Source organism: Prorops nasuta, unplaced genomic scaffold, assembly GCF_024137725.1.
Source record: "Prorops nasuta isolate Cenicafe-Biocafe unplaced genomic scaffold, Cenicafe_Pnas_1.2 PNAS00053, whole genome shotgun sequence".
Taxonomy (NCBI): Eukaryota; Metazoa; Arthropoda; class Insecta; order Hymenoptera; family Bethylidae; genus Prorops; species Prorops nasuta.
In genome coordinates, this window is record NW_027116850.1 from 1 (window position 1) to 119,127 (window position 119,127).

General features: G+C 36.1%; 22 protein-coding genes across 42 annotated transcripts; 9 read left to right on the plus strand and 13 right to left on the minus strand.

Moving 5' to 3' along the window:
- The first annotated feature begins 13,384 nt into the window (after positions 1–13,384).
- On the plus strand, positions 13,385–14,498 carry LOC136784388 (uncharacterized). Of its 2 annotated transcripts, none has more exons than XM_066745003.1 (3): positions 13,385–13,729; positions 13,806–14,203; positions 14,343–14,498. In XM_066745003.1, exons 1-3 carry the CDS (start codon positions 13,690–13,692, stop codon positions 14,496–14,498), a joined length of 594 nt encoding a protein of 197 aa, XP_066601100.1. In that variant the 5' UTR covers positions 13,385–13,689. The 2 variants fall into 2 exon arrangements, with proteins under 2 accessions (XP_066601100.1, XP_066601102.1); XM_066745005.1 differs by having other exon boundaries at positions 13,848–14,203.
- On the minus strand, positions 14,194–16,830 carry LOC136784389 (uncharacterized). Of its 2 annotated transcripts, none has more exons than XM_066745007.1 (3): positions 16,554–16,830; positions 15,086–15,299; positions 14,194–15,015 (listed from the first exon to the last, which is right to left on the minus strand). In XM_066745007.1, exons 1-3 carry the CDS (start codon positions 16,579–16,581, stop codon positions 14,754–14,756), a joined length of 504 nt encoding a protein of 167 aa, XP_066601104.1. In that variant the 5' UTR covers positions 16,582–16,830; the 3' UTR covers positions 14,194–14,753. The 2 variants fall into 2 exon arrangements, with proteins under 2 accessions (XP_066601104.1, XP_066601103.1); XM_066745006.1 differs by having other exon boundaries at positions 14,502–15,015; positions 15,086–15,304; positions 16,554–16,826.
- Positions 16,831–24,801: 7,971 nt separating this feature from the next.
- Positions 24,802–26,832, plus strand: LOC136784372 (pupal cuticle protein 20-like). Of its 2 annotated transcripts, none has more exons than XM_066744982.1 (5): positions 24,802–24,922; positions 25,152–25,410; positions 25,576–25,710; positions 26,104–26,445; positions 26,531–26,832. In XM_066744982.1, the coding sequence occupies exons 1-5, from the start codon at positions 24,914–24,916 to the stop codon at positions 26,617–26,619; spliced, it is 834 nt and encodes a 277-aa protein (XP_066601079.1). In that variant the 5' UTR covers positions 24,802–24,913; the 3' UTR covers positions 26,620–26,832. The 2 variants fall into 2 exon arrangements, with proteins under 2 accessions (XP_066601079.1, XP_066601078.1); XM_066744981.1 differs by having other exon boundaries at positions 24,814–24,922; positions 25,131–25,410.
- Positions 26,833–26,965: 133 nt separating this feature from the next.
- LOC136784371 (phospholipid-transporting ATPase ABCA3-like) lies at positions 26,966–35,576 on the minus strand. The gene is made up of 25 exons (XM_066744979.1): positions 35,290–35,576; positions 34,677–34,804; positions 34,231–34,591; positions 33,841–34,148; positions 33,606–33,764; positions 33,168–33,408; positions 32,934–33,101; positions 32,646–32,833; positions 32,397–32,561; positions 32,217–32,325; positions 31,963–32,117; positions 31,718–31,879; positions 31,443–31,653; positions 31,125–31,362; positions 30,893–31,052; positions 30,607–30,820; positions 30,000–30,521; positions 29,780–29,905; positions 29,466–29,705; positions 29,063–29,335; positions 28,686–28,993; positions 28,451–28,598; positions 28,149–28,359; positions 27,795–28,008; positions 26,966–27,716 (listed from the first exon to the last, which is right to left on the minus strand). The coding sequence occupies exons 3-25, from the start codon at positions 34,547–34,549 to the stop codon at positions 27,501–27,503; spliced, it is 5,055 nt and encodes a 1,684-aa protein (XP_066601076.1). The 5' UTR covers positions 34,550–34,591; positions 34,677–34,804; positions 35,290–35,576; the 3' UTR covers positions 26,966–27,500.
- A 4,101-nt stretch (positions 35,577–39,677) lies between these two features.
- mi (minus) lies at positions 39,678–42,492 on the plus strand. 4 transcript variants are annotated; one of them, XM_066745030.1, is made up of 6 exons: positions 40,204–40,384; positions 40,464–40,964; positions 41,103–41,240; positions 41,314–41,589; positions 41,678–42,197; positions 42,267–42,492. In XM_066745030.1, the coding sequence occupies exons 1-6, from the start codon at positions 40,341–40,343 to the stop codon at positions 42,486–42,488; spliced, it is 1,701 nt and encodes a 566-aa protein (XP_066601127.1). In that variant the 5' UTR covers positions 40,204–40,340; the 3' UTR covers positions 42,489–42,492. The 4 variants fall into 4 exon arrangements, with proteins under 4 accessions (XP_066601124.1, XP_066601127.1, XP_066601123.1 ...); XM_066745027.1 differs by lacking the exon at positions 40,204–40,384 and adding an exon at positions 39,678–39,815 and having other exon boundaries at positions 40,464–41,240; XM_066745026.1 differs by having other exon boundaries at positions 40,464–41,240.
- A 470-nt stretch (positions 42,493–42,962) lies between these two features.
- On the minus strand, positions 42,963–52,278 carry tacc (transforming acidic coiled-coil protein). Its single transcript, XM_066745025.1, has 7 exons — positions 52,069–52,278; positions 51,851–51,968; positions 44,320–46,204; positions 43,936–44,237; positions 43,642–43,865; positions 43,250–43,561; positions 42,963–43,160 (listed from the first exon to the last, which is right to left on the minus strand). The coding sequence occupies exons 1-7, from the start codon at positions 52,071–52,073 to the stop codon at positions 42,965–42,967; spliced, it is 3,042 nt and encodes a 1,013-aa protein (XP_066601122.1). The 5' UTR covers positions 52,074–52,278; the 3' UTR covers positions 42,963–42,964.
- Positions 52,279–52,583: 305 nt separating this feature from the next.
- LOC136784355 (G1/S-specific cyclin-E1-like) lies at positions 52,584–56,303 on the minus strand. Its single transcript, XM_066744944.1, has 3 exons — positions 55,326–56,303; positions 54,266–54,878; positions 52,584–54,183 (listed from the first exon to the last, which is right to left on the minus strand). Exons 1-3 carry the CDS (start codon positions 55,337–55,339, stop codon positions 53,431–53,433), a joined length of 1,380 nt encoding a protein of 459 aa, XP_066601041.1. The 5' UTR covers positions 55,340–56,303; the 3' UTR covers positions 52,584–53,430.
- An 831-nt stretch (positions 56,304–57,134) lies between these two features.
- Positions 57,135–59,611, plus strand: lft (lowfat). Its single transcript, XM_066744897.1, has 10 exons — positions 57,135–57,261; positions 57,617–57,623; positions 57,693–57,763; positions 57,841–57,853; positions 57,940–58,042; positions 58,134–58,183; positions 58,245–58,285; positions 58,555–58,710; positions 58,775–59,121; positions 59,195–59,611. Exons 1-10 carry the CDS (start codon positions 57,135–57,137, stop codon positions 59,597–59,599), a joined length of 1,320 nt encoding a protein of 439 aa, XP_066600994.1. The 3' UTR covers positions 59,600–59,611.
- A 727-nt stretch (positions 59,612–60,338) lies between these two features.
- On the minus strand, positions 60,339–61,579 carry ClpP (Caseinolytic protease proteolytic subunit). The gene is made up of 4 exons (XM_066744925.1): positions 61,470–61,579; positions 61,218–61,354; positions 61,015–61,149; positions 60,339–60,913 (listed from the first exon to the last, which is right to left on the minus strand). Exons 2-4 carry the CDS (start codon positions 61,251–61,253, stop codon positions 60,380–60,382), a joined length of 705 nt encoding a protein of 234 aa, XP_066601022.1. The 5' UTR covers positions 61,254–61,354; positions 61,470–61,579; the 3' UTR covers positions 60,339–60,379.
- A 139-nt stretch (positions 61,580–61,718) lies between these two features.
- mdu (meduse) lies at positions 61,719–68,159 on the plus strand. 3 transcript variants are annotated; one of them, XM_066744923.1, is made up of 5 exons: positions 61,719–62,176; positions 65,003–65,140; positions 66,275–66,720; positions 66,927–67,092; positions 67,180–68,159. In XM_066744923.1, the coding sequence occupies exons 1-5, from the start codon at positions 62,165–62,167 to the stop codon at positions 67,282–67,284; spliced, it is 867 nt and encodes a 288-aa protein (XP_066601020.1). In that variant the 5' UTR covers positions 61,719–62,164; the 3' UTR covers positions 67,285–68,159. The 3 variants fall into 3 exon arrangements, with proteins under 3 accessions (XP_066601020.1, XP_066601019.1, XP_066601021.1); XM_066744922.1 differs by having other exon boundaries at positions 65,003–65,200; positions 67,180–67,318; XM_066744924.1 differs by lacking the exon at positions 61,719–62,176 and adding an exon at positions 63,338–64,844.
- Positions 68,160–68,240: 81 nt separating this feature from the next.
- On the minus strand, positions 68,241–73,027 carry LOC136784342 (serine-rich adhesin for platelets-like). 2 transcript variants are annotated; one of them, XM_066744920.1, is made up of 4 exons: positions 72,663–73,027; positions 72,419–72,575; positions 72,093–72,317; positions 68,241–71,999 (listed from the first exon to the last, which is right to left on the minus strand). In XM_066744920.1, the coding sequence occupies exons 1-4, from the start codon at positions 72,675–72,677 to the stop codon at positions 68,278–68,280; spliced, it is 4,119 nt and encodes a 1,372-aa protein (XP_066601017.1). In that variant the 5' UTR covers positions 72,678–73,027; the 3' UTR covers positions 68,241–68,277. The 2 variants fall into 2 exon arrangements, with proteins under 2 accessions (XP_066601017.1, XP_066601018.1); XM_066744921.1 differs by having other exon boundaries at positions 72,419–73,027.
- A 1,171-nt stretch (positions 73,028–74,198) lies between these two features.
- On the plus strand, positions 74,199–75,611 carry RpS8 (ribosomal protein S8). Its single transcript, XM_066745024.1, has 5 exons — positions 74,199–74,221; positions 74,583–74,713; positions 74,897–75,148; positions 75,233–75,362; positions 75,450–75,611. Exons 1-5 carry the CDS (start codon positions 74,218–74,220, stop codon positions 75,557–75,559), a joined length of 627 nt encoding a protein of 208 aa, XP_066601121.1. The 5' UTR covers positions 74,199–74,217; the 3' UTR covers positions 75,560–75,611.
- On the minus strand, positions 75,448–80,961 carry Zmynd8 (Zinc finger MYND-type containing 8). 4 transcript variants are annotated; one of them, XM_066745021.1, is made up of 10 exons: positions 80,679–80,960; positions 80,554–80,606; positions 80,376–80,489; positions 79,583–80,072; positions 79,188–79,509; positions 78,947–79,127; positions 77,535–78,875; positions 76,943–77,461; positions 76,553–76,866; positions 75,448–76,299 (listed from the first exon to the last, which is right to left on the minus strand). In XM_066745021.1, the coding sequence occupies exons 4-10, from the start codon at positions 80,056–80,058 to the stop codon at positions 76,171–76,173; spliced, it is 3,282 nt and encodes a 1,093-aa protein (XP_066601118.1). In that variant the 5' UTR covers positions 80,059–80,072; positions 80,376–80,489; positions 80,554–80,606; positions 80,679–80,960; the 3' UTR covers positions 75,448–76,170. The 4 variants fall into 4 exon arrangements, with proteins under 4 accessions (XP_066601118.1, XP_066601120.1, XP_066601116.1 ...); XM_066745023.1 differs by having other exon boundaries at positions 76,571–76,866; positions 80,376–80,606; positions 80,679–80,961; XM_066745019.1 differs by having other exon boundaries at positions 80,376–80,606.
- A 1,802-nt stretch (positions 80,962–82,763) lies between these two features.
- On the plus strand, positions 82,764–85,152 carry Mfap1 (Microfibril-associated protein 1). Its single transcript, XM_066745000.1, has 4 exons — positions 82,764–83,033; positions 83,113–83,786; positions 84,098–84,267; positions 84,340–85,152. The coding sequence occupies exons 1-4, from the start codon at positions 82,937–82,939 to the stop codon at positions 84,773–84,775; spliced, it is 1,377 nt and encodes a 458-aa protein (XP_066601097.1). The 5' UTR covers positions 82,764–82,936; the 3' UTR covers positions 84,776–85,152.
- A 593-nt stretch (positions 85,153–85,745) lies between these two features.
- Mpv17 (Mitochondrial inner membrane protein MPV17) lies at positions 85,746–87,200 on the plus strand. Of its 2 annotated transcripts, none has more exons than XM_066745002.1 (5): positions 85,746–85,879; positions 86,117–86,199; positions 86,291–86,406; positions 86,476–86,697; positions 86,968–87,200. In XM_066745002.1, the coding sequence occupies exons 2-5, from the start codon at positions 86,127–86,129 to the stop codon at positions 87,088–87,090; spliced, it is 534 nt and encodes a 177-aa protein (XP_066601099.1). In that variant the 5' UTR covers positions 85,746–85,879; positions 86,117–86,126; the 3' UTR covers positions 87,091–87,200. The 2 variants fall into 2 exon arrangements, with proteins under 2 accessions (XP_066601099.1, XP_066601098.1); XM_066745001.1 differs by having other exon boundaries at positions 85,795–85,906.
- A 114-nt stretch (positions 87,201–87,314) lies between these two features.
- On the minus strand, positions 87,315–92,701 carry Gclc (glutamate--cysteine ligase). 3 transcript variants are annotated; one of them, XM_066744999.1, is made up of 9 exons: positions 92,071–92,701; positions 91,495–91,604; positions 91,230–91,415; positions 90,979–91,151; positions 90,700–90,917; positions 90,255–90,623; positions 90,088–90,180; positions 89,409–89,590; positions 87,315–89,107 (listed from the first exon to the last, which is right to left on the minus strand). In XM_066744999.1, the coding sequence occupies exons 1-9, from the start codon at positions 92,218–92,220 to the stop codon at positions 88,930–88,932; spliced, it is 1,659 nt and encodes a 552-aa protein (XP_066601096.1). In that variant the 5' UTR covers positions 92,221–92,701; the 3' UTR covers positions 87,315–88,929. The 3 variants fall into 3 exon arrangements, with proteins under 3 accessions (XP_066601096.1, XP_066601095.1, XP_066601094.1); XM_066744998.1 differs by having other exon boundaries at positions 87,315–89,061; positions 89,830–90,180; XM_066744997.1 differs by having other exon boundaries at positions 89,830–90,180; positions 92,071–92,698.
- A 907-nt stretch (positions 92,702–93,608) lies between these two features.
- RpLP0 (ribosomal protein LP0) lies at positions 93,609–95,578 on the minus strand. The gene is made up of 5 exons (XM_066744896.1): positions 95,513–95,578; positions 94,976–95,068; positions 94,493–94,903; positions 94,074–94,418; positions 93,609–93,817 (listed from the first exon to the last, which is right to left on the minus strand). Exons 2-5 carry the CDS (start codon positions 95,027–95,029, stop codon positions 93,677–93,679), a joined length of 951 nt encoding a protein of 316 aa, XP_066600993.1. The 5' UTR covers positions 95,030–95,068; positions 95,513–95,578; the 3' UTR covers positions 93,609–93,676.
- Positions 95,579–96,520: 942 nt separating this feature from the next.
- c11.1 (maestro heat like repeat family protein c11.1) lies at positions 96,521–104,079 on the plus strand. Of its 2 annotated transcripts, none has more exons than XR_010824415.1 (19): positions 96,521–97,017; positions 97,152–97,778; positions 98,167–98,312; positions 98,393–98,598; positions 98,674–98,840; positions 98,908–99,196; positions 99,264–99,467; positions 99,540–99,630; positions 99,687–99,839; positions 99,903–100,046; positions 100,112–100,395; positions 100,476–101,694; positions 101,753–101,930; positions 101,993–102,186; positions 102,278–102,652; positions 102,715–103,035; positions 103,099–103,449; positions 103,552–103,687; positions 103,750–103,888. XR_010824415.1 is itself a non-coding variant. In XM_066745034.1 (19 exons), the coding sequence occupies exons 2-19, from the start codon at positions 97,739–97,741 to the stop codon at positions 103,934–103,936; spliced, it is 4,716 nt and encodes a 1,571-aa protein (XP_066601131.1). In that variant the 5' UTR covers positions 96,522–97,017; positions 97,152–97,738; the 3' UTR covers positions 103,937–104,079. The 2 variants fall into 2 exon arrangements, 1 of the variants encoding a protein (XP_066601131.1); XM_066745034.1 differs by having other exon boundaries at positions 96,522–97,017; positions 103,521–103,687; positions 103,750–104,079.
- Positions 104,080–104,144: 65 nt separating this feature from the next.
- LOC136784413 (coiled-coil domain-containing protein 28B) lies at positions 104,145–105,547 on the minus strand. Of its 4 annotated transcripts, none has more exons than XM_066745037.1 (5): positions 105,208–105,547; positions 104,974–105,135; positions 104,683–104,908; positions 104,424–104,504; positions 104,145–104,365 (listed from the first exon to the last, which is right to left on the minus strand). In XM_066745037.1, the coding sequence occupies exons 2-5, from the start codon at positions 105,124–105,126 to the stop codon at positions 104,163–104,165; spliced, it is 663 nt and encodes a 220-aa protein (XP_066601134.1). In that variant the 5' UTR covers positions 105,127–105,135; positions 105,208–105,547; the 3' UTR covers positions 104,145–104,162. The 4 variants fall into 4 exon arrangements, with proteins under 4 accessions (XP_066601134.1, XP_066601132.1, XP_066601135.1 ...); XM_066745035.1 differs by having other exon boundaries at positions 104,424–104,540; positions 105,208–105,545; XM_066745038.1 differs by having other exon boundaries at positions 104,145–104,362; positions 105,208–105,540.
- Positions 105,548–106,079: 532 nt separating this feature from the next.
- Positions 106,080–109,892, minus strand: LOC136784351 (MAM and LDL-receptor class A domain-containing protein 1-like). Its single transcript, XM_066744936.1, has 10 exons — positions 109,541–109,892; positions 109,205–109,402; positions 108,753–109,122; positions 108,503–108,679; positions 107,998–108,424; positions 107,582–107,926; positions 107,273–107,494; positions 106,797–107,194; positions 106,519–106,684; positions 106,080–106,231 (listed from the first exon to the last, which is right to left on the minus strand). Exons 1-10 carry the CDS (start codon positions 109,810–109,812, stop codon positions 106,191–106,193), a joined length of 2,616 nt encoding a protein of 871 aa, XP_066601033.1. The 5' UTR covers positions 109,813–109,892; the 3' UTR covers positions 106,080–106,190.
- Positions 109,893–109,982: 90 nt separating this feature from the next.
- On the minus strand, positions 109,983–112,884 carry LOC136784352 (serine/threonine-protein kinase Nek5-like). Its single transcript, XM_066744937.1, has 6 exons — positions 112,774–112,884; positions 112,601–112,691; positions 112,356–112,523; positions 112,116–112,276; positions 111,893–112,040; positions 109,983–111,137 (listed from the first exon to the last, which is right to left on the minus strand). The coding sequence occupies exons 1-6, from the start codon at positions 112,827–112,829 to the stop codon at positions 110,853–110,855; spliced, it is 909 nt and encodes a 302-aa protein (XP_066601034.1). The 5' UTR covers positions 112,830–112,884; the 3' UTR covers positions 109,983–110,852.
- Positions 112,885–113,105: 221 nt separating this feature from the next.
- On the minus strand, positions 113,106–116,910 carry LOC136784332 (OTU domain-containing protein 5-B-like). 2 transcript variants are annotated; one of them, XM_066744906.1, is made up of 11 exons: positions 116,317–116,907; positions 116,138–116,230; positions 115,934–116,025; positions 115,591–115,870; positions 115,371–115,526; positions 115,143–115,299; positions 114,860–115,071; positions 114,652–114,771; positions 114,416–114,571; positions 114,156–114,345; positions 113,106–113,951 (listed from the first exon to the last, which is right to left on the minus strand). In XM_066744906.1, exons 1-11 carry the CDS (start codon positions 116,449–116,451, stop codon positions 113,812–113,814), a joined length of 1,731 nt encoding a protein of 576 aa, XP_066601003.1. In that variant the 5' UTR covers positions 116,452–116,907; the 3' UTR covers positions 113,106–113,811. The 2 variants fall into 2 exon arrangements, with proteins under 2 accessions (XP_066601003.1, XP_066601004.1); XM_066744907.1 differs by having other exon boundaries at positions 113,811–113,951; positions 114,112–114,345; positions 116,317–116,910.
- Between the last annotated feature and the right edge of the window lie 2,217 nt (positions 116,911–119,127).

Sequence of the window (119,127 nt, forward strand, 5' to 3'; positions counted from 1 at the left end):
TCAAAGTATATATATATATATATATATATATATATAGTGCGTAGAAAAAAAATAAAAGAGATTTTTCGCGCGTGGTAATACGAGGGGAGAGGGAGAGACATTTTTATATAGCGGTATATATATATATATATGTATTTATATATTTGGTAAATGTGGTGCAGAGACGAGGAAAAGTTGAAAAAGCTTCGGGTCCCGGGGGTCCGAGGAGTGGGTGGGGGTGTGACTGTGTCGGTTTCTCGAGGGTGACTGGCTGGCACATTGCAGGCAGGGCCCGCACAGTAGGCGGTTATGCCAGTAGAGACTATAGCTGTTCATTGTATCAATATTTTACGCGAGCACGTTCGTTCCTTCATCGATCCCTCGTTTCTCTCTCTTCTTTTGCATAATTAATCGTCATTTCTCGTAGGTAGCGCGCAGGCAGTACCGAGTCCAATAAATCACCTAGCGCTTATATATATATATATATATATATATATATCCACATAATATTTCCGTTGGTTCATCTCTTGCACACGCAGGCGTATACATATACACCTAGGCGCGCTTTTAGCAGCTCGAGATTTTCAACAATGGAATTTCACTGTAGGCTGCTGCACGCATGCACGGAAGGTAAAGAGAATTCGATCGGGCCTGGTCGGACCAGCTCGTGTCCCCTTACCCCGCGGCGAGAAAGTCGAGAAACAAATGACACACACTTGCTCGCGGCGAGGTCCGCCAAAAATTCTACAAATTGGTCTCTCCACACATCATGAAACCGTAAATAAAATGTTTTCTATATGAACAATCGAATAAACAATCTTGTTCGCGCTCCCTTCCGCTCCTTCATTTTATAAAGTCGACACACGTACGTTTCTTCTGCCACGAAGGTGATCGATAGGAGAGGGGGGAGAATCAAGGTACGCGCGCATCACCTTTGGTAAAGCCTGGAGGTGGGATGTAGCGGGCCGATTGATGGAACCTGCGGATGCACGGGACATTTGCCAACGGACCTTTAATATTTAAAGGGTGATAAGCTGCTGTAGGGGGGAGTAGATGTTCTCTGCTCGAATGGAAGGCGCAAGGCCGACTCGTCGGAGGGACTCTTTCTCCCAAAACTTTGGTTCGATCGACTGAAAAGTACGAGGAGTTTCGTCATTTGTAATCGCTGCAGCTGCCCCATGCCAAAATCGCGCATAATCCAAGATTCTTTCAAGCAACGTATATCCGCGGGATTATGTAGGCGCTCTATACGTAACAATATAGAGAGACACACCTAATTAGCGTTGCTCGTAAAATGGATTGTCGTGCTGGCTAAAGGCTAGCTTATTCCAGGAGACGCCAGGTCATTCGTCCAGCCCGACCGGGGAGGCACCCGCCATCGGTTCTCCAATCTTTTCTATATATATATATATATATATATATATATATGAAAATTCAAATTACAGCCTATATAGCCGCCATTAGATTCGAGCTAAACCGAAATTAAACTTCCTTTCGTAAATACATGTATATTTCAATGGGGGCTTCTGGCTGGTAGGGAATAACGTACGCGCAATCAATTTCATCAAATATATAATAATAATATAGAGGGGAGAGGAGGGAGGTGGTAGAGTGGGTGTTTTAGGCGCGGCTGTGTGGAGGACATATTTTCCTGCCGTGTAGATTAGTAGTTTTCCGTCCAAGTCTCACATACGCGCTATACGTATACAGTTACTACGAGTTTGGTTGGCGACGCTGAGCCGTGCGAGTCGCGCGACGTCTCTCTCTCTCTCTCTCTCTCTCTTTGACGAGGAACGACGCACAGTGGAAATTGTAATTACGCGACGGGGGAAAGAAGAAAGGAACGGGGGGAGGGGGGGGGGGGGAGCGGAAAGACTGAAAACAGGGGACAATTTGAGGTGTAGCCAGGCTAGCTAGATAGCTAGAATGCCCGGAAGGGGAGTAAAGCCAAAGAAGAATGGCAAACTAGTGTGGGACAACGCATCTGTCCGAGCATATTTCATACCCACCCACTCTTATACTCCCTCCTACTTCTTCTTCTTCTTCTTCGTCGTCGTCGTCGTCGTCGTCGCCTAGACTCGAATCGTGTCGTACATATACGTGCGCTATACACAGGCAGGTCTATAAAGTTGCTGTCACCGTGGCGCACAGACACCTCCTCTCCACCCCTCCCTTCCACGCAAAAAACCGCCTCATACATATATATGCTGAAGCTGACGATACTCGAGCCTCTCCTCTCGACATCCCCTTCACTACACCGCACAAAAACTATCATCAGCGTATACAATCAGACTCTCTATATACTATTTTCATTCATTAATTAATCCACGAACCATCCTCATAATTTTCTCGATTTTTTCTCAATTCTGTGTTAAAAAAAAAAAAAAAAAAAAAAAAAGAATCAGCATCGATTAGGTCTCGATCCTGCTATATATACTATACTCAGAGTCTTTGGACGAGTTTGATAAGAGAATATATACATATAGCCTCGCGTAGAAAGTTGCGGGGCGCTATATAAATATACATGTAAGAAAAATCAAACACCTTACCTCTTATTTATTATATACGGTCAAAGTATTTTCAGGGAGAGGCAGGAGGGAGAGACAACGATACGTACATTTGGCCGTCCCCTGTCTCTCGCTCTATATATATATATATACGAATGCAACTTTTGTATCGTTTCGCGTATCATCTCTCGCTGGTCTGGGACAGTTGTCCGTCCGTGCGTTCTTTGCGCGGCCTGTTACACACGCGAACGAACGACCGAGCGGGAGGATATAACGGATAATTAAATCGACGTGAATAGCTTCGCTAATGAACGTATATAATAATCGTGCGTCTAATAAAGTAAGACTCGTTAAAGGATATAACGATCGAGTGCGTGGGAGGTGGAGGAGAATTTTTGCGTAAAACTAGTGGCGCTGCTTCGAGGACAATATAGGCTATGGTTAGGCGTGTTTAAGAGCGCGAGCGACACCCTCCTTACAAACGTACTTTATAATTTAGTCGGACCGGACATGAAACGTGTTATTAGTCCTGCTGCTGCTGCTGCTGCTGCTGCTACCGCGACGAAAAAGGCGTCGACGAAAGTTCCAGCTGACGATAATGCTGATGCGAGAAGGCTGGCCTTAACAGTCGGACTTGAACTTCCGCAGCAAGACAGTCCCGCCACCCACCTTCCACTCCCCCCACCTCACAATCGCTCCTTTAATTCGCTCGCTTACTCTATACTCAATTATCAATATTCCAACCATTTACTCAATGTTGCAAGTCCTACATCCAATAAGAAAAGCCGCAGACGCGCGCGGCCGATGGGGAGAGAAGAGACGAAGAAAAGAAACGATAATGTGCAATTGTTGGCGCGTCTCTTCTGCAGTTTTCAATGAGTGATCGCGCGTTTCTCGCGCCGCGCCAATATCCAAAGCGATTGGACCAAAATTGACAGAGACGAGTGGTGGAGAAGAAACAGAAAATAAACGCGTCTGTGAAACATATTCTCTCTATTGAACAAAAAAAAAAGAAGAAAATAACAAAAGAGTTTAGTATGGAAGGGGGGGGGCGAGAGCAAGCGACTCGACCCCTTACGCTGCTGCATAGCTTGGAGAAGCGCTTGGCGCACGCCATGCTCAATAATTCACCAATTGATCCATCTACTCCCACGACCAACTCGTTTCATTCGCGCGCTATGCCTTACGCTATTATTTCAACATAATCGCTATCACTACGCCCCCTCCCCATAACTTTATCAACTCTGACCTTGCGACAATCATTGGACTAGATGGACAAATTTTCAGGCAATCTTTCTTCAACCAGCCCTCCTCTCTCTCTCTCTCTCTCTGTTGAAAGGCATGTTTCATTTATGATTCGAATAACGACGGCGCGCGCCAACGGACTATTTTTCACCGGTCGCGATCGATCTTCGCAGCTATTTACGCAGTACGACTCTTCCAAGTCTGGCGAGATTTATCGGCCGCGAGCTTTGATTACTCGAGAGAGAGAGAGAGAGAGAGAGAGAGAGAGAACCGGGCTTATATAGAGTCAGCGAGAAAACATGCAATTTCGTCGGAAGAGTAAGAACGCGTGTACATTTGGTTTTTCCTTTTTCCCTCGGTCGTAGGGTTGGAGGTAAGAGTTTAGAGGTAGGTGTCCCTGCGCGTGTCACCGGGATGTTTCGTGCAAAACGCTACGCGCTATATTATTGCACGAGCGAGTCAGTTGTTCTTTGCAAAAATGAGTCGAGACACACAAAGAGGAGTGTCGGGACCGAGCACGACGTGTGCGTCGGTCTATATCCCTCTTCTGGATGATCTGCCCCGTGTATATGTATAGAGAGAGAGAGAGAGAGAGAGAGAGTATAGGAGAAACGAACGCGGTGAGTGCGCGCGGCAGAAAACTTGTCATCTGGCCTGAAGCCTGCGCTGATTTACGAATCGTTTATATATAGTATTACGCGACACGAGAATCGAGTCGAGCGAATAGAGCTTCTTCCACATCCCGCGCGCGCGCGCGTCACTCCTTTCTTCGATAAACCGTTTTTTCTATTCGAGCAATATGGCCACTGGGATCTTGCAATTTTAGCCAATTCAACGAGCTATACGCGCGCCTGCCTTTGCAATATATATACCTGACGATCCTTTAATTTTACGCGAAACTTATTCCAACTCGTATAGGAACGTCGAGGGAATTTTTCCAAGACGAACAAAGGGATTAAAATCCAAGCACAGGGGCTATAAAAGTTGATTCCGCGCATTGGTTGCATCTCGAAATTCGGGAGCAAGCAGCCCCCCACAGGCCGAGAACGAACCGGAAGAAATACATCAGCTGGCATCTTCCTTCGAGAGATAGAGTGCAGCAGCTATAGACGGATCGATAAGAGCGCGCGCAGTGGGAGCATAGAGCAGCGCCACGGGGCGCTACCATGCACCAGCGTGCAAGAGGATGGCTTAAATTACTGCCAAGTGCCAAGTCGGAGAAGCAGCTCTCTCCCTCTTCGTCCATCCAGCTATAGATGCAACCGAAACGGACCATTCGATCCTTTCAACCTTCGTGTCCCACAAAGATGAAGCGGTCTTTCGATCGAGGAATATCTCGGAGAGGAGAGAGACACGCGGATACGCGACGCCCCCTCCCCCTCCCCCCCCCCATCTCCCTTATTCTTGCAGCGGACATCCAACGATCGCGTCGATTTAACCGCCAACAAGGGTTTTGCACCGAGGGTTTTACGCTGAAGGTATAATCCGAGGAAAGTTTTTTGGAGAGTCGCGTGACGAGGCGAATGTGACGATAAGTTTAATTCATATAAAGTCTGTGCAGGCGTTGTTGCGCGTCGCGAGCGAGCGTATATCAGAATTCAGGGGAAGATTCGAGGATCGTGGTGGCCGGGCCGGGTTAAATTGAATGAGGCCAGGCGGCAGAGGAAGGAAAGAGCGAGATGTGATCTATAGCGTCGCGTCGCACAGTGCAACGCGCATCTTGGCCGTATTTATACCGGTCAGTACCACGGTTGAGCTACGACGCGAGCGCGAGCAAACAACACAATAGGGACACTTAGCTAGCTTTGAAAGAAGAACCGAGAGTTGGAGAATCAAGGCAACGGCGCTACGTCTTACGTACAATCGGTCGAGTCTCAACGAGAGAGAGAGAGAGAGAGAGAGAGAGAGAGAGAGAGAGAGAGAGAGAGAGAGAGAGAGAGAGCGTAGAAAATGAAAGATAAAAAAGTGCGACACGGCCTCTCTCGAGTCCGAGCCGCTTCTAAATCTTCCGCGGCCACCTTCGTACACTCGGATCAATTTTATTATCCAGCTTGAAAGCAGAGAGATCCTATATATGTATAGCAGTTGAAGCACCTCAATTGTACATGATTGAGGAAAAGAAGTAACGAGAGGCAGGTTACACTGGGCTGAATAGCGATTGTGCCTTAAAAAAATTGACAATCACCCCGATTTAGCAGCACAATAGTCTTTTTATTTTTAATCCTACATGTCTATAAGAGAAATTTATGAGGTTGAACAAAGTGGCAGATGTATATTAATTAATTAAACCAGTGTGAAGTTAGCACCCCAAATTTTAAAAATGGAAAAAAAAGCAAACAGTTCTTGTAGCACGTCCGCGGACAAGTTCTACAGTTTCTTGTTATTTTTCAAAAAAACTTGTACAGATTTTGAACTCGAGAAAGTAGAAAAAAATTATTTGGGGTGCCATCAGAACTCTAGCTAAAAATCGTAAATTAAACAAAATTTTTCTTCCAATTTTCCATTTTTAACCAATAGAGTTCCACCGGCACCCCAAAGAGCTCTATAACATGTATGTCTAATAGATTTTATCGATAGGACTCTTTTGGTTCAAAGGATATTAGCGTTTGAATATTAAGAGAATGTGAACTTGGCACCGCACAATAATCTTTTTCCAGTTGAATCTGTACAAGTTTTTTTGAAAAATAACAAGCAACTGTAGAACTTGTCCGCGGACGTGCTACCAGAACTGTTTGGTTTTTTTCCATTTTTAAAATTTGGGGTGCTAACCTCACACTGGTGTATCAATTAACGTTCGATGTGGCCTTTCGCAACTGTGTGTATATATATTTTCATATACCTATATGATACAAGCAACTGTCGGCTAGATGACTGAAAGGTTACATTGGATAACTCATGAGTATTATCCATAGGTGCATGTGCGTGCGTCTCACACAGGCACAGGAGGAGGAGGAGGAGGAAAACTAAGGATGCGTTGTGCGTCGAGAGATCGAGCACGTTTAAAAGGAAAAATTGCTACTTGGTTGATTCGACGAATCAATGCCGTATTTGCCGGGGAGACTCGATCGTTATCCGTACCGATCTAAAAACAACAAAGAAACGTACAATTTTATTATTACTTTGCGAAACCTATCTTTTTCTGTCCGCAGAGAGAGAGAGAGAGAGAGAGAGAGAGAGACCTTTGCGCGCAATGAGCCAATAAGGTGTTCGTAAGCGGTGCGCGCTCGCGCGCACGCCTTCCAATTCAAACATCTCTCTCCCTTTGAATAAACAATCTCCTAATTCCTTGCACGGATGATAACCATTCCGAGATTGTCGAGATGTAACCACTGTAATCGCACACGTATCCTTCCTGATGTAATATAATTTTATTGAATCACACGAGCCGTGTTCGCACACAGTCAACGCAACAATTAATATAATATAAAGCGTTTGACCAACTTGGCGTCATCACTTCGATAGAAAGAAAGCAGCGCGCGCGAGCATTCGTACATGTATACCATCCACATGCAAGTACACTTTTTTCACACAGGCGTATCGCCGGCATTTTCAAGAATATTACCGCCGAGACCTACGAGGGCCTCTCTTTACAAGAATATCCTATTCCATAGGCCAGTAGAAATTCTTGCAACATTAACCACGTTTACGCACAGTATATTACCACATATTAATTTCTTACTCGGGGATAAGTTTTATTTCATTGCTGATTTTTAGTTGGAACGAGAGTTACGGCGCTGGCAACAATTTATCACAATTATCGAGGATGATCGTAAATCAAAATTATTGCAGTCTCTTACTCGTATATGTACGATGGATGTCGCTCGCACTCGTATCGTATCGTAATAAAGAGATGTGGGTAGAGAGATATATATGAAATGACCAGAGTGAAAGGAAAAGTATCGTCGTGGAGGAGAGAGGCCAGTCGGGCGCCGACCAACCGACCAGGCCCAACGAGGATGCACCTACCTACCTCTGGCAAGGTTGATCATTGCCAGGTTCAAGGTCACATCCGCAACCTTTGAATTTTCTCTCAGTCGCGTAAATACACCTGCGCGCCTACGCCTTCCCTCTTCCCTCTACGAAACTTTCTCTCTCACCAATCCTCGATTCGTCACTCGACACCGTTACAACTGTCTAGACCATCGTGTTCCCCCTCCTCCCTCTCCACATATCAAATCGACCTGCAGTTTCGAGTAACCAGCCAGGCCTGGCCGCCCCCCGTCCCAACCCAGCCTCTCCATATATCGAAACAAACAACTTTCGTTTTTCATATAAACTCTCAATGCTGCTTTTCCAGCGTTAAGCCGTATCGTCGAAAATATTGATTTTCAGTGGCGCGCGCGCGTGCTTCCTCCTTTATACGAGTAGGATTTGGTAAACACTTGCGGAGAGTAGCTATAGCGCTCCATCGGTCCTATCAAGGAAGAAGACTCGTTCGTTCCTCGATTCGAACCAGTGGAAATTGATTAATCGACTTGTGTTTGATGCCGAGAAGGAGGGAGGGAGCGAGAGAGAGAGAGAGAGAGAGAAAGTGTGGTGCATCACATTGAAATGACAAAGGCACATGTTGCGCATGTCCCGAACGGACGCGGATACCTTACCTTCTGGCAAATAAGCACAATCCAATAACATTAATCCGTAAACTATAAACCGCATCTTATAATTACTTGACCGTACTTGAGCATGCTCTGGTAATTTTACAGCGAGATCCAAACGATATCGCGAATGCAATCATTCTCCTCTACCACGGCACACGGTCACTCATTTTTCTCTCTCCTTTTCTTTTTTATAGTCTATTGAATATTAGCCCTGACCTACAAGCACAGCGCTAAGAATCCATGAAAGCAAAAGCAAAAGAAGCAGGAGTGGAACGAGTTGGCCAACAAGAGAGCGGTGTAATGAGAAGAAAATTCTTCACTGTCGTTGCACATGTATATTTATTAGAGTATCGTCCATTAGGATTACAGCTGCGTTTCTTGACATTGCGCAGTATTGCAGTCGCGCACAAATAGCCTCTCTATCGACATTGCGAGGTGATTTGAAAAGGTAATCGAGTCGAATCTCTATTGGATGGAGGACACGCGTATCCCTCCCTTCTTTTATATCTCCCAACATGGTTGAATATATATAGTCTGCCGACACGTTTTCCTCCTTGCATAATCGAGAGAGAGAGACCTCGCGCAGCCCCAAAGATTTATATTCATCGTGCAAAGACAAGTGCTCTTTCGACCGTTGGCCCGCAACAACATGATTAGCGCGGGAGAAGAGAGAAAATCTTATACGTAGAGCGTGCTTTAAGCGAAAAATTAGCTCGACTTTGAACATCGAGGAGCGAGAGAGATGTGTGGAAAATTTGATAGATCGATCGGTTGGTTGACTGGCGCTGCTGCGTAACGTTCTTTTCATGCCTGTGGGACGTGCGTACCCCGAAGCCTATATATACATATTAATACATGGTACAGTAGTAGAGCTATATAGGATGCATTCCAGTCGCGCGTAAAAGTACATGGGAAGGAAGTCCAAGGACTACGAGTCCTCGGTGTTGATTGGTTGAGAGTTGGGGGGGGGGGGGGGCAAGAGAACGTGTGCGCGCCGTGCGTTTCAAGAGAGTCAAAAAAGGAAATGGGTGCTAGTTGCTCGCACACGCTGGAATGCCAAGCGCGAACCGCACGACGCGCACCCAATGTCGCAATTCGATCGTAAGCTCGCGCTCGATATGCCGCAATTAAAATCAGATTCTACGTCCGCACGTGCACCACATTACACACAGCTCCTGCGGAAAGTTTCCAATTTTTCGTGCAACTCCTGCACAAGCGCGCGTGCGTCTCTTTCCCCAATCTTGTACAACGATGTGTACTCTTCAATAAAGACTCTTCTTTCAGGCTGCATCCACGCACGCACACGCGCGTACACGTTGGACCGATACCTCTCGATGGGAATCATCATCGATAAAAATCATGAGAAATCAATGAAAATATTTATACTTACTTGAATAAACTGTATACATATAGACATTTGCCAGAGGGGCTTGGTCATCGCGTTGGAGAGCGCAAGCGCATGCGCGTGCACGCGTTTCATATTTTACAACTATTCCCGTCGGTTATTCGCACATATCGGGTCTTACTCTCGCGCCAGACTCTGACAAGTGTGTTTGCTCGGATGGTTGGGGTGGGGGGGGGGGGGGGGGGGCACGCACGTATAGCGCAAGAGCGCGCGCTGGCGATCCTTCCGATGCACATGCAGGACAAGCTCCACGCCGAGTCGTCGTGATGACAATAAGAGTGCGCGGAGAGGGACCTCGCAAACTTTCATCTCTCCTCCCGATATGTATTTCGTTGCGAGCGTCGACCGCTCAACTTTTCCGTCCGAGTTTTCTTCACATTGTCGTGCGAAAGATGAGGAGGGTAGGCGGCGAGCAAGCAGCAGCAGCGCGACCACACACGACACGCGTTTCACCCTCTCCCACTGGGGAAAATCCTCCTTCGTTCGCAAGAGTTATACACCAGCGTGAAAAAGAAAACGTTTCATTATGGTACATGTGTACATACACGTTTATTGGCGCGCCGTGGTACAGCGAGAACATATGGCCATGCACTCTCGGGCGAGTGTTTCTTGCGCAGAGAAAATAGGCTTCGCTGCGGTGCGAGGAGGAGACGTGTGGGTGGGTGAACAGGAAAGCTTGGCTGCGGCTGGAAAAATGTAGCGGCGCAACGGCAAAGTGACCAAATTGCCGCAGAGCGCGCGATAGTAACCTATATCTCATGCAAATTAGCGAGTAGCCGCAGGCAGTAGCGCGACTAGCGGAAATGTAATCGCGCAAGCGCGATACGAAACAGCCTCGCGTCGCGGTACACACCCATGTGTAGCAAGCTGCTCCTTCCCGACTATCAACGACTCGCAATCTTACCATGCATCGCACCTCTCTGTAGACAGTTGTACGATCACGAGTTTTAAAATTATTGCAAAAATATAATACTGCCATTATTAGGTGAGATGTTTTAGAGGGGGTGGGTGCTAACACTGCTCGAATAAGCGAAAGAACATTTTCAGAGCCATCTCTCTCTCTCTCTCTCTCTCTCTCTCTCTCTCTCTCACTGACTCATTTTTCATTGGTAAACGATTCGTCGAAAAGCAAAGTGTGCGTGCCAGAGACATTAATGTTTGCAGTGACAAGTTGGAAAAGTTTTGTGATGGCAACCCCGATGGTCAGTTGGCCTGGCAACGCTTTGTTTTGCCATTCTGTCGAGAATGGGGGAGAGAAATCCAAGCCCTTGCGGCGTCGGCGGCAACTCCCACCCTCGTACCAGCCAACTACTCGGCTCAACCTGACCTAGCCCAAACACTATCATCCTACACGCAAATAACTACCTACTCCCTCCTTCCCCCTCCTCCCCCAACCGTCCCACCACTTTTCACAAAGCTTCAATTACGCCCCATCCTCGCATTATAGATATCGGAAAAACTCCACTTGAAATTAAACCTTCTCTCTCCCTCAGCAGCAGCTTTTACTCGCGAAAATAGTACCGCTAAACTTTCATAAAACACACCACTCGATAATATATATTACGTATATAGACCTCGCGATCAGTAGTTGTTTAATAGCGACCGGCTTAACAATAGTTTTCTCCCTATTTTTTTTTTTTTTGACATGTCCACCCTCTCCTCCCTCGCCATATAGATATAACAACGGATAACATTTATATTTGGAAAACATATCGAGATTGCCTTTCGCGTCATTTTTACGAGCGCCCTCTGCGACAGCATCGCAAAGCGCAGGTCCAAATTAAAACCTCTCGAATATTATTTAATAGAATAGAAAAGAAAAGAAAATAAATAAATAAAAAAGCGACCTTTCGTCAACGCGTTTCATTTAAATAAATTCGCGACACTGCCATTCTAATTTCAACTTTTCAATGTATAATAAAAATTCCTTCCGAATTCGTAGAGCCTATTAATAGGATCTTCCTGCTCTCAAAATTTTGAGCCAATTTATGCGGGGCAACACCCACGCAGGAAATAGCAGTAATATGATGCGTATCAACACTCGTATAATTTCTCTTTTTTTCTTTCCCAATTATTCTCATTACTCGCAAACGAGAGAGAGAGAGAGAGAGAGAGAGAGAGAGTATTATTATTCGTCGCTAACCAGACTTTTCTCACCCCCCATCCTGCAGGGAATAAACATTTTTCTTTCCTCTCTCTCTCTCTCTCTCTCTCTCTCTCTGTTATAGTCCAACTCGCGTTTGCAATGCCCCGCTGTGGTGCTGGTACATACTTGCCAGTACTGACAGCGTAGAAAAAAAAAACAAACAACGGTTGAGCTTCGTCCACAATCTCAAAATTATAATAATAATCTTTTTCATCTTTTCCAAAAACAAATTAGCTCCATCTCTTATAATAAATCAAAGTATCGTGTTACACACACAAGCGTACTTGACTTACCTATGTGTATAATGTGTGTGTGTGTGTGTGTGTGTGTGTGTGTGTGTGTGTGTGTGTAAACACTATATATACTTACTCGACAATCTTACACAAATATTTACGGCATGTAATTTAAATGTATAATGTATAGCGAGGATGAAATATTCTTCGTGTATTCCTAAAAGCTGGGATAAGGCTAAAGGTCAGCTGCATAATATAATATCAATGATTCGACCAACACAAACGTAATTATGGTATTGAATACGGCGAGTCTCTTGATACCAAGATTCGCACGAGAGGAGGAGAGAGGACGGTTTTAGCAACAAACTCTTATCAAGGGAGAGATAAGCTGCATAAAAATATCGGTTAACGCTCGCATCGAATACCGAGCGATGCTTTTTCCCAAGCGTCAGGAATATGGCCGAGTAAAATGTTAGCATGGCAGAGAGCGGCGCTAGGATACGAAAATTTACCCAACGAGTGGGTGAGAATTTCATCCAACTTCGTTCCGGCCATGTTTCGCTTCACCGCACCAGCAGCAGCAGAATTATTGACTTGGCCGTCGAGTGTCGCGACCCCCTCGCGCGTTAAGGTTCTCTCGAAAAATCCACGACTACGTAGTACGATTGTACGAGACGCGAGAAGCAGCGTACCTATATAGCATCACGCTTACTCTGGAATAACATCATCGCGAACCGTGTTATAACGCGTATAACCTTCAAATATGCCGGGAGAGACAAAAACTCTTTTCAACCATGTGCGGAAATTCCTCCAATCAACCTCAAAGATCACGCTTCGACTTGGGAAGCCCAGTCGATGGGAAATCGTGCAAAGACTCGACCACGCGCACCAAAGAGGGCTGATTGGACGCGCGCGAGGGTCGGAAACTAACCCCCAAAAACCGAGAACGACCTTCCTCCTGGAGAGAAAACTCCAGCATTCCACGCCCCACCAGTGAGATAAACTTCGATTCAACGGGACGCGAGCAATCCTTTAAACCCATAATGCAATATTCCACTTACTTGCTCTGTGCAGTAGCTCGGAAAAACTTGGTAAAAACGGATCAATTCTCACTCACAAACACGAAACTTTAGCAGGCAATCACAGCACAATGGCGAACTGCGAGTACGTTTTATAAAAGACCGAGCTAATGCTAGCGCCATCTGTCTTGCCATTGGTCCAATTAAAGTCGCGGCTGCTAAATCCATTGGTCCGTACCGACCAATAGCCAAGGCTACTACGTTTGCGCGGGAAAACCATTCGTCATGGCCCCAGCCCAATAACAATCGGACATTTTCTTCAATCGATTCTTTCTTTCCAATCGAGATATCGATTTATATACATGTGCATGCATATAGTACAGTATATGTATGTATATACCACACGACTATATTATTACGATACGACCTGCTCCGCTGTTACGTTACGACACCCGGCGGTAGAGTAGACGCTTCTCGCACTATAGAGACATTCTTTGAAACCCTTTCAAATTTTAAAACCCAAATATCACATCGATCGCGCGAAAAACCTTTTAGCAATGAGCCAACAACTGTCAGATTCCTTAAATAATGTACAAGGTATTATACAAGAATCCAATAATTTACTATTACATTAATTTACGGGTAATATGCTTCCATTTGTTTTACCGATTAGACGAAAATCACATTGTTGATACTCCAAATATCACTTTAACAGAGATACGATCGAAAATCCATCATTTGCGGCAAAAATTGTTAGCAATGAGGAAAACGTATGTGGAGAATGAGGTCAAAGGTGAGGAAACAGCTCGGTTAAAACGAAAAGCCGAATGTAAAAATGATTGCATACTGGACCAAGCTAGCGAACTGAATTTAGCGTTTGAAACGATTGGAACAAATTACCAACAATTCTTAGAAATTACCAAGATCTTCGAGGAAAGAAGGAAGACACAAATTGACAAAGTAAAGAAACAGCGAATTGACCTAAAAAACGAACTAATGATTTTAAAGAGAGAAGTGGATGAACATAATGAGAAGTTAGCCGGGATTGAAGTATCAATAAAAACAAATGAAGTACGTTTTCTCCTATTTTTCAATTAACTCGATGAAAATATTGACAATGAAAAGGATCGTAATACTGTCGTTCGGTGTACGCTTTCCTTCACCAAGAAACAAACGTTTTATCGTTAAAAAAGAAAACAATAATTTTTAGAACAAGAATGCAGTACGAGCAAAAGCGTTACATTCGACGCAAAAAATCAATTGGTTTCATTATTTACAAGAAAGAGTTAATAAATTACTAGAGACCCCTCAAACAGCAGATTCGGAAGATTCCACGAGAGAAATAAAGAAAATAAAAACTGAATAAACAAGAATATCATCGATGTAAGACACTTCTGCTTCAATATAATTGTAACATCCACATCTTCTTAATAATTTCTTAACAATTATAATTATTGTTTAGTCGAATATAATTATACAAATTATAAAAAATATTACTATGTACAATTGCTTATTTGCCTTTCGACATGTATGCGCTCCCAAAACGCTTTGAATTTTTTATAGTCGATTGTTTCAGGGAGAATCAGAAGAAAAGTTAATTCTATAGCAAATTCTGCCTAAACTATTTAAGTTGAGAATTGTAATGTTGGAGCTCCTTTTCAGTATTACGCATTTCTAAGACGGCACTCGGAAACAAATTAATTATACGAGTAATTTTTTTATTCAATGTATCTATTTGCGATCGTTTATCGATTAGACGCTGCATCAACGAGCTGTTTTCATTTTCCATATTAGTGATTTGCTCTTCCAATTTAGCACTTTCTTCTTTCATTACTGTGACATCCAAAGTACGCATATGTAATTTGACGTCTCCAGGCGGCCTCCTAAAAAATCGTAAAGTTTAGATTTAGGAGGCAAAAGAGTTATTAAGAAAAGAGAGAAATTATTCCTTACCAAGCTTTATAATCCGGTGGTAATTCATTTGGTCTCTCAGAGTCTTCGAATGCTGTTATAGCTTTGTTCAATTTAGATTCCATGTCATCTTCCTCCAAAATATCATGTACGTCGTTCACAATCGATTCATATAATACTTTCATCATAGTTTTATGCATCTTTGCACTATTTCTCTTACAGTTTTTAAGTACGTCAAGTATCCGAATGAATTCATCTTTGCTGAAACGAATTACTATAATTGTAAATTTTATAGATGGATTAATTTTATAAACTAAGCAAGGTAGGGGCAAATGGACTCAATAATAAATGTAAACAGTACAAATATATTTTTTTTTGTAAATGACAGAAATTTCTCTCTTTTTTCAATGCAAGTTCTGGTTGTCTTTCGCTCGCTCAATCAGGCCGGGACTCGTGCAATTTGATATCAATGCTACATATTTGCAATAGTCCAGACCTAGCTGAGATTGCTCGCTCGTTTTGCAATGATTCTGCATGGTTGGCTGAAAATTGAAAAATATCGACAAAGCATCAAATACCAGAAATATAATAAGCAATTTTAGGTTTAAAATATCCCAGGATCGACGATAGATTTTTGCACAGAATTTACAAACAATATTAATGATATTTGTTAAATGTAGCAAAGTGTGAAACAAGTAGAATCGATCCAAGCTTGTCGCTGAGAAAATTGCAGAGTAGAAATGGCTTTGAGATATTGTCAATTGTATACGCAACATTCTAGGGAGCTCCGGGTGAAGGAGAGATAATCATAGCGAGAGCACACAAGGCCAATGACACATGTTAAAATAACAGTCCAGCTTCTACTTTCAGTACTTTGCCTTCCGTTAAATGACAAATTGATCTCTTTCAAATATATTCTACCCATTTTCCGACCTATTTCTTTTCCATTCGAATATCTGTTTACTGTATACATAACATACAATTACCATAATTTGCTAAAATACTGTGTCAAACTGACTTGTCGACCTTTCAGCTAGCTAGCTTTGCTCCGTGTACCTTCCTTGAAAAATTTTCATACTCGACTCTGGCACACACAATGAGAACGATTTAATTTCCCACTGTTGACTTATTTATCATACATTACACACAATTATAAATCATGATTGATTCATCGAGATGAACGCAAGCACAAGCAAAACACCCGCCTGACACTTATCTCTTGTTGGCAGTGTTGTTTCTCTGTTGAATATACGCAGCCTCGTAAGCACGCAGGCACGCAGGCACGTATGCACAATACTATTATAGACGGATAGAAGCATTACTTAAAAAAAAAGAAAGAAAGAATACTTGAACATTAGAAAAATTGTATAAAAATCTTCTGTTGATTCTTTAAGAATAAAAATTTAACTTTCTATTTGACAGCGTACGGACGGAATAATTCAAACGGACAAATATCAAATTATTCCATTCATTTTTAGAGATTTGTAAAGAGAGTTTAAAATTAGCTTACCTGAGAGATTCGGCGATACATTTGACATTAGTGTCAATAGCAGTTAGGAAAATTCGTAAATTATTCTTCGTATTCTTTTCCATTGTCTCTAATAATTGATTGTATTTTTCACGTTGAATCCTGTTTTTCTCTATTGCCCAATATCCTTTGTGTTATTTTTTATGCTCTCTTACATTACAACGGCTTTGCGGTGTCGAGGTGTATGGTGTATGGCGCGTGTTTACATCTGTTGAGTGTACTGTACGTGTGAGCATACGTGTGTGACGTCGTGTAACGGTGTAATAGCGAAGCGAGCGAGAGGGGCGACTGGGCGAGGACGAAGAGATAACCCAAAATACTTACGAGATGGAGCCACCATCGGAAGAAATTGAAAGCTTCTTTAGCGTTTTCATATTGGCACACCTGTTATCACGGTCAATGGCGCCAATTTTATTGTTCAAAAATTAAAATAACATGTTAAACAAATAAAATCTATATAAGAAAATGCATAAAAACTTAATATAATTTCATAGATGATTTTCAAGGTTTCTATTACTTAATACTGTTACCACGTTAAGATTAAAATTATAATTATAAAGATTTAATAAATTGTTAGAAATATTTACGCGCGATATGCGCAAGGCTTGCACATGAGACGTAATAATAAATAGAAATGAATGTATGTACATAAATGTATATATATGTAGTAATATAAATCTGCGATTAATAAATTAACAGCATAATGAAAGATTTAAAAATTGATTTCTCCAAAAGGGGTGGTATCGATAGATGGATGTGTATCCGAAATAAATGTGGACAAATGCTAGGATTGTCCCATAAACGTTGATATTTAGAAAAGACATATGTTATACTTGATGGTTTTTCATAAAACATTCTCTTGTTTACTTTACGTAATTACATATTAATATTTTGAACGTTTTAATTTCGCGAGCAATTGTATACAGTAACTGTTGATTATTATATTATAGAATTGCTGGTACTTGTGTTGTTTGCGAATCGCGATGATTATAATGAAATACGTTTATAGCGTTATTGTTTTCGAAATTGAGGTTGACTACGTATAGATGCCAAGTGAAAAATATTCCGACAGTGTTTATGAGAAGGGTAGTGAAAGAATTAACAGTGGAGAGGGGGAGGGGGCGAGGTGTGAGGTTCGCATCCGATAATTTAGTGGCTGCAGCCAGGTGTCTGTCTATATATATATATGGTGTATATAGAGCGAACGCTCTGCTTCGTACAAGTGGATATGACCTGAACAAGTCTGGCCATCTTTCATCGGGTTGCAAAGGTCAGTCGATGGTTGCGGCCTACGGTCTGCGGCTGCGGCTGCGGCTGATGGCTGGAAAAGCAGGAAAAGACGGAAGGCTCGATCGGTGCTCTGCTATACGCTCCACTCGGAAAAAAGACCATCAGACAACCAGACCCTTTCCACTTGCTCGAGTTAATTGCCATTTGCGATATTACCTATACCTTTTACACCATTATATCATTATCATTAGCTTTGCGCAATCATCGTTATGCTATGGTATAGAAGCATTTAATTATGGTATATGAGATATTTCTTACGAACTTATGTAGATAGATCGAGGAAATATCGATATATGCCGTTATAAAAAAAATCCAAAGAATTTTTCTTGATATTTTGCACAAGCTTTTCTTATTATGTTTATTGGTCTAGGAATAAGGTACGTCCTTTCATATTAGGCCTGCTTCAGGTTACCCTGCTCGAATATATCAAACTGCCATGACCCATGCATCGAATCCCCGACTTACGTCTCAAACTTATTTTCTCGCTTAAGAGAAAACTGGCGCAATAAATCCAGGTCTAAATAGGACGCAGTAAAATTTCGCATTCCTCTATACGTGCCAATTCCCTCGGTTTACTTTTTCGACCAATTTCGAGTTTGCTATAGTCTCTCTCTCTCTCTCTCTCTCTCTCTCTCTCTCGATAACGATATCTTAGTGAACTTTTTTCTCTTGGTCTGGAAAATTCAGAGAGAGTTGGCATATTGAATTATTATTATTTTAATAGAGATAGGGGGATTCCCTCGGTGTAAAACCGCGGGCGCGGTAATACATATATGCGTATGCGCAAAACTCTGCTGCTCTCTCGTACAAAAGATTAGTTGACGTGTGGCGTATATATACGTATAGTACCGTGTCCTGCAGTTGCGTCAAAACGAGACCGCGCAGAAAACCGCAAATTTTCTCTCTCTCTCTCTCTCTCTCTCTCTCTCTCTCTCTCTCTCTCTCTCTACCCCCTTCGTTATACGAGTCGCCTCAGTCATCCTTTTCCACCTGACTTTATGTATGCATACGTATATATATACATATAAAAGGAAGGCGAAAAAAAGTCTTTCGAAACTCCGCGATGAAGGAAAAGTGGGGAATATATTTTCTCATCTCCCGTCGAATCGAGTCTCGACTTAACCTCTCAAGCACAAAGAAACGTGTACGGCCCGTTTGATTATCGATTGGAAATTGGATGGAGCTCGCGCGGCTAACCTTCGTTCGACAACAATACCTGCGCATGAATGATTGTAGGCGCATGCCGATTGGCCCGCGCAGCGCGCGCTGACCATAAATGGCCAAAGCTAAAATGCGGCCGTAATATCAATGAAAAACTTGATTCCATAATAAATAATCCGATCCTTAAGAAATCCTCGGTGTACAATCATTGCAGTTTTGTCGAGCCAACTAACATGCCTCTTTGTCGTTTCATCTCGTCGGTTATTAATCGATTTGCGCTATTCGTGCATGAATGACATGATATAATTTATATAATAATAAGAATATTACCGCGTGCGAGTTTTCGAGCGAGGGGTCATCGTATCTGCGGTATGGATGAATTAATTTATGGCACGCGAATGCGCCTCTTATACATACATGCAATTCGATATACATACATATATAAGTGTGTGTGTGTGTGTGTGTGTGTGCGCGCACGGGGTGCGGCTGCCGGCGGAGAAATGGACTAATCGTGCGATGCTTACGGGAGCGCGAGGTGGTGCAGGGGAGTTTATAATGGGGTGGGGATGCTCGTGCAGCAATACAATGCTAGCTGCTTGTGCAACTGTGTGCAAGCGGTCCATAGTCCATTGAACAATATTGTTCTTTGGGAAAAGTCCGATCCTCGTGTTATGTCAGAGTTCAGTCGACGCTCGCTCGCGCGCGAAAGCTAACCAAAATATGAGTCAACACGGTCCGCAAGAGTCATCCAAAACTCCCATTTATATAGCTTATTTACTTCATTATTGCCAATTGTCAATTGGCATGGGGAAAACTTATCGATTAAACTCAATGCGCGCTTCCTCCATACACACACGCGTTTTATAAAATCCCATATTGAATCAAATGAAATTTCCAAGTGTTGAAAAGTACAATTACAGTTCACCCAATACGTATATACGTATATGTACTATGGTACGGCTATAGGAAAAGAAGGTTCGACGTTTTAGTCAATTGGATAAATAATTCTAAATAACGCGCGAGACACTATACACACACAAATATATATATAGGCTAGCTTTCGACTGGTACATATGACGTACATACGTGTCACGGCGCGGCCGCTCCTATATACTGCAACTGCACCAACTAATTCTATCCGCACCTGCGATTATTATACACTAAGTAGCGCGACGATAATTAGTCTATCTGGCCAAACGAAATCACTCGTATCTCTCCCTGCACTTTCTCAATTTCTTATCACTCTACTTTATCTGCACAATTCATACATATATATATATATATATATATATATATATGTAATAGGTATATAATAAATTGTCAAAGACGAAAGTAAATTATAATGAAATAATAACCGCGCGATTAGCATGATAATTTGTCCAAAGTCTTGTGTACAACTCGGGAGATTAAATTATTCAGGTAGATAATATATATCTTTGCAGGATCTCACAGTTGTTTTGTATAGGATACATATATAGGAGTTATAGAGCACACAGACTATGTAAGAATTTCTGCGCGGCTATTGGGGGAAGATCTCAACCGTTGAATCTACATCGAGGAATCCATAAAGCGAATATACAGAGTGCTGCGAACGAAATGAACTTTGCGCGAGCGATGCAAGCAATAAATATTCGTCGAAATGTTTTCATTAACCCTGCAGCTGCTCGCTAGGATCTCTTCGTGATACTTTTAGAGGCGGCCGGTGGATTTTGATAGGTCAGGGAGCGAATAACGAGATCATCATTAAAGGAACATCGACCAAAGGATTTCTTGAAAACTCTCCCTCTCTCTCTCTCTCTCTCTCTCTCTCTCTCTCTCTCTTTAGCAAATAACTTGTTGCGATAAAAACTCTGCGGTGCGGCTCCCTTCTCTCTCTCTCTCTCTCTCTCTCTCTCTCTCTATAGTGCCGGTACAACAACGATAATAATCATGATGATCGTCGTAATAAACGTACTGCCAGTAGAAGAAATTTCCCTTACCTCTTGTGCTGTACATATATATATATATATATATACAAGTATATAGAAATGGGTGATGTTGCTGGGAGATACGATTGGTGCTGTAACCATGTGGGAGCATCGGGGTAAATTTATTATATATATATATATATATATATACAAACTCGATTTATCCATTTCAGCACTCATTTATATATATATAAAGCGAATCGCTTTAATTTGTGAAAGAGCAGGGAGCGAACCATCTTTGGTTACTACCATTAATTTATATATATAGTAACTCTCTTCGAGCGAGTTATAAGATGGAATAACCGAAAGAGCAGGTTCTGTATAGGCGCATCGGTCGGTATACATACTCGGTCTCGGTACTCTCGCAGTACTTGACTAGTCGATGCAGCAATGCGTATATAAGTGCGTGAGAGAGGTCCGTTGCGCATCTCTCGAATCATATTGCACCACCCGACCCAGCCGACACCACGGGACACCATATCGTCCTTCCAACGCGCAGCTCTCCTTCTTTCTTACTTACTACGGACACTACAGAGCGAGAGAGAGAGAGAGAGAGATAATCCAATCGCACATCTCGAACACACTCTCCATATACTATATATGTAATAGACTAAATCTCCTAGTTCTATATATATATATATATATTAATTTGAATACCATAATAGATAGAGAAAAAGAGATTGATCTAAAATTATAATTATTCGTAAATACACTATAATGAATTAAATATCTTTAGAAAGAAAGCCATCTGATCAATGTATCTATAGCCATATATGTATGTACGCAGAAATGATCGGAGAAAATATATTTCCCATGTTTATAAGATTGTGCAAATTGCTTGTTTACGCATTAGATTGGAAAGAGATGAGATTTATGTGAGAGAAGAAATGTTGCCTGGAAATAGTTAAATCGCGCCTCTAAATTTCTTCGTACGCGTTAAGTCGCTTGCTAATTCCAGTTCCAATTTCAATGGCCGATCCGTGGCTGCGCGATCTTCCGATAACTCCGTTGCTTCTTGTATAATTTCATGCAAAATTATATCTATATGCATCGCTCTCGGCTTATTATGAGAGAATCAAGCTATTATTATTATCCCGTTTTGTGTAATCATTATTCGTTTCTTATATAAAGATACCCCGCGTATGCGTATATAGGATAATTTTTAAACTTTATAAAGTGCAATATTTAAGGAGGGATACGACATTCCGCGCGATCCTTTCTTTAGAAACACTGCGCTTGCTGACACGTGTCATCTATATATCGTAAAAGCTATAGGGGCATTTCTTTTTATACATGTACTGAGATAAGGAACAATAAAATATAATTATATATATTAGATTTTGAGATCTATAGGGTGTTGGAGGTTGTGCAAAGATTCCAAAATTCCACGAGTAGAAAGTTATTATTAATTGCAGAGCGTATTACTAATGACAGGGAATGATGTACGCGCTCGAAATAAGTTGAGCGATGAACCGAGGTAGTACTAGTGCAGTTGCAGCTATATGTATAGGTAGAGCAGTACCGATTATGTATTAGCCATGTACTATAGGTATAGAGGCATAGAGTGGCCGCGCGAACGAGTATCAGGGAGGAGGGGGTAGTGTGGGGGGAGAGAAGCCGTCAGCACTCAGCAGGCAGGCAGCAGCAGGCCGCGTATGCAGGAGTCGTATAGAAAAAAGCTAAAGGAGCAAGATTGCGATTCGCGACGCGCCAGTCGTTCCTATATACATACCAGCCCCACTTGCATTATTACATATACGCTATATATAGGGGGAGGTAACGTATACGTATAGGTACGTGCATGGCGCTAATAATTAGATGCGCATAACGCTTGTCTTGTGCAATCGCATTTCCCTTGCGGATAATCATCAGCTATAGACGAATCGCTGCTTCGTCCACTTGCCGCCTCAGCGACGCCATCCCATCCACCAAAATCCATATCTCGCACGAGCGCGCTCCTCCTTTTCGATACATCTACGTATATATATATATATATATATATATACCTATATACTTGTAACATATATGTATTATCAACGAACCTTCTATAATATACTTGCGTTGAGAAAGAGATGGAATCATATAGGACTAATATATATATATGAGACAAAAGTAGAGATGAATCGAGACACGCATACTCGCGCGCCACTATTATTTTTAAACGCAATCGATCCTTTTCCTTTCAGCTGCCTCAAAGATCGAAAATTGAAGGATGCAAAGAGTTTGTTGCTTAATATGGAAGCTATATAGGGATCGAGACGCGCGGGAGGCATTAGGTGCGTGACTGAATCGATAGGGAGTGATTAGATCTGGATATGAGAGTGCATGCTGTAGATTGTGGAAGGATGCGGAGGGAGAAGGGGAAGAGTTTAAAGAAGATCTGGATATGAGAGAGTGGATGCGCGGCGCGGCGCGGCGCGGCTCAAGGGGCAAGGAAAACGAGGAAGGTGAAAAAGATAAGGTTGCGGCGCGCGATTGGCGAGTCGTTCGAACCTACCTCTATACATATATGTATATGCATGCCCTCTTTGCGATTTAGGGGGGAGGGTGGCGTACCGCATATTATCCCCCATATACCGGGCCCCGATCTCCTCTCGTACCACCTACCAACTGCTAATTCTCGTAATTCACCATTGCGCAACGTGGCGGCATCAGACTCGTTGAGACGCGCGCTGCTTTCAATCTGCCAATATAATTATGCTGGCCATCCGTGCCCCATAAATAACGCACGTACGCCGTGTGCGCCGCGTACGTGCATGGCCGCCGTCCCTCTCGAGATCAACCCTCCGAATTCCACAGACTCCTATAGCTATCATCCTCGCTCGCTAACCCCTGCATCCACCCAATTAATAGCTATACCCATATATACATATACGCAATCAGAGAACCAAACCTTCTTTTTATTCTCTAATCTTTTATTCTAATATATAACACACTGTGCACTCTGGTCGATCAATCTGCGCATGACGCAATAGTTGGCAGCCGGTGCATGAAGAAAAGAATGCTTTTTCATGCAACATCTTTTTTGGCGCGTGCCAAATGTTGAAAATATTTCTAATATTATATCGGTGTGAATAGAGCTATGACGACTCGACCTTGGAATTTGCAAGAATCGTTCGACGCGACGATCTGTATCATGAATCGGTGGTGTTGCGCAAGCATCCCTCGTCTTCGGTGCATGCGATGCGAGAGGATTTCGAGCCGGAGCCGATGGAGGATCATCATATCCATCCACCGCTCCTTTTCCCTCTCCTCATCGCCTACTCTATATTTCTCCTTCTCCCTCTCCCTCTCCCTCTCGCCACTCGCCTCTTTCTCCGCGCGCCTTTTCACGCAGGCTAAAGGCGGCCCGCCGCGCCCACCGCCACCGGCACAAATTTTCATACTTTTTAAAAAAGTAAAGGAAAAAATAAATGGAGCGCACCTAACTCCTTCTTTCGCGTCTCTGTATTCATTTCCAGATTTATATACATGCGCTGCAATGGAACAATTGCATGGAAAGATGCATCGATGTAGCTGTCGCGTCTATAACTCGATTATAATGTTTCTCTCTTTCTATATATATAGAGGAATTTTAGGGGAGAAAGAATTTATCGATGGGGAATTTCTATGAGTGGTATATACGTATGATGATGCGGTGAAAGAGGTATAGGTCATGGTACGTCGGAGTGAGGAGAGTAGGCAGAAATGGTGCAAACTGCAGAATCCAGAGTCTGTGGCAGCGAGTGGGAGGAAGACGATCCTCTCGACACTTGGCTACGGTATATAAGAACTTGAGGATCGGATAGGATCCTCGCAGACCAATTATTACCACCGTTTCTCTCTCTCTCTCTCTCTCTCTCTTCATATCGCAACGTCAGACGGAACGACGGCCACATACTAGGATCGTTCGACAATTGGCCCAAAAATAACTCACCACCCACCATGAGACGGGTAATCTATATATACTCACTTTCTCCTCGAGAAAAAAACAAATCGCATGGAGATATTAATAAAATTGTAACACTTTTCGCGCGCGCGCGCGCTGCTGTTTCACGAAGGACGTAAATCGTGAAAGATCTGTGCGTTCGAGTGTACTTGCTTAAGACGTTCGCGTTATAAGACATTTCAATAGTGCATGTAATTTTGAAAAAAAGAAAAGGGGGACGTCGGATTGTTTCAGCTGGCAGTTTGCTTAACATTGCTAAGCGCGTGTTACGGAGCGCGATTGGACAACACGTATCTACCTCCGAGTGGAGCAGGTGGTTCCGGTGGTGGTGGATTTATCCAGGCCCCCAGAAGGCCAACCGGAGGTACTGCAGCTGGAGCTCCTGGAAGACCAGGATCGGCTGGATTTTCCGGTGCTGCTTTTGGAGGTAACGCTGGAGGATTCGGAGGTGTCGGTGGGCCTGGCTTTTCTGGAGGAGCCCCTACTTTTGGAGGTAAAGAAACTTTTCAAATATTATTATAGATTCTCCTTCCTTCCTCCCTCCCTCTCTCAACGGAATATTTCTTTGAAGGAAACTGAACAAATCCATCGATCGATCCACTTCAATGATTTATGAATATTCTGTCCGATGAAATTTATAGAGTTGAGCGATTTTCAGGTGGTGGAGGGAGAGGAGGTGGCCAAGAGATTCCAATCGTCTCGTACAACAACGACAATGGCGGAGATGGAAACTACCAATTCAGCTATGAAACAGGAAATGGTATCAGTGCGCAAGAAACGGGTCAGCAGCAAGGTGAGTGCTATACGTATACGTATAGGCCCGTACCCGGTGCATGGTCGTTCTCGTTTCCCAATAGCGATACTCCGTGCGATTAACGGACAACAATCCTTTGTGTAACGCAATGAGAAATACATCTGTTTGCAGTCGTAGTGGTGGTGGTGGTGGTGGTGGTGGTGGTGGTGGTGCTGCTGCTGCTGCTGCTGCTATTCACGCAGATTTGGCACAATTTTAAAATTAAAAATTGTCTTCTCCCGTACAAAACTATATCCAGAAATTTCTCCCCGGGCAGTGTCGCGCATCCTTCAAAGATACTCGCTGAATTTCAAATATAGAATTATACCATCTTTTGTAGAAAAAGCATAATTTTCCTACAATTTAGATATTCATGATTAATTGGCATATCAGGGGACGTCGAGGCAGTGAGTGGTTCGTATTCTTACACCGGGCCGGATGGTATACAGTATACCGTCACGTACACTGCCGATGCCGAAGGTTTTCACGCAGAGGGAGCACATTTGCCCACGCCACCACCCATACCACCGGAGATCCAGCGTGGCGTTCAACTCGCTCTCGCTGCCGAAGCTAGGGGTGAAAACCAAGACGGAAGTTACAATGAGAGAGGGAGTGGATATGCCGCCGCTGGACAAGTAGGAGGAGGAGGAGGAGGAGGAGGAGGAGGAAGAGGAGCCGCCGGCTTTGGGGGCTTTGGCGGATTTGGCGGTAGTCATGGAGCAACTGCCACTTTTGGTAAACTCTTCCTTCACCAAATACTCCCACATGTAGTTTTATACTTCTTCTCCAGAAACTTCAGCCTTTTCCTTCAATTTATCAGGTGGCCGTGGCGCTGGTGCTACTCGTGCTGGAGGCGGCTACCAAGGATCCAATTCGTACCAGCCTACCTCGGGAGGATACCACTATTAAATCATTTGGATTCGCTCTCCACGCTTTTCTATTCTGACAAATACTACATCTATGCATTTGTCACTATGATACCACTTTAAAGTAAATTCATGTACATAAATATACACCCTTTATACCCTCTCTTATTTATCTCTAAGCTACGAATATCTTATTTATATTAACATTGTGCCTCCCCTTGCTACGTATAAAAGTGTCGAGTGCATCTTTGTATTTGGAAATTTCATTTTATATAAGCGAATTAACGCTATCTTACTTGATAATTTCATAGATTATACATTACTTTAAGCTCATCTAAATACTTTCTGATTATAATCAATGGTTTTTCTTTTAAATAAACTCAACTGTCTATTTTCTTTAAAAGCATATATATATATATATATATATAGGGTGAGGCAATTAAGCCGCCCCAAAACATTAATACGAAAAGACCTGTATACCAGAGTAACTATAGGAGATATTCAATTTCCACATATGACCTTTCTGAAAGTAAATAACAAAAAGCTTCGAAGAGGTCCTATGTAAGAATTTCATATCTTTTATAGTTAAGGAGATACGCGTCTTTCTCCATCCATATTTTGGGGCGGCTCAAATGCCTCGCCCTGTATATATATATATATATATATATAATATATCTTATTATTGCATTACATAGCGCGCGCAGAATAGTTCATTTTTAAATACTTTTAGTCATATAATATGTATACATATAAGAGAATATATCAATATGAAAGTAGGCAATGTTTAACCATAGACGAATCAATCTCTCGTAACATATTGCTCTTTTTACAAAGTTAATAGTAAAATAAGAACAGTTTTAAATACATGACAAATGTGCATTTGATATATATACATATATATATATATTAAAATTTCTGTGCAAATTAAACTATCACGGATTGACTAGTTAAATCATTTGAATTAGTATTTAACGAAGCAGTCGTGGTTGCACCCCGTGCAAATTGTATGAACAATTGTTCTAAAGATGCCGATAAAACTGCAAAATCTTCTATACAAGCAAATCTTCCTTTCAATCCATTCATTATTTCATACATCGCTTCCCAAGAAGCATTATCTTGCACGTGGTATTCAAGAAAACCCTGTTAAAAACCATATGTAAATTAAATAATTAATCACAAGAGTTATGAATAAGGCTATACAAGAAGAATAACGATTACCAGATTTTCGTCTCTTAATTCACAGTTCAGTCTCGACTGAATAGCATCTTTGATCTCCTGGAAATCCTCGCTTGATCTATCCGGATGAATCTTAATAAGAATGTTGTGACCGGCTCCAAATCGCTGTTTCAGCTCTTGACTTGCACCAACGCAAACAAATTCCCCCTTCATCATTATGACCAGTCGATTACAAAGAGCTTCGCACTCCTCCATACTAAAATCAATCAACGTACAATTTTTATTTTAATTTTACTTTAATACTAACTTATGCGACAATTGTCCATAAATTATTGTTCGACAGGTCTGTGTGTCTCATCTCCCTCTTAATATATTCAAGTATAATAATAGTAATACCTGTGCGACGTGAGAATAATGGCTTGGCCAGCAGCTTGGCAGGATTGCAAAACGCTCCACAATGACCTGCGGGCAGCTGGATCTACCCCTGTGGTCGGTTCATCCAGTAAAACTAACGTTGGACTTCCTATAAGAGCCATCGCTATGTTCAGACGTCTCTTATTGCCCCCGCTGTAAGTACCGCTGGGTTGTTTCATACAAGCAGTCAAATCTATTAATAAGAATTTCACGTGTGCAATTAATACATGCGTTGCGTTACATCTCAGTCTTTTTTAGCCCAAAATATATAATATATCTCTTACTCAGCCTGTTTATCCATTTATTTACTTCCAATTCTACGTTCAATTCCGGTACTCCACGCAATCGTGCGAATAAACGCAGATGATCGAAAGCATTAAGAGATTTTAAGAGTGCGTCGCTTTGAGGACAATACCCCATTTGAGCAAGATACTAAAGAATGAAAGATAAAATTTTGTTAAAGAGTAACCACACTTGTAATTCGCCATACCTAAATCGTCATAATGTAAATCTAATTACGTCTTTTCGATCGGAATGAACGCTTGACTTTCCTAAGTACATGATACCACTGTTTGAAAATTCTTCGCCAGTTAGCATTCTAAATGTTGTACTTTTGCCAGCACCATTCACCCCTAATAATCCGAAACATTCTTTTTCTTTTACTCTAAAATTTACATCCTTTATAGCCATAATCTTTCCATAATATTTACTCAGCTCGTAAGCTAAAAATAAATTTTTATTTTCCTCCTTTATAGGGCTGGATCGCTCAGCGATTCCGACTCCGGCTCCGACTCCGGCTCCGGCCTCGTTATTCCGTCGATTAATTTCTGCAATTTAGAAAACTTCAATCAGTCCTTGAGAGATTATACGTTTGATATTTAAAAGAAATATCTAACCTTCGCTATTTAGCCTTTTTATTTCGTAAGAGATTATTTCTTTCTCTTTCTTCACTTGGTCGTCCATTACGGTATTCTGTACTTTTAACGACGCTCTCCAATGATTTAAGAACAATCTTTGGAAGAATTTTTCTTCTAGCATAATAAGTATAACAAAGTAGATGAATGGCGTTACAGCCAAATATATCATGCATTCGTCTAAATTTATATCTCCTTCGAAGTTATTGAAGTAAGGAAGAGGATTTTCACAATCACCGTCACCGCACTTCATATCTGTCGAATAAAAAACACCATCGTTATTAATCGGGAAGCAAATATTGAACGATCAAAACCTTTTCTTTCTAATTTATTATTATGATGATAGTTATTTTCATATCATCGATTATTCCAAATCAATATTTACCACAGCACTTATCTCTATACTTGGATTCTGCATTTAAACAAGCAATCTCTAAAAACTTTACAAATTCTTGCGGTAAACGCCTACAACGAGCATTTTCTTCAGCTGTATAGAAAAAAGCAAATAGTCCATGGAATAAACTTATGTGGGGCACCAATCGAAAAAGTTTCTTCTGTATTTTATGTAATATATTCAGACTACTGAAACTTGCAATAACTTGATGCAACAAATACTGTATAATAGCTGTAATAAGAATAAAGGTACATTAGAGATCTATTTCAAGTGACAAATTATAGAAATTCAAATTAAATATTTACCTAGGCCGATAGGTGCAAGACTCATAATAGTTGTTACGGTATTTCTCGATTTATTAATAAAACTAAATATGTAGGCCAATATCAAAGCATTAAATCCAAAGAATATCAACATTAGAGTTAGAACAGCTGAAAGAAATTTATTGCACGGTTAATAGAAGTTTATTGCTAATTGAAATAATAATATTAATAATAAAGATTTGCAGCAAAAAGCATTACTTACACACTTCGGTGAAATGAAACATTCTAGTGCCTAAGATAACATCCATCGTGCAGAACGTAATTAGCGCAATCATTACTGTAACTAAATAAATTGCAAAGTCGAAGAAAAACATAACAGCCCAATAGGAAGCTGATGTAACGCCTGTCATTCGCTGAAGCTGTTTCACCTTAGTGGAGGTTTCCAGTAAAGGATGAACTACAAAAAGGGCAACCGTTCCAAAGAAGAACGTACAAAATGTTAAAACGCGTGAAATTGATAGCTCTTCAGCGCTGCTAACGACCGTTATTGAAGCTGAAGATAGAGGTAAAAGCTGGACGGAAATCTCCAAAGACGTGTCATCGCCTGCTACCATTTTAAGTAAAGTATTCGATATTAGATTCACGGTAAGCGGAACACCATGTTGCGCTATACCAGAATAAAAGCCATTCGCATGAACAATGTCATCGGTATTATTAAATTCCGCCGAAATTATAAAGTTGTTGCGGTAATCCGCTATGTCTTCGATCGAATGATTTAAAATAGCTACAAAAATTGAGGATGATTAAAACAAATTCGCTCACTTATCAAAATTCATAGTGAATCTTTAGTTTGACCGTTAATATATTACCGTTAGAAACACTTGTATCTATTATTTGTTTCGAATATGCCTGAAAAGAATCCATAGAATTTTTATAGGCTAAGGCAAAACTTCCTATGTCAGCGCTATAGAATGATTTTGGATTTCTGTACATGTCCAAGCTTAGCGGCAAGACGCGTAAGGATGGCGTAGATACATTGTTTCCTATGGCCATCAAGACAATAGATATTACGGGAAACCCGAACTGCAACGGTAAAAAGTATTAAACGCAACTCGTGTAAAAGCAGACGCCTCTATTATCAAGATATAAACTTACAATCATTAATAGATTCTTCAAGTCTTTTTGAGTATATTTTATTTTTTTGTACAGCAAAGCCAAAATAGTTTGCTTATATAATTGAAAGCCCTCTAACTTTCTCGCCGAAGTTACCAGCAATTCGTTTAAATGTATGTTATTCTCTTCCTTTTTAATTACGCTGAAAATCAATTTTGTTAATATTAATTTTACAAATCATAAAATTCTAATATGTCTTACAAATGTTGCATACTTCAAAAAGACTTGTTCAAGTGTAATCATCGACACACTTATTCCTGTGATACCCAGCTCTCTTTTCTCAGCTTCAATTCTGTCTAAAGACTTAGGTAATGATTCGCTGTATGGCGCACTTAATATAATTTTTTCACTATTCGCACTGACTTGTTCAGTGTCACTTGAAAATTTAGCGATTACTTTTTCAGAGCTACACCATGATTCTGTTGATAATGTAATTTCAATTCGTCCCTGACCTTAAAAAAGATAATATACATCAATCTTCCAATCCTAAACTCAAACGTTGCAAATACATAATCATTTCAACGGTAATTACCGTATTTTTTCTTCAAAAACATGGAAGTGCCATAACTCTTCAAACGACCGGAATGTATTATTGCAACTCTATCACCAAGCGTGTCTGCTTCTTCCATATTGTGAGTACTCAAGAGTATTGTTTTTTCACCTCTCATTTTCAACAACAGATCCCAAGTATCTCGCCTGGTTTCTGGATCCATTCCCGATGTAGGCTCGTCCAAAATTAAAGTCTATACAACAATTCTTATAAATACAGAATAAATAGGTTTCACTTACTAACCGTTCTAAACTTACGCTAGCACCGCCGATGAGCGCCATCCCAAGACACAATCTTCTCTTCTGACCGCCAGATAATTTATCAGCTATAAAATTTTTCTTTTCTAATATATTCAATTTTTCCAATAACGAATTCACTTGTGTTCTCACCTCTGACCTTGTTAAGTTTTTATGCTTTAACTAATAATGTAATTAAATTAATTTTAGTTGTTAAGCAAATAAACATTTATAAAATCGTAGCTGCAACAGAACGCAATTCTTACCAAACCAAAAAATTCAATTTGTTCGTACACATTCAAGTCTGGGAAAACCATATTTTCTTGTGGACATAAGCCCAAATTATTTTGAATAGCATTCAAATTTGTTTCAATATTTAACTCATTTATAAAAACTTGACCATCTGTCTTACTGGTTAAACCTGCCATAATTAATGTTTAAAAAAGAAAGAATTAAGTAAAACAACTTACATACATTTATTTTCAAGAATTTATAACACAATCGAGATAGTATATTTTACCTGTGAGAATTGACATTAAAGTAGTCTTTCCAGCACCATTTTGCCCAAGTAGGGCGGTTATTTGTCCTTTATAAAAATCAACAGAAACACCTTTTAGGGCATGAACCATCTAGAAACAGCGGTTAAATTTAAATAATTAACGCTTATATTCGTCCCTTTCACTAATTATTAAAAGCTTACTGATTTTCGTAAGCAGCTGGTACTGTAAGCCTTCTTCAGATTACGAATTTGTATCCCAGGTATGAGTACACCACTTGCAACAGTTTCAAAATCTTCTTGGCTTAAAGTTGTATAATCAATGCATCCAGCCTCCCTGTCTTGATGTATCTTATTATTCTTCAAAAGCTACAAAAAATATACAATTAATCTCAAAATTTCGGCATCTTTTAATGCATATACTATTCATATATTTTTCATTTATAAACTAACATCTAGAAAATACAAAGGATTCTTTGATACTCCGTATGCTCCAGGAAACAGGGCATTACAGTATATTGCTAATATAAAATGCAATACAGCACCAAGAAGGGAGAAAATCATAATAAATCCTAAACTTCCAGTAACGCCGAAAACTGGATTCCCCACAAAGAATAGATTAGACCATTGAATACCAGTCACTAAAATCGAGAAAATCAATTAATATATTATTACAGTTTCGTTTTTTTTTCTTCTTAATTTCATACATAATTTTTAAATGAAATTAAAGTTATTACTCACTACTGATTTCGTATGAATTCACTTCTTCAAAAATCCTTATTAAAAATATATTGGGAAAAACCAGTCCCAAATATGAAAGGATATTATAACTTTTTTCTCTTATAAAATATCCAATGAGTGAAAATAAACCGAGATTTATTATCATTAGTACTACAGTTACAAAGCGAGCTGTAACGTACAGATAAGTAATTAATTAATAATACATATCAGTTTTTCAAAAGGTTATATACTTACGTTTAGAAAAATATGCAGCAATATGATAACCAAAGGCTAGTAAATGTGCAATATGAATTGTCATTGCTAACCAAAAGAGAAAACTATTTCCGTAGTATAAAAACGGTTCGACGTTCGAAGATAAAGTATTCTTAAATAATACTGTAATCGGAATTAAATATAAAGTACTAGACATTAAACCACTGACTAACCAGCTTAATAAATTCTGGTATAATTTTATCCCATTCAAATTCATTAGGATCTACAAATTAATTAAATTATAATTACATTTTATTTAATATAGAAAATTAAATTCAATAATGAAAGAAAAATTCAATTACATTTATCAATCAAACAGAGGAGAATTTATATAGTAGAATTAATTAATGTAAAATATTGAACATTTTTTATGAAATTCTCAATTATAGTAAATAGAAATGTTTTAGCAGAAGCACTTACATTTATACCCAAATATTTCTCTCTTGCTACAAAGCCAACCTCATTGCATAATGGAATCAAAAATGCTATAAGAGCAAATGAAGCTGCTATTTCTCTCAGTGATATATCCTTATTGTCTATCTTTATGTAAGGAGGATACGGCATTTGTTGTATCGATATCTAATCAAAATTCAGGTCATACACACATATGATCCAGCATTAATTCAAACCTCGATGAAAATATATCAATACTTACAGATACATTATTTAAAGGGTATGTAGAGCTATCGTTTATAAGCACTCGATCAACACATATTTGTAATTGTACAAATGGTATACTATGAGTATAGCATAGTTCACCATATCCTTCCTCTTGTGACAATGCATTTTGATATAACTCATTTGGTATTATTCCTGAATGTCTTATTTTATATTTTAAAACTCTTTGCGTTGCATCTATTTTATACTGATCGAATACTACTACAAGTACTTCGCTCATAGGTAATGCTGCCTTCTGTTTTATGTAAGCATCCATCATTTCTTTCTCTGTATCAAACCCTCGTACTGAGAGAATACATAAATCGACATAAGCATGGTACAGCTCTTGTAGTTTATATGCATTTTAATATACATTTGTAAGAATTACCTGAGTTAGAAGAGACAGGGAAACATGATCTGGTCTGTTTTATAATTCTTGTTGTGTCCTTATTATTTGGAATGAAGTATAAATAAGTGTATGATATTTGTATACGCTCCATTAATTCTGTTTCATTTCGTATAGGGTAATAAGTACTTTCAGGTATTTTAATAGGCGTTTCGACACTGAAAGCTCTTACAGCTTGCGTTAACAAAAATAGTAGCAGTGGTATTACCATTTGGAAAAAAAATATCATTTTCCATTGTCTTTTGCGTACAATAAAATTTTTGTACATAATTAAGCTAAAAATTCTGAAAAACTCCATCATTTTAAATTGCTTATGTTTTAGAGGACAAAACGACTAAACATCCTATAACCAAAGGTTAAAGAAAAGTATTAAATTAGTTAGTGATATTGATATCCAGAAGTGTATATACTTTAAAACTTCATCATACCACACTAAACCTTGAAAATATGCTCAGCTGTGTTTGTGTAATTTTTTTACCTACTCTATAGTTTCTTCTAGTATTCATTTATCAATTTTCAGCATAACACTTTTTAGTAACCTTTTAAAACATTTTACCTAAAACAAAAAAAATGTATATATAAGAATGAAAGAAATAATCCAAAATACATAATATTATATAAGTATGAAACTGAATGGAGGATGTTCACTTTAATTCATCCCAGAGACTAGACCTTCAAAATTCACTTATACTCTAACTATAAGACTTATATACATCTTTCCCCGTAGGACCTCTTTGAAACTCCTATTGATTTAGATGCATAATCAACATTATGCAAAATATTGATTACTCTTGTTCTTACATAGACAAATGTAATCTTAAGCCAGAATTCTTTGGAATGAATAGAAGTACAAATACTTTATAATAAGAGCTAAATAAAAAAGTAGAGCAAATTTCATATTGCTCCAAAAGGTCTCTCAGAACAATAAAACATGTCAAAAGTTAAAATTTAATATAAATATCTTAAATTATAAGCAAAATATATTGACAATTAGTTGAATTATACTCTAAATTAGCATGCAATTAATAATAAATCACATACCAATAATTTAATGAACAGGCGTTTGCTCCGTTTCCTTCTTGAAGAACCAGAAGTCTGATATATATGTAACATGAGTAAAAGCGGTATGAATCATCATTAAAACGATTGAAACCGTACACGCATCACGCATTATCATTATCATCTTATCTTATCATTAGAAGACATTTAAACGCATATTTTAATATTTCCTATATCTGTTAAATACTGTTACTTAAATCAATTTAAATGTCATCCATCTGTGTCAAAACATTCAACTATTTTCTCTACTGTTCTGTCAATACTGTCGCTTTACATATGCTGATTGCTGACGTAAGACGTTGCTGACATATGCTGCATATGTTATATCTATAACTGCACAGTGCATGCTGAAACTGGGCTAGAAGTGGGGGGTGTTTTGGGGGGACAATTGGCAGAGGTGGTGGGTGGTGGTAGTGTGGTAGTAGTGTTGTAGTGGCCACTGGCCAGTGCCCAGGGCCAAGTATACTATAGTTATAGTGACTATTAGTTACTAGCGACTAGTGAGTATTGGTGAGTATATGTAGTCGGTATAGTCAGTGTAAAACTGTGTAGAACTGGAGGCACTTGTATGTATGTACAGTTTCGGCCATTAATCTTGCGTCAGGCGAGGGGAAGTAGAAATTAGAGGGGTGAAGGGATATCTAGGGAGTTTGTCCGTAGCTGTCAAATGGCGCGATTAACCCTTAATTTTGGATTGTAAACAAAAGTAATGTTTTCGGAAAACGATTGCGGAAAAGAAGGAAGAATTTTAATACATAACAGAGAAGAAGAAATATATCAGATGAGTATAAATTAATAAAAAAAATGAAAATTATTGTGAATTTTTAAGAAAATATACTTTGTGGTTTTTTTATTTTTGTTACAGGTGAAATCCTGTTATGATGGCTTTCTATTAAGGAAAAAAGTTCTTATAAACAAATAAGTGCAAAAGCATTAAGATATGAAGCATTTCTTTGTGGCCCAGTCATTTCGATAATTGTGACTTAATGTTATAATAGTGAATGTGTAAGCGATTAGTGTATATACAACAAACTCTTATTGTAAATTTAATAATCTTGTATGACAGTTTTAATTGCTATTATTTTAAATTAAAGCTAGTTTAATTAACATATTATTTTTATTTCATCCCTTTCTCAAAATTCTAAACACACATGGTAATTACCTATTCTTGTAGTAGTCATATATTCGTTAAAATACTTACAAAATTACAACTGTTTTATATTTGTAAAGCATAGCTTTTTGTTGCAATGATTTTTATTATTCAATGTGAGAAAAATTGCATTGGGTTTAGGTAAATGTCTTATTTATCCGCCACATCCTTCCATATCTTATGCGACATTTATTTGGCTCTGTTACACTATTTTCTTCTAGTCTACAACATATAACATTAATTTTTTATTCATTTATACATACACACAGATCTGACAATACTACTCCTGAGTTCATCTTGTTTTCAGCTTCAAATAGTTTTCCAACTACACGCATGGATATCCATTTTGAATATAGAATACTTATTTCATTTCATCTATTATGATATTGTTAAGATTGATAGAAAGATATCAATTCTTTGCAAATGATATTTTATATATCTAGTAACTGGATTAATTAAGGTTTTAGAACAGATAAATTTCACAAACAAATAGGACTAACAAAATATGTATTATATATTGAGGAAGGATATCCAAATGTGAATTATTTGAAGCTAAAAGCAAGATGATTTCAGCAGTATACTTAAATGTACTGGAGAACAACATCCTCTCAAATATAAATCCTATGGAAGAGATGCCAAACATTATAAGTAAAATAATTCAAGTGTTCATTCTTCAAATTTAATAGAACAATGGTTTACCAATCATCTTGACATTTATAAGATTAATTATTCAATAGAATAGCCATATCTGAGTGTATATAAAAATAGCAAAAAAATATTGGTATATTTTGAAAACTAAAAGAAAGAACTAACAAGGCAAATAAATATTACATAAGATATGGAAGGATGTGGCGGATCAATAAGACATTTGCCTAAACCCAATGCAATTTGTCTCACATTGAATAATAAAAATCATTGCAACAAACAGCTATGCTTTACAAATATAAACAGCTGTAATTCTGTAAGTAATTTAACGAATATATGACTACTACAAGAATAGGTAATTACCATGTGTGTTTAGAATTTTGTGAAAGGGATGAAATAAAAATAATATGTTAATTAAACTAGCTTTAATTTAAAATAATAGCAATTAAAACATTGTCATACAAGATTATTAAATTTACAATAAGAGTTTGTTGTATATACACTAATCGCTTACACATTCACTATCATAACATTAAGTCACAATTATCGAAATGACTGGGCCACACAGAAATACTTCATATCTTAATGCTTTTGCACTTATTTGTTTATAAGAACTTTTTTCCTTAATAGAAAGCCATCATAACAGGATTTCACCTGTAACAAAAATAAAATAGCCACAAAGTATATTTTCTTAAAAATTCACAATAATTTTCATTTTTTTTATTAATTTATACTCATTTGATATATTTCTTCTTCTCTGTTATGTATTAAAATTCTTCCTTCTTTTCCGCAATCGTTTTCCGAAAATATTACTTTTGTTTACAATCCATAATTGAGGGTTAATCGCGCCATTTGACAGCTACGGACAAACTCCCTAGATATCCCTTCACCCCTTTAATTTCTACTTCCCCTCGCCTGACGCAAGATTAATGGCCGAAACTGTAGTATGTACATAGCCTGTAGGCCAGTGGAGGCCAGTGCAGGCCACAGTGTAGGCACTAGGCAGTGCAGACTGCAGAGTAGTGTAGGTAGAGTGTAGTCAGTATAATAGTGTAGGACGCATCAGGGGCGCGCGGCGCTGTATGTTTAGCACAGATTAGCACACTGTGTAGATAATCATAAAAAAAGGAGGGGACGAAACATGATAGAAGTAAAAATAAAGAGAAACGAGAGAATTATTGCATTGTTAGTACTTTACAATACTATTAAACTATGAAATATTGTTAGAGAAGGTGGGCAAGAATAGACGGAGTAGACGGTACAAAAAAATTGCTCTACAGTTTTTATATAAAAGAAGAGTTCACTGACTTCACATTTGTCACTAGGTCTGTTCTTTTTCGCTGTTTGCTGCACTAGTGCAATAAGTTAGAGTGGAGAAAACATGTTTGTCTCTCTTATTTCAACTAATTGCATTAGTTCGATAGTGCAGCGAAAAGAAACAAACGGACTGATTCACTTCACTAGACTTACCTAGTTACCTCTCTGAACAGTTTTGCTACCACGGCCGGATATGACGTAAAAACTCTACAGTTTTACGTTTTACAAATTAGTTTTTAGTCGAAAAACTTGTGGAGCTCGGAAATATGTAGGATATACTATGTAAAAAAAAACAAACAAATTAAACAAGAGGAAATTACAAGAATAGTACAATTTGTGCTATTCTAAAATTTATACTAATTTATTATATCTTAAATATCTATGGCCGGTATTCATAGTCGTTACTTATATTTAAGTCTGACTTAAAGTATCGATTGTCCTTTTTCACCTAACAGTAATAGAAAAAGATAACTTATGCTTAAGTCGGTCTTAAATATAAGTAACGACTATGAATACCGGCCTATATACGGGGAATGATTGTCCAGAAAAGTTATTCGAAAAGTATATTACCACTATTACCAATATTACCACTCTTAGGGCCAGTTGTTCCACCTATTGGCAAACGTCTGGATAAATTTATCCGTTTGGTAAAGCTTGAAATTGAATAGAATTTACTACAGTTTGTAAATTTTACCAAGCAGATAAATTTTACCAATAGGTGGAAAAACCGGCCCTTAGGTATGTATGTACATATATACATAACACATAAACATACATATATGTATATATTGTATATGTATACGCAGGATGCACCGTTTAGGTACAGGAAAACTGAGGAAAACGGTAATAAGTTAATGGCAAAATGAAACGAAAAAAAGACGAATTAAAAAAAAAAATAAAGATTTGGACTATTATTGCCACTCATAAGTAAATTTAAGTTTAAATGTGTGTAGGAGTGGTGGTTTTAGGAGAGGATGGGAGTGGGAGTCCTAAAAACTTGAGGAACCGGGGGACAAGGTGTACAAAAGATAAACAGTGAAAAAGAAGTCAAGACTAATTTTTACACTAGACGTTTAAATTGACATTAGGTTAGACAGTGATCAGGCCACCAGTAGGCAGCAGCGCACACTCGTTCGTCTCCATTAGACTTTCTTGACTGAACTGGAGACACTGGAGTGACTGGACCGACTGGACGTCTGGACAGTGGATTGTCTCTGGTCTGGAGTCTGGACTGGACTGACTGGAGTCATTCATTAGTCTCGCCGGGCTCGCCTCAAAGTACCTCGAGAATTTCACCCTGGAGAGCCCAAAGAGGTTATATACTTATACCTCCCACGGCTCTCGCTGTGCATTCGTCATTTATCCGGAAGGATATTGTTTAAAAAATAATTATTTGGTAAGCATTTAATATATATGCAGTTAATGGATTTTACATAACTTTCCCTACGGTCTTACAACAGATATAGATCGTGTTTCAAAATTCACTGGCAGTACTGCGGAATATCCTTCTGTCTTCTTTCAATGCTTCATTCTTGACAAAGATATAACGATATCCGCAGTACTGGCAGTGAATTCTGGAACACGGCCATAGTGAAATATAAACACACACTATACATAGATTCGTTGATGTACATACCTATATTTATTTGATTGTGTTCTAATAATGATTGGACTTTTATTAGAATATTTCACTTTTAGCGATTTAATACCTAAAAGAAATTTTCTTTTCACCTACCTCTTCTTTTTCCGAATGCTTACTACATTTCAAGGTATTCATATTAATGCACGCACATCCATAATATACATTAAAGTGATTACACACACAGTCGAAAATCAATTCGCGTGTGGTTAGGCTAGCTTCACTCTGTACTTTAACATATGATAGTGCGATATATACTATTACACTATAGCTGAACCATACATGAACCAATTTCCCCGATTTCCCGTAGTGTACTTTTCAGTAAGGTTAAATAATCAACATACTCTGTGTATACCAAAGATGCTCATTAAATAATATTGTCATAATATTATTTTTATATTATAGAGACGATGCAATGGATTGTAATAGAAATAGATCAGATGAAACTCCGGCAAAGGGAGAATCATCATCGAACGTTTCCAGTCCAGAAATGTTCAACAGTGATTCTGAAGAAGAAATTCACAATACTAATATAAATAAATCAAGTACTTCTGAATCATTGAAGTCAAATGTAAAACAATTATCACAAACTGAGTTGATTACTGGCTCCGATTGTTATTTATTATCTAGGATTAATCAATTTTTATGTGGAGTTCCACCTCCACCAAGGCACACAATATGCCAGTATGATTGTACAGATTTTCTATATCATATACAAAAAAATCATCATTTGTTTTGGGCACCTGTTCCAATATCAGAGGCAACAGAAGATATTGATCCTCCTGGTGAGACAAATAATGTTATTAACTATAATATCAGTAATCAACGCACAAGAACTGGTTCTAGAAACTTGACTGATGCTTTTAATGAGTGTGATGTACCAAGCTGTACATCTGTCAGTGACATGTATGTACAAAATAATAGTGATAATAGAGCTAATTTAAATGTAGATAATAATATTACAAACATGAGCTGTTTGCCTAATTTGACTGTAAATGTAACTAAAGATTTATCCAAAAATTGTGTAAATACTAATGTTAAAAGGACTGAGAGCATTGAGACGCCGGTATCAACAAAACACTCTCAAGATCATTCGTCTTTTTTATATAATAGTACTAGTGAACAGGAAGTGATAAATTTGACATGGCCTGATATATATTCCCATAAATTTTATGGTATACAGTGAGTAAATTATTAGTAAAGTCAAATAATCTTTTAAATGTTAAATAAATTGATGATACAAAAATTGTTGCAGCTACAATCGAAACAAATCTGTGGAAGATTTTGAAAGTTTAACTCTCAAGTTCTGCGAGCGATATGTTGGAGCTGAAACTCAGTCAACTTGTAATGTATGGTTTTCAAAACAAGCCCCAGGAAGTGCTAGGAAGCGAAGTCTTTTAGCAAAACGAGATAGTAGCCAAAGCCCAGGAAAACGGTTGAATCATTTGACTAGGAGGAGACGTACATTCTCTAGTGCTAATTTGCAAGGCTTAGGATTAATGGATAGAAAACAATTATATATGAACGTGAGGTACGTGAACAAAATTTTACTTTATTATGAAAATTAAATCTTTATTACAATTATAATTTTATTTGGTTTGCATTACCATTTCTTATAGATTGCCTTTGCTAAAGAAAGGTAAAAGTCCTAGGGGTAAAAGTCCTAGAGGTAAAAGTCCTAGAGGCAAGAGCCCGAGAGGGTCAGCTAAGAAAAGGGCTGTAAGACGATTAACTTTGGAAGGTCCAAGTCCGCGAAAAACAAAGTTGGAAACGTCTAAACGCGCACTTTTTCAAAGTCCACCCACTGAGCGGCCAGGACCTAGTAAAATCTTAACTGGAAATGGTGCCACTTCTCATACAATAAAGAGGGCACTGTTTCCTACGCCAAAAAAGAGAGATAACGATGCCATTGACAGTCTTAAAAATATTGAGGAGACTAGAAAACGAAAACCTGAAGAGGAACTAGAAGGACACAGGTACAAGTGGGCAAAGAGCTTATCCTTTGACTGTACCCATGAATTCAAGAAAAAATCAATGATTTCTTTCACCCATGAGAAACATTCGGCAACACAAATCATCTCTAAAACAGAGACGTCGTTTAGTCAAGGAAAAACGGAACTCAGTGACACTCATAGAAAGGTTCGTTTGTTTAAAAATTCATGAAACATTATGATTGTTAACACTGTCATTTAAAATCTGTATTTTTAGAAATTGTTATGGGCAGTGGCTGAAGCTTTGCGAGGTAAAGGCATCGGAATGAGTCACCCACAATTTAAAGAATACGCATCAAGTTTAGCACGTACCGTTAAAAAGTTTATGCCTGATCTTGAAAATCGAAATATACCACGGAAGCCTGGTAGTACTTCTGATCGTATGTTAAAATTAGCAAAACATCATGTGCTTTTAATTAATACAACACCACTGACTTGACTGTGTAAATTCTACAGATTTTAATGTCATATTACAACATTATCGAAATAACTATATACAATTACTTTTTCATTAAACGTATAGATAAAAAAAATTTGTACCATATATAGTTGTTATTAAAATTAGTCTTACCACTAATTCTCCGAGTTAAATTGTTTTTATTGTATAAATCTGTTCTAAATGAAAGGTTATTTTGTCATTTATCGTTTGATAAGTCTGTTTTGATTAGCAATAAAATATTATATTTTGCAACTTATAAATAATTAATAAAAGGTGTTTCCTTAAAAAGAACACAAGTAGTAATAATTATTTAAAATACAACGCATATTATAAGTACGACTATACATTAGCGCTATATATATATATATTTATGCATATTCTTATATACGTTTTATGTACACAATTAGTGCATAGGGGAAACCAACTATGGTGATTTACGCAATGCAGCAGGGGTAGACTTTCTTCAGCGTTATTCCTTATTCTGCATTTTGCCGACCAACCCTCGCTATTACTTCATCTATTATTTGTGAAAGCTCTTTGTTTTCTTTAGTTTTTTGTTCAACTAACTCTGCAAGAGAATTGCTTTTGAGCTCTGCTTTCCTGACCATAGCGTGCAATTTCACTGCTTCAGCTTCGTGTTGCTTTCGTATTGCATCCAATTCCGAATTTGCTCTGAAACATGAAGCATCATAAATATAAATTTAATAAGCCTTAGTGCAAATAACGAATATTTGGCTTACGTAATATCATGCAATACATACTTGTCAAGCTGGGCCATTGCATGATTTTTCAATTGATCGTAACGATTTTCCAGTGTTTTAATTGTCTCTACATTCTCTTGAATACTTTCTTTTAAAACAGTTTCATTACTTTTGTACGCAGAAACAACTCCCTTCAATCGCTCATATTTCTGGTGGACATCATTGAAGGCTGCTTCTGTATTGTTTAAATGATGATTTGCCGTTTGTAGCTCCTCCTGTAATTTCGTTTTTTCTTGTTCGGAAGCTGTACGATCCCTTTCCCTTTCTGCTACCAATCGACTAATCGACTTTTCATACTCATCCACAACAACACTGAAATAATATTAATAAGAAATAATTTGGCTTCATTCCTGATTTATTATGCTATTGGTAAATTAATTGATAAAACCTACGTCATTTGTTCTTTACTCTTAATTTCTTGAGCCAGCTGTGCCTGCAGCTTTGTGATTTTTTCCTGAAAAGAAACCTTTTGTCGTTCCAGTTCAGCTTCATGCTCTTTGTTTTGTTTCTCAATTTGATCCTCTAATTCAAGTACCGTTGCTCTCACTAATTCTAGCTCCTTTGCTATATTTTTATAAACCTCAGATTCTGAATCAATTTTCGACTGCTGAACAGGCTGTGGAAGGGAATCGTTTGGATAAGGCCTATTTTATTGAAAAATAGTGTAAAATAGTTTTGAAACTTACACTTTTTGCTTCTTTATCTTGTGAATTCTGTACTGTGCTTGAAATGGGACTAAAAAAGAGCAACCTGTCTATAGCTGCTAGAGCTGGACTGCGCGTTGGAGTTCCCACACTAGGCAACGTTGCTTCATTTTTCTCACTGTGGTCTTCATTAATGGCCTGATTATTGCTTTGTGGCAACATATTGGTGTTTGATATCAATGGATCAAACTTAATGTACAAAGACTCTGCTCTTAAATCTCGGATTCGGTTAATTGTTTTACCCTTTTCGAGTAAGAAGTCGAAACTCGTCGGATCTTCGAAAACTGAAAATTCAAATTTATCATTAGATATGAAGTTTAACAATAAGGAATATTGAGATACGGTATTATTAGAGCAAAGGCTTACTTTCGCAACCTGTGCCGGCAAACTGGTCACTCTCATCAGCCTCGTTTAACGAAGTGTTAATTATGTCCTTAGCAACTTCCTGAGCAGCTAATTTTAATTGTTCAATGTTACATTGATCCGTTGCAAGGCCAGTACTTTGCCGTTGTGGCTTAAAATCATTAAATTGTTCGAAATCGTTAACGGTATCTAAATTTATTGCAGCATCTTCCAGTGTTAAAGTATCTTCTAAATTACCAATCGGTAAAGGCTTTTCTGAAACGTTTTCTGTTAGCCCGTATCTTTCTGTTTCATCAATTGAAAAATAATTGTCAGAACTATTTTCTGTACATTCATCGATAGTTTGACCGACTTTTTCCTTGGGGTCTATTTCTTCAGTTTTATTAAAAAGTTTTCTTTCCCTATTACTCGAGTCATGTAAAGTGACTGTTTCGGACAGTTTATCGTAAGTTGTCTCAGTTTGCAATGAGATAGTAACTGTTTCATTGAGCAGCTTATTACCTTCGGTATTTAGTTGATGATTAATTGTAGAACTATTATCAAGTTCCTTGATATTTTGCGCAGTATCGTTGGTTCGATTCAAATGCGTCAGACTGTCGATAATTACAGTTTGGTTTACTGGCAGATCGCAGCTACTTTGCTTTTCAGGGCTTAAGCCTGGGTTTGCTATTACAATATCAGTCTGATCAGTTACTGTTTCCTCTTCGCCATTTGCAATGCCTTGGATCACTCGAGTTTCAGAAAGCACTATTTGATCTGGATAAGCTAAAGACAATTCTTCTCTTGTGATATCAGCCTCTAATTTCGCTATAGAACTGCTGAGGAGCTTTTGCGTTAGAGACCTTATCTCTTCCGGAGCGTCAATAGGAGAAGAAGACTCTTGTGTTATGTTTCTTTTAATATGCAAAGTTTTGTCAGGCTTAAAGTTTGTCTCCTGATTATTGCTATAATCCTGCGCCAACGAAACGGGGATTAAATGAGTAGGTAATGATGATAACGGGGCTTCCGAAACGCGCGAAAGAAATTCTGCTTGGAGATATGTATTGGGAGATACAATAGAAGCTTCACATTCCTCTACACCTTCTGTCTCTTTATTTGATATATTTACTGCTGGAGTGTGATTGTTCAACGAGGTATTATTCTTCTTTAGATGTGCTTCAGTCGACTCAATAGAAGTTTCAGTTATCAATTGAAAATAATTAGAGGATTGATAGTTTGTTAAGTCGTTGGAGTCTTTTACGAGAAACCCGATGGATCTTCCAAATAAATTCTCTTGGACTGACACGTAAGGTACCAAAGATCTATCTTTAACTTGGGTAGCAGGCGTCTCCTCAAATACCTGTGTGTTTGAGATGAGAGGAGAATCCTTGTCTGGAGCTACCTGATGACTTTTAGGAAGCTCTCGAGTTACATTGAGATTCGGTTGCTTTTCAGCTGGTTTCGTTACATCGTCCTCCGAATCATCGGAAACGGTGGCGGGAACGCATTTATTTGGATTCTCGTAAGATTCGTCGGCCGCTGATAAGAATGTTTGATCGTGGCTGAGATCTTGCAGGTTTGCAAGTGTCAATGAAGCGTTGCACTCGCTTTCTGCGTTTAGCTTGATATCGGCACAAGCTTGAATAAGATCTTCTACCCCAACAATATCGTTGCTGACGTAAGAACAGTTGAAGGTGTCATTTGGAGAGTGAATGGCAGAATCCGTGCATATTTCCTTGAAGTTCTTGGTGCTGAGAGGAGGGCTGGACAAACTTGGAGCGCTGCTTGCCGATGAGATACTCTCGGGAACGGGCGCAGCCAGGGACTCGACATCCACGAATTCACGCGCGAAGCATACTTTCACCTCGTGTCCCGGCTCCTTCGACGGTGACGACTCTCCGTTACCACTCTAAAAATAAACAAACATTAATGTCTTTGACGGACGGGCAATAGAAAAATCTTTTACGATGGGAAGGAGGAGCGAGGAAAGGGTGAAGAAAGAGAGGTTGGGTGCGCATGCAGTGGATGCACTTTCTGCCTGTCTGTCTGTTTGTGAGAGATTTGTGCCATCATTGCGAATGAAAAGTCAGCCCTGCGTGCGTGCGCGCACACGACGACACGCACGATTCCCAATCATCCACTCACTCTCCTTCCGCGGACACTACTTGTACTAGGGCCATTCCACGTCAAAACAGACAGATTTCGGAGTACAACACCGATTTTTTTTTTAAAAATATATGTTAATATATAAGAAAATACAAGACTTTTGGCGCTAGTTTGAGTCAAAAATCTTTTTTCGTTTCGGAGATACGAGCTGTCAAAGTTTGCAGTTTTACTGTTTTTGGTAAAAACACGTAATCTTTGAAAATTTATATCTCCTAAACGAATAAAGATAGAAGACTCTGGCTGGAACGAGTGTACTCAGAAAGAATCATACTTTATTAGAAAAATATAAAAAAAGACAGTTTGTTTTAATTGGTTAAAACTATTAACAATTAAAATAAACATTTGAATTAACAAATGTGTTGTCATGCTCTGACAATTATAAAAAAATATCAGGAATGTTCCTTGGAATGTCCTCTACAAAGAAAAAAATTAAAACGCGTATACTCTCTTGGTGTTCATAGTGAAAAAAAATATTTTTTCACGACGCGCTCGGCCAGAAGCGTCGTTCGAGCGGCGTAAACCGGTGAAGCGCATGCGTAACTGAGCGCGACTAGTCTCTACATGTCGGAATCCATCAATCTATGAATAATGCGAGCTAATAACATGTTTTAATTGTTTGTTTATGTTTTTATAAATATTATAAATTAACAATATATTTATTATTATTCTGCTTTATAAGCAGTCGTTATTTATTTACAAAATAATTAGCAATAAGATATTTGAACATGGCATTGAATATACAAATTATATACTAATTTATATTTACATATTTTATTAAATTATGGCAGAAGAAAATATTAGGAATATGAAATTTCTGTACTGAAAATATTTAACAAACCTTAACAATTGTATAATTATCTGATTGAGGAAAAGCTTTAGTTTGTAATTGTGTCTTTGAATCTATCGTTAAAAATGCACGATAATTTCTAGTTCCTTTAACTATTTTTACTTTTCAAAAAAATCTCGTTTAAATTATTTTAATGCTTATTAAAACACTTCGTACGAGATTTTTTGAAAAGTGAAAATAGTTAAAGGAACTTGAAATTATCGTGCATTTTTAACGATAGATTCAAAGACACAATTACAAACTAAAGCTTTTCCTCAATCAGATAATTATACAATTGTTAAAGTTTGTTAAATATTTTCAGTACAGAAATTTCATATTCCTAATATTTTCTTCTGCCATAATTTAATAAAATATGTAAATATAAATTAGTATATAATTTGTATATTCAATGCCATGTTCAAATGTCTTATTGCTAATTATTTTGTAAATAAATAACGACTGCTTATAAAGCAGAATAATAATAAATATATTGTTAATTTATAATATTTATAAAAACATAAACAAACAATTAAAACATGTTATTAGCTCGCATTATTCATAGATTGATGGATTCCGACATGTAGAGACTAGTCGCGCTCAGTTACGCATGCGCTTCACCGGTTTACGCCGCTCGAACGACGCTTCTGGCCGAGCGCGTCGTGATAAAATATTTTTTTTCACTATGAACACCAAGAGAGTATACGCGTTTTAATTTTTTTCTTTGTAGAGGACATTCCAAGGAACATTTCTGATATTTTTTTATAATTGTCAGAGCATGACAACACATTTGTTAATTCAAATGTTTATTTTAATTGTTAATAGTTTTAACCAATTAAAACAAACTGTCTTTTTTTATATTTTTCTAAGAAAGTATGATTCTTTCTGAGTACACTCGTTCCAGCCAGAGTCTTCTATCTTTATTCGTTTAGGAGATAAAAATTTTCAAAGATTACGTGTTTTTACCAAAAACAGTAAAACTGCAAACTTTGACAGCTCGTATCTCCGAAACGAAAAAAGATTTTTGACTCAAACTAGCGCCAAAAGTCTTGTATTTTCTTATATATTAACACATCTTTTTAAAAAAAAAATCGGTGTTGTACTCCGAAATCTGTCTGTTTTGACGTGGAATGGCCCACTATCACGTTGCTGGTATTTTACGTTTCGGATTTCCTATGGGGCAGCGCTGAGACACAATATAACGGAAACAAAATGGTCCATCGATTGCAATCGAAAATTATAGATTTATATTATCGATCAATTGTGTCATGTATTTAAAGTAATACCCATATTGCGTATCGCGTGTGATCATGACCAATTCTTCCTTTGCAGTAAAGGACCTTGCGAAACTGGGGATTTTATTTTTCGTAAAATTTTCGGACGCGCGATGAAACATTCATCAAACTGTCTTCCGACGTATTATATACCTGATGAATGGCCAAGGGAGACTTGGATAATCTCGAGCTGGGTCGGTGTAATAGCTTATTGATGTAATCCATCTTCGATTTTTCTTCTTCTCTTTTTTCTTCCTTTCTTAGCGCTAACACCGCGTACTCTCTTATACTGATACACCCAAGTCCAAACCTCGCGACGTACGTTCACTGAGTAGTAAATATAAGAAGACCGCCCGCGAGGGGAACGTGCGATCATCATCTGGCACACGACGTTCGTTCTTGCAGATTTCGTTAAAAGAATTGCGCAACCATCTTGCTTGCCGTCAATGCAGGCTAATAATAAGATATATCAAGGAAAGAAGAGAGAGAGAGAGAGAGAGAGAGAGAGAGAGAGAGAGAGAGAGAGAGAGAGAGAGAGACTTTTTGCCTATAACGTGACGGGCTGAGAACAAATTCGTTCCAACGCCTAAATTAATTATGTAGAAAAAAAAATGTCGCGATATATCACCTATATATGAAACTCCAGTGTTTCATTAAAACTTTAAAGATGCCGCCGGCCGCTCGTTCTCGATTCTTCCTCGAGGCACTCGCGTGAAAAAAACTCTATAGCTTTTCTCAATAGATTTATCATAATATCGTTTGCAGCTATACATTTACCGCACTTATTTTTCATTCATAAATGAAAATCAATCGACGAGGTGGGCACGAGTGGACGTGATTTATACATTACATGTACTCTTACAGGTACTTGGCGTTTTGGCAGTTATATGCAGTGCAACCAGAGCGAAAATTCATCTCTAACAAATGCGCGAATCGCGAATCACAAGCGCATCGGGCTGCTATTGTAATCCTCGCGTCTCTTTCCAAACCTCAAATATATATATCATCTTATAACAAATAAGGTGTAGAAAGTCAAACTTTTATTACGAGAAATCAATTGGGGTTTCTCTTCACCCCCTTCTATAAACTCTACAGAGATTCTACTTGCTAACTTCTCTTTTAAACTGTAACGCTTTATATTTTAGGCTAAGATCAACTATAATAGAAAAGAATTCCAACGAAGGGATGTGAAAAAAACTCGAGCATTGTTGATATATAGTATACGAGTGTAGAGGCAACGTTGCCTCTTGGCGCACGTAGCGCTATAATCCGCAGAACTGAATATATATATATATATATACATGTATATAAACAAACTGCATTGTGTAGTCCCACTGGAACGTACATATTATTGAATTTAAGAATTGGATAGAAATTACGGAAGACTACTTGGAAGGAATTATATATGATAAGAAAGGAAAAAGTGTTAGAGCGTTAATTGGACTGGTGAGAAGAGAATGCTCGAGGTAAAACGAAAGAGCCAATAATTGATCGATCAGTGTATAAGTATATTATATGCAGAATTAGGACGAATGAAAAAGAAGAAAAGGGGGCAGGGGCACAGGAGGAGAGAGTAAAAAAACTGCGGATATCTCCTTATTCGGAGCGTTCTTTACAAGAGACAAGAGGCGAAGACAGCGCGAACGCTGACTCTCTCTCTCTCTCTCTCTCTCTCCTTCTTCTATGAGTCATTCTCATCTGGCGTTAATGACAGAGAAGCCCGTGTAATGTTCTTTATCCAGGGTGTGTCCAGCTATCCAGGAAAATGCGAGAAGACCAAAATCTATTCATAGCAAAGATTCGCTTAAATCTATAGCGTGCTTTGCTTTGCGCCAAAAGGTATTTGATGATCGCGTAGAAAAAAAATCTAATATTAGCATAGACGCATTCTCCACATGTATACACTACACTCCAGTCGATACTTGACTACACGCGAGATTCTCTGTCAACGGTTCAATGCAGCGTTCCAATAGAGGAAAAATGCCGAAACTGAGGCTGCCGCCTTCTAGTCTCACCTCGACTTAACGATTCGACGAGTTTTGTGGTCGCCACTGATCAGGATTCCTGCTGAAACGTGCTTGATTCACGATGCACGATAAGAAAACACTTGACACGTTTGGTAAGTGTTGCCTGCACCGTAAGATCATCGCCTTCGCCGTGCCACGGCGATATGTACTAACACTTCTTTGCCCTCCTTCCACACAACAACATTCTATTAACATCACCAACTATGGAAATGGAAGTGCTCTGCTCTGCCTCGGCCTCTACCGCGCGCTGCTGGACTCTATCGACACGTTTCCCCACTATTAGGAGAAAGGACCGTTTCCGGTGGCGCTATCTGGAGTACGTATACTTCACTCCAAAGAAAACCACCTTTCCCCGATAATGCAGAAAAAATCCTTAACCTTTTATGAGACACAAAAATACTTAGCTTTTTCACCACTGACTCAATTGCTTCGAGGGCGTATAGTGATTAACCTATCGATTGCCAAGAAGATCGAGCTATGCTTTTCATTTGCCTTCTCGCGGACTTTCTTCAATTTTAGGAGGAAAGAATAATTTTCTACTGCTTCTCTCAAGTTCGCATAAATGCCGAAATTGCCTAGCAACTATTTAGTTACTCCGCCTCTTCTCATATGCCATGCAGCTATTATTTATAACTCAGACTCTTCTTCTCCAGCAAACATATATCACTCTTACCAGCTCTATACCCTTTCCTTATCCCTTTCATAACTTCGATCCAATCATATAGTTTATATGATTTAAACTAAAGTTTCCGATATCCAAGGATCACTCTTCTTTACTTATCCTTCCTTGTATTCCTCCCACATAATACTAATTTACTCTGCTCTTTATTCATGTGTTTTGTTGTTAAATTCAGGCTCTGCTAAATGAATGTATTTTATGCAAAAGGATTTTTTTTTTTATAATTTAACCTTTTCTGGTTCGTGACTTTTAGCTATAAGATAAGTTTACGAAAAATGAGTAAAACCAGCGAGAGCGGTGAACGTCCTATTAACACGATCTTTGACTCCATCTGTCGAATGATATTTTGCCGGGAAGTAAAGCTTATTTTTACTTCAAGGTTCTCCTCCTGGAGATGTTTATTTATAGGGATAGTTCCTCCAGTCTAACCGATTCTAAACGACCTGGCGGTAGACCACTTCGAGGATATATACAAAGCGGAGGAAGAAATAGAACTAGGAGAGAGGATTTGTTCGCGATATAAATATATGACTACTTCAGGCATCATAATTCCCCTATTAAGCATCAATTAACTTTTATTAATTACCTTCCTGCGATGAGCCGAAATGGGAGATGAATTGTGAAGACTGGCAGTTATTTCTCGTAAAATCACTCTGGTTCCCTCTCGATTGCCATTCGGCGTCTTCGGACTTGACATTTTCTTCCTTTTTGAAAATATCTAATAATCCTATAATTTTTCTTTAAAAAAATAAAACTTAGTCCATGCGACACTTATCGTAATAAACAAAATCAAATAAAAATTACTTCATAAAGTTTTTCGCGTTTTCTTGGTTACTCGACACACTATGACACGTTCAGAAGTTCTATACTATAAAGGTGCTAATTTATTGCTTCTCACTTTACCGATGATTTCCGCGATTTTACAAGATAAACTTTTTCGTTATTGAGTAAATATAATCACAGCTTGACATTCATAGAAAAGCGAAAGGAAAAATCGTAACCGTTAAAACGTGACACACTCCTTTACTGCTTTTCGGTTTTCATAACGGACATACAGCATTTGACAACTTAAATGTAAAATCGAGAACCAATCAGAGAGCATTTGACGGCTAGTACAAGCTTATTTCTGAATAGAGGATGGCGCCACAGTTTGCTCCAGCGGTAAAACAGGTTGTACGATTTAAAACGTTAAAAAAATAGGGGTTCTGTTCAGAGTCCCACACTTTTATGAGAAAAACATAAAGTAAAAGGAAAATAACACCCATACACGACTCTTTAATATTTAAAAAAGTTACTAGAGATAAGCCTTATTTATTTCTTCCAAGTATTTATTGTCAAACTTTTCATATAAATGTGTATACAAACCAATGAGAAGTTTTAAATACGACAACTTTAAATCGTACTTCTTTAATTAAATTTCAATATTATTTCTGCCATTTTCATTATTCACTCATCAACACGTACATTTCTCTATAATTAGCTGTTACACTTCTTCTCATAATGAAAATATACAAACATTCATTCCGCTATTGACATACATACCATACATACGTTGCGTTAAAATAAAGATAATCATATAAAAGAAGAATACTATTCACAAATCTTTTAACTCCTTTAAAAATCATAAAAACTATTTGTAAAGAGCACTTTTTGAGGACAACTTGTTTATTACCTATCTACGTTGACGGGATCGATAAAGATTATCTCACCTTAACAAATTTAATAGAATGTAACAAATTCATTTTGCGCATCACAGAATTCAGCCATTCATGGCATCACCATCAGCTATCATACGTTTAGATTGTCTTGATACAAGGCACTTTTTTGAAATGTCTGTCGTAAAACATGTAATATTAAATTACCCTTACTCACTTACTCCGTTTAATTTCAAAAGTAGTTGACATCTTGTACTATTAGCCTTATTCTAAGTAAGAAACTCTATTGCATATGGCATTGATTCAAATAACAAAATGCCATTAAATACGCTATTATATGCTGTAATAACTACTTTATAGTTACTATGCATTTTCGTATTTTTACATGTGTAAAATATGCTTCGTACCAATGAAAACACTAGAAAACTGTATTTGAACACTGCTATAATGAATATAAACAATTTTACGAGCAATCAAACATTGATACAGAATAGTTTTGATCCTATTGACCTTATGTATACGGATGATGCAGTTGTGGCAAATAACGTGGGGACGATGACGGAGAATTTTTTTGACTACTGGAAGGTGGAGTTAAAATGCCACTCTTGTCTGGACTTTGTTGAACCGAGTCCAATTTTGTATCATGCTCATTTATATCAAGCAATAATAGTTCGCCTGTTAATCGCTGCTGTGCTTTCTCTAACATATTCAAATCCACTACATGAGTCTGGATACGATGCGATTCGTCCATTACTATATTAGGTACCGTAGCCCTTAAACCTGAGCCAGAATGTGATTCACTTGGTGGTATAGCGGACCTCAAAAGAAATTGAGGCTCTTCTTCTGCGACAGTCGAAGCAAAAGCAGTTAACCATTTGGCACAAGGTGCTAATTGTTCCCAAGGAAGCTTCGATACTCTCAAGGCACTTTCTCTTCCTTGCGTATGATAAACGGCTGCTGCGGCAATATGACTATAAGGATATTTTAAGCTGCCCTCGTCGAGGGTAGCCAAGTCTATAAGTTGAGCAGCCTGAGAATATTGCAATCCTCCATATTGCGGGTAAATAAATGCGTTTGGTCTGGTCCAATCTCCCGATTCGATTTGCATGTAAATATTCAACCACCCTGGAATTGTAACTGGAGACAAATTCCATCCAAGTCCTTTCAATACTATAAGCTCCATTCCAAGGATTTCTTCCTCTGTGCATGCCCCGTCAGTAACATATGCGAATTCTGATATTTTAGGTGGATATATTTCCTCAACCTGCAATATGAAAATTAATTATTCTCTTTTAGTTTTAGTAACTACTATACCATATCAATAATCAGAAATAAACTTGACTAACCTTAGCTGCTATAAATAAGCAGGTAATACCTATGAGCTGTAATTGATTTTTTGGTACATTTTGGTGAATTGACAAATATCTATCTATGTAATCCATTGCAAGATAGTAAGTTTCCCTATGTAGTTTATAAACTTCGCATACTTCTATTAACCAGTCTAAGAGAATGGCTCTCATGCGAGGCTGTAATGATGGATGCCTTTGAAACATTTGTGGATCTCTCTGGGTTATAGTCTTCTGGTCTCCTAAACATAGTAAGGACCACACTTGTGACCCATCAGCCCATGGAAATGATGGTAATGGACTAGGTCTACTATTTGTACTATTTGATGCCGAAGGGGTCAGAAAACAAGTCGAGCTTCTTAATTCTGACCATGATGCTGGCTCTTGTTCCTGCTGCTGTTTCAATGGTGATACCTGATATTGACTTTCAGTTGAACATGGTAAATGGCAAGAATCTACATAAGTATTCTGAGATACTGCTGGTATTTTATTAGGGGGATATATATTTTCTGAATCCTCGGAAAGTTCAGTAGTTCGTCTTTTACGTTTTACAGACTGTGTTACCATTTTGCCACCTTGCAAATAACTTTGCATTGCTTTCTTCTCCTGCAAGCTGTATACAAAAAAATCTGAATTACTTAAAAGCCGATATTTTAAGAATTTTCAAAAATATAAAGTGAAACATAAATGTAGAGACCAAGAAAAAACAGACCAATCTAATCTTGATTCAACTGATGATCATAAACCGAGCAATAAAATTAATTTTGTAAAATCTTTTGAAAAATATATACCATCTTTTACTCTCTCTTAGCTTATTTCAGACTTATGAATTTGATAAATTCATTAATAGTTATAAAAATGATTTTCACATTGCTCTAAATATTCTGTCCATTTAAGGAAGGTTATAGGCGTAAGTTCAATATATGATTAGTCAGTCTATAGCAGACCAATATTTATTCTGAGCCCTTAAATTGTAGTTCAGAATAAAGGTTTTGTCGTCCACGTAAAAATAAAATGATTTGTTAATTAAAAGTACATAAATAATGAGTTTTTTACCAACCTTGTCTGTGGCATCTTGTGTGAAATTGTCGACGTGTCCGAAAAATACAATAAATACAAAATTCGATATAAATAATATCATAAGTTCGCCAATACTTTATTTGGATGTAGCACTGGTTTTATTGCAAAACAAATAAGGATTTTGAGGATGAAATGGAAAAAATGAAAGAGGAGCGCGCCAAGCTCACAAACTCTCCATCGCCATAATGCACGATGTCCTCACTGATTTTGACTCTTTATATTATATCATTGTAAGCACTTGAAAATTTTCCAGTTAAGACATTAATATTTTCAATATTTTATCGTGCAATTTCAAACTTTTTGAGGATTTGAAATACAATAATCTTAATAAAAATACTTTTATTTAATCCTGAAGCGCGGGAGACCAGCGCGCGAAAACACGACCAACCCCTACTTGCTACTCTTGGTATGTCTCGAACTGTGACGCCCTCTATAGGTTAAACATAACCTCACATAAAATAGAAAATTTTTTAAATTTCTTGAAAATTAGGATAAACACTTCTAGAGAGTCCTCTTATACCGGTCGACTTCCACAAATTGTCGAATTTTCTTAGACTTTCAGGAGTGCGAAATTCCAAACTCCATCTGGCACGTCCAGTTTTGTCTCCTTATTTTGTTAATTAATTTGCCATATATCCCGGCATAAAACACGAAACAAGCGCGTTATTTCTTCCAGTTCTTACTTACTTGAATGAAAAACTGGCGTTTGTCAAAAAAAAGGGCCGAATATTAGACAGAATTTCTGCATAAGGCTGCGAAAGGATAAGTCTCCACACGTCCTTTTTTCCCCGCTTGATTACATCGTTTCTCGAGCAATCGGCGATTTTGTACAGAAATCGATGACTACTGGACTTTCACTTAGTTGTTAAAAAGAACAAAGCTCTGGCGATGGTTAACAAAATGAAACTGGGATGAGAGATTTACACTTTGGCATTTTGCGGGAACGCTGTCTGTGAAAGAGTTGTCGAGTATCCACTAAAGAAGCTTGCCTGAAGCACCGGGTTGTGTGTTGTGTTGTGGGGGGTATGGGGCGCCACTGTTGTGTTAGATTTTAGGCTCTCTGATTGGCTGGCGCACGCAGCACAGCTGGCACTCAGCTGATCCGTTCGACGCAACAACCTCACACATACGCACACATGTGCACACCTATATGCATCTGGTACTGCATTTACGTAGCAAACCACGCGGGAAAGGTACGCGCCTAAATTTGCCCCAGCCCGCCAATCGTTCAACTCAAACAACATCCTGCCACGTATCGCATACCGATCCTCCTCTCGTACACACTAATTTCATTTCCTTATTCTTCCTTATACGTATACCTCATTGAATACCGTATCTTATAAGCAAAACTTCTATTTTTTACCCGATTACGTCAAATTCTATTCTCAAATTAACCCTAATTAATAACTTATTTTTGACAAAATACCTATCTTTTATATGCATTAACTATATACATTACATATGCATGTCATTACAAAACATTTCCTTAGTTTTGCCGTTGGTCAATTACTCATGATTATTTTGCTAATTATCTTTCCGACTTTTAATTGTTCTATACTTTAAAAAACAAAACTTACATATCATCAGAAAATTTGTTACAGTGGTCATACTGGTGATAATTTTCCTGGAAAGTGTTGGAGGTTACGCGCGCGGTAAAATATCTTCTTTTTTCTCTGGTAAGAGAGATTTCTGTTTTAAAACTAAAGCGCTGGCGAAATATGGCCGGGAAGGGGGGGGGGTCGCTCTCTGGAATACTCTATCTAACCAACCTCGTTGTCGCCGCCGCCGAATGTTTTTTACCGACAGTTTTGAGATAGATAGTTTGATAGATAATTTAGGTAGGGCGCTTCATTCGCCTTCACAAATGCAAGAAAGAATTTCGGCTGAACTATCTGTTTATTTTGTTCCCAATGGATGTATTGTTTCAATATTTATTTTGTTTTCCAGAATGACATTTATGCACCGTTATATATATATATATGTGTGTAGGCCGTCGCTTATGAAGGTACAAAAACACATGCACGTAGAGAGAATATATAGTACAGGTATTGCTAGTACGTGAAGTAATTAATGTATAAATTTCTATGTAGCTCTTAATAATAAATTTTAACAGAACATAATACATACTACGTAAGATTTGTTACACGATTGTCGACATTTTGATGCATATAGAAAGCCTAGCATATGAGTATATGTATACGCATACACACATGACTTGTACTACAGTCAGAGTTCAGACTTCAGGCATATATTCCTTCTGTGTCCTTTCAGGGATGGAGTTACTTCTTTAACAAAACGACACACCAAACTTAATACTTATTTCATGAAATTATGTCTCAAATTATAGTTCTTTTCTTAACCTAAAATCAAGCTATGAATTTTTAATGTTACGATTTGTCTCGAGAAAAGTCATATTTTGTATGTTATAGGTATAAAGAAGATGTTACGAATAATTTTTTGAATTGATTTTTAACAAAAGTTAGTTGCTACTTTAGATTATTGGGAAAAGTAGGATTTTCATAGAAATAGTAAGAAATTTAAAACAAACGTTTGGAAAAAAGGACCAATCTGAATAGGGTTCTGTGTCACTGTAGACGTCCCTGGTTTTCTGGAAATCGTCAGTGGTTCGAGGTCATTAAACGCGTTATATGTGTCTTGCAATTTGATCCTGCAAGCCCTCGGTGCGCCGATCGGAGAGTAATTTACACGAATTCTTTAGCATTGAGGTCTCTTACAGGCGGAACATCTGAATTTCTATTCACTTCTGATGTGTGCCTTGTCATTACAGTATTCTCTAAGCTTCGCAAATCAGAGTCCTGAGTTTCACATACGAAATTTGTACGAGCACGATACTCATCAGCATTATCTCACATATCCTAGGTATTTGCAAATTTTATAGATACAGAGGATTTGCGATTATCCCTACATTCCTCAATCAACGTTGTTATAATATTAATGCTTTTTTCTTAAAGTTGCTAAATCTCATTATTCTGTATTACATTCAGTGGGTTATCTGATTATATCTCTATAATTTAATTTTTGCATTTTATCTGTCGACAGTTTAGTCAAGTGATAGAATAATGTATTTTTAACACTATTAAATATTTGTTATTTGTTAGAAAATGATATACATGTAATTTCATATAATCAAAAGCTTTTAATAGAATATTTTTTTCTAGTATAAATGTTTGTGGATTATTGAAAATTAGAACAAGGCATGATGCCGGTGAAGACAAAGTCTAGAGTTCCTGACAATATGGGAGTTACAAATGGATTGATAGATGCACATGCAAAACAAGCATTAAGAGAAGCTGTTGATGCTATTGTTAACAGTTTTGTTAAGCATACACAAGGCTATGGGAGAGGTAGGAATAATATCTTATATTTTATATTTGTTGTGTTAATACATTATGTTTATTTTTATTTCAGTTAATGTTGTTGAAGCTTTGCAAGATTTTTGGCAAATGAAACAGAGTGGAGGTACTGAATTGAGGAATGGTGCATTAGTTATTTATGAATCTGTCCCTGGTGCTAGTCCACCTTATGTCTGCTATGTTACGCTTCCTGGAGGATCCTGCTTCGGTAGTTTTCAAAATTGTTCTACAAAGGCAGAAGCTCGTCGCTCAGCTGCAAAAATTGCTCTAATGAATTCTGTATTTAATGAGCATCCTTCAAGGAAAATTACCGACGATTTTATTGAAAAAGCTGTGGCTGAAGCTCGAGCAAGTTTTGCTAAGCCTTCCTCAACATCCAATGGCATTGGTAGTCAAGCACAGGTAATAGCTTATTGTAAAACTGTTATTAAAAAATTTATTGTCGGTGCATTACAAGTATTATGAATATTTTTAGGGAAATGGAAATGACAAAGAAGATCCCAATACTGGAATAGGTGCATTTCGTTTTATGTTAGAATGTAATCGAGGAAGGACAATGCTGGAATTCCAAGAGCTTATGACTGTTTTTCAGTTGCTTCATTGGAATGGGTCATTAAAAGCAATGAGGGAAAGACAATGCAGTAGACAAGAAGTGGTTGCACATTATAGCCATCGTGCCTTGGACGATGATATGCGCAGTCAAATGGCATTAGATTGGGTAGCGAGAGAGCATGAAAGCGGTGGTGGTGTTGTAGCAATGGAATTAGCTTTAGCTGAGCGAGAACTTGAAGTTGCGCGTCTAGCAGGTCGTGAACTTAGATTTCCTAAAGAAAAAAAAGATATATTAATGTTAGCGCATGCTCAAGTCTGTCCTCAATAATATAAAGTACCTTTTCATTTGATGAGACTGGTTTTTTTTAACACGTTATTGAGAGATTGAAATCTGTTAATAGAGCATAAAACTTAACTAAGATAGGCAATTATTTTGCTATCTTTATATCAACTACTTATGAGTTTTGTAAAAACAATCATCTTCTTTAAGAAGTATATTGCTCATTATTTCTGGTGATAATAGATCTTCATTAGAAATATGGAAATTGTATACTGCATACTAGTTTAATTAAGTACTTAATTGCCATTAACTATATTGATTCACTCTTATATTATAAATAATGTATACCAAGTATATTGAATTTTTTAGCTTATTTTTATATAATTGGCTATATGGATGTCTTCCATTATTTGTATTTTTAATTGTTAACATTTGTCTTTTTAAATGTAATACTACGTGATATTTTCTACATTTAATTAGATGCTTAATGGCAATACTGATTGTGCTTACTCTTAGTATTTAATTTAACGAGATAAAGCATGTGATCACTTTTGCAAGATAGATAGTGAACAATGTTCAGAAGAAAAAAATTAAGAATCTTTGAACATAGGGTCTGTAGCTCGTTAATTAAAAATTTATGTAAACACTTTCTAAATATAAACTTAACTAAGAGTAGGCAGAGTCCTCTTGTGCTTAAATGCAGCTGAATAGGATACAGCAATTGTTTTTAAATATGTTATTATTATTTTTATTATTTTTTAATATTAATAAAAACTTTTTATAATACAATTTGATAACAAAAGTAATTAATTGAATCCTATAATCACATTAAGTAGCTGAACTTTGTACTGTACTCTTTGCAATCGGTTGGTCATCTTTCTCTTGCAATGGATGCTCCAGTACTTTATCAATTAAGCCAAACTCTTTTGCTTCCTGAGGTGTCATAAACTTATCCCTTTCCATGCTTTGCTCTATTTTTTCTAATTCTATACCAGAATGTTTAACATAAAGGCTGTTAATCAACTGCTTAAGTTTAAGTATTTCTGCAGCTTGAATTTGTATATCAGTAGCTTGACCAGTTGCACCTCCCGATGGTTGATGTATCATTACTCTAGCATTAGGTAACGAATGCCTCATTCCTGGTGATCCTGCAGCTAACAATAAGCTAGCCATCGAACAAGCTTGACCAACACACCATGTTGCTATAGGAGGTAAGACATATTGCATGGTGTCATATATTCCTAATCCTGATGTAACACTTCCACCTGGTGAATTTATATACATATGAATTGGCTTCTTGCTGCTCTCAGATTGAAGAAACAATAACTGGGCAACAACTAACGAGGAAACATCATCCGTTATCTAATGAAATAAAAATAATATTATATGGTATACAATCATGTACATACAAAATACTGTAGAAGAATGATACGAAAAATGTATCTCCATTTTCACATACGTACAGGACCCATAAGGCATATTATTCTTTCCTTTAAGAGTCTGGAATAAATATCATAAGCACGTTCTCCTTTGCCAGTCTGCTCCACTACAATAGGTACAAATGTTAATTGTCGATTGATCATTTGTTGATTTTGACTCTATAAAAGAAATTAGGTTATATTTTGCTTAAGATTTTATGATAATTGTATGATTACTGGAAACTTACAGTTATTCTTAACAATTGACTTAAACTTCGAATCATTTTTGCCGTTTAATCGAATAAATATTTATATTATAAAATAGACATAAAGCTGCAAGTCTTTTAGCAGAAATTGATAATTTTACATAGAAATAAACAATAACCTGCAATAAGCATAAATTGCATAAGTAGAGAAGCTAGATTCAGGCCGGTCCACGGTCGTAAATTATTAAAGTTGATAGTATGTGTATAGTTTACAGTATAGTAGTATGCATATACTTGATTGATAGAACTATAGGGTTTTGACGTCACATCCGGCTGTATAGGTGTTTTTTAAGGGTTTTAAGACTCTTTATCGTCCGTTGGTGTTGGCGGAATCTGTACTTGTTATCATAGAGGGAGGGAGGGGGGGGAGAAGAACACCTCCCAAAAATCGGGTTCCTGTATGTAAGCTTGGCTCAACTTGGCTGTTCTAATAAGACATTTCGACCTTCCTCATTAAAGTAGAAAATTGGATTAATCATTGCTGAAAATAAGCGAGATTTAGCAAGCAGCGCGCTATGTGGCGCTGCTCTCATGTAATATCGACCGAACTGCCTGGTATAGATCTCTCGGTATTATCGGGATTGCACTTGCTGCTGCTGCTATATCGACTTGCCGAACAACACATATAGTATAAACACACACAAAGGCTTCGATCGACATTGGAATTCACTGTCCGCTGGATCCTTACTGTTCCATACAACATTTCATTCGTCCTCTTCTGATCGTAACCTGCAAATACAAGCACTAAATAGGCGGAAAGTGACGTAATTGCGCGGCATGATAATCGCAGTGACCGTTTTTACCCTGTATTCTCAATCTGATAAGAGACTCGGAAGAGATTTTTTCGATCTCACTTTTAGAACGAAAAATACGCCTGATAAGAGTAGTGTGTACCTGCTTACACGGAGTAGCTCGCACAGGTATCAACGATGAAAATGGAGGTAAGTGCGACATACAGAGAATTATATTATGGAGAGAATTGAAATTATTTTTCATTTTATATATTTTACTAATAAACTGTGATTTTCAAAATTAATTCGAACGTTTACCTTGAGCTTTGGCACTTTCTCTATTGCCTCTCGTAACTTTTTACATTAAATTAAAAAAGTATTGATATTCTCTTTTACTTATAGATACTTGTTAAGAGCTAGTTTCTATTTAGCTAATGCATAATGAAGCAAAATTGGAGTATCATAGTTTATATTTGTATATATTATGGTCTCTGTGGAAATGAATAAAATCGTTTTTCAAATCTTATGCATTTTTATAGTGGGTTGATTAAACATCTTTTTCCAAAACGGAGTTCTATAAAGAAATTTTACGATCATTTTTAAAAATATTTTAGTATCTACGTAGGTTAATGTTTGATTAAGTTTTTATCTTTATAGAGAATAAAATGTAGGTGCTTCTAAAAGTGTATACTATACACGAACAGACTGATAATAAGAACGTAGAAAGTAAATAACACTGTGTTTCATCTGCATATTAGAGTACCAATAAATTATAAACTACGAAGATTGGGAAAATGTATTTCGAAGAGAAGAGAGCCTTATCAGACTTGTATGATTATAGTGACAAGAAAGTTGTGTACAAACGAGGTAGAACGATTATCAAATACTCATTTAACGTTAGCTTTTTAAATCTTTTGGGACGAAACGAGATAACGGTCTGAAGAATTGAAAGTAGTCGGTCGATCCGCGCAAATTTAAATGGAAAAAGGATGATGGTGGGGGGTGATGCGGTGATGGTCGGTGGATCGAAGGTATGAAGATACATGGCCGATTTTTTTTTTAGAAAGGAAGAATTACAGTTAAGAGTCTCAGTTTAATTCGTAAGATCGACATTCCTGTTCATAGGTTACTTTAGTCCCACTGTTCACCTGGAAGACTCGAGGATCGTGACTGTCCAGTCTCCTGTAAAATCGGATTCTAAATAAAATTCTAACCGAGTACGTTAAGCGTACGTACATACATACATATATATATATATATATATATATATATATATATATATATATATATTATGTATATTAGCACATACGAGCCTTTAGCAACAGCTGTTTCCATTAAATTAATCTCCCTGCAATTTCCTCTTTGTCCGAAAGCCTAAAAAGAGGTCTGGAACGTCTCACGTTACGAAGCCATCGAATTCCACGGAAGATGAATGCGTCTAATTGTAAAAATATTAATAGTACATTTTGAATACGAATCGTAATTATGTTTTGTACCTTGAACGCGTATCGCAGCTCTCAATAATACCGTTTAATCTCCTCTCATTCATCAGTGTGACAACAAACTTGACCTTCGGTCAAAATGCTCTGCGCGCTGCTGTATCCTGAATAAACTTTTACAAAACGTGCAGCATTCTTATTAAATGAAACGACACGAAATATACTTATTTCGATTGATAATTAATATGAGATCGCTGTTGAAAAGTTCAAACTCTCTTATTTTTCTTCGGCGCATACTCTTTTATTTGTTAAAAAGAAAGAAAAGATTTGAAATAAAAATACAAATAATTTGTACAAGTGTCTTGTATAAAAACACGGCGTATTCGTATGGTACTTATTAAGAATAACCTGAGCTGGTGTTTATATTTTTGCAAATGCTATGCTGCTATAAATTGAGACTCGATCAGTGCTGAGAATGGAGAATCGTTTGAGCTTAACGATATACAACATAAGGGTATGTACATATATAATAACTAGATGATAGGTTTGTATTGTTTCCTTTCTTTTTGTTTGTTTTCTTTTTCAAGCAACTATAAATTTTATGACGTAGCTGAGGAAAGCAAAGGTTAGTGAAAAAAAAGTTTTATGAAATTTATTTCCCGTTATTATAGAGGTTGACTTAAAGTAGCCTGGAATTTCTTTCATTTTGCGGGTACTTTTTCACAGCGATAGTCACCAAAGGTTAGGGACCTTTTCCTGCTCTCCTCGTTTGTAGTGGCTTTTGACGAGCAGCAGGGGCAACCGAGCCGTCGTTCCCATACTCGCGATTGAAATGAAACTCGTTAAAAAATGTACACTGCTCCTCAGAAATTTCGTTTCTTAAAATTTGCCTGGACACACTACATTACTCGTTGAAAAATCGTACGCGTTATTTACAAAAGCATCGTAAATGGTCGAGAGGTCGAAGAATATATAATGACGAAAGTAAATATAGCTCGAAATACGTTGCTATATATGTGCTCTGTGTACTACACTATATAGTATATTATGTACGTACGTATGTACTTGACACGTGACGAGTTGCATGATTCATGTGTACAATTTGATAAATGTTGAAAACTCGAGTCTTAATTGTTAGAATAATCTCAAGCAAATGTTGATGGTATAGCTTCAGCTCTTCGATTCCTTCTGGCGTAATGACAGAAAACCAAAATATCATTGTCTACATCATTATATTCTTCTGTATCTAGTATCTCAGGGCGTGCACACGCAGAGAGAGAGAGAGAGAGAGAGAGAGAGAGAGAGAGATTGCAATGCTGTTTTGGAATTTCTATATATCATATAGTATCTAATATTAAGAAACAATTATAAAGGATAGGAATAATTGGAAAAAGAAAGTCAGTCGAAGAGGATCGCGAGTTTGAAGAACAAAGTTCGCAGTAAGTATGTACAATATGATATGTAAAATTCTTGTTGAACGGTTGACGCAAAACGAAGCGGAAAGGCTGGCAATGGCGATGGCGACGGCGACGGCGACGATATGTGTGATTTAGTGATTTTCGAGGGAAATTTATTGTTGTTTTTGGTGTGCACACAGGCGGAGCGCAGAGTGGAGCAGCTGAAAAGGGCGACGGACAGAATACAGAAGGAGATAGAGGAGGTGACGGAGAGGGAGCACGAGCTACGGAACGTGGGTAGCATCAAAACTACTTCGCACGAGACCGTGGATTCCAAGGTGCGTTCAACCTTACACCATTGTCTTCTGTCGTCGTCGTCGTCGTCGTCGTATCTCAAGGTCATTACTCGGCCAGTCGAAACAAAATACCAACACGCCAATGAATCTTAACCAAGGAGGAATATACATATACATATATATGTATACAGGATATTTTGTGATAAGACGACACAAAACATGGATACAAAATTACGCATATCTCTTTAACTATAAGAGATATTCAATTTTTGCATAGGATCTTTTCGAAATCTCTTGTTATTTGCTTTCAAAAAGGTTATATGCAAAAATTGAATATCTCTTATAGTTTAAAGAGATACTCGTCATTTTGTATCCATGCTCCAGGGCGTCTTACGCACACAGAACACCCTGTATATATATATGTGTATATATCTGTGACCTTGGTTATTTCTGATAAAGCAATTCCAAGAATTCTATCGATATCGACTGCTGAAAGACACGTTCTTCTAAAATGTAGATTAGAAAGATATAATAAGAGTATATGTATAGGTAGGTGAACGAGCGAGAAGCCTCCTTCTGAAGGTTTCCGGTTGATACGCGCGCGTGCACCCTGCACCTAGCTCTTATCATATATATGTCATACATACATATACATATGGTACAGTTTGATAAAGTCAAAAGAACCACATGTACCCTCAGGGCACAGGGCTGCATAGCTCCCTCCCTCCATATCTATAATATCCGCAAGTCTGTAATGACTCTTTCTCGAAGAACAATTCGCTCAAACCAATGAACAAGATTTATGCAATTTTTCATTTGGCCGTTAAGTCCAAGGCATTTGCAATAAAGCAACTTTCTACGATCCATCTTTCTTACTTGGTATGCATGGAAATGAATGTGTATATAGCATCAATGAAATGACCCTTTCTCATTAAAGCACCAGCGACAACAGCAACCGTCATTTTCTCCTATTCGCGTTGAGGTATAATGGTCCGTGCATGTATATATGTACATATATGTGTATATGTAATAGAGGGTCGTCACACTTAAAATAACCGTGTAAACTGCTCGAAAAAAATCGGCTATCTGCTGAAGAGGATGAAATGAAGGAAAGCAAAGGAAAGTTATATATATATATATATCGATTAATATCATTAAATTTTGCTAACACTACAGGTACGACGTATGCCACAGGCTTTGAATTCAGGAAAATTGAAACGGACCACGTCGACTCCACAAATCCTAGAATCAGGAGCTCTGATCCCGTTGACACCAAGCTACTCTCCAAAGATGACCAATGGTGTAATATCGAATCGAACAACTCCGACACCCTTGAGATTTGCCACATCGCCTAGTCAAAAGGGACTGATGCATCGATTTTTGGCTACGCGTGGAAAAATTTATAAATCAAACCCGTCTAGCGATAGTTTGACGCCACCGATCACGCCTACCATTCCATTAAATCCTCTCAGTATCAAAGTCTTCGATAGAACAACTCTTGATATGCAATTAGAACCCGACGACGAGCCGAGAAAACCACCTATGAGAAAGGGCTGGATCCCTGTTGAAGAGAAAATCCAGAAAGAGTTGCATGAAATGCGAGAAAGGGAAAACGAGCTGAGGTAACTTGCATCAATATACTCTATTTTTATTTACAATTATATATCAACTCATATTTATATATATGTGTGTGTGTGTGTTTATTTTATTTTATTTCTACTCTGCTATTGCGCGCCCAGTTAATATTAAAAATTCTTCTATTTACTAAAAATCCCTGTTTGCCTCAAATAATAATTCCAATGTTTAATAACACACGTTATCTTTTTAGATTAATGCGATCACAATTGTTGGCTAAATCGCAGCCAAATCTTCTGGACATCGGCAATGATAACGACTTTGATATTTACGATGGAGCGAGTTCCTTAAAAAGCGGCACTTCGTCCAATACCTTGAACGAGGATGAACTGGAGAAAGATAATAAAAGAAAGCATAAGGTGATCTCTTACGAGAGTTAAATACGACAATTTATATTCTGACCATTCTTTCTATTTGGTCAATTGTAACAATTTAATATTTTTCAGCCAAATCCGAGGCGTCGAAGTACGTTGATTGCACAATGGGAAAATTTAATAGCTGCGAGGAAAGAAAGTAATGGAAATAGCAGCGAAAGCGATAATAATTTTTAGTGTGATTATATCATTTCTTTCTTTCTTTTTTGCTTTATAATTCATCTAACCAACAGTGCCTTAGTATTGTTAGAATATTTATATTATAGTATTTAGGGCAGAATATAGCAAGTAATTATTATCGTTATAAACGAGTCCAGTTAAGTTACTACGACGATTTAATCATAGTCAAGTTTCTGTTTATATCTTTAATTCTTTCGTCTGACGATAGCAATACAAATTTCTAAATAGCTTTCATAGCTCGTAAGAATGTGAAAAGTCTCTAGCTTAGCTCTAATTATTCATAAACGTCCATCTTAAAATTTGAATTTAGCTAAAACGATAAATCATTCTACCTTATTACACGTTTGTACCTATTAGAGAGTGAAAGACTTTGGCAGCTATTAATTGCCGTATCTGTTCAAATACTTTTAACATTTAAAACTTTTAATGTTTCAGTATTAAAATCAGAAAAGCTATCAAAAAAGGAACAGTCAATACAAAATGTAACATTACAGTTTTTCAAAGTAGATATAGCACATTTGTAACTCAATTATAAATATTGTTGTATATTTCTTTCTTTGCGTAAAAAAATATTTATCAACAATTTTCAAGTAATTTAAACTTAAACATTAAACAATGATTTGCATAATTCTATATTTACATGTGGGTATGCGCACGCGCTTATGTTTGTGTGTGTGTATGTGTAATTTATTAAAAATATAAGTTAATTGTACAAAAAACTATATTTTGTATGTGATCAAGAGTGTCAAAGTTTTTGCGTGGTTATGTGTAATTTATATATTATGTTTATATTATTATATTTCTAATTTTATTCAAAATAGTAAACTTTTGGATCTTGCGCGCAAGTTATAAATGCCACTTTAAATAAATTTATTTATACAAATTACAAAAATATATTTATTAATACAAAGTAATCGACTATTCAATTAAAACATTGTACATATGTAATTTACAGTAAACATTAATTACAAATTTATAAACAATAATAATTTATTCTTTGAGTATAGTTTTATATGCTTCTTTTGAATCAAAGGGAACATTTAATTTATTCCCTGGAAATAACATAGGTACGACTTTTTTTCGAAATTCATAAGGCAGAAAATCAAAGCAGAACATATAAAAATCATATTTCGTATGAATAATTCCTAACTGAGCCATCAAGTTTATAATGTCGTCAAGGTCATTCTTGTAATCATCATATTTTTTACATCCCGTTACTGTTGCCACAAGTGTAGAGAGTTTATTAATTACCTGTTCCGACTGTAATTTTATTCCTATTTTAAATTTTGTCTTCATGCACTTCCACAAATAACGATACAAACGATCTGTGACCCAAGGTTTTGGCCGCGGAAGTTTCGGCGCTTTATAAACTTTTCCATTTACTAAATAAGCTTTATCGACTTTCTTTGTAGAATTTTTATTTGGTTTCTTTGCTCTGTTTAATTCTATTTTTGGACGTATTATTTTTGTGTCTTTTAAACTCGTCCTTTTATTAGCCTCCCCCCGATTCTTTTCAAAAACAGCCATCTTTTCCTCAATCTCTTTTTTCTTCTCTTGAATCTCTTTAAACTTGTCACCAAAATGATTTAATTCTGATTCTGCTAATTCTGTTACTTTTGCACCATCGATAGAGGACTTGGAAAAATATTTGGTAATTTTCTGACTAATTGAACGAGTTGCAGCTTTAGCGGAGAGTTTCTTAGGTTTAAACATTTGCCCGCCCTCTACTTCAGATATTTTAGATTTTGAAGAATCTTTATCTTCGTATATAGATCTAGCTGTTCTTGACAGACAATCATTTTTATTCGTATAAGTTTTATTTTTAGACCCTTTAGATGAATTTATTTTTTTGAAATCTGTGCTTTTTTCTGTATTGTCTAAAATTGAAGATGGCATGAGATTAACATTCCTATTAGATTTTGAACTTTGCTGGGGTGATTCGATTCGTTCTCCAATAATATTTCTAACTGATTTATTTCTGCTATATCCAATATTGGTATAGTTTGAAACTTCTGTATTATCATTTTCTCTTACATGACGGAAAGGCTTTTTGTTGGACTCAAGTGAAAGGTAGTGGCAATCATCTTTCGTCGAAATAACTGTATTACCTGCTCCTTCCTCAGAATTATCAGCTATACCTTCTTCCTGAACGGATTGTATAATTGATTCTCTTCTAGTCTTTTGTAAACTCTTAGTTTTATTTTTTGAGCTTGAATTCAATGAGAATTCAGTACTTGAAGAAATATTTGCTTTGTCCGAAGAAGTGCGATTTGTATCTAATTCATCGTTAGATTTCGCTAAAGTTGTACCATTATCAAATTTTTGTGAATTTAAATTTTTCGTATCTTCTTTCATCGTTTTCTCTTCTATTTCTTTTATTGAATAGCACGTACTCGACATCTTACGACTTTTCTTAGTAGTTTCAGTAAATGTTGCCTTTTCTTTGTCAAAAAGTGGTAGTTTTTCCAATAATGAAGAGGTGCTCTGTTGTCCTATTTTTGAATTTTTGCTTTTTCTTCCACTCAGAGTTTTATTTACATGACTTTCAACTTTTTCATTCATTAACTTACTCTTATTATTATCATCATTTTGAGCTAAACTTTTATTATAGTAGACACTTCTTCTTGTGCTGTTAAATATCGGTTTTGAATCTATATTAAGATTAGTTTTGTTAAATGTCGAGTCATCAATATTTAAATCATTCCCTTGAATATTTACTGAATTAGAAAATTTTCGTTTTGAATTACTCTTTAGTAGATGTTTTGGTGATTTTGCAACATTTCTTTTCTTGGGTTCTTCCTCATCTTCTGTATCCATCTCATCAGTTAGTATGTTCGTTAACTCTGCTCCTTCCTTAGAGCGCTCCAAAGATCTATTTCGACTAACAGTCTTACTTTTCTGTTCACTTGTTTTATAAGATTGCCTCATTGAAATATGTAAACTTTTGTCAGCAGAACAATTTAATTTTGCAGGACTATTATCCCATGTAGTTACATTTGCAGAATTTGAAGTCCTTGTAATTTCTTTAAGTAATTTTTTGATGTTATTCAGGTCTTTAACATTTAAATGTTTTGCAGATTGTTGATCTACATTTTCTGGTACTAAAGGCATACTGGAAAAGCGAGAATTACTAGCTGATAATTTTAAATCTAGGCTGTGAGTCTCCTCTGAAGTAATGTTATTTGATTTAATTGCTCCTTCTTTATTTTGTGTAATCGATTTTTGTAATGAAACTCTTTTAATTCTTCTAATACTATCGGGGCTAAGATGACTTTCATTAAAAACTGTTCCTACCGTACTCGGGCGCAAGCGCTTTTGCAAATTTCGTTTTGGACTTTTTACATCTCCATTAATTTTATTATAATCAGTATTTGAAATTACTGCAGAAATTTTTGAAGATGATTTCTCCTTTGAATAGCTTGACAGATTTCTTTTCGTTTCTGATGAATTTTTATTTTTGTTTTGCGAGGACTGCTGAATTGTAGTGATACTTTTGGATACATTTGTTGTTGCATTTTTTAATTCCTTCACATTATCCAAAGCACCCACAATGGCTTGCGAAAATGATCCTTCATTATCAGAATCTGTATTTATTAACTCTGAGATACTGTCAGAGCTAGTATCTTTATCATTTGCTTCAGACAATTTCCAATTATGTGAACTAACACTTTTTAACTTAGAGGTACTGTTGGATCTGCTATCTTTATGACTTTTTTTAACAAACTCTGAATTATGAGAATCAGCATTTTTTAGCTCCGAGGTACTGATGGAGCTAGTATCTTTATCATTTTCCTGAGACACTTTTGAATTATGAGAATCGGGATTTTTTAGCTCCGAGGTACTACTGGAGCTAGTATCTTTATCATTTTTCTGAGATACTTTTGAATTATGAGAATCGGCATTTTTTAGCTCTGAGGTACTGCTGGAGCTAGTATCTTCATAATTTTCCTGTGATACTTTTGAATTATGAGAATCGGCATTTTTTAGCTCCGAGGTACTGCTGGAGCCAGTATCTTTATCATATTCCTGAGATACTTTTGAATTATGAGAATCAGCATTTTTGAGCTCCGAGGTATTGCTGGAGCTAGTATCTTCATCATTTTCCTGAGATAATTTTGAATTATGAAAACTAGCATTTTTCAACTTTGAGGTACTACCAAGGTTATTAACTTTATCATTTTTCAGAAATAATTTCATACTATGAGTCCTTGTATCTTGTCTAGTTTCAATATTTGTTTTCTCTAGGTTATGTTTAGAAGCATTACCTTCACTAATATTTTCAGATAAATTTTTATTTTTAAAAGAATTAGCAAGTTTTCTAATAGTGTCTATATCAGTGTTATCTTCCTGATCAAGTGCATCAGTAAATAAAGTATTCCTTTTCTTTTTTTGATTTTTATGTGATAACACATGTCTCGGTTTTAAGATTAGATTCGTATCATCACTGCTTAAATCTACTCCTTCTTGTATTATTTGTTTGGATTTTCTTTTCAATGAAATTGGAGTATCTGTGCTACTCATTTTCACCTGTTTCTCTACCTTTTTTGTGCTACTTTTAGATGATTCTGATGTATCAGAACTATTTAGAGCTTTGAAAAAAGTATTTCTTCTATTCTTTCGTTTAGATCTGGTACGCAAAAGAGCTTTTCCCTTTTTTACAATATTTAAATCTTCAGAATCCGTTGAGTCTCCTTCCATTACATTAAGAGTACCTATTTAAACAATTATTGTATTTTTTAAAATAATATATATGTATTTGAGTTTTATCATTAAAGCAAAATCTTGTTAAATGTCAGAAGCATTACCCATTATCCTATCACTAGTTTTATTTTTTGCCTGAAGCTGAGCAGCAGAATTTGAATTTTCTAATAATTCCCACCATTTGCGTTTGTTACTTGGTGGATTTAATGTAGACTTAACTAATTCAGAATTAGAATTTAGTAATTGACTAGTTTCATTGTAAATGCTGCTGGTATTAAACGATTGTATATTGGTTTCATTTTCTAGATTTTTCCACCATAAAGGATTTTCTGAAATATTTTATAATATATGTATATTATCATTTAGCAGGTCATTAATTCAATTATTGTGGACATTTGTTTAATAACAATAAAATAAGGAAAAAAATTACCATTACTGATAACGTCACTATTTGGATTAAGGATACCAGTAGAGAATCCGCTAATTCGGCTAAGTCGCGAAGAACGCCGGTTCAAACTTCTCTTAGCCATCATAATTAGGGTTGCTACCTGTCCTCTTTTCCCCGGATACTGACCCCTTTTATTAACCTTACGGGAACGTCCGGGAGGATTTTTAAATTTATCTGGGATTTTCAAATCGTTCAAAAAAGTTATTTTTTTCTAATTCGTTATTACCCGTAAAAGACTCATCAATAAATATTATTGGAAATCGAAGGTGTGTCGTGGTGAACGGTCCGGGGACCGGGACTGCTTCAGTCTTCAGTTTCAGTTCAGGGTTGGGTCGCGGGGCACCATGGGCCGGACGTGACTCGAACATACTATCTTATAGCAAAAATTTAAAGACAACAGCAAACGAAACGCGACATCGACAAATATGAAGATGACGTTTTGGACGTAGTAAAAGCAAGTAAAAGTATTATCCAAAAAGCATATTATTTATGTTGGAAACGTAGGGATGTTGAAAAATGGAATGGAAAATAATGCAAATATGGTGCATATATATAATATTATTTATCAAGTATAAAAAGGAAGAGATCGGATGTAATTTTCAGCCTATAAAGAGAAAAGGCATCAGATAAGTATCGGGAGCAGTAAATCAAAAGAAAGATTAAAGAATATTTTGCTTTGTTAAATTAATCTTTCTTTTGATTTACTGCTCCCGATACTTATCTGATGCCTTTTCTCTTTATAGGCTGAAAATTACATCCGATCTCTTCCTTTTTATACTTGATAAATAATATTATATATATGCACCAAATTTGCATTATTTTCCATTCCATTTTTCGACATCCCTACGTTTCCAACATAAATAATATGCTTTTTGGATAATGCTTTTACTAAGTCCAAAACGTCATCTTCATATTTGTCGATGTCGCGTTTCGTCTGCTGTTGTCTTTAAATTTTTGTTATAAGATAGTATACATAGGCTGCTTTCCTGTTAGCTTGAAAATCGACACAGTCAGACATAATCGGACACAAATGGTACATTGCATGTCACCCAAAATGTACATTTGTATCCGATTGTGTCTGACTGTGTCGATTTTCAGTTAACTGGAAAGCACCATAGAGGAGTTGAGATAGACATGAATCAATTTTGCGAGAAGCATTTTTGCTATAAGATAGTATAGGGAAGCAGAAACTGTTTTGAACAGTGAACTCGAGTCGAGTTTTTATACTATAGTTTACGTCACATATACTATATATTTTTGCCTGAGTCGAGTTCGAGTCGAGCTCGAGTCACGTCTCTGGCCGGTATTTAAGGCCAGTATTCATAAGTCGTTACTTATATTTAAGTCTGACTTAAAGTATCGATTGCCCTTTTTCACCTAACAGTAATAGAAAAAGATAACCTATGCGTAAGTCGGTCTTAAATATAAGTAACGACTATGAATACCGGCCTCTGAGGTGAGTATGGTATTGAGTACGGCACGGCCCCTGGGACTCCTGGCCGCTGCACTGGTACTCAGAGACGTGACTCGAGCTCGACTCGAACTCGACTCAGGCAAAAATATATAGTATATGTAACGTAAACTATAGTATAAAAACTCGACTCGAGTTCGAGTCTATGAGTACGGCCCCTGCAGGTCTCTGGACCACTCTGGGCACTCTGGCCTATATTCTAAACTATTTGGAATTTTAATAAAAGATGTCGCTACCAAACGTGGACAAGCGGAAACGAGTCACCAACCAATAATTCTGTACGTTCAAGCTTCTTTTGTATCTAGACACCATGGGTAAGTAAGCTATTTCTGCAAATGCTTGATTTTATCCATCTGCATCTGTAAGTTTAATGAATATTTCAAAAAAGTATAATAGTGGTTAAAAATTGAAAGTTTTATTTTACACGATTTGTCACATATTAATTTTCTATATATTGAAAATCCCCTAAAATGGTAATACCCACTTGCCACTTCTCCCTGTCAGCACTTGATTTTTATGTTTATATTTTTAACGAGTTCCAAATTAATTAGTAATAGTGACTTAATAAATTTATAATCGTACAATTCTTACACTCGTGTTTTATACGCGTGAAAATAAAAGATCCAATGAATTATTTAAGTTAGATTCATTAATGCTAATGCATCTCTTTTTCAGGTATCTCCAGAGATCATTGGCATAAAAGGAGAGCAACGGGCGGTAAGAGGAAGCCTCTTCGTAAGAAGAGGAAGTTCGAATTAGGACGTCCTGCTGCAAATACCAAACTTGGACCTCAACGTATTCATACTGTAAGCATCCACTAGCCATGTCATAATGCTATACAATTTATTCATTTTATTATGATGATTTCCTTACCTACACTGAGTGCCATGCTGACCTTATATCTCACAGCGAACTGATATTTAAAAAAATAAACTAAAAAGAGTCAATGAAAATTTATAAGGAGTTAATTTTAAGACTTTATAAATTAGGTACGTACTAGAGGAGGCAACAAGAAATACAGAGCACTAAGATTGGATACTGGCAATTTCTCTTGGGGTTCAGAAACTACCACAAGGAGAACTCGTATCATTGATGTTGTTTATAATGCATCAAACAATGAATTGGTGCGCACCAAAACACTAGTGAAAAATGCTATTGTTACCATAGACGCGACACCTTTCAGACAATGGTATGAAAGCCATTACGTTCTTCCCTTAGGGCGTAAACGCGGCGCTAAACTTGTGAGTACAGTAATGTAAAATTCTTATTAATTTTGTTAAAGCTCAAACATGAAAGACAGAATGCAATATAAAATTTTATTGTAGACTGAAGCTGAGGAAGAAGTATTAAATAAAAAACGATCTAAAAAAACTGAGGCTAAATACAAGGCAAGACAAAGATTTGCAAAAGTTGAACCTGCACTTGAAGAGCAGTTTGCTACAGGACGTGTTCTAGGTACCAAAAAATTTAATATACAAACTGTTCATTATAATATTATTTTTCACAAAGAATATTTTAGTGATTAAATTTCAATAATTTCAGCATGCATTGCTAGTAGACCAGGTCAGTGCGGGAGGTCCGATGGTTATATCTTGGAAGGAAAGGAGTTAGAATTCTATATGAGAAAGATTAAGAGCAAGAAGGCTAAATAAGCATGTAATTTTGTCACCAAAATAAAGTTGTATGCATACAAAAAACTTAAAAGTATCTTTATTATCCTTAATACCAATAACTTTGAAAGAATAACAATTCAATTAGTGTGCAGTTTATTATTGCCTTTAAGGACTGTAGATGTGTTAATTTTTCTATGAAAGTATTTACAAATATTTCTCTTATATCCGAGACTCGTTAGTATTGTTAATAATAATATAGTTGATTTAACCCATCTAAGAATAAAATACTGATTGGGACAAATATGAAATTTATATATGGTTACTATATATTTTTACAGCTAACAATGATTACATGAACTTAAATACAAGTTTGATGAAAAATTGAAAATAACATGTAAACTGGAGAATTCTGTACAAAATAAATCGTGTACCAGCGAAATTGCTTGATGTGACGTAAATTAAATAATAATAGTAATAATAATGTGATGGTAGAATCTACTTTATGAGAAAATTGAAAGTTTTTAACTATTTTTCACGATGTGAAAAAATCATATTGATTGTTTACTTCTTTTTTATACATATATTAACACATAAGTCGCTTGCAAACAACTTGTCTGGTACAAACTGAAAAACAATTCATAAATTATAATTTATTTATGTAGAGGTTTAATTTTCTTCATTTCTAATGGATGCAACAAATTAGGCGTAGACGTTAATTTACCACTTTGCGATAACATTATAACTTTATTGGTTGGATTATTTACTTTATCACTGTCCCCCTGCAAAAAAAAATAAATCATAACTAATTTCTATAAAATTTAATACGATACAAAAATAAAATTAGATGGTTGAACTATTGATATGCGATAAAAATTTGTGTAGTTATTAATTGTGTAATATACGTGCTCCAAAATTGATAATCATAGAAAATTCATTCGTAAATAGGATTTTGAGCCCAGTGATATCTGTATGGAGACTCGCGATAAAATAATTCTAATCGATTGAAATATTAGATGCATGCTGTTTATTTACCAGCAGCTTTGGCATCACCTGCTGCTGTTGATTGGACTCGCTAGTTGAGCTAGTGACAATCGTCGTGAATGATGGCTGCTGAGCACATGTTCTCATGTGAATTGGCCAATGTGATTGCTGGCAAGGATAATCGCAGTACGCTGTATTCCAGCAACAGTAAAACATTGCCTCTTGCCCACATTTAGCACACCACTGCTTTCGCTTAGTTTCTTCGATAGCTCTATTTCGTTCAATTTCAGCTTCCCTTCGAGTTTCCTCAACCGCTCGAAGCCTTTCTGCTTCTAAACTTGCCCTCATTTCTCTTAATACACGATCTAGAAAATAAATATTTATTGCATTAAAGTTCATCCAATGTTCAACATTTATAGGCGATTACACAAGCTGTCATACCAGTGTTGTGTTTTAATTCTGCTAATTGTTGTTGATGCTGCCACCGCATACGTTCGATCTGAAGTCTCAAGAAATGCACAGTTACGTGACAAGCATTATTTGTGCTACTGCCGTAACTTTGATTTAACTGAGCAGTTTTTTTATACTGTTCTTCCATTAATTGAGCCATACTTTTAGCCAATTCGTGGGCCCCTTGATACAATGCGGCACTGAGAGGCCCAGCTTCAGGAGGTACCAATTGATAGGAATTATTTGAAAGGATAGCTTCTCTTTCGATACTAGACGATCCAACGGAATAACTTGCGCTCGATGAGCTATTACTCGGCAAAGGTTCCTGTACTAACTGTTGATATATCGGAGATGGCTTGTTCTGTAAAGATTTCCGGGCCTTACTTTCCTTTTTATGCTCTTCCTTACTTTTATCCTGACTTTTAGAATCTAATAAAACTGAAACAAATCTTTGTTTACTGATTTTTCGATTTCCTATTTTCATTTGATTTTTAGCAGTTTCTGATTGGGCTGCAAACAGACGATATATTTAACGATAGTTTCTTAAATTTTTTTCATAAACGAACAAATAAATTCTCCTTACCTTTAGGTGTTGAGGTGGCTAATTGCATTCCAAGACTAGAATCTACCGCATCATTCGTTGATTCAGAAAGAGGTCCTTGCTCTAAATCAGCTTGTACAGTATTAAAAGTATCAGAAGAAACATCCGAAACCTCTCGTTCAATGCTATTTTTAATGGCTTTCTCTGCATTCAATTTGTCTACGATTCTAGCCTTGGGCTTATAAACCTTTATGATATTTTTCGCATTTTTCGACATCACTTTTAAAGATACTTGATCGGAAGTTTCTAAAACAGGAGTTTTTATAAAAGCAATTTTGTTTATTGCAACCGAAGGTTCTGCAGAAGCTTCTTGTAAAGAATAAATCTTATCTTTCAATAAACTTTGCCCCGAGGTGGAAATAACTATTTTCTTCGTAGGACCTTTGTCCAATGTATTATTCTTTTGTAGTGAGCTGTCATTTACGCTATTTGTATCATTTTCTTCTCCATTCACATTCGGCTCGTCATTAATCTTGTTACTAACTTCCGCAATATTACTTCCCTCCAAATCTTTATTACTCTCATTTTCAAGCAAAGATGAATCAGTTTTTGATTTATTCTTAATAGATTTTTTCGGCTTTTCATTTAAAATAATAGCGTTGTGCGTATTAGCTGACGCCTTGTCAATACTATTATCCACCATTTGGTTTAGTCCCGATGTATTGGCTGATAACTTATTCTGTACGTCTGCATGACTTTTGTCTTTTTGATCGACTATAATATTGCCATCTTCTGTGGGTAAACTAACTTTAGGTTTGGCTTTAACAGGTAATATAGTTTTTCTTAATATAGATTTCTTCTTGGTCAAAGCGTTATTAGGATTATATTTTGGTAACATCAATTTTATTTGTGTTGGATCGTTCGGATTATATTGAATTTTAGGAGGGGCAAATCTAAATTCACCATAAACCGTTTCTAATATTCGGCAATGCTTATTGATTTCTTTTATGCATTCATCCATGTCTAATTTACGCTTTCGAGGTAAAGGCGTTGGAGGTTCCTGAGAATATAAATAAAGGTCTTTAGGTGGTACCCATGCACGATCATGTTCACCGAAGAATCGGACATCAACAAAGCCTTGAGCGTTAACCCTAGGCATTGCTTTTGCAGGCCAAAATGGAAAACCTTTTAATTTGGCCCAAACAAGTATATGCGGTCGACGGCAAGGCTCGACAAACCAAGATGGCTGTGGTCTTGGCAAATTTCTACCATGAGCATAACAGTCTGGACAAGCTTCTATTTCCGAGACTTCCTGACGGGCTAATTTAATCAATTGTTTCGCAGAATTCGTCAGTTTTGAAGTATCGGTATACACTCCTCCACCTACAAATTTAAAAAGTATTAGCGACCGTTTCCTTAGGATAACTGTCATATCTTATGTAAGCTATACTTGCATGTGTTAAATACTATGCAATTGTGCTGTATCCATTTTGCATCCGCCATAAAAGCATCTGTACTTCCGTATAATTTGGCACGTACATTTGATTCCAATAAACTTAAATGCATCGGTTTCACAATAAAGTCATTATAATTCGGTGCCTCCGCAGGCTCCACCGCTGTCCAGAATGGCTCCGACTAAACAGAATGTAATAATTTAATCTAACGATCGAGAAATATTGCAATACTTGTACTTACACCTGGATATTCACGCATTACTTGGACCACGTGCTTCAGTAACATGCATAATTGATTAACAGAGAGTTGGGCCATGGCTGTAGATCTTGTTTCTGCATTTTCTGCTTTTAAAATTGTTGCGCATTCACCGCAAATCCAATTTTCCAAGGACTGTGGTGGAACACCCCCCATACATTTTCTATGCCATGAACGGGGGCAAGCGCTACAATGAGCTTCTACGTGTTCTTTATGGCACCTCCAACAATACTCATCATTCAAATTTTTTACCCTTTTCCTAACATTTTTAGCATTATCTTCCAATACATCCTCTCTTTCCAATACACTAAAATTAAAAACGCGTTTTTTGAAAGTATAAAACATACAAATATCAGCTGTACATTTTCATTTATACTAACTTGGCACTTTTACGTTTTCTTCTAACAATTCTAAATTCTCTCTGAACTGATCGTTTTAGCATATCTTCCATTTCATATTTTAGAACTGGTTTCGTCGATTCCTGTTCTTCTTTTATTTCTTCTGATGATATTTTTACAGATTGTACATTCAGTCCTGCTTCTTTATTAACATTTTTTTCAGAATTAGATTTCATTACCATTTCACTAGTTTCTTCACTATCTTGGCTTTTGATCTTTTTACAAGAGTTATTCGCCATCGAACTACCTTCACTATTATTAACATTTACTTGCCAATAATGGTCTTCCTTCAAATTATTAGTTTTTCCCAAAGTTTTATCCTTGTTATCTTTTGTTCCTTGAACATCTTGTTTTTCCGTAATATTTTCTGTAACACATGTGACTTCTTCTGCCCGTAATTCAGATTTCTCAGAATCCTCTCTTTGCTTTTGAGCACTATCCATATTTAGCAAGTGCATTTATAAAATGATACCTGAAATTAGTCTTAATTATAATTATAACAAAAATACCGAATAAAATAGTCTTGATAATGAAATTGTCATATGTCAATAAGATTAGAAATAATCAAAAGAGATAAATTTTAAAGGGGAATGGACACTACAGATTCATGGAAAAGAATTTGAACTTTGATTTAATAGAGCCTCTTGTTAAAGCCAATAGAGCGCTACAAGAGTATTTATATAATACTTTTAAAATATAGATTTTCTTATATGTAAAAGTTAAAAATCCTATCATAGTTAAAAATTGATGTTATAAAAGAATTATTGTAACTTACAGGCCCTAATAGGCATTGATAGCTGCTTCTAATATAGGTATTAAGACCATTTAAGCATCATTAAACATTGATGTATACCCATATTATAACAATAGAAAGTATTTCACAAGAAATCTGTATAAAGTATATACATAGAGATAAAGAAATTTTATACAAGATAAAGTTTATAAAATATTACGTATACAAATATCTGCTATTCTTGCATGACTATCATTTACTTATGTGGCAATGCTGAAAATGCAAAGGGCATACTATATTTATTATAATTATGCATAGATATAGTTCATAAACATGAGATGTTACCTTCTATAAACTTGTATGTATATTAGAGAGAGAGAGAGAGAGAGAGAAAATAAGATTTCTAAATTGTAAACCAGCTTGAAGAAATCATTACTAATCTTTAATCATATATATCATTGAGAAATAAGTCAATACAACAGACTGGGTAAGCTGGCAAGTTGGATGATACACTGAAAATCTAAATAATATTAACTATTCTTATGCATATATATCAATATATGTATGTACTGCTCAACACTGTTTTACATCAAGTTTTTTCCCTAACATAATATAGACGGGTATTATTAAAAATATTTAGAACACATATGTATACATACACACACACACACACACACTTAAGTATACAATGGTACAGTAGTGTAGCACCGAGTCCGAATGTAACGAGTGCTTCCATCTCTGAGCTGACTTATTATTATTGAGGAACTGCTGTTGGTATAGGCTCAATTGTCTGAAAAAAAATAAATTCATTCTACATATAAAGCCTACGGCACACTATGCTGGATTTCGTGCTAGAATGCTTGCTAGAATTGTGAAGACCAATGATGATTCAGTTGTGAATTAAATATAATAATCTCATTGGTCCTCACAAATCTAGCAAGCATTCTAGCACGAAATCCAGCATAGTGTGCCGTAGGCTTAAGTTTGATCTTCTTTTCAATATTTTGAGATAGGAAAGGAGTATTGTTCTATATAAAAATATTAGTAAATAAAAAAAATATTATAAACCTTTCAATTTATTGAAATCAAGCGTGTATAAGATATATAATTATTATACATATATGCTATACATAAAACAAATAAGCTCTTCAATAGCATATACACTAATATACAGCACAGAAAATACGTGATATTTGGTGTCAGAAACGAGAGGAGAAGAGAGAATTGGAGAAAATGTATTAAAAAAACTGTCCAGAAATAGTTTCGCGTTTTACGTTGTTAAACTACGCTGGCCACAGTAGCCAGCAGCTCTGGTGACAGCTGGCAAACTAGCTTAATTAATGTTTTGCTTAACGGGAACCCTCACGCTTGCTTTACCGACACTACAAGACAATAAACAATTATTTCTTCAAGAACGCGGGATAATGGTACAGAGCATTTCTCATCCGATTTGAGTGTTTTTAAGCTTGTTTGATACATTACGACTGGCACTTGTCGTAAAGACGCCCGTTTGTTCAATTTGCTTCGCGTTTGAATTTTATTAAATTAATTGTTTATTGGCTTGTACTGTCGGTAAAGCAGGTGTGAGGGATCCCGTTAAGCTATGTTCTAGAATTCACTGTCAGTCTGCGAATATCATTTTGTCTTATATTGGACAAAATTTTTGTTATCCTTAACGGGAATCCGTATACCGACATTACAGAGCAAAAACTATTTCGCATGCAGCTTCGTTATTTGTTGACGGATTGTAAAATTATTACAGGTTTTTGGAAATGCCAGAAGCTTATCTACTAAGTTACGTTAAGACAATTAACAAAAAATGAAAAAAAATTTTTGTTTAAATAAATAAATTAACATTATTGAGAAATAACAATTAAATCGCAAAATCCACCAACGTACTTTACTAGATAATGTTCATATGTTTCCAAAAAGTCCACATAAATGCAAATCCGTCAAGAAATGACGATGCTGCATGCGAAATAAATAATGGAAGAATTTCGTGTTCGGGAAGTCGCTAACACGAAATTCTTCCATTATTTATTTCGCATGCAGCATCGTCATTTCTTGACGGATTTGCATTTATGTGGACTTTTTGGAAACATATGAACATTATCTAGTAAAGTACGTTGGGGGATTTTGCGATTTAATTGTTATTTCTCAATAATGTTAATTTATTTATTTAAACAAAAATTTTTTTTCATTTTTTGTTAATTGTCTTAACGTAACTTAGTAGATAAGCTTCTGGCATTTCCAAAAACCTTTAATAACTTTACAATCCGTCAACAAATGACGACGCTGCATGCGAAATAGTTTTCGCCCTGTAATGTCGGTATACGGATTCCCGACCCGTTAATCCTTTCTAATAATTTTAATATCTATGCTGATTGTGCTGAATTCTGGTGAAGTTCTACTTCTACGGTTCTACCTGCTTCTACCTACTCCGGAGTCCGGACTCCCCTCTGCTCCCCTCAGTCCCCACTAGCTTCATAGTTCATGCTCTTCATGGCTCAAGATAAACAATTTATTATTAAGATATTATCTGTTCTGTTGTAGGTGATATCCTTTTGAAGGATACAAGAAGAAAAAGATAAACAATTGTCAAAATGATGATGGACTACTTTGTGACTAATAATTCCTTAGCACCAGCCCCAATGGGTATTCAAAGTACAGCTGGGGCTGTTCCAGTAAAAAATGACAAGGGTTAGTAACCAGTTAAAACAACCTAAAATAAAAACAAGATGTATTGCTTAACAGTTTTATATCCATTGTTCATTCGTAGGTGAATTATCTATGAAAAAGGTAAAGGTACATCGTTATGTCTCTGGTAAACGGCCTGATTATGCACCAGCTGCAAGTTCTGATGAAGAATCTGAAGATGAAGATTTCTTAGAAAGGCGTGCTCATAAGAGTTATGAAGAAAATGATAGTTCAGCTAATATTCCAGATCAGACACAAATTCGAATAAGAGATGAGGATGATCCACGTTTAAGAAGACTAACCAGATTGGAAAGACAAAGAGAACCTAATACAGATGGTTATGCAGAAAGACAAAGACATATTTATGAATCAGAAATAGAGACTGAGCCAGAAAGAGCAAGACAAAGAATAAAGTTGGAAAGTTCTGATTCTTCAGAGGACGAAGAACTATCAGATACTGAAATTGAAAGACGTCGCGAAGCATTGAAGAAAAGGGTTCTGTTAAAGAAAGAAGCTGAAGAGGAGTTATTACATGGAGAAGAAGAAGACAAATCATTAGACAGCTCTGAGGAAAGTTCAGAGTATGAAGAATACACTGATTCAGAAGAAGAGACAGGGCCTAGGCTGAAACCTGTTTTTGTTCGCAAGAAGGATAGAATCACTGTTATGGAAAAGGAAAAGGAAGCACTAAAACAGAAACAAGCAGAAATAGAAGCTAAAAAGATGGCAGATGAAAGAAAAAGACAAACGCTGCGTGTATGTATTTTGTATTTTCAGTTTTTTCAGTAGAATAAATCTAAACCTCTTCGGTCACTACATAGTTAAATAATTATAATAACTTTCACAATCGTTTATATATAACCATTTAGTACATATATATTCTATCATATTTTTAGAAATTTAGAATATTAGAACATTTTGGTAAAAATTTTAAATAAGTAGTCTCATTGTGTAAAATTTTAAAGTTTTAAAACCTTGTTTTAATTTTTTAAGTTAAAAAATAGCAGCCAAAAGAATTAATTTTATTTAATTGTGATAAAAAATTTAATTTAAAACGATTGTTATAGATGGTTGAAGAAGCTATAAGAAAAGAAACAAAAATGGGTGGTAATAACGGTGAGCGTGAGGGAAAAATTGACGACGTTTGTACTGATGATGAAAATGATGAAGTAGAGTATGAAGCATGGAAATTGAGAGAATTAAAAAGGATAAAAAGAGACCGTGAAGAAAGAGAACAGTCAGTGTTAAAATTTAATTTATTTCTACTATTTATACTTTTAACGATTAAATTGTTCCTGTTTTTTTTTAGGATGGAGAAAGAACGTCTTGAAATTGAACGTTTACGAAATATGACGGAGGAGGAGAGACGGCAAGAGGGACGATTAAATCCAAAAGTTATCACAAATAAGGCAGCTAAAGGAAAATACAAATTTCTACAGAAATATTATCACCGCGGTGCATTTTATCTGGATAGAGATGATAATATATTTAAACGAGATTTTTCTGGTGCGACTCTGGAAGATCATTTTGACAAAACTATTTTACCAAAAGTTATGCAAGTAAAGAACTTCGGCCGCAGTGGACGTACCAAATATACGCATTTGGTAGATCAAGACACAACGCAATTTGATTCTCCATGGATATCAGAAACAGCGCAAAATCTTAAATTTCATAATAATCAAGCTGCTGGTATGAAACAAGTTTTTGATAGGCCATCTCTTAAGAAAAGAAAAGTAGAAAATTAACTAATGGTAATGGTAATTTAATTTGATCAACGAGAACATTGTAGGATATCATTTACATAAAATATTTGTACAGTACATACTCGTGAAATATCGCTTACTTCTCCCACTCATTTAACAAATTACTAAACTTCTAATCCAAAATCTCAAACATAAAAGTTAATTGTAGCCACACTGATAAAATTTTAATAAAAACGTTTAGAAAATTAAATCCAATCAGACAATACATATTGTCAATGTTATGGCATGGGTAATGTTCTCTTGGTACAACAGAATAGAAGAAGACAAAATACCAGCCTAGTTTTGTAAGATATATTTATTAATATCCTTTATTTACAGTCTACCACTTAAAAAATCTCTAAGCATATTTGTAAAAGAATATTTGTTTATTAAAATAATTTTAAACACACCTATCAAAGTTTTTCAAAAGACATCTAAATACAAATAATAAGTGATTTTGAAAGATTCAATGCAAAAGTTTTTTTTTTAAAGTTAAGAAGAAAAAATGAGAAAGAAATATGCATGTATAAATGTATCTCTTTGTATCTTTATTTGGAGTATTTTGTGACGGTCATCGTTGGCATGGTTCTATCTAATCCGGTGACTCCAGTCTAGTGCAGAATTAGCGTTTTTGCAGCTAAAACACAATCACGTATCAGTTGGTATCAGTTAGATGTGTGTTGCGTCTGATGTGGTATGCAAGGTATGTGTAAATCGTGTAATATGTATGCATTCTCATTCATTCGGCTTTTTGGGTTTTCGGCTGAAAAGCACCAACTTTGGCAGTCAGGCACAGTCAGGCAGAGTCAGAGTCAGGGAAATCAGGCTGCGATTCACTGACTGCGGCCTGTGGGCACGGGCCGGCACGGGCGTCGGCGTGGTCGACGTCGGGGTCGGGCACCACTGTCCACTGCTGTCCAGCCAGTGTGAACTCCAGTGTCCACTGACCACTAGTCCATTACCACCAGGCACCACTTGCTGGAGACGCTGGAGACGCTGGAGTTGCTGGTAGGCAGGCAGCCCGCAGGCCCCGCAGCATGTGGTTGCGTCGGTTGCGATCACTACGGATAACCGCCGCAGACGGGCCTACCATATACATTTACTAAAGTACTTTTCTTGTTAAACTTCAGTGAGGTCACGTAAAAATAAATTTGCATCTTTTGTAAAATTATTTTAATCTTTTATTAAGTATTTTTTTTATTTTAAATACCTCATGAGTATAGGTACCAATTAATTGTAATAGTTATACAAAGTGATTGAAACTGAATACACAATCTAAACTTTAGATGTATAACCTAAACTTATGCTGATTGCTTTATTTTTTCATAAATTTTAAATATCTAGTGATACAAAAATGATGCCTATTATTAGAGCTTATCAAAAACTGCTAACAAAGTATCCACTGCCAGTACAAGCAGCTCAAGCAGGTATAATTAATATTTCAAATTAATAAAAGTAATAATATTTCTTCTTGTAAACTATATATCTGTAAGCTAAAGTTTTATTAATTATTTATAGGTACATTAATGGCTCTTGGAGACCACATTGCACAAAAAGCAGTTAGTAAGAAAAATTATAATGAACTTGATTGGACACGAACATCCCAATTTGCTACCATTGGTTGTCTTCTTACTGTTAGTATAATAGACAAATGTGTTGTGTGTGTATAATATTTAATTCAAATTCATTTTATATTGTCTTAGGGTCCTGCAACAATAATATGGTATCGAATATTAAATAAATATGTTGGTTCTAAAGGAGGAACAGTTGCATTAAAAAAAGTAACTTTTGATCAAATAGTTTTTGCCCCTATTTTTCTTATTGTCTTATTATCGACCATTCATACATTACAAGGTAAAAATCTAGGAGAATTTAAAACAAAATTAAAAGAAGAATACTATGAAATACTGCAAAATAATTATAAGGTAATTATCCAAATCCAATAGAGCGTTTCTTTTAATTTGCTCTAGAATTATGATATAAATGTTCATTAATCTATGTAACTGTAAGAGATAAATATTTTGCATAAAATCACTATGGATCTAAACAAAAAGGGGTTTTAAGATATCATGTAAAAAAATATCTGTTATAGTTACAGGGGTGAACTTTTATATTCAAGCTCTAAGGCAAATTAAAATAAACATTCTATATAAAAATATCTATTCTACAAAAATTGTATTATTTCTTGTTTTCAGATTTGGCCATTTGTCCAACTAGCAAATTTTTATTTTGTTCCATTACATTATCAAGCCCTAGTAGTACAAATGGTTGCCTTATTATGGAATGTATATATTACGTATAGAACTAATATACATTGATATACTAATAGATGTAATTGTACAAACTTAACTGAAATTTTTTATTTTTTAAATATTTTATAATGTACTATAAAGTATTAAAATAATTATAAATTAATATATTAACAAAATTTTTTAATCAGTTTTTAATGTCACACTGATGTAAGTCTTATCCCAATCATAAACAAATACTTTTCTTCAAAACATACATTTATAAAGATGGTGGATCTTTCAAGATTCTATTCATAAAAGCAATTAAATAACTTATAATTTTATTCTAAATTAATTTATTTCATTTATTTGACATATCTTTTTCCTTTATATTATGTTAGATTGACTGAAAAATTATGTTGCTTCTGTTCCTCTGCCAATATTTTATCAAAAAATGATATTACTTTGTGGTCCACCCTATACATACACTTTATTGGGCATATTTAATATACACTTATATTTGTCATGATATAAGATTTTTTATGATACCATTGTATATTATTGTATATATTAGAACACAAAAAGAAAGAGAATGAATGTATTTTTCTTAAGAATGTATTAAATATAGAGCAAGTCATAAAGCAAATTTTTAACACTTAAGAAGCATTTTAATTTCAATACTAATACGAAACTTGTGAATACAGAGAATAATTTTAAAGTTGTCTTATAATATAAATTAAATTTTTGTTTTTGTAATTCACAAAATAATATATAAAAGCATATGAATATTTGTCTAATATGATTCTTTTTATATTTTCAAAGAGATTGTTTAAAATTGATAAAATTTACTTACAAGACATAATATTTTTTATTGGTTCTAATATAAATTTTAATTGTATGAGTAAACTTGATGACAATTTTAGGCTTGATAACGGGGCAAATTTATTGCTAATTAATTTTGAGTAAGGCACAGCTTTTTAATTTCCTGTCATATTAAACATAATCTTATAGTACTAATAGTATATTGTTGATCAGGGGAAGAATGTAATTAATTGCCGAAGGAGTGCAGTTTGGCTACGCATGAGACGAAAGTTATTGACGTAGGCCAGTTGAATCAAATTGTAACTCGTGGGTAATTAATTTTTTATCCTAGTCAGGAAACTTTTTTTTTGTTACAATAAGGGGCAAGTACAATTTTTTTGCATGATTTGAGGGATAAAAATTATTTACTTTCTTCCCACTGAGCTTATTTTCCCCCTGCTAGTTAGCAAAATGTTATTTTTATTCCGCTAAACCGGAATGAAAAATTATATTTCCACCTTACGTGTTATAAAAACATTATTTCTTAAACATTAACAAGTAAATAACAAATGCAAACAGTAAAGTTAAATATAGATGATTATTTTTGTTTGTTCTATCAATAATAATTTCCTGTAATCAGAAACAATGATTCATATATTTTATATTGTACTTATTGTAAAATTTATATTACAAAACGTATGTATATATATATATATATATATATATACAGAAATTGTTTTTTGTAGCTCACATGTTTATATATTTTTTTTAGGTAAAGAAAAATCAAGTTACTAACAATGAAGGCTTTTTCACTACATGAAACGAATTAAAACATTATTAACTTTGTAAATATTACAAAATAATTATAAATATATACAATAATATTACAGTATAATTGAAAGGTATGTTGCAACATATTTTGTTCAGTTTAGTTTATAATTATCCTTTTCATAGTATTTACAAACTTAATTCATGGAATGTAAAAAGCAGAAATACTAAATCTTTAATGAAAAAGTGAATTTGATGAAAATATTTTTATGGAAAAAAGAAATATGCATAATAAAGTGCAATAAATCCACTTAGGCTTAAAATAGATATTTTACTACTATTCCAAAACTAATACTGTCTTTAATGACCGGTCGATGGACACTTTTCTGCTTTTGCAACAGCAGCAGGTATTGTTTCTGTAGTTTTTGAAGTTGTACATGGACCAAGTAATTCCGAACACGAAATGCGGTTGCTCTGCACATCATGTATTTTCTTCAACAAATCATAATTTATACGTTGAGTAATTACAGCATCATTCCTAAAAACAGGTTGTTAATATATATTTATACAGGGTCTATCACTTAAGCTGTCCTAGAGCATTAATTCAAGAAGACGTTTAACTCCGTAATTATAAGAAATATTACATTTCCACACAGGGCATTTTTAAAATATCTTGCTATTTCAATTCGAAGAAGTCTTATACAAAATTTAGGTCTGATATTTTTAATAGATAGAGAAACAAACGTTTCCTTGTATATATACTTCAAGGCGTTTTATGTGATGAACCCTAAATAAATTGTAAGTTTAGAATAATGTTGTTTTTATGTATGAGGTTTTACTTGTAATCGGGATGTGAAAGCACTTCTTTTCTCAACCAAGCAGCAGTGGTTAAAAGTTCTCCAGAAGCTCGCCTTTGAATCAGTTTCATATATCTCTGTATTGTACAATGAGTATCAGCGTCAACGTCCATGCTAGCAAGATAAGAGTTTACCAATGGAATTAACCCAGGAAATACGTCTTTCTACAATACATGAAAAAAAAATATCATTATGTTATGATTTTATACAAAAAAACAGTTATGCTATAGACTATAATTTATTTTCTAAAATTACAACAACTCTATAATAATAACTATTAAATTGTTCTTTTGCAATCCAATATAAATTTATAACGATAGTCGTAGGTCATAAAAATAATCTACGATGTTCATCGTAATTTTATAACAATTTTTTAAAACGTACAAGCAATACGGTAAAATACCTTTCCATTGATAATTTCATTGACAGTAAATTCAGTATATTCAGGCTCATTATTATCTGTATTTTTTCCATTAAAAGTAACATCACGACGAAACCAAAATTTTTCTGCCGTAACAGCATTTTTCTTTTGAGCATTAGCCATGTTTTCATCAACTTTGCTAATTGGTATTAGCAAATTTAACTTATAGCTCAGTATAACTCTTGTTAAAAGTACTATGAAACAAACAATAGCTGCGTTTTCAAAGTCTGTAAGCTGTACCTCACATGGTCGAAATTCAACACGCCAACCTATGGAAGAATTTGGAGGTGGTGGCTTAAAACGCATAGTTTGCCAATTAGTCGATTGAATATTCTGAAATAAAGTATTACTTATTAATTATTTTATCAACAAAGTAATGTGCAAATTACACAAAATGTGTCTGATACCTCAAAATGATCACTATCTTCTAAATCATTTTGGTGAATTTTTTCAGAAAATAGGGATACAGAATCCCTAATGAATAGATGTGCTATGTGTTGTGCTAATAGTCTATCAATTCCATTATCCATAAGTTGATTGTATATATCATTGTCATATACTAGAGGTACATCATTATACTTATCTCCTTGCTCACTTAGGTAAGAATCAATTGAATCATATCTTGATTTATTAATTATAAATTTATTTTCTTTAAGAGGCTTCAACCCACGTTCTTCTTCTGTTCTACAATCGACTGAACAAGATATAACATTCCAACGACAATCAACATCACTGATATATCCTTTATAAAATGGACTAGCAGCAGTGAGAGCTAACTGTTGAGTAGTAAAAAATGTTTGTATAAAATTTCTGTTTGACTTCATATATTAGTCAAAAAATGAATTTTTATACCATAATTGGACACAACGGTGTTAATTGGTCATATAATGTTCTAGCTTCTTGTATATTACAAGCTTGAAAAGTAAGCTGTAAGCAACAACATCCCATGCCAAAACCCATAGCATCCATGTAGATATGATCATCTTTAGCCACTTTTGCACTAGATCCATCATCTCCCAAACTCTTTAAATCTTCCTTAAATGGATTTGGTACATTTTTATCTTTATAAACTGTAACACAAAATGTATTTTACATTACTGTATCAGCAAAAAAAAAAAATTGTAAATATACCTGGAATGTTAATTGCAACTTTTTCCCCTCTACGTTGCCTAATGTTTCTAGTTAGAGTCTTGAATCTAGGATGACCAGAATATATAGCATCATCAGGAAAAAATAAGCTTCTGGATGCACCAGAGTCTGGACTTGGTTTAGCAGGAGGATCTGTAAAATCTAGTGCCCCCATTCTGTAACAGATAGTAACGTTTTACTGTCATTCTAATTTAAAGATTTTGTGGACTCATTTGTGTATGCTTTTCTACTACCTTGGAAAATTAGTTAAAGACATTAAGGTTTCTCCTGGTAATAAAAGCTTAGATGCTTCTTGTCTTCTATTATGCATATTTGCTTCAACAACGTTAAAATGAGCTAATAAACCCCCATATGGAGATCCAGGTGTTCCTTCAATCATAAAAGCACCATACTCTGGTCTCCAAAGAGATTTTACATTTCTATTTGAAATATAAAGATAGATGAATAAAATAAAACTGTTACATTATGATAAACATTAGATGTATTATGTTCACATACTGTGGATTCTTCCGTTCCTCCTCATTTAAAATATTTAATATTTCTTTTGCTCGTAAGCTCAGCTTTGCTACTTTCTCTTCATCATCAAACTTAATCAACATGTACTCTATCTAAAAAACAAAAGAAATAAACTGTTAACTATTTGTATTCTATGGTTATTTCTTATTTTAATAAAGTCTTTGAATAAAAAGAACACAGTAAATCACATGAAACAAAGGATCATCTCAAAGGGAAAGTAGCTAAACCAAAATTGTTCTTGATTCCATTATAAACTATATTTACGCATATATAAATACTATTTTATATAATCATTAAAAAGATAACATGGAAAATAATATTCATCATGGACAAGTATATCACGATAACATTTCCGCAATGCATTTAGCAAAAGTTGAAGAAAATTCTTTTATTCCACGAATTCTTACAATTAGAAATAAGTTACAGGGAAAGTCTTGCAGAGCAGTAATTATAGATATACACAAATGTGGAAATTTTCTAGGAATTGTAAATGAAATATGATCCTGAGAAAAGCTAGAAAATGGCATGACATGCATAATATATAACTTGCTGTAGTACCTCGTCGCCCCATTTCAACACATCGCCCTGCCTATCCCTTAGCCTTTTGTACAGGTTAATGAATTGTATAATTCCGTGTTTTCGCACATGATCAGCTAGATTCTTCGTATCCTCCCAAGAAAGTGGACTTCCTTCCGTTAGCAAACCCATATTTAAGCTAAAAAATCACGATCAAGTTTGAAAAGATCAAGAAAATTTCGCGCAAAAACGATTCTATCCGATTTGCGCCGACCAAAACCGAGGCACGCACTGATATATGTTTTTTTCAATGTCAAGCAGACGATCTTCATATATGTATGCGAGATACAATACGACACTTTTTAATACTATCGACCCATTATATACTGAAAATATCGTCTGGTCATGCTAGTTTACTATATATATGTACGCAAACGGAGAAACGACCCTGGAGTTTTTTATAATCGTACAGCTCGTACTGTACAAGCACGTGTTTACCCTACCTCTCTTTATCGCTATGCTAACGGCTAACCAACCTTATCGTCCCCCCTATTCATTCGTCCCTTTCACGCTTGCCTATCTTTCTCATTCTTTCTACTGAAATTCCTAATATTCAACATTCAACGAGTAACAGAACACACAGTTTTCGTAAACAGCCACTCTGCTCCGGCTTATATTATGCCGTGCTATACCCCCCCCCCCCCCCTCCTATACAATTTCACCAAACTAACACTAATGAGAAATCCTACTGACTCTTATCGCTTTCCCACTTGCCCCAAGTTGCACATTATTAATATAGCAAATTGTTCATTGACAACTGACAGCTGCTTACACATACAATATATCATAATGACGAAGCAGGAAATGTTATAATATATATATATATATATACATATATGTACATAACATAATCCATTCAGTTTAACTCATTGATTTCTTTTTCCTATGAAACATCATTAATCCATCGATAAGTTCTTACTTTGCGTCATTCGTTACGGGTTTAATCAAAATTAAACATCAACTCGGTTATCATTAGAAACATTTTAAAGTTGCGAGTGTTTTTACATATACTACGCTTTATCTAAATAATAATAGCGGTGACATCACGGATGAAAATTGATTTTTCGCCTGTTGTATTTCAACTTTTATTACGGGAAAACCATTTTTGCTCTCTATCATCTACTTATTCATCTATTTGTTCCATGAAATAAAATTAAGTACACGTTACAACCTAGTAAATTACTAACTTGAAATGGATGTTTAAGAAAAAATGCATAACTTATCTACAACTACTTATTAACGTTCGAGAGCGTAGGATTTATATACTACAGCATTAAAGGAATATAAAGTTTAAAGCAAAAAACTTGGACCAACACAGCAAAGCTAATTTTTTCATTTGTCTTGTCAGAAACTACTATTATACATATCGTTTGGCTCATTTTAATGTTATCATTATAATTATTCATGATGATCATGTGATAATCAAGTTTTTATGTTAAATACCTTCAACCTATTTATAGAAAAGCTTATAAAAGGAACGACCATTTCTTTACAAAAGGATTTAAAATAAAGAAGGATAGTTCTTTTTATTTATGTCTTGCTTTATTTTGACTTTGGCAAAGACAGTAGCAACACATTTCATGTTATTTTAATCAAACAGACCAAATCCCATGTCTTCATCTTCAGACTCTGATTCTTCCTTCTTATCTTCTTTTTCTGCTGCAGGAGCTTCAGCAGTAGCAGTAGTCGGAGTTGAAGCCACAGTAGTGGCTGCAAATTTGCTTGGATCCTAGAAAAAAAAAATAATATTTACATTACAATGCGACATAAATTATAAATAGTAATTATTCATTTATAAATGCTTAATTTTCAGACTACGTTTAAACGTGGTTTATCAACTAACACCCTGAAATGCCAGTGGGTTCTGCTATTGCTAGCTCTGACATTTTAACCAAGATATTCAGACATTTAACTTTCTCATCATTAAAATAAGTAAAATTAAAAAGATTTATATGATAACTAAAAAATTTGAAATTTATATTTACCTTGATGTATTCCTTGATTGTAGCAGCTTCTTTAAACTCTACATCAGTAGCTGCAGCAACAGCTAACAGGTTTTTGAAACCATTAGCTATGCTATGTGGAGCACTAGCAACTGTAGGATATCCAATAGAGAGACATACTGCTGCCAGGTTTGCTACCCCAGCCATGAAAGTCTTCCTTAAATCTTCTGGCTTGATATCTAAGATTTCTGGTGCGAAAATAGTACCAGAATCATAGACTTGTTCTACTATTAAACCATAAGAAAATGGTGAAATGTTTAACATGTTCAATAGGGTAGCTTCTGAGGCTCCTACTTTATCCCCAGGTTTTAAAATGTGAACATCATTCTAAAAAATTAAAAATTTACAGAGAAATGAATAAAATTTAATAATTTCATTCTTAAATAAAATTTTAAACTTACAATGATTTCAATAGTACCCTTAGAAATCTTGGTAGGAATACTTAAAGCCTGGAAGAAAGAAGTTTTCTCAGGACCTAAGCCTGTATTTTGAGCAGGAATTATGACGCTCAAAGGAGCAATTGCTCCTGCTCTAGCTGGTGCTCTCACTTTGTTTTCCAAAAGCTTTTCCCTGATTTCTATTAATTCTCCCCTAGTGAAGACAAATCCAACATTACCTTTAATATGTGGCAATAGTTTTTCCAATGCCGAATTTCTTTCAACATGACCTTTAATTGCCTTTCTCATCATAGTATTTTTACCCATAAGTAAAACTGCATGATTGCGCAAAGACATTCGAATTTGTTGCATTTGTCTAGAACCAACATTGTCTGCACCAACAATAAAACATTTTGGATATTCATCCAAAAGTTGCTAAAAATTAAATTGTTTACTTTAAACTTTTCAATCTATTTTAATTATGATAAACAAGTTTTAAATACATACAATAAGTTTGGTGAAATAGCTTGACTTCCATGTTGTCTTGTCCTCCCTACCCATCTTGAATGTGTGTAGGGATATCAGGTAGACTTTTAAGGACTACAACCAAAATAAATAAAATACTTAAGTCTTATATTAAAAATTAAATTTGCAAACAAAAAATAAGATTTTTAAGCGTTTAAATGGGTACTAAAGTTGATAAATTTCTATACTCCTGTAAATGCTTCGAACTATTGAAAATTCAATTTTTTTTTCTTTTTTATCTGACTATAAAAAAATTCAACTGAAACACCGTAAAGAACATAAAAATAGTACAATGTTTAACAAAAAAGTAGTAAAAGTATAAGAAACTTAAGTCACATGGTCAGTTAACCTGACCATATGTGAAAATAATTACAAAAAAACAGAAATAGAATCTAATTTTGTTTACACCTTGTTTAGTAATGTGTAGGGCAATAAAACTAGCTAATTAAAAAAAACATTTATAATACTATTACTATACATACTGAAAAGATATAAGACCGATATGATTATGATTCTTACCTTGTCAACTAAAATGGACGCAATGGATGAAAGGATGGAAGGAGCCGAGGAGGATGAGAAATGAGAAGTGAGGAGTAGTGAGGACACCGCGTACTACATAGGACCGCGCGGCGCGTAGCGTAGTATAATCGAAACGATCAGTACTCGATGTGATTGGCCAAACTAAAAGAAGTATTGACTGATTAACCAATCATAAAGAGTATTTTTTGTTATGCTAAGGCCCGGTTCCACAAGCCTTATTTAAACTGGATTAAGTTAATTTTGCTATATTTTATGTCACATAGAATATAGCATAATTAACTTAATCCAGTTTAAACAAGTCTTGTGGAATCGGGCCTAATCTGACTTAAGTTGGTATAGTCCCCGTCACATTAACTATACCAACTTATACATACTCAGGGTGAGATTCACCAAGTCCGGCTTGAAGGCTAGCCGGGCTAATATGGTATACTTTCGGACTAAAGTAGTACAGTTACCGTTACATGAACTGTATGAGTTTAGCCCGGCTAGCCCCAAGCCGGACTTCCCTCAGAGACGTGACTCGAACTCGAGTCGAGTTTTTATACTATAGTTTACGTTACATATACTATATATTTTTGCCGGAGTCGAGTTCGAGTCGAGTGTGGGGTGGGGTATCCGTGTGAATACCACTATTACCACCGATAGAATATACCATAGGGTTTGTTCTTTTTCACTGCACTATCGCACTGATGCAATTAGTTGAAATAAGACAAACGTATACATATGTACATATGTATGTATGTTTTCTCGCTTTAACTTATTGCACTAGTGCAGTAATACAGCGAAAAAGAACAGACCTATAATTAAGTTAATCCAATTTAGGGCCGGTTTTTCCACCTATTGGTAAAATTTATCTGCTTGGTAAAATTTACAAACTGTAGTAAATTCTATTCAATTTCAAGCTTTACCAAACGGATAAATTTATCCAGACGTTTGCCAATAGGTGGAACAACCGGCCCTTAAACAAGAGGGTTGTGGAACCGGGCCTTATAGCGTTAATACGTTAATGCACCCACTGATATGTACTATGTACTATAGCTGAACCACACACGATTCAATTTCCCAATTTCCCAGTGTGTTGTAAATTGTAATAGTACTCCATAACATCAGACAGAACCGGAAGGATAAAGACACATGGAGCGGATCTGACGGATTAAAGATTAGTTTTATGTTAGAATATAATGAAATTAATTATTACTGGAAAGCCTGAAAGCACAAACTGGTTTAGGGAAGTTGGGATTACTTGGGATACATTGCGGTGGATATAAATGTATATAGTACATATGTATGTATGTATGTATATATAGCCGCAGATAGATTATAGATATAGTCATTGAGCTCACTCACATTCTTAGCAATTAACAATTTAGCAAAAAACCTTCGTACTGCCATTTAGCTCTACTTTTAGTATAAATTAAAATGGCAACGCTGACGACAGGGGTCGTAAGTGTATTTAGAGAAATTTACAATGACCCTTTTAAATGGTGAGTAATTTTTATGAAAACAATTATAAAAAATATATTTAATGACAACTATTTTTCTTTTTTTTTATTAATATCATAAAATAGATTGCAAATGTTTTTTTTGTGTAAAATGTAAAATTTCATGCATTTTACAGGTCAGTGGTGAAAAGCATAGGATTTTTTGCACTAGGTGTAAAAATTGCTCTGGAGTGCAAGGGAATTGATTTAATGCCACCCACAACCATTTAATTGTAAATAATTACTGAATAGATACAAACACGACTGCTTTAATTATGTATTTTTATTTTATACAAATGTGTTGAAATAAAAATTAAAAACTATCAAGCAAAATCAAAAATTTTTACATAACCTTAATACAAGTTTTACCATACGATTGCTTGTTACGAAAAATTTGTCACTGTATATGTGGTAAATGGCAGAGTCGCATGTGTGTGTGACGAGCACGATATAACCATATATGATTGTGTAAAATATTTAACCTATACGATTGCACTTATGACTGTATATGTATATATGTATATAATCACTGACAATTTATCACAGTATACATAACTATTCTACGCTATGTGTTTCATATCTTGTAATTTTTGATGTTATACTTCCTCTTATCATTATATTTCAAGATTATATATTAAAAGTGAGATTTTTTAAATAGAATTGTTTTACCATTAAAGAACTATAAGATATTTTGTAGAAGAAAGATTTATTTTCAATTGTAATCATGACAGAAGGAGCAAAATCAGAAAATTCAGAATTACCAGGTAATGATATATTTACAAAATATTTATATTTTTTATAAGGAATTGCTGCTATGAAAATATTTTTATTTTTAAAGAAGGTATCAGTTAACACAAGGAAAATACAATAAAGTATCTTGAAGTCATAGAAAGCTTTATTTTAACTATACGTACTATTTTTATGGCTGTCATGTATTTAATAAACAGATGGAAAATTTTAATTAATAATAAGTACATGTATTGTAAAGGTTCTTAAAATTGTCCCTCTGTATTTATTATAGTTTTTATAATTATTATCCACCATACAGATAGACATGTGTAGTAAGAGAAGTGACAACAGTATATTAGACATGAAGCTTTCCTTTCTCCAAAAAAGGCATTTTAATAGATTCAACTAATTTTTGTTTTTAAGCTATTATCAGCGTTTTATTTGATGTGCTTGACGATAAGGAGGTTGATGTTAGAAAAACTGCCATAGAATCTATTCAAAGGATATCGAATCAATATCCGAAAACTGTGATTCACACTGGTATATATTTTATGGAGCTTCATAAAAAAGTATTTTATTCATATTCATATTTCAATTATGAAAAGATAGAATTGTAAAGTAGGGCATAATTTTTCTTTCTGTGTTCCAGGTATCATCAGAACATATGAATTTATTGTTAAGTGTAATAACTTATACATGTAAGAATGGCATACATTTGGAAGCAAATGTGGCATCATCTGTAGCTGAATTAGCTGTAAGATATTTAAATGGGGATACGGAACTTGAAGCAAGTCTATTATTACTAGCATTAAGTAAAAAGCACTGTATGCAATCCATGGGAGAACTGTTATCAAAGTAATCATTTTACATAGTTTTTTTCAATTTTAGCTAATTAACAGAGAATTCACTAATTTAAATTATTATTCACAGATTAGATCCTGGTGTTCTTCCTCAGTCTATAATTGTTAATACAATAGGAAAGATAGCAGTAGCAAATCCATTAGGAATGCTATCATTTTATAAGATTATTTTAACTATAATAATTCCAATGTTATCAGTTACAAGGGATGATAACTTAAAAATATCGTTTTGCATCAGTATGTGAATTTTTTTTATGTGAAAAAACTATTTTGATAAAGTATTTATTATTAATTTATTTTTCAGCATTAGGAAAATTTGCAGAATCAATTAATGATTTAATAATAAATTCAGATAGCTTACATGAACTTACAAGAGAAACGTTTAAAGAAGAATTTTCTCTAGCTTTTGAAATTTTAATGTATGAATGGTCCAGACTCTCCAAGGATTATAAATTAATAGATGCTATTTTAGTAGCAGCTACTCCTATGATATCACTACTACCAAAAGAAACCCATAATGGTCATCTCCCAAAATTGGTACCAATGTTTTTGAACTTTTGCAAAAAGCCACGTCATCGATCATCAGCAACCAAGTATTTTTAGAGAATTTGGTTAACAAATATTGAGTAATATTTGGTATTCAATTTGATTTTGTTACAGAGCTCTGGCTTCTACTTTAAATAACACACAAGTAGAGGGCAAAGAAGCGCTTCGCCCTTTTTTGGATAGTCTATTTCTAGGGCTTTTTGATCTTATTAACATTTCTCCATTTGAAGCCCCAAGAGATGTTCAACTAGTACATTATGAAGCTCTGCAATGTTCTAGAATATTAGTTTTACTCTTTCCAGAAGAAGCTCTTGATAGGTAAAAAAAATTAATTTACGATATTCTTCTGTTTTTTGTAATTTGGTAAATTTTTATTTATGCCCTTTATAGGATATTAACATATTTAAAGTCAACTGTGTCCCTTCATCAAGCACGAGCTTTGGTTGTTTTAAGGCATTTAATAAATACACTCCCATCTGAGGTAACTCTAATTTTTTTTTAACATCTCACTCTTTATTAAAGTAACTTTGCTACTAGGATGATGAAAGCTTACAGAGAATAGCACTTAATCTACAAGAATCCTTAGGAGAGAGCTGTGCACGTCAAATGGTTGGAGCCTTAGCAGCGCTTGCTGCACGTCCAACTATTCCTCTTTTACCTTCTCAACGAACAGCATTTGTCCGATATATGGTAAATAATACAGGCAAACAAATGATAAATATTAAGGTGATCATTTGTTTATTCTATCCTTAGGTGGCTCATTGCGAGTCAAAGCATGATGAAAGCGATACTTACACCGATGCTCTGTATTTACTTGCTACTACAGTAAATGCCGTAGAATCTTGGCTATGGCCTTGTTTGATAAACTCATTATTGGATAAATCTTACACTCCATCAGTAAGTCTAAGTTATAATTGAATATATTAATCTGACATACTAATTGTATATTATTACATTAATAGGCCATACCCATTTTTAAAGCCTTAACTCCAATGGCTGTAAAAATAATTGATGACAATAATTCGACAAAAATTGTAAAGAACTTTTCTGGTATGAAAGTTCTAACTCGATGTTTTGAATTATCGCAAGATTGGCGAAATCATGTAGCTGTAGCATCGTTTCTTAAAAGTGCAGCTTCTTTATTTGGTAATCAGATATCAAATCATTGGAATGATGTTTTCCTAGAAATTGTAGAATTTATTCAAAATGATTCAAATAATAACAATAGCGAAGCTGTTATTAAACAGTAATTATTTACATATTCTTTTGTCAAAATGATTTGGGAAATGGTTTTATTAAATTAGACTTTGTTCTGTATTTTATTAGAAATCAGTTTTGGGAGAATTCTCTAGTGGTATTGTTGGAGAAAAGCGCTGAGCTAGAAGGTGAAGACTGGGCCCAAAAATTGTCGAACGAATTTGCAATTGATACTACTGTACCGATCATTGCTCCATTATTAGCATCAATAACCAACAATGATTTACATATTAATCTTCTTGTCTTGGAACTTTCACGTCTTGCCAGTGAACAGGAAGTTTTTGCGAGAGCTGTTGGAATCTGCTCCAAACGTCATTTGACCAAAGTACTAGGCTTATTGGAACAAAATTGTCAGATGGAGGATTCCAGAAAAATTCCAGTAAGATTATTGGGCCTAGTGAAGGATACGAAAGTTGCAGCAAATGTAGAAAATGCGAAAACAAGTATACTAAGATGTTACATGGAAATTGCAAAAAGAGCAGACTCGCAACAATTGTATCCAGCTATCGAAAAGCATATTCTGCCCTGGATAACTCGACAAATTATTAATAGTAAAGAATTAAAAACAAAGCAAGCTGGAATATTAGCACTGGAACAAGTAGCACGTGCCTTGCATCCAGAGTCGTTACCAGATTTTAAGGGTCTTAATGCAAAAGATTCGTCTCTAGCTACTCTTTTGATTCTTCTGCAGTCATCCACGGGATATAAGCCAGTCCAACTTTACCTTCCTGTTTTAAAAGCTATAATGTCTTTAGTGCGTTTACCACCAGTACTAAAAGCAGAGCAACGGCAAGTTTTACTTAGCACAGCTATGGATAAAATCCTAGCTGCTAGCTCAGAAATTACTTTCCAACAACAACCTGAAATTTTACAAGAAACAATACACGAATTGAGTGCTGTGTGCAGCGAAATAGTAGGTGACCATTCAGATGCTTTGACAGAGTTTATTGACATCTTGTTATCCTGGCTACAATCTAAGTCAAATATAGAGCGTAAAGCTACCTTGTCGGTGTTTAGAGTGGTACTAAGATCCTACTATAGTTCTTTGAAATATACCTACCCAGGTGGTAAGTTTGAGCCGGGAAAAATATTAGGGAGATTATTATCGTGCTGTGTAGATCCAGATCCTGCTTTAAGGCCACTTGTGGTGGACTGTGTTGCTTTGTTATTACACATAGCAATGAGACATTGCTCTACAAGAATGGATAATGATGTCGATGAGAAAATTAATAATATAAAGCAAATTATGGTTAATGAAGATTTTAATATGATTTACAAAGGAATAAAGGTACGATAGTGATGATCAATAAGATTATCTTTTGTCATCAAATTTCATTTTATTTCAGGATTTAACTTCTATTGTATCTGAACGGCTTCCAACTGGGAACGTTATTAGTTTAGCTGAAGGATTGACAGAAGCTCTACTATTTCATGGAGAATCAGGGATGGCTGCTGGAATAGCATTATCTCAACATTTTTTTATCAAAGGGTCCGATTTTTCAAAGAGCGATATGTTTATAGTTGGTCAGTAATGAAAAAAAAAAGATATATTATAGCATCTCCATAATTTATTGTTATATTTTTAGATTATATAATGAAACAAATGCGCCAAATAGCAAATTCAAGTTGCAGACAAGAAGCTGCAGTTGCATTAATAGCATTGATGAAGCATCATCCTGAAATGGTGGTAGAACATCTTTTGTATCAACCATTGCCATTTGATCGTAGCTGTGAAGAATGTTGGAGAGAGATTGGTCATTGCCCAAAATTAGCATCAACCGTACATATATAATATAATATTACGTTATTGTATTTTCTTTTGCTACCTATTTTAACTAGCTATACCTTATTAATATCATAATTATTTTTAGGTTCTTAAAGTACTTTTAGTAAATTTGGAAAATAATAATTTGCTAGCAGAGAGCTCTCCTTCTTCACAAATGGAAAGAAAAAATACAGCCTCTGTCGGGTCATTAGCGGCAATGATGGCTATGAAAAATTTATTAACTGTTCCGCGGCCTGATACTTTCATCGAAAAACATATCGTTTGGTTATTATCGGTTTTATTAAAATATTTAGCTGGTTGGCTTAACGTCGAAGTACCAGCATCTGTTGCTAGTACGAGATATGGATATGTACCGAATAAGGAAATATGTAAAATCAACCCACAAAAAGAAGTTTACACTGTTATTATTAATACCTTAGTGGGCATTAATGCAGACTCCAAAATTAATTTACTGGAGCAAGTATGCATACAGTTTTAAAATGATTTGCATTTCACTTTTTATCCTACGTTTTTCTATTCCAGATTTTATTATCCTCAGAAGAAAGTGCAGAAAATGTAGTGCAAACTGTTCATATTATAATCGAGAGTATATTAAATCGAAATGATATTTTGTCCAGCCTTGCAAAATCATTAGAAAAATTACTAGAGAGTTCAGGGGTAATTGCACAGAGGGCTGTTGCTGTTGCGTTTTATGCAGAAATAATAGGCAAAGTTAGTTGTGGAGATGCTTGGTTACACGCGATAATAAATATGCTGATCGAATGCAAATCAGACTCTTCGGCTCTAGTGCGAAAGCTTGCAACGATTGGCCTTTCTAGAATTGCATATTTGGAGCCACAGCAGGTAGTGGAAGATAAAATAAATTCTGGTTAAACTTCAGTTATCATTAATTTCATTATTTTACAGATGGACAAATATTTTGACAAATCGATGTCCGCTTTGTTGGAAGGACTGGAAGAGCCCATGGGTGAGGAAGGTGGTATTGCAGTAATTTTGGAATCTCTTAAAGGACTTTCATTGCTATTATCCGTGCCAATTCAAAGAATGATTAGTCCGCAAATTGTATTGGCCCTAAAACCGTTTATAGAAAAGGAAAACTTGCAAATAAGGGAAGCTGCTTTGAATGTTTTACACGTTGTTATTCGTTATTGGAAAAAATACCCCTCGTTGAAAGACAATGATATCAATGATTATCTTCTTGGATGTATCCCGTGCCTTATTATAAGAGTTGTGGACTCGAATTTAGAAATCTCTATGGTATGGCAATATAATTTTTTTTTCTGTAATCCACATGCATATAATTATATAATGTACATTATATTCTTTAGATTACTAAAAAAATATTATATGATTCTGCAGAGTTATTGCACTGTATTGAGCTAGCAAAAGTAATCAGCTCTCATTTAAAATTGGAAGTATTTAATCATGAGAGTTTTTTGAATGACTTAATACAATGTTTGTTAAATAAATTACCTGAAAGGGCAGATGAATTAAGGTACATAATTTTTACTATAATTAAGTTTATTTTAAGAAACTAATTTTGTGTGTTTTCTTCAGGAACGCTGTTACTCGCGGCTATTCTAGGTCAGAAAATTCGTGTACCAGATCTACTTCGGCAATTATCCTGGGATTATTTGGAAAACCAACCGAAGACACCATACAGAGGCTATTACAATTAATACGAGACAATGAATCTAATGTGCGAATTGAGTCAGCAAAAGCACTTTCTCTTTGCTTTGTATAATTTTTACTGTAAGGTAGCAACATCATAATTATGTTAAAGTTTTAGCAGACCATATAATATATTTTGTTAGCTGTGATATATTTGCTATACCTAGTTTGTTAGCAAACAATATATTTCTCAATAAATATACATTTACATATTAATTCTAATTTTTTAATGTACTTTTAAACTCATGAGAATAATCAAGAAATAATAATTATAGTAAAAATATATTTGACACCTAGATTTATTTGTTATGCAATTTTTCTATACAAATGCTTAATTGTTGAAGACGGTGCAGCAAGTGACGCATATTGGCACTTGATTGCCTTAAGCCAGATTGTTCATCTCCCACTTCTTGTCTTTGACCTAGTTCAAAATGAAGCCTGGCTAAGCGTTCTTGCTGTTCTCTGATCTCAGTCATTTGTTCCATACTGCAATCTTTACCTGCTTAAATTCATTCAACCATAATATTTAATTCTTTAATTAAGGTAGATTTTTTACCAACCAAAAGCCCTTAAGTTTCCACTGTGAAAATCCTCTAACAGTTGCAGCAATGCTTTTTCCATTCTTCTAACATCAGGAACCTCTGACAAAAAGGAATGGTGTTTGCATGGAGCCATAGCTATATTTTATATTGAAAAATCAAATGTGCACATAACAAAACAAAATCAGAACATAAGAAAAGTAAACAATAAAAGTAAATGTTTAATAGAAATAAAGAAAAGTAGGAAAATGTGACAATTAAAACATTGACTATCAAATACCTTTGTGCTGCTTGTTATTTCTTAAAAGCTCTGGCCGGTTTTGTCGCTGTTTCTCTTTCTCATTAAGATAAACTATACGTGGTTGATTACTTGTATGATTAGATGAGTTTGCAGCTTTGCCAGAAGTCATAGAAGATTGAATAGAAACTTGGCTTGTGGCTGGACCAGAACTACATTTACTAATTATTGGAGAAGTCTGAATGTTGCTCTCCCACACAGCTTGTTGCTATTAAAATTGAGAAACATAATTAATAAAACTCAAAATATATAACAATCTAGCTGTATAATTACCAGTATTTGTGAGCCACGGGTATCAGCTTTTATTGCAGAGTTAGATCTGGCAGGTGTAGAAGGTGGCGTAGCCTCTCTTCGGCTTAAAGGCTCCTCCAATTCTTCTTCCTGGACTAATTGCTGTAGTTCACCAAAACCTGAACTTTCATTCATGTTGATAATCTATTACATAATTATTCTTATTAAGGAGGTTTATATCAATCTGAATTAAAATAATTGCTTTTAAATTATTACCTAATTTCCAGGAAAACGATTATTAAGAGATCTTTAAGAAATGACAAAAAGTTGTTGACAGCATTGAATAAATTTTAGTTTCACGCCTGAGCTAGGAAACATGTGAATCATCTTTTCTTTAGACCAGCAGTCTGCAGTACAATAGTTTAAAGGGCCAAAGTGCCAAGTAGAGCTAACACCAAAGGGCTAGCAGTAATTAAACGAAAACAATAACTAATAAGTTTAAAAATACATGTGAGGTGTGTGAACTAAATATGAACGGTGTGAAATGTATGAAGTAGTAGTGGCGGCGCAGAAGTCGGAATCAGTCGGAATCATAACATACTACATAGTAAATGCAGATTGCACAGACGGAAATATTAGAACGTACACAGTAGTAGTACATATGTACGTGCATACATACATACATACGCGGCCACGCGGCGTAGTTACATACTGTAGTGTAGTTAGAGCTTGAACTATACTTCTCGGGGCACATTCAAGATACGTTGGAATGTTTTTCCATAAATTTCCATTACTCCATCATTTCATCCATTATCCATCTACACCTTTTGCAGTCATCTTGCCGCGCACGGCACAGAATCAAAAAGAAGAAAAAGAAGTAGGTGAGAAGAAGAATGGTGTAGCGAAGAATGGTTAATAAACTTATTGGACAAATTTATTGGAGTATATGCCTTTATACCACATTTATCGCTACTTGTACTACCATCGATTTAATTTAAAATATTATTATATCTTATATATACATATATATATATAGATTTTTATGTATATGGAATATATCATAATTAATTTGTAGTTGATACTAAAACAGAAAGGGGGGCAACATTGGAAAATACGAAGAAGAGTATTTCAAGCTTTTAATACCGTAATCAGATACAAAAATTTCTGTAACAATAATATGTATATATATATATATATACACATACATATATATTATTTAATACCTGTACTATATTGTCTAAAGTATTTATATAATATTACTAGGTTGTATCCGTTGGCGGCAGAGCTGCAAGTGGTCGGACTGAAATTTCATAAAGAATTTAAAAAAAAGGTATATAAAATGTATTATCCAGCGCAATTTGCAAAGTCGAGCCGTTAGCAAAACTTTCTCAGTAAAGTCAAACATGGCGAAGAGAGTCGTATGTTATCTTAATTCACTGTTTATTAAAGTTCTATTCTTCTTCTCATAATAATAATGAGATTATATTCACTATAGCTAGAGTTTGCAAAATTGTGCTCGCACTTAGCTCTCTGTTTAGATTTACAGCACATGTACTAATTGGCAAAAACTTATGGCAGCCTACTAACTTGCACATGCTTGAGGTTGAAATTTAACATCGTCAATGGCAAAACCACCGTTGCTCGCACTTCCTTCAAGAACGAGGCGGTAAGGTGTTCGAGCATCGATCGTAACTTGCGCCGGGGTCCAAACTGGTCTAGGATTATTGAAGCCTTTAGCCGTCAAGGACCACAGCTAGAATAAAGAAGGTAAGAAAAGTTGATCCATAACAATTATACGTTATAAATATATAGTAGTGAGAAGAAAAAAGAAACAATGCTAGAAACGCGCGCGAGCACGATATTACAATATTGTTCTCCTCAGCATTGGCGTTTCCATCGTTACTTCCATTCGAGCTTTCTTCAGCGGGAACCTTGATGACTCTCAAGGTCGTAGACTCTTCAACGCCAAAGGCAGCGAACCAGAAGCTGAAGCAAACGGACTCCTCGTCCGGTGATGTCTCGATCAAGGGTGACCTCAGTTGAACTTCAGAGGATTTTTTGCTCGTGGTGAAAATGTCGAAGAAAACAAAATCACCGGTGGTCCCAAAAGTTTTGTCCAAGAGCTGAGCTGGTCTGTGGGTGAGAAATGCTCTCTGCCACATAACCGTCCTGTCGTTCGCCGAGGAGGTAATGTTCTCCCAGCCGCAAAGGTCCTTCTCGAAACTGCAATCCTCCGGTCTGACCGAGGCACTCAAAGGTCTTACTAAAATTCATCAGTGTTCGATCATATACTCATGGACGCTCCTCCAGTCGAGGTTTCCTGGAGAATGTAACAATATACCAGTGCAGTTTCCGGTGTAGAAAGCAATATCGTCGATTCCGATGCTACCACTGGCTCTATTCGGTCCCCAGGTACCCTCGAACACGACGCTAAATTCCTTCCTCTCGTTGATGCTTGCCTGAGCATAGTTCCACGTTGGACCCTGATTGTTGTACAACTGCCAGATTGGCCTTGAAACCGCAGAGCTCTCTCCTGCTGGTTGTACCAATACTCTGAGCACTCCTGTAGGTGAGTTAAGCACAAGATTGATGCGTGAGATTCGCTTGTAAAGTGGTATATCAGGTCGAAACAATGTAAAATTCGACAGACCCAAACTGGTCCCGGTGGAGTCGATAAAGGGCTCGAACATGAAGTACCAGAAAGTGATACAGAGTGGTTCCTCGGATCCGTTCATTTCGCGGCTGACCAACTGGGCGGTACCCCCACTGATCGACCTTAAACTACCACGGGGTCGTCCCAGGCCCAGAAAATACTCGTTCCTTCTGCTGATCGTGTGACCATTGCTGTAAGGTTTCCTTTGATTCCTGGGACTCAGCACTTGAATAGAGATTCTTTCCCATTCAACTCTATCCGGATCCCTGGAATTTATCCATTCACACTCGTCCACTTCGAAGGTGCAGTCCCTGGAGATCGGGGCTGCCACCTGAGGCGAGACTGGCCAAGAGTTTCAATTGGAATCAATCTCAATCATTCTCGAGGATATATATCCCGCTAATCATAATTACCTGGACAGGCTCCTGTGCTGAAGGTGATGTCGTCGATAGCGATATCTCCCATACCAGTGCTACCAACGCTGGCTTCAAACACCAGCTGGAAATCGTCGAGAGAGGCAACGGTGACCTCGGATATGAACCAGGCGTTTCCAGCGTTTCCACCGAGGCTCCAGATATCTTGGAATTGGCCGTCCCTGGTACGGAAGTGCCTCAGTTGAATCTTCAACGTGCCAATTCCCGAACCGAACATGTGAAAGGAGAAATGCATGCACATGGGGGAGTCTGGTCCAGTAGCTGGGAAACTGGAGCTGATCAGTTTAGCAATGTCTCCTGGTCTCCTTGGAAAATGGGAGTCGATAAAAGCGTAGCCACCCGCGGTCGATCGATCGCTCGAGCTGTCTATCGCTGGACCGGTCGTTGGATTGGACGTTCCACGACTCTGAAACGATTCAAATGATTCGCCCATATTCCCACACTCTTCAGTCATGGTAGCTATACATTATAAAAGTACACTAACTATGGTCCAGTCAAAATCGTCCTCGGCGTCGTTACTCCAGTCGCAGAATCCTCCGGCGAAATTGCATAAACCGACGCAGGAGCTGCCAGGTTGCAAATCAATGTCGTCGATGGCCACGTAGCCTCGAAACAATCTGGAGGGATCGGACGAGTCCACTGGGATTCCTTCGATGATGATCTGCGATCGAATTTTATGATTATAATTTTCCACTATGAAAACTAACTTTCGGCGCATTTTCCAGAAGACTAACCGAGTGGAGATTTGGATATGTGTAGAGGATTTGAGCTTGTTGCCAGGTTCCTAGGAAGTAATACTGAGCATGCCAGAGGACGCGCTCTTCAACAGTAACACTACTGTCGTTGATTGGCTCGCAGGAAGGTACGGTCGAATTTTCCAGAGGTATCTCCTCGGGCCTCTCCTTCTTCAAGGAGAACTCATCAACGCCTACGTGGAGCAGGACTCTGAGGCCAGCTGGACTGAGACCATCCATAGCATATTTGAGCATGAGGCAAGTTCCCGTGACTCCTGTGCTTCCTAATTGTGGACTGTGCAGCAGAGCACCGATGCTCTTGGATTTTGTTTCTTTCGCCGGTACCATCGACGTCTCCACGAAGGCGTAACTGAATAAACGAGAATTTTTTCATTTGTGATTTCTATCAGCCTAGCCCTTGAATGTACATAAGTCAGGAATGAGTTTACTACCCTCCGTCCATGGTACCAGTGGTTGCATCAGCGGGTGGTCCACCTAGCCAGTTGGTACCAATTCCAGTGCCCGAGACCCATTCGAGGACACCGTTTCCGTTTTGCCACTCGCAGAGCGTTTGAGCCGGAAGTGGTCCAAAATCGCAGAAAGCTTCGTCCACGCTGGCTGTGGGAGGTGGTACAGTCACTGTGGGATACCTGAAATTTGTACAAAGATTTACCGTAGAAACTTATTCTCATTTTAATTAATTAACGAATTAATAAATTCGATGTACTTTATATATATAGAGCTCTCCACAAAATCTACCTATATACTGTCACATAAGCTTTTGTCACCTTTGAGTCGCCGGATTTCGTTGAGCCAAAGTCGTCGGTTTTGGTCGAACTTTGCGCGGTGAGGTCATTTCCGTTGTCGAGGAGATTCTCGTGGACGGGACTTCCGGTCTGGACCACTGCTTGGGCTCGATACGCTCCACTTCGTCCAATGGCTCTTGATCAGGGGTTTTAGCCATCTCCGGACCAAGAAGCTCCGACGTATCCAGAGGCAAATTGTTTTCACTCCCTCCACTCTTCGTCCATTGCGTGGATGTTGAATTTTCCGAACTCATCAGATCCACCTTACAACATCATTCGCACCGAAGACTTCCTCTTAAAGACACTTTCCGTTGTTCGAGCTATAGCTCTAATTATCGTTATATAAATACCTGCTCGCCCAGCATCGGATTGAGTAGGTGAATTGGATGCCATGTTGCCCCCCGGGAGAGATTTAAACAGCCAACGAGCAATAAAGGAAGCCACATGTTCACCAATTTCATTATGCAAATCATCCTGGCGAATATACTCACTGAGAGATAATTGCATTCACGGCATATATCCCATTTTTTATTCATCTACGCGAAGAAGCTTAAGACGGATCTTATTTCACAAGCCGAATAGCCATTATTTTCGAACGGCAGGTGTGAACTCACTGAACGCAGAATCTCTCTCATACACGATGAAACGAAACGGGCCTTCGCGCTTCCGGTCTTTGACTTCCGGTCGTTACGCTCCCTCTCCTACCCGAGTTCGATAGCCTTATAATAAAAGCTAGTTGTAATACAAACGTTATATAAAATAATCAACACCTGCTTCATCTCATCCAGTGACTCTTTATTTGTAATAATTAAACGTCACATTTTCTTAATTGCTTAAAATATAAATTAATTAATTTGTTCCAAAATAAAATCCTGTTTAAAACCGCTCTTTCCTTTCTTTAGTCTTCGTAGTTTAAAATAATACCGAATGTTTCCGTCAATTATTTGCATCTTTGTACTATTGTATTTTTAGTTTAAATTCTCTCACGTTAGTCATGTGTGTGCAACGTATACATACACCTATTTATTGTACTATGGAATAATTAGCATGAATCGATTAAGAAATATTTAAATGAAATTACTGGTATATTACTATGTCGTTGGAAAAGTTTTGACCTTAATTTTAGCGAGAGATTGCGTTGGCATATCGGTGATTCCATACAAATGTGTAACGGGGGATCCTTATCAGATATTTTCCATAAGGCAATACCGTAGTACAGGGTTTTGTGATGCAAACAACGTCTTTTGTTTCTTTTGTTCCATGAAAATACCAGCTTTACCGTTCTACATTAATTTTACGACTCTGAAGCCTTGCGTTGTTTCAGGAAATTTGTGAAAATTCGTGAATCGAAATTTGTAGGATCTCGATCTATGGTATTTAAGATCCTTCCTACGTTCAGGTAGACCGTTGCGATCGTCCGTACTAGAAATGGACATAAAAGAAGCTGATCAGTTCTGGGACGATTCAGTTTCTTCTTTCTTAACATTTTTGATATCAAAGTAATTGTATCGTTTTCTACGCTCCTTGGAAGTGCCTGTGGCTCTTTGTGACAAACCATTTCTCTAATTTCTTCAAAGCTCTAAAATGTATGGATCAAATCGACTTACTAAATGAATTTGTAAAATATAAAAATTTCCAATTCCAAAGTTACAGAGTGAGCTCTGTAACTTGGAACATCAGAGTACCTCGAAAAGTAAGGAGTTTCGAGAAAAGCCTTTCAGATAAAGATCATTTGACCCTAAAAGGGACATAAAATTATGATTATGGTTTAACCTTGAAAGGTTACTTGACGGTCCTTCGAAGGTCATTTCAAGTTTTTTAAATAGGACCCATTATTTTTATCGTATATTCTTATAGCCATTCCTAAGATCCTTCCAAAACATTGTTTTCATTTTTGCATTTCATCCGGTCCTTTGTAAGATATTTCGATTTGACAATATAAGTAGGTAAACAAAGATGCGTGTGTGTGCGCGTACCGTCACACATAGTTCTTAAGTCTATTCCACACAACTATATCTAATTTTAAATTGAAATTTCTTATAATGCGACTGCATCAAGTGAACAAATTGAAAAGATAGTTTTGAATATTTCTTGAAATAAGCTACAAGAATAAGCAATAAAAATAGAAAGAAAGAAAGAAAAAAAAAAACTCAAAATCAAACCTTCGTATAATCTTAAAATGTCAAATATAAGTAGCATTATCTTGTCCCCCTTAGAGTTGAGCAATCCTTATCTCAAAGATTTTTCTCAAAAGCACTTACTTCACAAGATATTTTAATGTTACGAATTAAAATAACTCATCCTGTATATTGTATATAGTATTGAAAGTTTTACCTTGCCAGGAAAAGGAAGTCTCTTTGTGACCATTTCATAGAGGATTACCCCCATACTCCATACATCACATTTAAAGCTATACAGCTGATCCATAAAAATTTCCGGAGCCATATAATAGTAAGAACCAGCTGGACAGCTCATAAACTCTCTGTGTATTAAAATGCAATATCTATATATTAATCGTGTTTGACAGAGTAGTAGGAACACTGAAAATATTATTTACCTTCTAAAATTCTTTGACATTCCAAAGTCACCAATTTTAATGATATCCCCATTGCGACCAGTGAGCATAATATTTTCGGGTTTAAGGTCCATATGTAAAGTATTTTTCGAATGTATATGATGAACTCCAAGTATAATTTGTGCAAACAGATATAAAGCATGCTAGGAATATTTGTTCGCATTAAAAAGTTATGACACAAACTATTACTATGTTTTATTTGTTAACTGAACAAACACTTACTTCATTTTTTAAAGGCTCCTTTCGTCTTTCGATTAAACTCTTGAGCGTTCCATGATGCGCGTATTCCATGACGATATAATTAAATTCATCATCTTTCCAAGCACAGTGATAAGCAATAATATTGGGATGTCTCATCTTTTGCAACATTTGCACTTCGTTAAGCATCATCTTTGTGAAACACAAAATATTGCCTGAGGTAAGTCTAAAGAGCCTAAGTAGGCAAAAAGAATGGAAAAATAAAATACCTTTGCTACATATTTATTTGTGTCGGTAAGAGGTTGTTCCTTAATGACATATGGCTTATCATCTTTTCTCCGTCTCACTAAATAAACCGTGCTATCTCCATATAAAATTAAAATATAGAATTGTTAAGCAGCTTAAAAAAAAGAAATAATTATACGATATTAATTAATCATACCCAAATGTTCCCTTTCCAAGCACAGACTCAATTTTATAATCATTCATTGAGCACATTTTAAATTTCTGAGCTTCCGTCCACGTCGTGTTCAACGTTATCCTTAATTTCAAATGACTTTCGGGTATAACCGAGTGTTTATTTATATACAATCAAAACCAAACATAAAATTAGGTAAAGAAGTCTTATTTTAACTTAATGATCATTTATTCTTATTGCAATAAGAAAAACAAAAGACCAAAAAGATTATTGTTATAAATAAATGTCTGCAAGGGGATTAAATAAACAATAATACACGCAAAATTCGGATAGGATAGAAATTTATAAGACCTACAAATAGATAATAGCATTTATTTACTCTCTTTCTTACAAATAATGTAATTTATCCTTTATTTTTTCTAAAGCATTTTGATCTATCATATGTATATATATATATATATATATATACGAAGAGAAAGGACTTTATAATTATCGATATAAACGTCCGTTCTTCTTGTTACAATGTGTGTGCCCCATAACACTTAATATCGCACCCGAAAATTGAGTTATAGTCGTGATAACGATAGTCAAATTGGCAAGAAGTTTTTAGTGGAAATAAAAATGAAGAAGAGAGAGAGAGAGACAAACAGAGACAAAGATAGAGAGATGAAGAGAAAAAAAAATCAAGTTAAGAAACTAAAAAAGCAGCGTCTACTTTTAAAAGAGTTATAAGATTTGAAAAACAATGGAATTTGTATACGTACAATAATAGTCCGTGATTTGTACGTACTTTATACGAAGATTTGAAGCAATCAAAAAAAAATTACGCGGACACTCAATAATCACTCTGACAATAAAACTTAAACTTCCTCAAGCTCCATGGGACGTGTTGGATAAGATTGTAATATATATATATATATATATATATACATATATATATATATATGTATATATATATATATATACACACACACATATATTTTATATTTTATATTTATAGTCATAAACGTATATATCGGCTCTGGTTTCTTCGAACTTCCATAAATCGACTATTCCCTAAAATTAACTGCTACTAGCTTCCAAATTGGCTTCGTTTCCAGTGGTAGCTGTTATGCGCGTTTGTTTGAGACTATCCAGATATTCCTGCTGTGACGTTGCCAGAACCTGGGATAATATATCGCTGTCTTCCCAATCGGTCAAACCTAGAGGAAGCAGAAGATAGGTGAACACAATGATTAAGAAAATGAATAATTCTTTGATAAAGATTCAGAGCTGATTAAAGTGATCGACGGATTATCCTCGTTTAATTAGCTTTGCATCGAAAAATAAATTTCACGACCATGTGAACCGACGAGTGCTCACCACTAAGTAGATAAACTTATGTCCATGACTTCAAAAATTCTCACCGAATACTTCAGGAGGGAGCCGATTGAACAAAGAAATATCAGGGGATGCATGGACCTCTTTGCTACTCCCGGGCACGGGTTCTTGCGGAGACATTTTAGTCTCGAATTCCGGTGATAAATGTGATATACTGGAACCCTGACTGGATTGATGCTGCGGAGACCTTTTGCTGTGTCGAACAGCATCAGCCATCTAAAATAATCAATAATGCAAGGTAGAACAGTGAGACTCACAAATAAGAGAAAGGAAGGAAGAAACAAACCTTTGGGGAATTGCGTAGAGAATCTTGGCTAGTTTGCGTTGTAGTGGGGGAAGAAGTGTGACTGCGTTGCTGGGCACGACCCCCATGAGCGTGGAAGTGTGCGTGATTGTGTTGGGCGCTCGTTACCGTGCTCGTGCTGCTACTGCTAGCTGATCGCTAAATTCCAAAATTGTTTCGTATATAAATCTATGTTAATCTGCTATTAAAACTAACAGTCAGCCTCTCTCGACACTTACTGCCTTTCGCATTTCGTTATCTCTCAACCATTGCAGATAACTTTCTCGAGCTACTTGCTCTTCGATAGCCTCGTTAGTTGCTTCCCAATCAGTTGCCTTAATTTTATCCTCCAACATTGTCTATTTACAAAAAAAAAAAAAAAAAAAAAGAAGAAACAGAAAAAACTGAAAGACTCGCTTTTTTATCTAAATTAATTACGTTAATTACCTGCTCAATGTGCAGCTCTTCGCTCTGGCGAACCGCATCGGAAATTAATTCGCGATCGGCCGCGCCGGGATTGTAAGCAGGCAGGCCAAGTCCAACTCCGATAGTAGCTTTGTATGGATCGACTATGCTATTGTAATGACTGCCACGTTGATATGATAAACGTATAGGTTCATTATCACTCTTATTCATACCGTTGAATATGTTAATGGGCTCTAGTGAACATAAATATTCAATTTTTTAAATATACTCCTAGACTATACACTATGCATTTTTCCTAGCTTACCAGTGCTATAGCAGAATAGTTCAATGCTTCGATTATACATTTCTGACATTGCTTGCATCTCTATGTGATTACCATGCACGTATTCTTGCCGTTTCCTATCGACATACGTGCTGAAATCTTCTGCTACAAAGTGGGAGAAGAATTCTTGATTTGCTGCCTGAAAAGTACATCTAACTATTACCTATGTTTGAGATTGAGGTTTTAAGATTTGTATTAATTAATACTTACAATATAATCCATACAATGTTTTCTAACCACTCCATGCATTTCCTGATCACCGTAAACCTGATCTGCTACAGCTCTAAATAGACAGGCTCCGTCTTCACCCATTTTTTTTACAATAAATCCATTTTTCCTCATTCGTTTCTCAAACCACCTATCCCTCTAAAAGTGTAGAAATTCCTTTTAGAAAATTAATTCTATACAATTTAATGCACATTACACAAACCTCTTGCCATTCAGCCAAGCTGAGATTATTGCCAGTTCTGCCAGTGTATTCATCACCGCTGTTATAACCATTAGCTAATTCATGTTCTAGATTTGCTGCAACTGCGCTTACAAGACTCATTCGGTTGTTACTCATCACAGCAGGGTCAGAACCTTCCATACCACTGCAAGAAGCAGTCGGGGGAGTTGCTTGCCTCTCCCTCTCCCTTTCTCTCTCCCTTTCTCGGCCCCTATCTCTCTCTCTTTCTCTTTTTGATCTAGAGCTTCTACCAATGCAGCTTCTACAATTTTACCATGCCATTATATTAAATGTATGATGGGTTGCTTAAGATTAAATATGGTACCTGTGCGGACTGGATCTCTGTCGATGGCGTTTCCCATGACTGGGTCCACTACCGTCCTCAAAATGCTTATCTTCTCTGCGATCAACATTCGTCTATAAAATTAAATAGAGTTAGCATATGCTTAAACTACGTAAAACACAATTGTGAAGAATGATGTAACAGTAGAATTTTTTTATTACAAAGACTAGATAATGTTTTTGTTACCTCATAAGAAGTGCTAGTGAGAACAATAGATCCTTGACCATGATCCCCCTGAACACTGTGAAGATCGACCCCAAAACTATTACCTCCTCTTACCTAGAAATGAAAGCAATCAGTATCGGAAATAATTCGGAGAAGGGACATAATGGATGGTTCGATGGAATATCCATTGAGTCGATTACTTGATAGGAATTGTTTGGCAAAGCGATGGAACCATTTCCATGCTCGTTTTGATCGACTTCATTCTGATTCAACCCGTTAGCTCCTTCGCGTCGATCTTTCGTCGTAGAACTCTTCTTCTTCGAAAGGATCGTCATATTGCTCTCTGTATTCTACACAAAAATACTTGGCAGAATGTCTCTCTCAGCTGTACGAAGTTTTTAGATGGACCGAAATTTTACACCCACTACACGTAGTGAAGGATCTATCGATTCGTAGCCATTTCTCGATTCTTACTCTTACATATAGTTTAATTCGATGTATCGAAGACTCATCAAAATAATGTCACCGCGCAGGCGTAAAGGCTAAAGCTGTGCAAAGCTGCGATGATAGATTGTGGGAATTCAGGACCCCTACCATGACCCTCACTTCCTATGTTGATAAACGTAAGGGGGTCAAAGTGGGGGTTCCAAATTCCCTCGATAATCTATCACTGCTGGGGTAAAGCTGAAGAATGTTTTCTCTCTCCTTAACCATTATTTAATTAAGGCAAGCAGAAAAAAATGTAAGCAAATAAAAGGTAATGTAACTTCATCAATTTTAAGACTATTACAGCATTACATCTATTGTGCTTACGTTTTTCTGTGGACTTTTTGCGGCTTATACTATAAAGAAGGAAAGTATATAGCAATCAAGCTATTACTCTCGCACAGGTGACTTTGTAGCCACGTGCTGTCAGATGCTTAGTTACAGGAATTTTATAGAAGCTGAGATAGTTTTGAATAAAAATGCTTCCCGATTAATTTAGATGTGCAGTTAATACACTTGCACCGAGAGTTGCAATAAGACGCAGTCAGTTAAGTAGAAGAATAGTCATTGGTAGCATTCAATCACAAATCAACAACATATTATTCGCAAATTTTTGGATTAGAACAAATTTGACTTCACTTTCTGTCATGTGGAGTAAATCTTAACAGCGTAGAGAGCAAGCTTATCAGGAGTCCACGATTCAATGTGCAAATGTTTGAAATCGTATGACACGGTGCTTTGGCCATATCAGTCTAGCTAGATGATCTCACCTAGACTTGCAGATTATTCATTCGTGTTGTAGGGAAATATGTTCGATCGGCCATATTGCGATATTTCCCCTCTGTGAATTACTGCTGCGCATTTGCGCATAATGGCGCCGCAATTAATGTTTGCTTGGCCAATCAGCTGTCTCGCTAGATTTGCGCTTGATTCAAATACATAATTTAGTAATTTAATTATAAATAAGTAATAAGTGCATGAAAGAAGCGCATACCTAAAGAATCCCTTTATGATGGTTTGAAAATAGCTGTAAGCTTTTTAAAAATGAATAATTTGATGAGATTTTTCTCTTACTATAAACTATATAAATTTTGTTGAGAGTTGAATTTTTTTCGATTACGTAATACACTACTTGACAATTTAAAACTTTCCTGGAGACAATCTAGTAATTTTTTTTTTTATACAGCAATTTAATTTTTCACTATGCAGCCCGCCAAATTCAAATTATAAACGTGTAAGTACCCACAGAGGGTTTTTTTTTAATTTACTATTTTTAATCTCTAATTATTCCTTCTTATCCCCTCAGTTGGCGCGCACGTGAAATAGAAAAATAGTATAGATAGATTTTGAGTTTGAATACTTTTTTACCTGATATGTCACTTGAATAAATATTGAATCCCTAATTCTACGATATATATTTTTATTTTATTCATTAAACAAAAATGAATGATGTACTGAAAAACAATGATTTATAATATTCAAAATAATTTAATAAAGTTTAATAACCATACAAAATTGTAATGTTTATAAAGTAATGTAACAGAATTTATGTAAATTAAATAGCCCTGTGTAATTTTTCTTAAAACGTGACGTAACATGAAAACCCTTCGCAAGGCATTGACAAGTAAATTGCAAAAAAATGTTTCATTTAGTAAAAAGGAAGGGGGAAGGAAGCAATAGAAATGTAGGAGAAATTTAATACTTGCAACAGACTATTTTGCTTGATTATGTTTCAAGTTTATTAGTAGTATTTTCTTAATATATTAAGATAAATAATGATTTGATTTTCTGGCAATGTGTCTCATCAGTCTAGCGTTATCATTGATGAAATTTCTAACTAGTAGTGGTTGCGAAGTCTTCACTGGATTGGAATGGTTAATGAGTGCGATGAGTAACGGGGCCATTTCTACTTGTGGCGCTTGCTCAGTAGCGAAGGTATTCCAGAGTCTGACGTATCCTGCATGAATGTAGGATATCCGGGTATGTGTGCATATGGCTAACTGGTTAAGAGAATGAAAGAGATATATATGTATAGAGAGAGAGAGAGAGAGAGAGAGAAAGCTATATATATATATATATATAATATATGATATAAAGGAGAGAAGACGGGGAGGGAGGGCTGGTGTGGTGGTTGTGAAGAGAAGATGGGAGAGATGGGGGCAGAGAGTTCCGTTCCGTACCCAGCCCCAGGGTTCTCTTGGCCAAGTTTGGTACAGGTTTGTGCATTTGTCCCAGACCAGACCAGACCAGGCCAGGCAGCAGCAGGCAGCCAGCCTGCAGCCAGCCAGCCAGCCAGGCCAGTCAGAAGAGTCCAGCGGAACGGTGCGGATGGGAAGAGCGTAGTGGTGGTGGTGGAGGGATACTGGAGGAGGCTAGCCAAACGAGAGAGACTGCGACACACACACATACCCCTCTACGACAAGCTGCTGAATGGCCCCAGGGTGGGGATGGCCCTTTTTCCCACCCACGCAATCAATAGCAGGCCTACCGTTTCTAGTGAATGGACTTTGCCGCCCCTTCCACCT

Coding starts and splice junctions, on each gene's coding strand:
- LOC136784371 (XM_066744979.1), bottom strand. CDS start 34,549: ATGATGGAGTTTTTCAGAATTTTTAGCTTAATTATGTACAAAAATTTT. Junction 32,326..32,396: donor CCAGCTGCTTACGAAAATCA/GTAAGCTTTTAA, acceptor CGCTGTTTCTAG/ATGGTTCATGCCCTAAAAGG. Junction 30,821..30,892: donor TGAAGAATCTATTAATGATT/GTAAGTTTATAT, acceptor TTACCGTTGCAG/TTCGGGTTTCCCGTAATATC.
- RpLP0 (XM_066744896.1), bottom strand. CDS start 95,029: ATGGGTAGGGAGGACAAGACAACATGGAAGTCAAGCTATTTCACCAAA. Junction 94,904..94,975: donor GCTATTTCACCAAACTTATT/GTATGTATTTAA, acceptor TTTAATTTTTAG/CAACTTTTGGATGAATATCC. Junction 93,818..94,073: donor CAATCAAGGAATACATCAAG/GTAAATATAAAT, acceptor TTTTTTTTCTAG/GATCCAAGCAAATTTGCAGC.
- RpS8 (XM_066745024.1), top strand. Junction 74,714..74,896: donor GACCTCAACGTATTCATACT/GTAAGCATCCAC, acceptor TTTATAAATTAG/GTACGTACTAGAGGAGGCAA. Junction 75,149..75,232: donor GTAAACGCGGCGCTAAACTT/GTGAGTACAGTA, acceptor ATTTTATTGTAG/ACTGAAGCTGAGGAAGAAGT.
- mi (XM_066745026.1), top strand. CDS start 40,341: ATGAACCAATTTCCCCGATTTCCCGTAGTGTACTTTTCAGTAAG. Junction 40,385..40,463: donor GTAGTGTACTTTTCAGTAAG/GTTAAATAATCA, acceptor TTTATATTATAG/AGACGATGCAATGGATTGTA. Junction 41,241..41,313: donor CATAAATTTTATGGTATACA/GTGAGTAAATTA, acceptor AAATTGTTGCAG/CTACAATCGAAACAAATCTG.
- Mpv17 (XM_066745002.1), top strand. CDS start 86,127: ATGATGCCTATTATTAGAGCTTATCAAAAACTGCTAACAAAGTATCCA. Junction 86,407..86,475: donor CCATTGGTTGTCTTCTTACT/GTTAGTATAATA, acceptor ATATTGTCTTAG/GGTCCTGCAACAATAATATG. Junction 86,698..86,967: donor TACTGCAAAATAATTATAAG/GTAATTATCCAA, acceptor TCTTGTTTTCAG/ATTTGGCCATTTGTCCAACT.
- LOC136784388 (XM_066745003.1), top strand. CDS start 13,690: ATGAGCCAACAACTGTCAGATTCCTTAAATAATGTACAAG. Junction 13,730..13,805: donor TTCCTTAAATAATGTACAAG/GTATTATACAAG, acceptor TTTACCGATTAG/ACGAAAATCACATTGTTGAT. Junction 14,204..14,342: donor TATCAATAAAAACAAATGAA/GTACGTTTTCTC, acceptor AATAATTTTTAG/AACAAGAATGCAGTACGAGC.
- LOC136784372 (XM_066744981.1), top strand. Junction 25,411..25,575: donor AGGAGCCCCTACTTTTGGAG/GTAAAGAAACTT, acceptor AGCGATTTTCAG/GTGGTGGAGGGAGAGGAGGT. Junction 26,446..26,530: donor TGGAGCAACTGCCACTTTTG/GTAAACTCTTCC, acceptor TCAATTTATCAG/GTGGCCGTGGCGCTGGTGCT.
- c11.1 (XM_066745034.1), top strand. CDS start 97,739: ATGACAGAAGGAGCAAAATCAGAAAATTCAGAATTACCAG. Junction 99,631..99,686: donor TAAATACACTCCCATCTGAG/GTAACTCTAATT, acceptor CTTTGCTACTAG/GATGATGAAAGCTTACAGAG. Junction 100,047..100,111: donor ATAAATCTTACACTCCATCA/GTAAGTCTAAGT, acceptor TTACATTAATAG/GCCATACCCATTTTTAAAGC.
- LOC136784355 (XM_066744944.1), bottom strand. Junction 54,184..54,265: donor GCTTATTTATAGCAGCTAAG/GTTAGTCAAGTT, acceptor TTCATATTGCAG/GTTGAGGAAATATATCCACC.
- ClpP (XM_066744925.1), bottom strand. CDS start 61,253: ATGATTCGAAGTTTAAGTCAATTGTTAAGAATAACT. Junction 61,150..61,217: donor GTCAATTGTTAAGAATAACT/GTAAGTTTCCAG, acceptor TTTCTTTTATAG/AGTCAAAATCAACAAATGAT. Junction 60,914..61,014: donor TAATATGCCTTATGGGTCCT/GTACGTATGTGA, acceptor TTATTTCATTAG/ATAACGGATGATGTTTCCTC.
- lft (XM_066744897.1), top strand. CDS start 57,135: ATGTTTTTTACCGACAGTTTTGAGATAGATAGTTTGATAGATAATTTA. Junction 58,711..58,774: donor TACACAAGGCTATGGGAGAG/GTAGGAATAATA, acceptor TTTTTATTTCAG/TTAATGTTGTTGAAGCTTTG. Junction 59,122..59,194: donor GCATTGGTAGTCAAGCACAG/GTAATAGCTTAT, acceptor GAATATTTTTAG/GGAAATGGAAATGACAAAGA.
- Mfap1 (XM_066745000.1), top strand. CDS start 82,937: ATGATGATGGACTACTTTGTGACTAATAATTCCTTAGCACCAGCCCCA. Junction 83,034..83,112: donor TCCAGTAAAAAATGACAAGG/GTTAGTAACCAG, acceptor GTTCATTCGTAG/GTGAATTATCTATGAAAAAG. Junction 83,787..84,097: donor GAAAAAGACAAACGCTGCGT/GTATGTATTTTG, acceptor CGATTGTTATAG/ATGGTTGAAGAAGCTATAAG.
- LOC136784332 (XM_066744906.1), bottom strand. CDS start 116,451: ATGACGATCCTTTCGAAGAAGAAGAGTTCTACGACGAAAGATCGACGC. Junction 115,871..115,933: donor CAGAGATCCAGTCCGCACAG/GTACCATATTTA, acceptor GTAAAATTGTAG/AAGCTGCATTGGTAGAAGCT. Junction 113,952..114,155: donor GCTCCCTCCTGAAGTATTCG/GTGAGAATTTTT, acceptor TGCTTCCTCTAG/GTTTGACCGATTGGGAAGAC.
- mdu (XM_066744922.1), top strand. Junction 66,721..66,926: donor GAAAGGGAAAACGAGCTGAG/GTAACTTGCATC, acceptor TTATCTTTTTAG/ATTAATGCGATCACAATTGT. Junction 67,093..67,179: donor ATAATAAAAGAAAGCATAAG/GTGATCTCTTAC, acceptor AATATTTTTCAG/CCAAATCCGAGGCGTCGAAG.
- Gclc (XM_066744997.1), bottom strand. CDS start 92,220: ATGGGTTTGCTAACGGAAGGAAGTCCACTTTCTTGGGAGGATACGAAG. Junction 91,152..91,229: donor TCTTTAACTAATTTTCCAAG/GTAGTAGAAAAG, acceptor TATCTGTTACAG/AATGGGGGCACTAGATTTTA. Junction 90,181..90,254: donor AAGATAGTGATCATTTTGAG/GTATCAGACACA, acceptor ACTTTATTTCAG/AATATTCAATCGACTAATTG.
- LOC136784352 (XM_066744937.1), bottom strand. CDS start 112,829: ATGTGCTCAATGAATGATTATAAAATTGAGTCTGTGCTTGGAAAGGGA. Junction 112,524..112,600: donor CAAATAAATATGTAGCAAAG/GTATTTTATTTT, acceptor TGTTTCACAAAG/ATGATGCTTAACGAAGTGCA. Junction 111,138..111,892: donor GACTTCCTTTTCCTGGCAAG/GTAAAACTTTCA, acceptor CATACATTTTAG/AGCTTTGAAGAAATTAGAGA.
- Zmynd8 (XM_066745022.1), bottom strand. CDS start 80,058: ATGCACTTGCTAAATATGGATAGTGCTCAAAAGCAAAGAGAGGATTCT. Junction 77,462..77,534: donor AGCCACCTCAACACCTAAAG/GTAAGGAGAATT, acceptor GTCTGTTTGCAG/CCCAATCAGAAACTGCTAAA. Junction 76,300..76,552: donor AGGTGATGCCAAAGCTGCTG/GTAAATAAACAG, acceptor TTTTTTTTGCAG/GGGGACAGTGATAAAGTAAA.
- LOC136784351 (XM_066744936.1), bottom strand. CDS start 109,812: ATGAGTTCGGAAAATTCAACATCCACGCAATGGACGAAGAGTGGAGGG. Junction 108,680..108,752: donor CATATCCAAATCTCCACTCG/GTTAGTCTTCTG, acceptor ATTCGATCGCAG/ATCATCATCGAAGGAATCCC. Junction 107,195..107,272: donor CTACACCGGAAACTGCACTG/GTATATTGTTAC, acceptor GATGAATTTTAG/TAAGACCTTTGAGTGCCTCG.
- LOC136784389 (XM_066745006.1), bottom strand. CDS start 16,636: ATGGAAAAGAATACGAAGAATAATTTACGAATTTTCCTAACTGCTATT. Junction 15,305..16,553: donor TGTATCGCCGAATCTCTCAG/GTAAGCTAATTT, acceptor AATTCGTTTCAG/CAAAGATGAATTCATTCGGA. Junction 15,016..15,085: donor CCACCGGATTATAAAGCTTG/GTAAGGAATAAT, acceptor ACGATTTTTTAG/GAGGCCGCCTGGAGACGTCA.
- tacc (XM_066745025.1), bottom strand. Junction 44,238..44,319: donor TGCCGGCACAGGTTGCGAAA/GTAAGCCTTTGC, acceptor TTGAATTTTCAG/TTTTCGAAGATCCGACGAGT. Junction 43,562..43,641: donor AAGAGTAAAGAACAAATGAC/GTAGGTTTTATC, acceptor ATATTATTTCAG/TGTTGTTGTGGATGAGTATG.
- LOC136784413 (XM_066745035.1), bottom strand. CDS start 105,126: ATGAATGAAAGTTCAGGTTTTGGTGAACTACAGCAATTAGTCCAGGAA. Junction 104,909..104,973: donor CCCGTGGCTCACAAATACTG/GTAATTATACAG, acceptor CAATTTTAATAG/CAACAAGCTGTGTGGGAGAG. Junction 104,366..104,423: donor TGGAAACTTAAGGGCTTTTG/GTTGGTAAAAAA, acceptor AATGAATTTAAG/CAGGTAAAGATTGCAGTATG.
- LOC136784342 (XM_066744920.1), bottom strand. Junction 72,318..72,418: donor TAGTGACGTTATCAGTAATG/GTAATTTTTTTC, acceptor AAAATATTTCAG/AAAATCCTTTATGGTGGAAA. Junction 72,000..72,092: donor AACTAGTGATAGGATAATGG/GTAATGCTTCTG, acceptor TTGTTTAAATAG/GTACTCTTAATGTAATGGAA.